Source organism: Malaclemys terrapin, chromosome 8 (assembly GCF_027887155.1).
Source record: "Malaclemys terrapin pileata isolate rMalTer1 chromosome 8, rMalTer1.hap1, whole genome shotgun sequence".
Lineage (NCBI taxonomy): Eukaryota > Metazoa > Chordata > Testudines > Emydidae > Malaclemys > Malaclemys terrapin.
In genome coordinates this window covers 45,257,429-45,364,489 of record NC_071512.1, presented here as the reverse complement: position 1 = coordinate 45,364,489, position 107,061 = coordinate 45,257,429, and the positions used below count along the sequence as shown (strand labels likewise).

Below are 107,061 nucleotides of genomic sequence, written 5' to 3'. Positions count from 1 at the left end.
TAGTGGATGTCACCCAGGTGTAACTACATTTGAAGTACAGATACATAGTCTGTATTAATAACTTCAGATACAAAAATGATACATGCATACAAATAGGATAATCATATTCAGCAAATCATAACTTTTCTAATGACACCTCTCATGACTTACCTTGCATTAAATACATCATAATTATGCTATGATCATATCACAATAGTATCATGATGAAGAATATGGGGTGCAGTGTTACACCTTCGACCTTAGATTACTGCCAGAGGATTAGTCACTGATCAATACGGAGGCAGTATGCCTAGTGTTGTCTTTAGGTTTTGGTTATACAACTTCCAAGTGTTACCGAACATTGTAATGTCACCCACAGGTGTTCTCACAAAGTTCTGTATTTCTTTTCCCAGGTTGCCTGAAAACATTCTTGTGTTTAGTATTGTTAACATAATGTAGCTCTCAATATCTTTGACATTTAGCCATCAATGCCATGAGGTGGTGTGCCTCAGTTTCCCCTTCCACACAGTAGACTAGGTTTGGTGTGCTTTTTCTGCTGTGCCAAGCTCTAAGCCTGTTTACAGGTATTAGCTGAGAAGCATTATCCTTATAGGACTTCCTTGATGGCATTCCTGCATGTTCAAAAGTTTTTCCCAATAATCATGCATGTTACACCTTTTCAAATGATTTACCATCAGTACCAAATTCTTTGTCATAACCAACAAATGGTGTATTATGAGACGGAACAGTGCCAGCAAATTCATGACAGAGAAGTGTTTCCAAGTATCTTTATCATACCACGCCTTCTGTTTAGATAGTCTGCTTTGTTTAATATTCATTGTGTTTTTCAACTCCTCCCTGAACCATAGCATTTGTTCGAATACTGGTCTTTCTTCCCTTTTAGTGTTTTGTCCAGTGTCCCCCTTCAGTAAGGGTTCTCAGTTTCTGTGTGTCTTTGGGGTTTTGGTGAGGTAAGGACGTGAGGGGACCTTGCATGTGGCTGGCTGGCCCTCTGTAGAGCTGCATTTGATCTCCAGGGCTATGCCCATGCAAAAGAATCCACACCTCCCCCTGGGGTTTCCTTGTAATTCCCACTCCCAGCATTGGGACTTTCCCCCCTCCCTTGTCCTAGAGGGTTGTGATTTTTCAGCAACTTTTCCTTAGCAGCCCAGGAAATTGCTTCCTCCTCCCCATTCTCAGTTTCCATAAGTACATCAGGAACAGCATTTTGCAAAAGTGGGACCTGGTTTGGAGTATCCTCTGTCACCCCTATATCCCCAAGAGGTTAGTTGTGTGACTGCTCCCCTCCAGGAGATCAGTCACACAGTACCCTCTTAAAACCTGAGCCACAAGTTGGGTGTCTCGCTGCACAGAAGCTGATCCAGCAAATCTGTCCTGGGCACTTCCACACACACCCCTTATGTAATCAGTGAGGAGACATTCCTGTACTCCCACCAATTCTCTCTCAGCTTCCTTCTCTGTCCCGCTTCCAAGACACACACCTCCATGCTCTCTAGAGTGGGATCTATCCCCTGTTCAGCTGTGAATAACTTACAGCTAACAGCCTGATCAGTTCTTTCACTAGTAGGATCTACACCCTCCTCCCTCTCTGAGTTGAGTTTGCCTCCAGTTATAGTCAATGGAACCCTCACCCACCTCAGTGGTCTCTAGGATTCCATCTCCCTTCACTTCTTAGAGGGAACTAAGACACAGCTCTCTATGAACCCTAGAGTGAGATCTGTCTCTTGCTTATCTGCAACCCGCTATCAGCCAGCAACCTGGACAGTTATAAATATATTAGCATAAAAGCTGGAAACCTTTGGCACCGTTAAGAATGGTCCCTGAACTTTGGGGAAACAAAGGGAGGAACTATCCACATCACAACACAGGTTTATCCGGCTCCTACAACCGGTTGGTAACCACAGGTACACCACAACTTGAGATCATCAAGAGAGCCTAGGTTGGCAGTTTTGGAGTAAGATAATTCTTATTAATATATTTAGAAAGTAAGTGTCATAATCCATTAACCTATAGGAGAAGGGTACCCATAAATTTCTTAGGGTACGGAAACAAGATTTGGGTATAGTAGGTTGGGCATGAATTACATAGATCAGGATCCTATAAAATACCTTTTAAGGGTTGGTTAGTTAGTTAGTCTTTTAGGATAGTTTTGGGAAGGCTCTCGCTCCTCTAAATTCTAAGTTCTGGTTCTAAGCGCTATACTCTTCTAACTCCTGAAGCTTCGGTTTTTTGGAGTACTTTATTCTAGAAACTATCTTCTATCATGCTATCAGCTCAGTTTATGCAGTATAGTATAACTTCACAACTCATGGGTGGCAGTCTCCCCCTCTCCTAGGCCTTTAGGAGGCTTGGGCCTACAGTCACTCCTCAGCCCTGCCTGAGGGTCTGAGCTTCTGACTCAGCATTGTTGCCCCGCCCTGACCTAGGGCCTGGGCTCCCTACTGTTTGTACTGTTACTGCTCAGCCCTGCCTGAGGGCCTGAGTTCCTGACTCAGCATTGTTGCCCCACCCTGACCTAGGGTCTGGGCTTGATACTTCTTATACTGTTGTTGCTCAGCCCCTGCCCGAGGGCCTGAGCACCGGACTCATTGTTGCCCCACCCTGACCCAGGGCTAGGACCTAAGGTGCTTGTTCCAGTCACCGCAAGGGCTGCTGAGGGAGACCCCCCCACGGCCAGACTAATTCCCCCCAAACCTCAACTGTGTGTAGTGAGCCGGTGTGGCTCCCTGGCAACCTGGAGAGGGTCGAGTCCTGGCAAACCCTTGTACAAGGTTGCTGGTTCGAACCTCGCCGGGCTCAGCTGGGACTGGAAATCTCCGCCTCCTCCAATGGTTTGGAGGCTGACGTGCGGGTGCAGCTCAGCGCCTGGCTGGCAGGGGGCCACGTTACAAAGACAAAATAGCCTCCTGGGCAGCAGGTTCAGCAGAGGCCACAGAGGGCAGGAGGAGGCTGGTTTCACCTTCCACGCGTGAGGCACCAGGAGGCGGCGGAGGGTGCGGAGGGGAGGCCTGGGCCGGGCACCTGGAATTCTGGTCTCCACGGCTGCTGAGCTGCCCAGCACTTTGAGACATGGCAGCTCCTCCAGCATTTCCCAGATCTGGGTTCCAGGACGCTCTTAGGGGCAGTGCACAGACCCTGCTCCCTGTGACCCACAGAGACACCTGTCAGGTGTGGGGACAGGAAGGCTGGCCAGCTGCAAAGCCGCCAGGTCCTTCAGGCCACGAGTGCTGGGGAGCTCATGGCATTTCTCAGACCCTGGTGGCATTTGCAGATGTTCTCAGCACTGGCCTCCCTCTGCTCCCGCTGAGATCAACAGAATGGTGCCTTCCCTCCCGCCCCCCATGGGAGCAGAGTTGGCCGACGCTGGGAGCTCTGGACAACCCCACCCAGCGTGTCCCCTCCTAGCCAGGCCTTTGGTGGGCAACGAGCCCCTGTAGCTGGCACCTACAGAAGAGCAGCTATGCATGGGGGTGGGGAGGGCTAGCACAAGCAGCAGGTCCCGGGCTCAAAGGCCCCTTGTGCTGTCCATGAGCGGGAGGGAGGGTCCCAGGGTACCTTGACATAGTGATCCTTGGACCGGGTGACGACCAGGTCATGGTTGCTCGCGGTCTGGTTCACCGTGAAACATATCACAGGCCCAATGTGGCCAGTCAGCTTCCCGATAGGCTGCGACATACAAGCAGGAGCCGGGGGTGTCAGGGTCTGGGGCACACTCAGCAGGAGGTGCTCGTTCCTGCAGGCCCTTCTCTGTCCCAGTCTCTAAGGCTCCCAGCAGGGACCCTTCCAGCCTGTCTCCTCTCCACCATCCCAAGCAGAAGTGGGAACCTCGGGCTCCGGGGCGCAGAGCGCGAAGCACTCTCGGGGATACCACATCCCTCAGCACCATGGGCCGTGATCATGGCCTTGGGCTAGGGGCGGGGAGCTGGGCTCAGGTGCAGTGTCAGGGGGTGACCAGCTTGTCCACTGAGCCCCTAAGGCAGGGGCGGGGAAAGCTACGGCCCGCAGGCTGGATCCAGCCCGTTGATTAATTTCATCTGGCCCATGGTGCCCTCTCCCACCACCCACTGCAGGGGAAGTCCCAATCCTCTGCGCCCCCCTGGCGGGTGAGTGGCCCGTGACTGATTTTTTCTGTGGGTCAATGGCCAATGACAGAAAAAAGGTTCCCCACACCTGCCCTAAGAGCTGCAGCTGGGAGAGGAGCACTGGGTCCTGCTTTCAGCCACCTTTGGGCATGATCAGCAGCTGCTGGGGCAGATGTAGTGCAAAGCCCTACGGCAAACAGGCTAAGCTGCTCCACGCTAGGGTTTGTGCCAGTGCAGCTTCCCCCGGTGCCAGTCCAAATCCACTCCTGCCTCAATAACACAGTTTCCAGCTGGGAGGGAGCGGGCCCCCGCCCAGCCCAGAACGGCTGCTTCTTCTACCTACGCAGCACCCGTCTCCCTCTCCACAAGAGCTGCCCTCGCCTGGGGGCATGAGCTAGCCCTGCCCGGACCTGTTGAGCTCCCAGATGCAGACGGAGTTCCTGGCGTCGGCGTAGAGCATGGTGCTGGTGGCGTTGAGTGTGAGCGGTTGATCTGGTGCTGACCCTGCACGCTGGCGATGGTGCGGGTCGTGGTCCCGGCACAGGCGTCCCCGGAGATCACCTGACCTGAAGAGCTAAGCCAAAGAGACGGAAACAGGTGAGCCTCAAAGCAGAGACCCTCGGGGGAGGGAGGGGGTAATTTACATTGTGTGGAATGGAAGATCTAGCCCATTGTGGACTGATTAGAAGGCTGGAGAGTGTCTGTCCCCAGCCATCTAGAGGGTGAAGCAACACCACTTTCTGGCCACATGCAGTGCTAGTGGTGCCAGGATGAGACCCCCTCTCAGTCCAATGTCCCCTCAAGCCAGGAGCAATGACACAGCAAGGGTGACCTAGGCAGCAGATTTCGGGGGCGAACCCAAGGGAGGTGCCTTGTCGAGCAGCCAGCCAGACCCATACCAGCGACACAACCCGCCTCCCCCCGTGGCAGCTCCCGCCCCCGGCCTGGGGAGCCATGCGGCAGCTCCCCACCCCAGCTTACCTCCGCTCCGCCCCCTCCCCGAGCACACTGTCGCTGCTCCACTTTTCCCGCCTCCCAGGCTTGCGGCTCCAATCAGCTATTTGGCACCGCAAGCCTGGGAGGGAGAGAAGCAGAGCGGGGGCGGCGTGCTCAGGGGAGGAGGCAGAGCAGAAGTGAGCTAGGGCGGGGAGTGGGTCCCCTGTGTGCCGCGCCCCCCCCTTACTTGCTGCAGGCGGCCCTCCCCGCACCCCCCTCCTCCAGCTCACCTCCACTCCACCGCCGCTTTTGTCCGCCCCCAACCACTTGGCGCCCTAGGCAGCCGCCTAGTTTGCCTAGTGGTTGCACCGTCCCTGCCCCTGGCCTGGAGTTAATGTTGACAGGCAGCCCAGGCACGTTCCCGCCAGTCAGATTTAGGCCTGGGGAGGGACTGCAGGCAAAGAGATGTCTCAGTCAGTGACTGAGCACCAGAGAGAGGGGCTGATTCACTGGGGTCTGGAAACGGTGCTGGCAGCTGCAGATGGGCCATTACCCATCCCTGATCAAAGCAATCGTAGGGTGCACGGTGGCCCCTGAAACAGACGAGAGGAGCACCTGCCCTGAAAGCAGAGCACCAAGCCACGGAGCCTCTGCGAACCAGGCCAGGCTAGAGCGACCAGCATTGCAGTATTCCTAGACTCAGCCCTGCAGACCGGCCCGGCCTCCTGGCCTTGCAATGCTGTCCTGGGTGCAGGATGCTGGCAGGGCAGCGTGTCGAGCTTGGCCAGGCCCCCAGAGCAGCCTTATTGCACCAGGTACCTACGTGAGGGTGCGGACGCACTTGGCCGAGTCCCGGATGTCCCACACCTTGATGTAGGAGGTGGAGACGGTGAACACCAGCCCCGAGTGGCTGCAGTACTTGATGGACACCACATTGTTGGGGTGGCCCTTCAGCGAGGCGATTTCCTGGCCCGTCACCAGGTTCCACATTTTGCAGCTCCGGTCTGCGGGAGGAGGCAGGAGCACATGACACTGCGGGATCTTCCTGTCCTCAGCAGAGGACCCCCAGGTTCCCCCCCCCCCACTGCCTTCCCCTGCTCCAAGGAGTCCCAGGGCCGAGAGGGGAGCTCAGTCCTCATGGCCCATCCAGCCCCATGGTCCCTGCCAGAAAATTAGTTCCCAAATCTGTAAGGATGTCGGTGAGCCAACCTACTCTGGCAAAAATGTCTGTTAATGCCTGGCACACACTTTTAGCCCTGGTGTTGCTTAAAGCTACTGCTTCCAGCCATCGGGTGGCAAAATCCATGAAAGTCAGTATGTACTGCTTTCCTCTGGGTGTCTTTTTTGGAAAAGGACCCAGAATATCCACAGCTACTTGCTGAAATGGGACTTCAATTATGGGTAGTGGCTGGAGAGGGGCTTTAACCTGGTCTTGGGGTTTTCCCACTCTTTGGCACACCTCACAAGACCGGACATAAGTAGAAACGTCCTTGCCCATTCCCTCCCAGTGGAATGACTTCCCCAAACAGTCTTTGGTCCTGTTCACCCCAGCATGGCCACAAGGATGATCATGGGCTAAGCTAAAGAGCTTTACCCGCTACTTAGTTGGAACTACCAACTGTCTTTGAGGATGCCAGTCTTCCTGGTGTCCACCAGAAAGAGTCTCTTATATAAAAGTCCTTTTTTTACAACAAACTGGGATCGGTTAGAAGAGCTGAGAGGTGGCGGGTTGCTCCATGATGCCGCCCAAGCTCCCTGGAGGCTGTCATCTGCTTCCTGCTCGGTCTGGAACTGTTCCGTTGATGCTGGAGACATCAGATCCTCATTGAATTGTGGAGTTGGGCTTGGTCCCTCTGGAAGCGATGTAGGTGATGGGGCTGTTTCCGTTGACTGTGAACCGCTCACCGCTGGCACACTATGTTGTATTTCAGGCTCCTGCTGAGCCTCTTGTGTAGGTTTATCTGCTGCTGCCAGTGCAGGCTCGCTGGTGCTCTCTGGCGTTGGAGTTGTAGACAGGGTTGCAAGCACTGGACTCAGTGCAGGCAATGGTTCTGGTGCTGGTTGCTCCGCCAGTTCTGGTTCTGGGACTGGCTCTGTCTGGGTCTCTGCGACTGGATCCACTACTGCTATCGCAGACATTGGCATGGGGTCCGGTTCCACCACCTCAGTCTGGGTCTCTGGTAACACCAACTGGGCCCTTGTAGAAGGCGCAGGAATGGAGCTAGGTGTGAAGGTTTGCTTAGCCTGGCTGCGGATGACCATTCCCACCCTCTTGGCTAGCTTCACATGGTTGGCCAAGTCTTCCCCCAGCAACATGGGAATGGGATAATCATCATAGACTGCAAAAATCCACATTCCTGACCAGCCCTTGTACTGGACAGGTAACTTGGCTGTAGGCAAGTCAAAAGAGGTTGACTTGAAGGGTCGAATCATCACTTGGATCTCTGGGTCGATGAATTTGGGGTCCACTAAGGATTGGTGGATAGCTGACACCTGTGCTCCAGTGTCCCTCCACGCTGTAACCTTCTTCCCGCCCACATTCACAGTTTCCCTTCGCTCTGAGTGTATCTGGGAAGCATCTGGGCCTGAGGACCTTTGGTGTGACCCTGGTGCAATGAACTGTAATCTGTTGGGGTTCTTGGGGCAGTTGTCCTTTACATGCCCCAGCTCGTTACATTTAAAACATCGCCCAGCTGACTGGTCACTGGGGGGAGGTGGGTTGCTGGAGAATGGTGTGGTGGGATGATAAGGTGTCTGGGGTTTTCCTTGGGGTGTAGTTGGGGGCCTTGGGCTGGCCCCGGTGGTATGGTGTGGTCTCGGGGTGTCCCTTCTGGTATCTGCCCAAACTGCAACCAGGGTTGTTTTCCTCTGCTACCTTCACCCATTTGGTTTCGATTTTCCCTGCCTCTCTGATGGTCTGGGACTGCTCATATTGATCAGCATAAGAAGCAAGACTTTCTGCTGAGTCCATTTTCTTATCCCATAACCACTGTTTTATATCATCATGGGTCATAGTCAGGAACTGCTCCTGTACATCCAAATCACACATTCCTTCAAAGCTAATTACATCCTTTCCTTTTGACCCATTTATCTAACAGATCCTTCATCTGGTTTACATAAGCCACATTACTTAGTCCAGCCCCTCTCTTAAGGGCTCTAAATTTTACTCTGTAAGTTTTAGGGGTAATGTGAAAAATTGTTTTAAAACCAAATCCTTAAATTTACCATAGCCAGAAGCATCATCAATAGGCATCTTATTGAATATGTCCAGAGCTCTTCCAGTCAATTTTGCTACCAATGTGGTCATCTTGTGATCGTCAGGAATTGCATGGAGGGTGCACAGTCTTTCAAAGGTGATGACATAGTCAGCAATATCACTGGATTCATTATACTGCGGACATAGTCGCTCCCATTTGTGGATTTTTGGGGCAGTGGAGCCAGCAGGTGGAGGGTTTTGTCTCTTCAACTCTATTACAGCCAGTTCATGCTTCTGGGCCTCCCTCTGGGCCTCCACAGCTCTCTTGTGGTCAGTTTCCTCTGCCTCCACAGCTCTCTTGTGAGCAGCTTCTCCCCTGGACTTTTCTGCCTCCATAGCTCTCTTGTGGGCAGCTTCTTCCTTGGCCATCTGTCTATCATGTTCTTTTATTCTTTCCTCAGCTTCAAATCTGGCTAATTCCAGTTTTTTTAGACGTCCCTTTCTGTCATCCTAGCCTTTCTGTGCTTAACCTAGCTTAACCCGAGAGCTAGGGGAAAAAAAAAAAAAAAACACATGTGAATTCCCTTGCAGGACGTTAACTACCATGCCCCAGGGCAGAGGGAAAAAAAACTCCAGCTGCTCACAGCTTAAAAAAAAAACCTCTCTGCTTTCTAAGCAGCCAAAAAGGGGTGGGAGGAACTGTCCTTTTAAAATCCTACTGGGCTTTTGGTTCAAAATAATCCCACCGTGCTGCCACCATGTCAGGGTTCCTTCCCCACTCTGAACTCTGGGGTACAGATGTGGGGACCCGCAAGAAAGACTCCCTACGTTTATTTTTACCAGCTTAGGTTAAAAACTTTCTCAAGGCACAAATTCCACCTTGCATTGAACAGTATGCTGCCACCACCAAGTGATTTAGACAAAGAATCAGGGAAAGGACCACTTGGAGTCCTATTCCCTCAAAATATTCCCCCAAGCCCTGCACCCCCTTTCCTGGGGAAGGCTTGAGAATAATATCCTCATCAATTGGTACAGGTGAACACAGATCCAAACCCTTGGATCTTAAGAACAATGAAAAATCAATTGGGTTCTTAAAAGAAGAAGAATTTTAATTAAAGAAAAGGTAAAAGAATCACCTCTGTAAAATCAGGATGGTAAGTACTTTACAGAATAACAAAAGATTAAAAAACACAGAGGATTTCCCCTCTAGGCAAAACTTTAAAGTTATAAAAACAGGGATAAACCTCCCTCTTAGCACAGGGAAAATTCACAAGCTAAAACAAAAGATCACCTAACGCATTTCTTTGCTATTACTTACTATTTCTGCAATATTAGATGCTTAGTTTAGATATGGCTTAGGGAGATGTATTTTCCCTGCCCTGGTTCCTTGTTGACTCCGGGAGACACAGACAAAAAAACCTTCCCCCACAGATTTGGAAGTATCTTCTCCCCTTATTGGTCTTTTTGGTCAGGTGCCACCCAGGTTATCTGAGCTTCTTAACCCTTTACAGGTAAAAGAGGAATTAACCTTTTACAGGGTAAAGAGGGATTTTATGCTACCCTTAGCTGTATGTTTATGACATGGTAATTTTCACTGTACACTATTTTCCTCTTACACGCTGATCTTAGAACCTAACCCCCGCGTAAGATGTGACTCCACTGTAGTGTAAAAAAAAATTGGGCGGGCACTACTTTTTGGCACCCCCAAATCTTGGCGCCCTAGACGGATGCCTAGTTTGCCTAATGGTTACACCGGCCCTGGAAACCAGCTCCCAAAGAAGTTAGAAAGAAAGGAAAAGGTGTCCTCTGACACAAACGCACATGAGGCAGGCAACATGGAGGTGGCAGGGATGGTCATGGACTTTGCAGACCCTCCACTAACACACCTTGTCGGGTGCTGCAGGAGGTGAAGGATGAAATGATTGGCCCAGAGATGAAGCAGACTGAAGTAGGGACAAACACAAGGGTGGAGCAGTCATAGAATCATAGAATCATGGAATATCAGGGTTGGAAGGGACCTCAGGAGGTCATCTAGTCCAACCCCCTGCTCAAAGCAGGACCAATTCCCAACTAAATCATCCCAGCCAGGGCTTTGTCAAGCCTGACCTTAAAAACCTCTAAGGAAGGAGATTCCACCACCTCCCTAGGTAACCCATTCCAGTGCTTCACCACCCTCCTAGTGAAAAAGTTTTTCCTAATATCCAACCTAAATCTCCCCAACTGCAACTTGAGACCATTACTCCTTGTTCTATCATCAGGTACCACTGAGAACAGTCTAGATCCATCCTCTTTGGAACCCCCTTTCAGGTAGTTGAAAGCAGCTATCAAATCCCCCCTCATTCTTCTCTTCTGCAGACTAAACAATCCCAGTTCCCTCAGCCTCTCCTCATAAGTCATGTGCTCCAGCCCCCTAATCAGTTTTGTTGCCCTCCGCTGGACTCTTTCCAATTTTTCCACATCTTTCTTGTAGTGTGGGGCCCAAAACTGGACACAGTACTCCAGATGAGGCCTCACCAATGTCAAATAGAGGGGAACGATCACGTCCCTTGATCTGCTGGCAGTGCCACTACTTATACAGCCCAAAATGCCGTTAGCCTTCTTGGCAACAAGAGCACACTGTTGACTCATATCCAGCTTCTCGTTCACTGTGACCCCTAGATCCTTTTCTGCAGAACTGCTTCCTAGCCATTCGGTCCCTCGTCTGTAGCAGTGCAGGGGATTCTTCTGTCCTAAGTGCAGGACTCTGTCCTTGTTGAACCTCATCAGGTTTCTTTTGGCCCAATCCTCTAATTTGTCTAGGTCCCTCTGTATCCTGTCCCTACCCTCCAGCGTATCTACCACTCCTCCCAGTTTAGTGTCATCTGCAAACTTGCTGAGAGTCCCCGCCATCCTCCAGATCATTAATGAAGATATTGAACAGAACCGGCTCCATGGTGGGCTCTCCGACCCTGTTGGAAAAGGTTTTGGTGTATGCAGCGGCAGTAGCAAAAAGGCTACAGAAGAAGCTAAAGGCTTCAGGCAGACTCTGCAAGCAGCTGTTAATGAGAATGAGTGGCTGCAGGAAGAGCATTGGGAGCGAGCTGGCAGTAGAGCTGGAGACATTGTGGGTACAGGCTGTACAAGCGCACAGCCGGTGACAGCGACAAGATGACGAGGGATGAAGCTTGGACAAGAATAGAACTTGCCCCTCATGTGGGCCAGTTTGTAAGGAACATATATGACAGGGGGGCTTGGCCTGTGGGCAATAAAGCCTGGAGCAAGGGCAAACGGATTACAGAGTGAGCTCCACCTGAGGGGAAAGCCAGGGAAAACTGCAGCAAAGGTATAGGAGCAGGCCTAGCAGATCGGTACAGGGCCTTGGGGCAGAACCTAGAATCCAGGGTAGGACTGGTTCTCCCATGGTCTCTAAGGAAGGGGACGTACAAGGCCATAGAAAGGGCTACCAAGGCCAGAAAGGGAAGGTCGAGCCAAAGTCAGGCTGAGGAAAAGCCCCCAAGGGACGGAGGACCTTGTTTCGGTTAAAGACATTTTTGGACTTTTCGTTTGGGATGAGCACGAGCCAAGAAGGAGTGAACTAAAAGACGTTCACCTGGCTGAAGGGCTAAGTTCCCAGGCAAAAAACTGCCAGAGTGCCCTAGTGACTCTCGGTGGGGGTGCTAGCCCAGCAAGAAAGTTGTGACACCAGGCCTTGCCAGGAAGGGGCACCTATCGGTGAGTGAACTCTGTTACAAGCCTGCTTCCCTTATGGAAACAGCCTGGTATTGGAGAGTGGTGGGGATGGCCTATGGGAAAGGATGGCTGGAGTTGTCATACAGAAGGGGCAGCAGGGTCCAGTGATGAGAGCAGGGAACAGGTTATACTGCAGTCCTGCCACTGAGTGGTAACATGATCCTGGCCAGGTCACTCTCCCACTTGGTGCCTCACTTTCTCTGTCATTGAAATGGGGATCATCCTGTCCCACATTAAGAAAGTGTTTGATCCTCTGGTCTTGCTTCCCAAATCCCTGCCCTCCTTGCCCCACACAGGCCTGTGCCCTGTTCCTCAAACTTCCGTGCCCATGTTAGTGCCTGGGTCGCCCCACAACTGCAAGGTCTCATGTACAGTCTCCTGCCAGCAAATTGAAACCGCCCCAGATCCAGAACAGGAATCACAGTTCCTGTGCGCTGCCCTGAATGGAGTATAGACTATGGGCATGGGGAAGGCCAACACTCCCATCCAGGTAGATCATCAACCTACTCCTCTGTCCCAGGAGCAGGAAGGCCTTTGGTTCTTGCTCTCTTGGTAGCTGGAGCTGCTAAGTTGCAAGAGCGGTGGGCCATTGGGCCACCCGTGGTCAGGGCAGTCAGCGCAGGGCAGTGTTTAACCAGTTACCAATCCATGAGAGGACCTTATGTTGTACCTGTATGGCACAATAATTCTTCATTGAATCAGTTGATTCAATTGCTTATTCTTTGGAGTTCAGACCCTGTGTTCTCGTCCCCTGAGGTGACAACCCTGACTGTCACATCTGTCTTTCAGGCTCCGTCCCAGCCTCTCACACAGATATATATCCTGCAGCCAGCCCAGCTCAGGGAGCAGTGGGGACAGGTCATCTCATCCTGTCAAACCAAGCAACATTGGTCCCATTGAGGCTCAGATGGAAGATGTCATGCACCTCTTGGAGGTAAGAACTGTTCACTCGTCCTGCCACTGGCAACGAACAGGGGGCTCCTGCTACATATCCTGGTTGGGAACTTTCCCTGTCCCCAGATCCCAGCCCTGGTACAGAGACCTATTTCTCATAATGATATCCTCATTTTATTCTCAGAGGATGTGTCCAGGATCCTGGAGACTGTTTCCTGCTGCAGGAGGTTTGAGTGGAGAGAGATCACTCTCTGTCACAACTCAGGGGTCTTCAACCCGGGTCTGGATGGTTCATGGGAGCAGCCACACTCCAACCCTGCACCTGGAAGCCTGCTGAAAATTGCTTACCTAGGACCCATGAAGTTCAGCCCCAGTTTGAGGTCCTATTGGAGGAGTCCCAGGAAAGCTAATTGGCCTGCTGGCCCTGCTTAAGACAGCAGCAGGAACAGGAAGCTGACTGAACACCAGGGCTGCTCCCTGTTCTGGATCATGTGCTGCCTGTTTCTGCTGCCACTCCCCTGGCTTGATTTCCTGGCATCTGATTTGTGGTTGGGATTGCAAGTTTGTCTTTTGCTGCTGATCTTCCAGTATCCTGACCCCGCTGACTCTCAACTCTTGTCATGTGAGTGTGGACTCTGGCTCTGACCAGTAGGTCTGGCTGCCTTGACCCAGCCGTGACATTGACTTTTTTGTACAATTTCTCCAATGCCCTTTTCTGCTCTCCAGCAAGATACACCAGTACCTTGGCTCCCAAAGTCCTAGTTGCCCGCTCTTCAAGGGCTGAGGGGTAGTGCTTGTATTGCCCCGACCCTCACCCCAGCTGCTTTTCCTATGGGAATCTCCCTAGAGCAGAGGAGAAATCTGCTGTTCTCTTAGGATCAGTCCCAGCAGTAATTCCACCCACCCTGGCCTCAGCTCAGCTACTTTGTTTACCTGGGGTCAGGGACCATTTTTGAAGCCCTTAGCGTGTGGGTGGAGGTGGGATCAGAGGCTGAAGCTCCAGCAGTTTCCACCAAAGAACACCACCCTGTCTTTCTATGGTCTGGCTAGGGCTCACCATCCATCTTGGAGCTGAACACCAGATGGGAGCTGATAGATTGTCCTTGGTGGGCCATGTTCTTGTGTGTGATGGAGCTGTGTGCCAGAGAGGGCCAGGAGCAGATGCACCACGGCTGGCCAGGACCGGGCTAAACAGCCTGTAATGCAGGGTGAGTCAAACCATGGCCACAATACAGACACTCTGGACATCCATGGGGACTGAATCTGGGACCTTCACTACCAAGAGCACAACTCATTCCAACTTGAGTCATGACAGTGGTGACCCCTGCCAGCCCCTCTGAAGTGGGTCAGTATTATCCCTGTTAGCTGGGGCATAGGGATAGAAAGCAACTGGCTGCAAGGTCACACACAACGTCACTGACAGAGGCAGGAAGGAAGCGTGGTACTGATACCAGTCCCAGCTCCAACCACTAGACTCCACCCACTTCCAAAGTCAGAGAACCCAGGAGCCCTGACTCTCTGATAGCTAGGCCTTAAATGACAAGACCAACCTCCCTCCCACTCAGGAAGCCATAGAAGGGACCATCTGCTGAGCTCCCCTTTGCAATGCCACTGCCAGAGACCATTGCTAGTGGGTGCCAAGTGACTGAGTAGGGAACTCCTTGAGAGCCTTCTAGAGACTCGCAGGTGTTTCACTGTGACCCTCTGGGAGCCGTGGAAAGAGTGCTGCATTGAAGAGACTCTCCTGCTCTAACAAAGGATTTCTGTTCTTTGAGACAGTCAGCCAGTGAAGCCAGTTTTCAGAATGTGGAAGAGCCCTCTGGCGATGGGTTGGAGGATTCAACATGTAGGTGGCAGCAACTGCAGTGCCTGGGGTCCCCATGGGCCAAGCCTCCACTCCTGACACTCCAGACTAATCTCCCACTGCTCTCAGTGGGGCTGTGGCTTTAGCTGCTGGGCCTGAGTGCCTAGACAGAGGACTCAGGTATTTCCATCAGGCTGCTCAATGGCAAATGCAGCCACGCAAAGAAGTGAAGAAGAATGGAAGTGAAAGAGCAAAGCTGGACCATCCGCTGAGGTACAACCGCATCTGCTCCAGCCCCTCAGACAGAGACAAACACCTACAAGATCTTCACCAAGCATTCTCAAAACAACGATACCCACACAAGGAAATAAAGAAACAAATCAACAGAGCCAGACGTGTACCCAGAAGCCTCCTGCTACAAGACAGGCCCAAAAAAGAAACCAACAGAACTCCACTGGCCATCACCTACAGTCCTCAGCTTAAACCTCTCCAACGCATCATCAGTGATCTACAACCCATCCTGGACAATGATCCCTCACTTTCACAGACCTTGGGAGGCAGGCCAGTCCTCGCCCACAGATAACCTGCCAACCTTAAGCATATTCTCACCAGCAACCACGCACCGCACCATAACAACTCTAACTCAGGAACCAACCCATGCAACAAACCTCGATGCCAACTCTGCCCACATATCTACACCAGCAACACCATCACAGGACCTAACCAGATCAGCTACAACATCACCGGCTCATTCACCAGCACGTCCACCAATGTTATATATGCCATCATGTGCCAGCAATGCCCCTCTGCTATGTACATTGGCCAAACTGGACAGTCACTACGCAAGAGGATAAATGGACACAAGTCAGATATCAGGAATGGCAATACACAAAAACCTGTAGGAGAACACTTCAACTTCCCTGGCCACACAATAGCAGATGTTAAGGTAGCCATCTTACAGCAAAAAAACTTCAGGACAAGACTCCAAAGAGAAACTGCTGAGCTCCAGTTCATTTGCAAATGTGACACCATCAGATCAGGATTAAACAAAGACTGTGAATGGCTATCCAACTACAGAAACAGTTTCTCCTCCCTTGGTGTTCACACCTCAGCTGCTAGCAGAGCACCTCACCTTCCCTGATTGAACTAACCTCGTTATCTCCATACTGATTTAGACCTGCCTCTGGTAATTTCCATTACTTGTGTCTGATGAAGTGGGCATTCACCCATGAAAGCTTATGCTCCAATACCTCTGTTAGTCTTAAAGGTGCCACAGGACCCTCTGTTGCTTTTTAAAATAGCTGTGTATGATGAAGGGGTAGGTCTATAAAGGTAAGAGGTCACTCTAGGGGCTTGAACTCCCAGATTCTGGCGCTATTGCCTGCTTCTACCAGCTGATCTCAACCCAGCAAATCCCTCAGATAGTAGCAGTAGTGAGATCTTGTCCTCCTTTTCTGGACTAGCCACCAGAAAAAGGACTCGATACATGTGGCCAAGGAAATAGAGAGGCAGTGTTGCCTGTTAATATGGCTCTTGTGGGGGAGGACGGCAGGTTACTTTGATCTATGTAGGAGCCACATGTCTCCAAACCTGCACATTCCAAGGCTCCAGAGACCTCTCTCCAGATCCCAGAGCTTCCTCAGAGTCCTAAAGAGCCAGATGGAATCTGGCCTCTCTCCCCCCACCTCAGCAGTCCAGAAAAAGCTATTTGTAGACATGTGTCCTCTCCTGCCACACTCACCTATTGGTGACTAATGTAGTCACAGAGTCCAGGCTCGGTGTCATGCATTCCTCTGGGCTGTGACAAGCAGGAGGCTATGAGCTGCAATGGATCCTCCTGTGCATGGGCTGAGTGGGCAACCTCTCTACTGCCATATCTGGTTTCCAGCCCACACGCACTAAGGAGGAGGTGATGGACTTACCCCAAAGGTGGGGGGGTGGAAAGAAGCAGAGTGAAGAGGTGATCAGAGAGCCATCCCATAGCATTCCTCCTAGAGTCACTCCAACAACCACCTGGCTCCTTCCTGCCGTAGGCTGCAGCCCCTAGGTTCCACAGGGAATTTCTGAATTAACCCTCTAGAAAGCTGCCTCTGACTTTCTACAAGCTCTCACACAGCCCTGTCACAAAAGGGAAGGAATAAGTTCCTGCCTCCCCTAACTGCTCGGGGGAATCCTCTCAGAAAATCAGGGCAGGGCTTTATGCATCTCTACAAACAGATCACTTTGCGTGGTGTTGTCAAAAGCTGCACACCCCTTGGCAGCTCTTTTTAGAGCAACATTAACTCCTACAGGGATTTCTGCTCTAAATGCTCCAGGCCTGAGGGAAGGATTGTGTGGAAAACAGGCCTTTCCCTTGCTCCAATCCAGGCTCTGCTAGTCTGATGCTGCAGAGGCTTGAGGGTTCCTGGAGAGCATGCTGCAACGCCAGCAATCCCATGCTGCCTCAGCCCTGGGGACACGTTCTCTTTCTCCCCCAGCACCTTGCAATGGAGGGAAGAAAGGGACACGTGACATGGAGTCTCTCCCTGGCTTACAGATAACCCATCCTGCAGTAACACAAGTGTGAACTCAGGGGAATGCTGTGCTGCGGTGTAAGTGCCGTGCAAGATATCACTCGTGAAGGGAAGCAACACTGCCCTTGGCAGCGGAATCTGGGCAATAAGGAAGAGGAGTTGGAAATTCTCCCTGGGGAGGGGAAATGGGGACACCCGGTGGGACGATGCGTATGACTGGAATGTCGCTGGTTACAACCCATTGAGGTAGGGGAGAGAAAGTAAAAAAAAGTGGTGGGCAGGGTGACACTTCACATTAGACCAGCGGTTCTCAAACTGTGGGTCAGGACCCCAAAGTGGGGGTTTTAATGGGGTCATGAGGGCTGTCTTAGACTTGCTGGGGCCTGGGGTCAAAGCTGAAGCCCAAACCCCACTGCCTGAGGCCAAGGCCAAAGCCTGAGAGCCTCAGCCCTGGGCAGTCAGGCTCAGGTTGCAGGCCCCTGGTCTGGGGCTGAAGCCCTTGGGCTTCCATTTTGGCCTCCCCACACTGGGTGGGGGGACTCGGGCTTTGGCTTTCCCCCGCACCCGGAGCAGTGGGGCTCGGGAGGGCTCAGGCTTCGGTCCCCACTCCCAGGGTCGTGTAGTAATTTTTGTTGTCAGAAGGGGGTCAGAGTGCACTGAAGTTTGAGAACCCCTGCATTAGACACATCATTACCCGTTTTACGTTCTTGGTTATTGAGAACCTCAGGACCTCGAATGGATAGGGATCAATCTGCTAAGTAACACAGCCCAGCAGATGAACTGGTGTGGGGCTGGCACAGTTCACTGAATCCAAACCAGAGAGCGGGAAATGTTTCTCCTTTTGCACCTGTGTGTGACTTGTGGGAAGAAATTAGGTTAGCACGGGGAACTTCCTATTGGGAGATAGATGGGGGAAGGTCTCACGTAGCCAGGAGTAAATCGTCCTTGGAGATTTTGAAAAATTATAGATACTTTTCTAATACAAAGTTTTGAACCCAACTAGGGGTGACTCTCTTGTGGGCCTCCTTGTGGTGGATAAAGATTAACTGATCACTGGACTGGATGTCCGTGGTTGCTCTGCTCTGGGGCCAGTGATCATGACTTGACAATTCAATAAGGACCAATAACGAGGTTTTGGAACAAATTGGTAAATTAAACAGAAATAAGTCACCAGAACCAGATGGTATTCACTCAAGAGTTCTGAAGAAACTCAAATGTGAAATTGCAGTACTACTAACTAACTCTGGTATGTAACCTATCCTTTAAATCAGCCTCCGTACTAGATGCCTGGAGGATAGCTAATATGACACCAATGTATAAAAAAGGCTCCAGAGACGCTTCCGGCAATTACAGGCCACTAAGGCAAACTTCAGAACCAGGTAAATTGGGTGAAATTATAGTAAAGAGCACAATTATTAGACACATAGATAAACACAATTTGTTGGGGAAGAGAGAACATGGTTTTTGTAAAGGGAAATCATGCCTCACGAATCTACTAGAATTCTTTGAGGGAGTGAACAAGCATATGGATAAAGGTGATCCCATAGATAAATTTATTAGTCTCTAAGGTGCCACAAGTACTCCTGTTCTTTTTGCAGATAGAGACTAACACGGCTGCTACTCTGAAACCCATAGATATAATGTACTTAGATTTTCAGAAAACCTTTGACAAAGTCCCTCCTCAAAGGCTCTGAAGCAAAATGGGATAAGATGGAAGGTCCTCTCTGGGCTAGGGAACTGGTTCAAAGGCAAGAAAGAAAGGGTCTGACTAAGTGGTCAGTTTTCAGAATGGAGAGAAGTAAATAGTGGTGTCCCCCTGGGGTCTGTACTAGGACCAGTACTGTTCAACATGCTCCTAAGTGACCTAGAAAAGGGGTAAACAGTGAGGTGGCAACATTTGCAGATGATACAAACCAACTCAAATTAGTTAAGTCCAAAGGAGAGTGCAAAGTGTGACAAAGGGATCTCACCAAACTGAGTGACTGGGCAACAAAAAGGCAGATGAAATTCAATGTTGATAAATGCAAAGTAATGCACATTGAAAAACATGATCCCAACTCAACATCTAAAATGATGGGGTCTAAATTAGCTGTTACAACTTAAGAAAGATCTTGGAGTCATTGTGGATAATTCTCTGAAAACGTCCACTCAATGTGCATCGGCAGTCAAAAAAGCAAACAAAATGTTGGGAAGTCATCAGGAAAGGGATGGATAGCAAGACAGAATTGTAATATTGCCTCACTATAAATCCATGGTATGCCCACATCTTGAATACTGGAGCTGGTCCCCCCAGCTCAAAAAGATATATTGGAATTGGAAAAGGTTCAGAAAAGGACAACCAAAGCGATTAGGGGTATGGAACAGCTTCCGTCTGAGGTGAGATTAATAAGACTGAGGGGAGTTTTCAGCTTGGAAAAGAGATGACTAAGTGGGGATAGGATAGAGGTCTATAAAATGATGACGGGTATGGAGAAAGTAAATAAGGAAGTGTTATTTACTCCTTCTCATAACACAAGAACTAAGGATCACCACATGAAATGAATAGGCAGCAGTTTTAAAACAAACAAAAGGAAGTATTTCTTCACACAACATACAGTCAACGTGGGGAAACTCTTTGCCAGAGGATGTTATGAGGGCCAAGACTATAACAGGGTCCAACAAAGAACTAGATAAGTTCATGGAGGACAGGTCCATCATTGTCTAGTAGCCAGGATGGGCAGGGATACAAAACCATGCTCTTGAATCTTGCATCTGAAGAAGTGAGGTTCTTACCCACGAAAGCTTATGCTCCCAGTACTTCTGTTAGTCTCAAAGGTGCCACAGGACCCTCTATTGCTTTTTACAGATTCAGACTAACACGGCTACCCCTCTGATACATGCTCTTGAAGTGTCTCTAGCCTCTGTTTGCCAGAAGCTGGGAATGGGCGACAGGGGATGGATCGCTGGATGATTATCTGTTCTGTCAGTTCCCTCTGGGGCACCTGGCATTGACCACTGTGGGAGGATAGGATCCTGGGCTGACTGAACCATTGGTCTGATCCAGTATGGCTGTTCTTATGACCAATAAAGGGCAGTCCCAACCAGCAATATTTATATTTGGTGCACTGAAAGGGCTAACTTTCCAAAGCTGACCAAAATGATTAGTGAAAGTGTTTTGGAGAAAAACACTAAATAGAACAATGTGAATAAAAATTGGGAGCCATTGTTCAAGGAGCTTGTTAGATGGGCCATAAGCCACATTACATAATTAGCTGAGCTTGCAATGGCCTTCCACTCAACTCGCTGACATTTCTCCTTCTGCAAATGTGGTAACCGTTTTAAAATCTAGATCCAATCAATTACAACACATCAGGGAAGATTCTAGGCATCAATGCTCTGATCATTGGGTTGATGGCAGTAAACAAGAGATTCCCATACAAACAGGGAAGAATTAGTAGGGGGAGCAAAAGTGGATGGGAACCTGGGAGGCAGTAACCATGAGATGGTCAAGTTCAGGATCCTGACACAAGGAAGAAAGGAGAGCAGCAGAATACAGACCCGGGACTTCAGAAAAGCAGACTTTGACTCCCTAAGGGAACTGATTGGCAGGATCCCCTGGGAGAATAACTGAGTGGGGGAAAGGAATCCAGGAGAGCTGGCTGTATTTTAAAGAATCCTTATTGAGGTTGCAGGAACAAACCATCCCGATGTGTAGAAAGAATAGTAAATATGGCAGGCGACCAGCTTGGCTTAACAGTGAAATCCTTGCTGATCTTAAACACAAAAAAGAAGCTTACAAGAAGTGGAAGATTGCACAAATGACCAGGGAGGAGTATAAAAATAAAAATATTGCTCAGGCATGCAGGAGTGAAATCAGGAAGGCCAAATCACACTTGGAGTTGCAGCTACCAAGAGATGTTAAGAGTAACAAGAAGGGTTTCTTCAGGTATGTTAGCAACAAGAGGAAAGTCAAGGAAAGTGTGGGCCCCTTATTGAATGAAGGAGGCAACCTAGTGACAGAGGATGTGGAAAAAGCTAATGTATTCAATGCTTTTTTTGCCTCTGTCTTCAAGAACAAGGTCAGCTCCCAGACTGCTGCACTGGGCAGCACAGCATGGGGAGAAGGTGACCAGCCCTCTGTGGAGAAGGAAATGGTTCGGGACTATCTAGAAAATCTGGAAGAGCACAAATCCATGGGGCCAGATGTGCTGCATCCGAGGGTGCTAAAGGAGTTGGCGGATGTGATTGCAGAGCCATTGGCCATTATCTTTGAAAACTCATGGCGATCATAGGAGGTCCCGGATGACTGGAAAAAGGCTAATGTAGTACCCATCTTTAAAAAAGGGAAGAAGGAGGATCCGGGGAACTACAGGCCAATCAGCCTCACCTCAGTCCCTGGAAAAATCATGGAGCAGGTCCTCAAGGAATCAATTCTGAAGCACTTACAGGAGAGGAAAGTGATCAGGAACAGTCAGCATGGATTCACCAAGGGCAAGTCATGCCTGACTAACCTAATTGCCTTCTATGAGGAGATAACTGGGTCTGTGGATGAGGGGAAAGCAGTGGATGTGTTATTCCTTGACTTTAGCAAAGCTTTTGATACAGTCTCGCACAGTTTTCTTGTCGGCAAGTTAGAGAAATATGGGCTGGATGAATGGACTATAAGGTGGATAGAAAGAATGTAGAGAAACTGGAAGGACCCAGAGGCAAGTGACAAAGATGATCCAAAGGATGGAATGCAAGCTATATGAGCAATGGCTGAAGGAACTGGCTATGTTTAGTTTGGAAAAGAGGAGATGAAGGGAGGACATGACAGTGGTCTTCAAATACTTGAAAGGCTGCCACAAAAAAGATGGAGAAAATTTGTTCTCTTTTGCCACAAAGGGCAGGATGAGAGGCAATGGGATCAAACTACAGCACAGCAGATTTAGATTAAATCTCAGGGAAAAACTTCCTAACTGTGGGAACTGTAGGACAATGGCGCAAACTGCCTAGGGAGGTTGTGGAAACTCCTTCACTGGAGTTTCAAAAGGAATCTGAAAGGAATAAAAAAAGTATGTAACCCACACACCACCTGAGAAGGAGAGATAAAACCAGTCTTCTCTACAGCCTCAGCTAACAGCCAGATGGCTTTTAGTTCATGTTGTAGAGACCCATGCACTAAGCTCCAGAGGTCCCCGGTTCGATCCCACCCACCGACGAGTGTTTAAAAAAGATGAACTCAAACTGGAACGGGTGCAGAGAAGGGCGACTAAGATGATCAGAGGAATGGAAAACCTGTCGGATGAAAAGAGATTAGAGGAGCTTGGGTTGTTTAGTCTGACAAAGCGAAGGCTGAGGGGGGATATGATTGCTATCTTTAAATATATCAGAGGGGTTAATACAAGGGAGGGAGAGGAATTATTCCAGTTTAGTACTAATGTGGACACGAGAACGAATGGATACAAACTGGCCGGGGGGAAGTTTAGGCTTGAAATTAGACGAAGGTTTCTGACCATCAGAGGGGTGAAATATTGGAACGGCCTTCCGAGGGAAACGGTGGGGGCGACGGACCTGTCTGGTTTTAAGATTAAGTTGGATAAGTTTATGGAGGGAATGGTTTAATGATAAAACATAGTAGCCAAGGAAAACCAAGCAATGGTACATGAACAGCATAATGGTCAACAAGGGTCAGGCTAGAGACTCTTGCCTATATGCTCGGGGTATTACTGATCGCCATATTTGGGGTCGGGAAGGAATTTTCCTCCAGGGTAGATTGGCTGAGCCTCTGGAGGTTTTTCGCCTTCCTCCGCAGCATGGGGCAGGGATCACTAGCAGGAGGGTCTCAGCCGATTGAAGTCACTAAAACACAGGATTGGGGACTTCAACGGTAGAGTCCAGGGAAGGGTCTTGCGGCCTGCAGCATGCAGGGGGTCAGACCAGATGATCATAATGGTCCCTTCTGACCTTAATGTCTATGAGTCTATGAGTCTATGAGTTGATGCCTGGGATCTATCAGAGTTACACAGGCATCTGCCACCCCAAGAAAGAGAGAGCTGCCATGCCACACCCGGCCGTGAAGAGGTGCCAAGCAGTGAGTCGACACCCTTCAGAGCTTCCTTGATAAACTGCGAACTTTGGACAATAGCAGGGGTGGTAGGAAATGTCACCCCCTTGTGTTGCCCTCAGAGTGGCCTGGGTCAGAACCCAGTGGGAGGCCCTGGGCTCCCCCACCATCTGCCGCACCCTCCCCCCCCGATGGCTGAAACCCTGACAACTAGGCAACATCCCCACGAGCGAAGGCCATCACGAGGCATCCGTTTTTGAAAGTTTGCAGAGGATGCGGGAGCAGAAAGGGGAGAGAGGATGAGGGTGGCTCTTGGGAAGAGGGAGGGAGGGAGCCTTATGGGAATCTCTTGTTTACTGCCATCAACTCCTCCACCTTTTTTGCCCTGCCTATCCTTCCTGAACAGTTTATATTCATCCATGACAGTACTCCAGTCATGTGAGTTATCCCACCAAGTCTGTCATTCCAATCACATCATAGTTCCTTGACTGTGCCAGGACTTCCAGTTCTCCCTGCTTGTTTCCCAGGCTTCTTGCATTTGTGTATAGGCACTTAAGATAACTCGCTGATTGTCCCGCTTTCTCGGTATGAGACAGGTACCCCGATGTCACAACTTTTATCACTCGCAAAAATGAATTCCTCAGGCACATTGTGCCTCTATCCCTGCCTGACTACTTTGCAGAGAAGAAACAATGCAAAATTCAACCATGCAATCTACGGCCTGCAGCCTGCACACAGGTGAGCTGTGGAGATCAGGAGACTTTCTCCGGGCTGTGGAGCCAGGAGGGGAAAACTCATGTTCATTGTGCCCACACAGCCTCCTCACCTACTTGCACAGGGATTCCACAGGAGAGTGGAGAGCTGGGACCTATCAAGCACTGGAGAGAGGGGCAGTGCCACAGGCCCCATGACAGGCCTCAGGCAAACCTGCAGCTAGAGTCTCTAGGATCTGGGTTTGATCCCATTGCTGTGCCCGATCCCCCAGCCAATCTCTATCCATCATCTGGGGCCCAGCTCTTATTCCCACTGCTATCCGCCAGCAAACACCCTTCTTCTGGTCCCACACTACAGCATCAAGCTGTGCCTTGGTGAGGAAAAATCCACTCTTGTCTCTCTAGGGGCCGCAGAGTCCTGGGTGTGGCTACTAGGACCCATCGCAGGCCAGTGGACTTTAATCAGATGCACTGACATTGTTAGCAGCCTTAGTGTGGCTTCGTCCCTGTCTTCAGGCAGCAGCTCCTGGGCTTGCTATCCCCTAAGCCCAGGGTCTTCCAGCTAAACTCTCTGAACCTGGACTAAAGTCCCTCAGTTCTGGAAACCGTGCTGGGTCCCAGCTGCCCACAGTGCAGCAGAGCTGAAAGGATTTGATTCCTGGGGTATCCTGGGCAATGGACAGGGCCTCACAGTCATGGAGCCAAAGCCTTCTCTGGGAAAGAGATGCTGATTATCTAGTTTGGTACAGGCTGCAGAAAGTTCCCGTGTTCTGCCTGGTGCTCTGAAACACGATGGTTTAGACCCCTTCTGAAATGTGTTTGATCCTGTCTAAGGTAAATCTAGAAGTTCTTGTTATCCACAGAATCTCTAATTCTTTTTTGAGTCCTACTCCTAATTCCTAGCTTTTTTATTGTGCTTTTCTTCAGTAGATCTCAAAGCGCTTTACAGAGGAGGTCATTATCTTTGTCCCCACTTTATAGATGGGGAAACTGAGGCACAGGGGCTGGTTTGCCCAAAGTTACCCAGCAGGCCAGTGTAGAGCTGGGAATGAAGCGCAGGTCTCCTGAGTCCCAGGCTAGTGCCCTATCCACTGAGCAACCCTAAGCTCTTAGCCTCAGTAAGTCTTGCAGCAATCAGTTCCACCGGCTAATTATGCTTTGTGTGTACATAGTTATACATGGTTTTTTTAATATGTTGTCTTTCACTTCCATTGATTATCCTCTTGGTCTCATATTATAAAAACTGGTAAACATCAGTATCTGATTTATTTTAGCTTTGCACCCTTATTCTTCTCCTCTGTAAACTAACATGGTGATGAATCTGCCTACACAAGTTATGAATTCTGTGTGGGATTATGAAGTCTCAGTTCGTCTCTTTATCCAGCTGCAAATTCCATTTGGAATCTGCAGCCTCTGTGCCTTCTCAATTGGCTGTTTGCCTGTACGGTGGGTTAAAATTCAAAAGGCTGGTGGCAGCAGAATAAGAAAAGAGGGTCTTGACGTTGGGAGCTCTCCCATTGAAATGGAATAGCTCTAAAGAGCAACCTGGCTCCCAGCCAGAGCTGATTTAACAGGGAAGAGGTTGCCTAGCAACGAAAGCTCCCGGTAAGGGTCAGTGGTCACCTGTTGAGACTGACCCGGAGTCACCTGCCAGAGGACAGTGGAAGGTTATAAAAAGAGAGGGGCTGATCTCAGTCTTCAGCCATTTTCAGTGATCCAGGCTGATGGCAACTGATGCAGAAGTCTGATGAGGCAGGGGAAACCCTGCCTGAGCACAGGGCTAGCAGGGGGCACTGCAGTTAGGATGGTAGCTGTATTTTAAGTGACCTGGGCTCTTTTTCGCTATGTCTGTTCAGGCAAAGAGCAAAAGTGTTCGAAGCCGTGCAAAGTGTCCATGTGTTAAGTGCTTCACAACTGCCACATGGCCTGAAGGCTCACATTTTGGAGTGGAGCTCAAGGGGAGGGGTGTTTACGCAAGCCGGAAGTCGGAAGGGTCAGCGCTGAGCCCAGGGGCAAGGCAACTGTTCCAGCTGTCAGGAGGGGTGCCAGACAGAGGGTCTGCGCTCCAAGAGTGTGCTTAGGGACCCCAAAGACTGGGCCAGTGGCTGGGGTCCATTCAGACTCTGGAAGCTAAAAGCAGCAGAGGACCCAGCAGTCCGGTTCCCTTGCAGCAGTCTGGCGAGCAGCCAGCAGGGCGAGCCTGCCCAGATCTGTAATGTCTAAACATCCCTCCATTAATTCTCTCTCTCTCTGGCCCCCTTTCATAGCTTTAATCTTTCTCATCACCTGTCTCTGGCACCCCTCGGTTTCTGTTCAGTCTTTTTGGCAATGGAAATCAGAACTGAATCCAAGACTCTAGCTGAGGGCACGGCCCTGCCATACAGAACTGCAGATCAAGTCAGTATTTTCCAGGCCATTCCTTAAGCTCCCTAATGCTACCTGCTGCTTCAAGCACTGCTGCACATTGAGAAGAGGTTTTCATTGAGTGGTGCGCAATGCAGCCCACGTCTTTTTCCAGAGCGGTTACAGTTAATTTAGACCCCAGCCTTGTTTATTAGTAGTTCAGATTACTCTTTGCAATACACATCACCTTACATTTGTTAGCTTCTTCTGCCAACATTCTGTCTAGCTATCTATCTCAGGGTAGGAGGAGATAGTTCTTCTTTGAGTGCTTGCTCATGTCGATTCCATTGTACGCATGTGTGCGCCCACATGCACGGCAATCAGAGACTTTTGCCCTAGCGGTACCTGTAAGGCCAGCTGTGGTGCCCTCTGAAGTACCGTGCTCATAGCGTGGTATATCAGGCGCTGCAGGCCCTGTGCCCTCTCAGTTCCTTCTTACCACCCATGGTGGCCAGTCGGAGGGCCTGGGAACCTCCAAACAGATCTTCAAATTTCTTGTATCTCTTTCTGTGCCATTCAAGTTTTCCAGCCAGCACCCAACCATCAGCGATGACCTGCCAAACCGTATCATCTCATGCAAGGTGCTGGTGAAACTGAACATCAGGGAGTTCACCAAAACTGGCACCATCTTTGAAGACAGAACCAGACAGGAGAACGTCGATGTGGTCATCTTTGCCACAGGATATAGCTTCTCTTTCCCCTTCCTCGGGGAATGTGTCAAAATGGTCGAAAACCAGGTCTCCCTGTATAAATTTGTCTTTCCTCCTGTGACGTTATTGACATAAACTGGGACCGTATAGATCATTGTTGCAACCAAGGTCCTGTAGTGGCACCCAAATCTTGTATAAAGGGGGTCAAATGGGGTGTCTAGGACAAGGTTATGGTTTACTGGTTATGATTATGCTGTCTATATGTGTGTATCAGTTTTGTAGTTGAAGTTATGAATATTGGCTCTATACTGTCTGTATGGCAAACTTATGCTATGCTTCTGGGTGACATCCCAGACAAGCTGAGATTAGCTCTGCCTAGCCTGCTTGATGGCCCATTAAGGACCATCAGCTATACAATGGACCCATTGAGAGAAGGCAGGTACGCCTTGTAACTCAGCAAAGTATGCAGGGACTGGCCCATGTGACTCCAGACTCCATTTTGCTGTAATTTTCCACAGTAAGAACAAAGAGGTGTCCTTACACCTGGAAAAGACTATATAAGGCTGATGCCTCATCTCCATCTTGTCTTCAATCCTGCTTCTTTCCTCTGGAGGGACTTTGCTGCAAACAGAAGCTCTGAACAAAGGACTGAGGACCCATCCCAGCGGGGGATGTATTCCAGATACTTGATTTGAACCTGCAGTTTATTCCATCGCTGCTGCAAGCCTGAACCAAGAACTTTGCCATTACTGTATGTAATTGATTCCATTTAACCAACTCTAACTCTCATCTCTATCTTTTTCCTTTTATGAATAAACCTTTAGATTTTAGATTCTAAAGGACTGGCAGCAGCGTGATTTGTGGGTAAGATCTGACTTGTATATTGACCTGGGTCTGGGGCTTGGTCCTTTGGGATCAGGAGAACCTTTTTCTTTTACTGGGGTATTGGTTTTCATAACCATTTGGCCCCATAACGAGTGGCACTGGTGGTAATACTGGGAAACTGGAGTGTCTAGGAGATTGCTTGTGAGACTTGCGGTTAGCCAGTGGGATGAGACCGAAGTCCTCCTAGTCTGGCTGGTTTGGTTTGCCTTAGAGGTGGAAAAACCCCAGCCTTGGGCTGTGACTGCCCTGTTTTAGCAATTTGTCCTGAGTTGGCACTCTCAGTTGGGTTCCGCCAGAACCGCATTGTCACACCTCCTTACCTGGAGAAGCCAACTCTGGCTTTCATTGGCCTCATCCAGCCATTTGGGCCCTTTGTGCCCATTGCCGAACTCCAGGGTCGCTGGGCCACATGTGTGTTCAAGGGTACGTGAACCAAAATGCAGGAAATAGTCTAGCCTGCTGGGCAGAGAAAGCACAGACATTTCCAAGGAAATCCTACAGCCAGTGCTGTTCAGGTGGACAGTCTGCCATCTTGCAACATTTCTGTTGCTCTCCCTCTTTCGACTGCCATCTTCCCAGTGAAAGGTGACCAGGTTGTGTTCTCTGTTTGTGTCTTTCTGACACAGAAAGACCTGACTGGTTTATTTAGAAATGTTCTGGAACAATTTTCATTTCTTCCAAAAAAAGCCATCTTTTCTGTTGGGAAAAAGTATTTATTATAAAATGTGGACCAGCTCTACTCTCTGGGTGCTCCTGCCTCCCCCGTCCTTTCCCCTCCCTCTCTGTTGGGGATGGAGTCTGGCTAGCTTTCTCTTACCCTCTGGCTGCACCTAGTTTTCACTTTTACTCGCACCCTCTCCTTTGCTCACCCACTCCCAGCTCCCTGCCTTTCAAAGTCCATCTACCACCCCCCAAATGTTCAGCCTTCCTGGAAGTAGGAGGTGTTGCTGAGGCTTCAAGAGCCATTACTCTCTAGGGTTTATCTGGGGGCAGGGGAAGAGGCAAAAACAACTCTCTTTTCTCTGGGGCTCTTTATCTATTCCTTGTTCCTCTTATTGCCCAGGAGCTGTTGCCTCTGTGTCTGAGAGCACCTCATGGAGCTCCCTTCTGACTCAGGCTTCTCTTTCCTAGGGCTGAATGGATTGCCTTCAGCAAGCGACATGGTGGCCGATATTGCCCAGAAAAGAGAGGAAATGGCAAAATGGTAGGAACTATTACATGAAACAGTAACTGCTGAGTATGCTGGGAAGGCTCCAGGGCAGCCAGTCCCCTCCTCACCATTTCCTATTGACTAGCTCAGGCACACTAAAAGTGCTGTCATTTGTGGATTCCATTCTCAGGCACCTGTTTCTCCCCATGCATTGTACAGGGAGCCGAGGCCTCCAGTTCAGGGCATGGAGTCCACTAGGTGGCAAGGCACCAAACATTAGGCAGCGCAGTGCTGAGTGTTGCAGCACCTAGGTCTCTATGTGGATCTAACCCTGAGGCATTACTATGATCATTTATTTCAGGTATGTGAAAAGTCAGCATCACACCATCCAGGTGGATTACATCCCATATATAATGATCCGGATCATTAAACCTCTTAAATCCAGGGCAGTAGGAGATTATACCCACCACACCTCAGTGCCCTATTTCAGTGTTTCCCAAACTTCGGATGCTGCTTGTGTAGGGAAAGCCCCGGTTTGTTTACCTGCCCCGTCCGCAGATCCAGCCGATCGCAGCTCCCACTGGCCGCAGTTCGCTGCTCCAGGCCAATGGGAGCTGCTAGAAGCAGCGGCCAGTACGTCCTCTGGCCCACGCTGCTTCCAGCAGCTCCCATTGGCCTGGAACGGTGAACCGCAGCCAGTGGGAGCCACAAGCAGCCGGACCTGTGGACGGGGGAGGTAAACAAACCGGCCCGGCCCGCCAGGGGCTTTCCCTACACAGGTGTCATCCCAAGTTTGGGAAACACTGCCCTATTTGATTAAGATAGTTGGTGCCGTTGCTCTCTTTGCTACAATTTTTGCTTACTTTTAAATGCTCCTTCTCCGCTTGGTTACATAGGAAAAAAGTATTATGGTGGACTTGATCATCTGGTTTCTGTGGGTTTCCAACTGATTCCCTGCAACTTTAGCACACATCCAGTGTAACCCTACACTTGCACTATCATCTGCATCTTCCTCCCGTGGGCCTGGTCTACACTAACCTCCCAATTCGAACTAAGGTACGCAACTTCAGCTACGTGAATAACGTAGCTGAAGTCGACGTACCTTAGTTCGAACTTACCGCGGTCCAGACGCGGCAGGCAGGCTCCCCCGTCGACTCCATGTACTCCTCGCGCTGAGCAGGATTACCGGAGTCGACGGGGAGCACTTCTGGGTTCGATTTATTGTGTCCAGACAAGACGCGATAAATCGAACCCAGAAGTTCGATTGCCTGCCGCCGAATCAGCGCGTAAGTATAGACAAGTCCTTGGTTTGTCAGACATGGCTGCTAATAGCCCAGTGGTGACTTGGGACAGCTTTATTGTATAAACCAAGGCACAGAGATCTTTGGTTCTGTTAAATATTTCTTGCACTGCCAGAAAACACGTATTTTGGTGTGACACTGCTGTTAAAGTGTAGCATAAATAAGTATATGATGCATCACATTTCGGACAATCACACTTTGACCTGACATGAATTAGAGAGGTGCTGATTGCAACTCCGTAGTCCAGGTTGAATTCTGCTTTGCACTTAACCTCAACCTCTTTGTTACCAGCATACTTACAAATACAGTGTATCCTCTCCAAACTACCAGCCTGGACTCTTAGGAGTAGAGATTGAATTTTTTGAGAATTTACAAGTAAATTTGTCATTAGTTTAAGTTAATATTAATTATCCTCTGTAAGATGTATAGATGTGCCTTGAACATATTCATAATTATCATTCCGTCTGGCCCTTAAATCACTAAAGCTATCAGTCTACACTCTTCTCCCTGACAACCATGGTCACAGCTCTCCACCTCTGTTTACCCCAAAATAGGGTGATCCAGATCTGAACTCCACCTAGAAATTAAGGACAAAGAGATATCTACCGCCCTACTCTTAATACTGAAGGCAGTTTGTCTAAGGAATAGAATGCCAGGTAAACTTGGAGATTTATATAAAACCTTCAAGCTGTGGTTAGTTACTTTAGTCTCTCATAATTTACATATGGAACGTCTCTCTCTCCTGCTCTTTGGCTAAAAAGAATCCACAAAATGTTGACAAAGGAGGGTAAGACCCTCTTTTCCTGTGGGGAGGGATAGCTCAGTGGTTTGAGTACTGGCCTGCTAAAGCCAGGGTTGTGAGTTCAATCCTTGAGGGGGCCATTTAGGGATCTGGGGCAAAAATTGGGGATTGGTCCTGCTTTGAGCAAGGGGGTTGGATTAGATGACCTCCTGACGTCTCTTCCAACCCTGATATTTTATGACTCTATGAGAGTAGCCCATTGTGAGGCTCTCAGTCAGCTGGTGCCCTCTGAGGCTTCAGCAAGCTGCCACCACTGCATTGTTTCTTCGCAAAGCCTTCAGGGAAGAAAGATCCATAGCATAAAGGACCCTTGAGCAGAACCCATCCCATCTGGGACACATGCTCAGACCAGAATTGTTTGAAAACGAAAATGCAAATGAGGCCTGGAGCATTCTGTCACTTCCCACTGTTCACCAATAGATGGTGGTAGAGAGCCCTGTCCCCTGTGGTGCTTCTGTCCATCTGGCATTCTGGAGCACTAGGGCCGGCTACCTCTGCCACTCGCCAGCAGGGAGCTCCCTTCTCTGCCCTAGTGCTTCAGTCCGGAGGGCTTAAATTTACTTCCAAGTGTTCAGTGTCACCATCTGTCATGGATCCCCAGGATCAGTGCTAGGCCCCAGCTTTGGAACAGTCTCTTGGTGGAACCCCTTTCGTGTGCCAGACCCCCAAGGGGTCTCACACTTCCCTCAGGGTAGGCCATGCAGCCTCACTGCCTTCTGAGACTGAACCTCTGGGCTTCAGTCCTCCTCTTTCACCCCCTGAGTTCTGTTCAGCAAATCCAGCTGAGACAGACTCATATACACCTCAGGAACCAGTGCACCCCACCAGCTTTTCAAAACAGTCGGGTTCATTAGTCCCCTGGAACAGACTAGGAAGTCCTTAGGTTAGCACAGAGAGCTGAGGGTTAAAACATAGACCGTTCTGCTCAGCCCAGAGCCCCAGCCAAGCTGTAGTGAAACTCCACTTTCAGGTTCTCTCTCTCTCACTCCATCTGACCTCCTTAGTCAGTTCCCGGGTGAGAGAGCTTCCAGCTTCTGCCACAGCCAGCTTATCGCCCACCTCGCACCTTTCAATCCTTTGTCCTTGGGCTGGGGTCTCTGCTCAGCATCCCTGCTGAGAGTGTCGATGAAGCAGTCACTGGAGCTCGCATTGTCTCTCCAGAACTCTTGTTGATCCAGGTCGGTTTCAACCAATTCCTTAATGACTCTATTCATTCCACCCAGACAGGGAGGTGACACACACACTTATGTCTCTTAGCCTGCCCTGAGAGCAAACTAAGGGCACATCTTCACTACCCGCTGAATCGGCGGGTAGCAATCGATCTATTGGGGATCGACTTGTCGTGTCTAGTGAAGACGCGATAAAATCAATCCCTGATGGCTCTTCCGTCGACTCCGGAAATCCACTGCGGCAAGAGGCGGAAGCGGAGTCGACGGCGGCGCGGCAGTGGTCGACTCGCCGCCGCCCTCACAGCCAGGTAAGTCGACCTAAAATACGCCACTTCAGCTACGCTATTCACGTAGCTGAAGTTGCGTATCTTAGTTCGACCCCCCCCTGTAGTGTAGACCTAGCCTTAGTCCCTTTTTCCTCACTGGATAGCCAGGCACAGATGGGGAAACCGAGGCATACATCAGACTGCATTCCCCTGTCATCACACCAACCCCAAGCATTCAAAGATCATGAGTCACACCCCACAAAATCCTGAGACTGGATAAATGTTGTGTTATTTTTCTTTGGCTTCTGTCTTTTGAGCCTTCAAGGTTCATATTTTCCGGTTACTTGGCAACCAGAGGACTAGAATCTTACTGTTTTTTAAAAGAAAGCTAAGATTCTGATATAATCATATGATTCCAGGAGCTGTTCTCCCCAGGGATATGCATTTCTCCTTCTCTTCTACCCCTATCCTATTGTAACGATGCTGGTTCCGGTGGGACCCAACTGAGAATGCCAATTCAGAACAAATTGCTTAAAGCAGGGCAGTTACAGCCCAAGACTGGGGTTTTTCCACCTCTAAGGCAAATCAAACCAGCCAGACAGAGAGGACTGTGGTTTTACCCCACTGGCTAACCACAAATCACACATGCAATTCCCTTAGACACTCCAGTTTCCCAGTATCACCACCAGTGCCACTTGTTATGGGGACAAATGGTTATGAAAACCAATGCCCCAATAAAAGAAAAAAGGTTTTCTCAAAGGACCCCAAAGGACCAAGCCCCAGACCCAGGTCAATATACAAATCAGATCTTACCCACAAATCAAGCTGTTGCCAATCCTTTAGAATCTAAAATCTAAAGGTTTATTCATAAAAGGAAAAATATATGGTTGAGAGCTAGAATTGGTTAAATGGAATCAATTACATACAGTAATGGCAAAGTTCTTAGTTCAGGCTTGTAGCAGTGATGGAATAAACTGCAGGTTCAAATCAAGTCTCTGGAGTACATCCCCAGCTGGGATGGGTCATCAGTCCTTTGTGTAGAGCATCTGTTTGTAGCAAAGTCCCTCCAGAGGTAAGAAGCATGATTGAAGACAACATGGAGATGAGGCATCAGCCTTTTATAGTCTTTTCCAGGTGTAAGAACACCTCTTTGTTCTTACTGTGGAAAATTACAGCAAAATGAAATTTGGAATCACATGGGCAAGTCCCTGCATACTTTGCTGAGTCACAAGGTGTATCTGCCTTCTCTCAATGGGTCCATTGTATAGCTGATGGTCCTTAATGGGCCATCAAGCAGGCTAGGCAGAGCTGACACCAACTTGTCTGGGGTGTCACCCAGAAGCATAGCATAAGTTTGAAATACAGACAGTATAGAGCCAATATTCATAACTTCAACTACAAAACTGATACACACATATAGACAGCATAATCATAACCAGCAAACCATAACCCCTTACACGACAACTTTTATACAATATTTCCTGCAAATATATAACAGTGATCTATACAGTTACAGATTATGTCAATAACGTCACACCTATCCCCACCATTAGCCCATTAGTGTCCTTTCCTCCAAATTCCTCAGTTCCCTCCGCCTCCTTCCCAAAAGTCCATGGTTCATTTGGAAGTTAATAGATCAATCTTGGCCTGCTGGAAGTTAGGACAAATCGATGGACAAAATAATGAGAAGATGGACGCTTCTGCCCATCACCTCTTTTTTGTGGCCCTGAAAGAGACTTTGGGGAGCACGGTCTAATAGGCTGAGGGATTTCTGGAGGAGGCTCTGGAGCCTCCACTCCATTCCAGGGATTGCATCCTTTGCCTGAGGATCCCAAAAGTTATCACTTCATTGTGAAGTCCAGACCTCAGAACACCAGCGAGAATACCTGGCCATCATCGCTGCACCAGTGGAGGTTCTAGCTGGAGACACCTGAGCTCCTGCTTTGTCTCCCCTTCCCTTGTGTGTTCCTTTCTGCCCCACTATTTTTTACTCCTGTCCTAGAACTCACTCTCTCTCTCCCTCACATGCTCTCTGATCCTGAGGTCAACTGTACCACACAGCATCAGCATAATGAGATTAAAGAGTCCATCCAGCTTTGCCCTGCCTGACAGAGGTCAGTAAAGAGGGGGACCAGACCAACCAGATGATGTCCCAGACTGGAAGCTTGGGCACCTGCTGTCGTGGCTGGCCTGCCATCCCGGAGCATTCCTCTGTGGCTGAGCGGCAGCTGGGAATGCTGAGAACATCAACACAAACCGTTACACAGGCATGGATGCACCCAGCTGTACTTTCATGAATGCTTCTCCTCAGCCACTCAGGAACTAACAATAGAGAGATTTCAACCAGCTCTACCACCTAGGATCCTAGGCCTGTACCGTCTTGCCTGATCAAAACTCTGACCAGTGTAAGTTTATTACCCAGTCCACTCCTCCCTCAGTGTAGAGAGGACAATGCACCAGCCCCTGTTCCTGAGCAGATTTCCCTTTGCACTTCAAACAATACACTGTTTTAGGTAAAAATATAAAACAGATTTATTAACTACAGAAAGTTCAATTTTAAGTGATTAGAAGTAGTGAGCATACAGATCAAAGCAGATTACCTAAGAAATAAAGCAAAAACGCAATCTAAGCTTTATAAACTAGACAGAATTTGAATCAAGCAGTGTCTCACCCTGTTAGCTAGCACAAGCAGGTTACAGGTTTTGCATACGCAGACAGGAATTCTTCTGTCCCGGCTGTGACCCCCCCCTTCCCCAGTTCAGTCTTTGTTCGTCAGGTGATTTCGGGTGTTGTGTTGTAGGGGGAGTGAGGCCAAGTGATGATGTCACTTCCCCCTTTTATATCTTTTTCGAGCTTGCTGGAAAGATCTTTTGCTGTGATATGAGTCAAACAGTCTCCATTGGGTACGTGCTATCTCTGAGAGGTTTCCATTGTACACCGATCCTGCAGTAATCCTTATGAGTGTTTGTATTCTCCTCAATAGGCCATCAACGTTGTTAGGCCTTTTTATTGTTGTATCTGAAAGGCTGCTTGTGGGTATTCCCAACCTCACAACATGTTTCAGTGGTACATACATACCCAAACTTCATAACTTCCTATACAATGGTAACCCATACAACGTAACAGGATATTAATGTTCAACAGATTAAGACTTTTAAAATGATACTTCACAAGACATACTTTGTACAAAGCATGTCATAATTACACTACCATGGTGAATATGGGGTTCAGAGTGTCATTTTGAGGCACAGAGTGTAATGTGGGCATGGGGGGCAGGAAGCCAATTGTGGGGATTCCTCCACATCATGGCCAGATGGCTCCAGCCCCAGACAATCCCAGCAGCATGAGGGGGCCCAGGGACAGCCCTGCTGAGCGCAGTCGCTGTGCCAGTGGCAGGGCACGAGCTGCTGACAAAGATGCTGGGGCAACTCTCCCCACCTGGTCCTGCCAGGAGGGCATCTGTGCTGCTCCCTGCCCATCTCCTGGGAGGAGAGGTTGCATCTAGTGCTTGTGGTGCATCAGCTCCCAACAGGTACCTACAGGTGACATATCTACAGAGCAGTCCATGGGCTGAGCTGCACATCTTATAATACTGCCTGGCAGGAGAGCCCCCTCTGATTGGCTGCTTTGCTCACTGCCCTGCTTCCTGGGGAACAGCAGCCAATCAGAGCTGCTTCAGGAGGCAGGCAGAGCACTCACGTCTCCCCTCAGGAGCCGACACTGCACTCACAGGTGGGGAGGAGGAGCAGAGGGACGCAGCAGCTCTGCCCCCTACTCCCCATCCTGTGAGCAATAGGGATAGGACAGTGCCTCTGTCCCCTCCCCTCCCCCCTTCAGCACCTGGCCTGGACAGGTGGGGTAAAGAGCTCTTGGAGCAGCATGAGGAGCAGATATGAGGCTGGGGAGTAGAATTGAGTGGGACAGACTTGCTTGCAGGCTAGGGGCACAACTGATGATGGGCCTGGGGGCAGAACAGATGTGGGGGCAGAATTGATGGGGGACTTCGAGGAGAGAGGATTTCTTTGGGGGATGGGTGAAGAATTAATTGCAGGGCAGGGGGATGGTCCGATGTGGGGATGATGAAAGAGCCCCCATTTCCTGGGGAGGCCGCGAAGGGGCTGAAGTGTGGCAGGGCAGCTGCAGGAACCCTGTAAATCCTGTCTGCTAGTGTAGTAATTACTTTATTATGCAGCTGAGCATTTTCAGCAGGAGAGAAGCCCAGGAGTGGCCTCCCTGCCCAGGAACTCCGTGCCTCAGACAGCCCAATCAAAGAGCCGCCCTGACTCAGGTTGTTACTTCATTCGGGGAAGCCTGTAAATCCTGTCTGGGGTAGCATGATATTCTTTATGCTGCTGTATCCTCAGCAGGAGAGCAGCCCCAGAACGGTCCCTCCGCTGCATTGGGATAGCTATCCCGGCAAACCCGCCTAATATAGACACAACTGCTATGCTTGTGCTGGGGTAGCTCAGATCAGCTCCCCACAAGCACTGTTTTGCTGGTATAACTGCGCATAAGGTAGGGCTTTTACCATAGAATCACAACCCTGGGAGACATCACTATACCAGCAAAACTTTCCAGTGTAGCCCTGGCCTCAGACAGCCCGATCATAGAGCTGCTCTGAGTTAGGCTGTTCCTTCATTCAGAGCTGGCAAGCGATTGCGACTCCTCCAGCTCTGAACTGCGTCAACAGGGATATGGCCAAGGTTTCCCCTCTCCCAGGTGGCTGGCAAAGCGCTCTGAGGCCGGACGGCATGGCACAGAAGAGGGTTGCAGTTATTGGAGCTGGCGTTTGTGGACTGAGCTCCATTAAATGCTGCTTGGGCGAGGGGCTGGAGTCCACCTCCTTCGAGAGAAGTGGCGACATTGGAGGGCTCTGGCGATTTGAGGTGGGTCCAAGTTTCTCTCAATCCTGACTCGCTTGGTGGGGTAGAAATGAAAGTGTTTCCAGCCTTTCCCCCGGGAGAACATTCTCGACAAGCATTTCTCTGCATGCTCCAACCTCTGCTTAGCAGCAAAACAATGCAGGGCCAGTAGCCATGTGTCAGACTCCACCACAGCCTTACCGTGCTAGGGAGCTGTACAAAGATCTCCAGCGCTGCTAACACCAGTTCAGCTGTGCTGCACATAGCCCCCCAGGGAGCCCCAATGCAGCTGGTATAATCGGTGTGGCACTGAAAAGGGCTGGAGGAGCCAGGTGCTGCTGAGCCGGTTCTAGCCATGGGGGAAGAGTTTGTATAAACACTCTCATAGAGACCAGGCTTCAAGCTCCCTTAGGCCTCAGTGCACCTGCTACGGGCCTGACCCAAAGGCCAATGAAGTCAATGGGACTCTTTCCACTGACCCTAGGGGCTTTGGATCAGGCCCTTACTAATGTGTGAGGGAGCCCACAGTGGCGTAACCAACGTGCCGAAGGTGTGAGTTAAAGAAGGCCCCCCTCTGTCCTTCACATCCATGTTACATCTTGTTTCTGCTGCCCCGCCTTCCCGCTCAGTGCTGGCTACAGCTGCTTAGTTTTGAAGATGACCAGACTCCCCTGAGTTTTGGCTATCGTAATGTTTATGCTGATAGATACATGCCAGTGAGTAGCTGGCATGTACGTAAGGGAGTCATCTCCATAGGGTGTGTGTAGGATTGCAGCAGGATTTCCAATGCACTTAAAGAAACGTCATTGTGTTCCCACTGCACCCCGTGCTAATCTCATGTGACAAGAACAAACTTCTGTGTGACTGTCATTCACCATCTGTAAGGGGGCCTTGTTATTGGATTTCTAGAGCTTTACTTTGTGGGAGGTCACATGGCAGGTGTTACACTCTATAATGTTCTGCTCCCTGCAGGAGAATCCCGAAGAGGGCAGGGCCAGCATCTACAAATCTCTCATCATCAGCACCTCCAAGGAGATAATGTGCTTCAGTGACTTCCCCATCCCAGATGATTTCCCCAACTACATGCACAACTCCAAAATCATGGAGTTTTTCCGCATGTACGCTGACTACTTCGACCTTCTGAAATACATTCACTTCAAGGGGAGGAGAGCTGGCCCAGCGAGCACGGGTAGGACTCTGTGTGTTTGTGTTGTGTGTGTGTGTGCACATGCACACACAGGTGTGCCAAATCTAGATGAAAGAATCCCCACTCCTGCTGAGGAAACACCTCACACTCATGGAGCAGAGAGAGCCAGACAAGCTGTTCTGGGACCTCCTTTTGTCTGGGGGCTGCCTGGTGGAAGTTACAGCCCAGCTCCCAGGAACCACCATAGCCCCATTCCCTGTGGGAGCCAGTGAGCCACAGAGGCCATGAGGCAAAACCCAGCAGAGCCCAGCTGGCCTCCTGCTACTGATCCCAGCTGTGCGCTGGCCTTGTGCTGTCTGTCTGGGTTGCTGACTCTGGCATGCGGAGGAGGTTAGTGTCAGGGGCTCCGTTCCAAGGGAACGGATGAAATTCCCTGGTGCCAGCTCTGAGTGCCCTTTTCCTTCCAGACCATTGTGGTCAGTGTGACAAAACGCCCGGATTTCTCCACCACGGGCCAGTGGGACATTGTCACGGAGACTGCGGGGAAGCAGGAGTCAGCCGTCTTCGATGGAGTCATGGTTTGCACCGGCCATCACACCAACGCCCATCTGCCACTGGACTCCTTCCCAGGTAGGATGCGAAGTACAAAACTAATACTAAACCCTTTATGTCTCTCTGCATCACCATACATTATGTTCTAGTTCCAATCCCCTCATGTGGCCTGGGACCAGAGGGGTTTCCTGATGGAGACGGCGGCAGGTCTGCAGAGGCTCCTGGTGGATGCACAGGTCTGTCCTGGAGGCAGCATTTACAAGAGCACTCAGCATTGACCCAACTCTCTTTCCATGGACATCACTGGGAGCTGAGTTAACCCAATGCTGAGCACTGTGGAACCTGGGGCAGGGGTGCTATGTGTGTGGATATCTCACAGGTCTGAGGCCTGTGTTGTACCTGAGGAGGGGTATGGTGGGGCAAATTTTACATGCCTCTGCCTCTGCTGCACCTGCAAGGGGTCACTAAAGGACTTGAGTCTCCAGGGCTGCTGATCCAGCAGTGACTCACAGTGGTGGTGAGGGATCAAACGTGCAAGGAAAGCAAATCCAGGACCAGATCACTACAGTGGCATACCATCCCCGATGAGAAACTGAGTTCCACCATCCAGGGCTGATTTGCTAAGACAGTTGAGGGCTTAATTGCTAAGATATGGAGCCTTCAGTACCCTAGATGCTGATTTTCAGCCATTCATTCTGGGACCTACTTTGAAAATGCTTGCCCTGCTAGTGCAGCTAGGTCAAGATTGCTTGCAGCACAGGTGCAGAACGCAGCACTGAGTCACACTCTCTGTCATGCTGTTAGTCTGTCATCACCACCAGACCGGGAGTCCTGTTAAAAAGCAGGAAAGGCAGTGTGCCCTTGTGCGCCTGGGACCCAGGAAACCTGGCTTCTATTCCCAGCTCTAGCTCTAGTAAGTGCCCAAGGGTGACCTTGGGCAAATCACTTCACTGCCCCGTGCCTCAGTTTCCCCATCTGTAAAATGAGGATGCTGCTACTGACCTCCTTTGTAAAGCATTCTAAATTCCTCTGATGGAAAGCTAGGGATTATTTTAGTTATTAATCATAACAATCATTGTAATTAACTGGCCAGTTTCCTTGTGTACATGGGCTTAAAGCTGACTCACAAGGTGTGTAGGGTGGGGGCAGAGTTACCCTCCTTTGCTTCATTTTGTACAAAGGCCTGAAAGCCATTTTGAAAATGTTTTTTTTCTGCTTGTCACTTGCATTGGAAATCGAGGGGTCCTCTCTATTCCTGGGCACTCTGATTGGCTGGAGAACAAGCAGATGATGATATCACACATGCCAAGGATGTGGCCCTTGATTCCACTGATAGGGAAGGGATTTTTTACTCAGTGTTTCAAACTGCTATTCCCTTGAATCTCAGACCCCCAGGACAATGCAGGAGGCATAGGGCACGCCCACAGCTGCTCTGCTCCTTCTTTGGAGGGATCGAAAAGTTTAAAGGCCGCTACTTCCACAGTCGGGATTACAAGAAGCCCCAGGAGTTCTCGGGGAAGAGAGTCATTGTGATCGGCACTGGCAATTCAGGAACAGACCTGGCAGTGGAGCTCAGCCACACCGCAGATCAGGTTTGGTTTAGGGAATTATTTTACACCACAGAACAGTCAGAATGTTGTGGCCCATCACTGTGTGACTTCTGCTGACTCAGCAGCCGAGTGCTCTGCCCCTTCCCCCGCCCCCCCCCCCCCGGCCTCCCGTGCTGTGCCCCCACATGGCTACACCTCCCCGTCAGAGTGCAGCTAAAAGCAGGGGGGGGGCATTCCCCTCTCCAATCCACACTGGGGAAATCTTCCACTTCCTGTGTTTTCCCCCCCATGTGGAATTCCCATTGATTTCAATGGTTTGCCAGCAGACTGGGCAACAGAGGGGGGCAGTGAGGAATGGGGAGCAGATCTGGAAGGCCCACCCATGCAGACTTGCTCAATCTGCTATGCATCAAAGTTCATACCCGCTCTGCTTTGCCTAGGGAGCCTGTCAGAGACATCAGGCCTACAGCCCACGCTGGGGGAATGCTGAATTGAGAATCCACACCTGCTGTGTTACAGGGGTTACCATCTGCTAAAATACCCCACAACCTGAGTGAGCAAGGCCAATAAATCTCTGAGTCTATGTTGCTCCCAACAAACAGCCATTGAATTCCAGTTCTGTTGTGGACGGGGCACGTGCCCCGGACACAGTTCACGTTACTCCATCTCCCTGAGTTGCAGCCACTTGGTGCTACCTGAGCAGCACAAGAGGTCCAGACTCTATCTGTAGCTCGCTGGAGGAGAGTTCTTCTAGTGGAGCTGGGGAGCTCTCTGCAGCCAGCTGCTACACCAGCTGCCCTCACCCCAGCCTTGCAGAGGAGCATGTCACAGCCCAGCTCCATTCTGCCAATTCCCAGCTGACATGGTCCCTTAGGGAAAGTCAGGGCCCTTTTAGACCTATAGAGGTGTCCAAACTGGCCTCCATTCTTCCGATAATGCCAGCTTTCATCACCCACTTACACAATATCCAAACAAGCTCCTTCATACTTTCTCCCATCCTGCCCTCACTCTGGGAGGAACTTCCCATAACCATCTGTGAATCCCTTCTTAAAACTCTGCTTTGCTGTGCTCCTTATTAGGCAACTGGTTTTCCGAAACCACTGGCCATCGTGCTGACCAGCACTATCTCATCGTTTTCTTTGGCTGCCTGTCTCCACCTGTTCTTTCTCTGGGGCAGGGAACCTCTTTTTGTTTAATATGATCAAGATACTTAAATGCCACCCCTATCTAATAATTACAAGTAAGGCTAAGTTTTAGCCATGGATATTTTTACTAAAAAGCATGGACAGATCACAGGGCAATAAACCAAAATTCACAGGCCCATTACCTGTCCACGACATTTACTATAAATACCCATGACTAAATCTTAGCTGCTCCTGGAGCTGCGGGCTGCCTCTGCTGCTCTGAGGGGGCGATCCCCAGGGCACTGCTGCTGCTCCAGGACCACTGATCTGGGGCTGCCCCCGGGATCACTCCTGCTCCGGTGGCCCCCAGGGCCAGCCGCACCTGTCACTGCCCAGGGCTATGCCAGCAGCAGCCCCAGCAGCAGCCAGTGTGACTGGCCCAGGGGCCAGTTGCTCAGGCAGCCCCGGGTCAGCCACACCAGCCACTGCAGCTGTGGTATTCACGGAGATCCCAGAAAGTCATGGAAACCGTGACCTCCATGACAGACTCGCAGCCTTAATTATAAAGAAGCACATATAGAAGTGAACCGTTCGCTGCCATGAGAATGGCTCTTGGCCAAAGAGGCTCTTGGCAAGTCACTTGAAGGCCTGTGGTTTCCAACAGCTCTTCTTTCTCCCTCTTTCAGATCTTCTTTAGCACCAGGCGGGGTGCATGGATACTTGGTCGGATTGGAGAAGAAGGGTACCCCATGGACACAATTTATGTCACTCGCTATATAGAATTCCTCTTGCGCATTGTGCCTCTATCCCTGCTTAACTACTTTACAGAAAAGAAACTGAATGCAAAATTCAACCATGCAATCTATGGCCTACAGCCTGCGCACAGGTGAGCTGTGGAGCCAGGAGGGGAAGGGTCATCTTCATTGTGCCCACACAGCCTCCTCACATCCTTGCACATGGATTCCACAGGAGAGTGGAGAGCTGGGATGTGTCAAGCACTGGAGAGAGGTCCAGCTCCCATGGCAGAATGTATGGGCTCAAGCAAACCTGCAGCTAGAGCAGGGATGGGCAAACATTTTGGGCCGAGGGACACATCTGGGTGGGGAAAGGGTATGCCGGGCCGGGGCTTGGGGTTGGGGTGTGGGAGGGAGTGTGGGGTTTGGGAGGGGGTGCGATGTGCAGGAAGGAGCACCTCAAGGTACCTCCCCCGAAGCTCCCATTGGCCGTGGTTCCCTGTTCCCGGCCAATGGGAACTGCGGGGGGCGCTGCCTAGACACAGGGGCAACGCACGGAGCCCTTCCCCCACCCCCACCCCGTCTGGGGCGCCGCAAGGATGTGGTGCCGGTGGCGGTGCAGGCCGAATCCAAAGCCCTGAGGGGCTGGATCCGGCCCGCAGGCTGTAGTTTGCCCACCCTGAGCTAGAGTCTCTAGGGTTTGGGTTTGATCCCATTGCTGTGCCAGATCCCCCAGCCAATATCTGTTCATCACCAGGGGCCCAGCTCGCATTGCTGCTGCTGCTGTGCCAAATCTGTCAGCATTTGCCTCACCTGGGACCTAGATCTTATTCCCACTGCTACCCTACAGCAAACACCCTTCTTCTGCAGCTTTTGCCGATAAAACAGCGGAGGTGTGCACGCCAACAAAACTTTCCTGCTTTGACGACAAAATAAAACCACCTCGACAAGAGGCAGAGAACTTTTTGTGGCAATGTCAGTTTCATCAGATTACCAAGTGCTACTTTAAAAAGTGCAAGGGCGTCAGAGCCATCCCTAAAGTGAGGGGCCCTTCCCCTCCTCTTCCCCCTGAGGCCCCGGCCAAGTGGGAAGCTGGAGCAGGGCCAGGGAGCCGAAAGCAGCCCCCTGCCCATGTCTCCGCCCCCCAAGCTCCCCACTCAAGGCAGGTGGAGAGAACCAGGCCCCTCATAGATGTCCATGCGGCTTTAACCTGGGCTGTGTGGGGGGCCCAAGGAGAGCAGCCCCCATCCCATGTCTCCACCCACTGGAACCCACCGCCAGGGCAGATGGAGGAGCTGCGACTCCACACAGCTACCTCCACAGCTCTTACCATATCAGGGCTGCAGCTCCGAGCCCCTATCTCCCCGCAGCTGGAGCCGGTTTGGGGACAGCTGTGGGAAGCTCTGTGGAGTTGTGATGTCTGAGGCTAACATTTTGTCATGCATATTTTTAGTAAAACTCACGGACTAGTCACAGTCAATAAAGAAAACTTCATGGAAGACCATGACCTGTCCATGACTGTTACTAAAAATATGCATGACAAAATGGGGAGCTGCAGCGTCCCCACACCGCCTGCATGGGTCCCCAGCTCAGAGCTCCAGGGTCCCCCTGCCGCCTGCGGTGGCCGGGAGCTATGGGACACCTGGGCAGTGGGGCCACCCAAGCTCCAAACTGTGGTGGGCGGCAGGGGAACCCCGCAGCTCCCAACCACAGAGGGCTGAAGTCACAGATGTCTCTGGAAGTCATAGATTCCGTGACTTCCGCAACCTCCATGATAAAATTGTAGCCTTAGTGATGTCTAAACAGTCTCACTCAGTTAATTCTCTCTCTTTCTGGACCAATTTCATGCCTTTAACCATTCTCATCTCCTGTCTCTGGCACCCCTCGGTTTCTGTTCAGTCTTTTTGGCGATGGAAACCAGAACTGAACCCAGGACTCTAGCTAAGGGCACGGCCCTGCCATATAGAACTGCAGATCAAGTCAGTATTTTCCAGGCCATTCCTTATGCTCTCTAATGCTACCTGCTGCTTCAAGCACTGCTGCACATTGAGAAGAGGTTTTCATCGAGTGGTGCGCAATGTGGCGCACATCTTTTTCCAGAGCAGTTACAGTTAATGTAGACCCCAGCCTTGTTTATGAGTAGTTCAGATTATTCTTTGCAATGCACATCACCTTACATTTGTCAGCTTCTTCTGCCAACATGCTGCCTAGCTACCTACCTTCTTACCACCCGTGGTGGTCAGTCGGAGAGCCTTTGTCCCTTGCATCGCAAGTGGTCAGTGGTTTTTCTTCTTCTGTTTAGCCCTGTGCTTCTCTGTAGATAGTTTTAAGCATTGTTAGTTAGTAGTTAAGTACCTGTTAAGTATTTAGTTAGATAGCGTTGCAGCGGGGACTTCACTCCAGTGGTGGTGGGGCATGCCCCAATCTCCAGGTTTCAAGCCCTGCTTGTCATGTAACAGGCCAATGCCTGTTAGTGACCCACACAAGAGTTGTTTGCAGTGCCTCAGGGAAACCCATATAAAGGAGCATTGTCGTATCTGCCAGAACTTTCGTCCACAGACTCAGAAGGAGTGCGACATCCACCTCAGGGCCCTCCTGATGCAGGCTGCCCTGTGTCCAGCTTTGGAGCCAGTGCAGCCTGAACCGGCACCCAGCACTTCAACTTCGGTGCATAGCGCACCTCCAGCACCAAGGTCCTCCCGGCACTGATCCCCGTCACCAAACAGGAAGCCTAAGAAGATGGCATCAGCCAAGACCAACAAAGGGGCTCCTGGCAAAGGACCCTGTTCAGGCCTTATGCCCACTCCGGACCTGTTGAAGGGTTCGGCCACAGGGTTTCCTCCCCCAGAATGAACCCTCCACCAACTCCGGGGAGCGGTAAAGGGCCTAAGCAAGTAGTGCAACCAGCCCCCTCCAAGGGCCTGGCACCGGGAGAGTCCACAGCACCTCTGCCGCATGTGGCAAAGGACCCGGCTAAGGCTCCCTGTGAGATCTCGAGGACGCTTCCTGACACGACGCCACTCCGCCTACCCCCAGCACTGGTCAGATTGGTCCCGGTCTCCAGCGGTGACCGTGAGCCTTCAGACTCAAGCCTCCACAGCCCCACCCTCGTCGCCAAAAGGAGACGATTTCTCAGGCTCGGAGGCGCAATTCAGTCCCTCACCCAGACAGCGTGAGTGGGCTCCAGAGGGCACATCAGTGGCATTGGTGCCAACCTGACACCAAAGCCAGTGGCCAACCCAATGACCATATTGGAACTCATGGGGCATTCCTGTCATGCTGGTGCTCCACTCCCACCAGCCCTCAGTCACCACATCAGACAGACCACAGGCGGCGCCCACAGCAGCTGCGGCATTGGGCCCAGTGACTGCCTCAGATGAGGAACCAGTACCTACCCCAAGGCCGCCCTCCCCAGCCATACAGTCATCTTCCTCCTCCCCAGACAAAGCGCTAGTGGGACCGTCCAGAGATAGGCCACCGGACAATTTCTGTGAGCATCAGGCTCTGCTCTGCAGGTGGCGGCTAACTTGGACCTCAGAGTGGAGGAGATGGAGGAGCAGATGGACACGCTTTTTAAGGTGCTCTCTGCATCCGCCCCAACCCAGGTCACACTCCTGGTTCACGAAGGGGTCCTGAATATCACCAAGGCCACCTGGAAGACCCCGTCCTCCATCCTGCCCACCTTGAAAAGGGTGGAAAAGAAGTACTTCAGCCCCACAAAGAGGTTCGAGTACTTATATACTCATCTGCCACTGGGTTCATTGGTCGTGTCGGCGGCCAATGAACGGGACAAACGGGCCCGCCAGTTCTACCCCTAAGAATAAAAGAGGCAAAAGGACTGGACTTATTCATCCGGAAGATTTATTCTACAGCTAGCCTCCAGTTTAGGGTGGCAAATCACCAGGCCCTCTTGGGCCGCTACAATTTTAACTTGTGGGGCTCTCTTCTCAAGTTCAAGGACTCTATGCCCCAGGAAGCAGCCCAGGAATTCGCCACCCTAGTGGAGAAAGGAACTGTGGCTGCTCTGTCTTCTCTCCAGATGGCCTGGGAACCGCTGATTCAGCTGCCCGAGTGGTCGCCTCATCAGTGGTCATGCAGTGCAGCTCCTGGTTTCAGAACACGGGCCTGTCCCAGGAAATGCAGACCCCAATCCAGGATCTTCCGTTTGATGGTGTCGGCCTGTTTTATGACCAAATAGATGTGCATCTGGACGGCCTAAAGGACACAAAGGCGACCCTCCGCTCCCTGGGGATGCACATGCCTCAGTTCCGGCCTCCCCCCACCTCCCAGTGTCTGCCTCGGCAGGGTCCTACAAGGAAAAGGGACACTGGATTCAACCGCCGCCGCCCCTGGTTGTCCCGATCTCCTGCACAGCCTGGCCTGGTGAAACACCAGGGGGGCCAGAAGCGCTCATTTTGAGGGTGCACTGGGGAGCAACACACCAGCCAACTGCCTGGATCTTTCCCGCCCCTTCCTTGACCGCCTTTTCTCTTATTGCTCGGCCTGGTCGCGGGTTACCTCGGCCCATTGCACATAGTGGCTTGGGGCTGCACCCTGCAATTTTTGGCCGCCCCTCCTTCCCCCCCCTTCCTCATCCCTTCTCAGGGACCCTTCTCATGAGCAACTCCTTGTTCAGGAGGTCGTGAACCTCCTACACCTCGGGGCCATGGAGGAGGTTCTTCGGGATATGCAAGGGAGGATTCTACTCCTGCTACTTCCTAATCCCGAAGGCAAAAGGGAGGCTCAGACCCATTCTGGACCTGCAGGGCTTCAACAAGTCTCTGCTGACGTTGAAGTTCTGCATGGTATCCCTGGCCTCCATCATCCCTTCTCTGGATCAGGGGGACTGGTACGCCGTTCTAGACTTAAAAGACGCTTACTTTCATGTTACTCTGAAACTTGTCATTACTTTCATGTCTCTATCTTCCCAGGGCACAGACGTTTCCTGCACTTTATAGTGGCAGGGCACCACTTCCAGTTTACAGCGCTGCCCTTTGGCCTGTCCTCGGCCCCTAGGGTGTTCACGAAATGCGTGGCACCGGTGGCAGCTTACTGGAGGCATCAAGGGGTCCAGATCTTCCTGTATCTCAATGATTGGCTCATCAAGGGCAGGACTCCAGAGGAGGTCCAGAGGAGCCTCGATCTGGTGCACTCCACCTGCTGCGACCTGGGTCTCCTAATAAACACAGAAAAATCCATGTTAGCACCAGGTCAATGCATAGAGTTCGTCAGTGCAGTTCTTGACTCCAGGCGGGCCAAGGCATTCCTGCCAGAAGCGCTTTTTCAAGCTGTGTCAGACCTGATTGCCCACATACAGAACCAACTGCTCACCACGGCCCACATGCGCCTGATGGGCCACATGGCCATGTGCACCTATGTGGTAAGCCACGTCTGGCTTCATCTGAGGCCCCTACAAACGTGGCTGGCCTCAGTCTACATTCCAAGCAAGCACCCCCTGGACCAGGTGGTCATGGTGCCAAGCCACGTCCTCTCATTGCTCAACTGGTGGTGGGATTCCAGGTCAGTGCTGTGGGGAGTCCCTTTTGCGACCCTGTCGCCCTCACTCACCTTGGTCTCAGACGCGTCGGACCTGGGCTGGGGGGCTCATCTGGGCAACCTCAGCACCAAGGGCCATTGCTCTTTATATCACTGTCAGGGAACTCAGAGCAGTACGCCTGGCATGCCAGGCTTTCCTGCCCTGCCTGGAAGGCAAGGTGGTGCAGGTTCTGATGGACAATACTGCCACAATGTACTACATCAACAGGCAGGGCGGCACCAGGTCTTCAGCCCTCTGTTGGGAAGAGCTCAGCCTTTGGGACTTTTGTGTGCAGCACGACATTCATTTGATGGCTGCCCACTTGCCCGGTACCAAGAACGTCCTGGTGGATCGCCTCAGCAGGACCTTCTCGTCTCACCACGAATGGTCACTCTACCTGAAGGTGGTCAGCCTAGTCTTTGAAGGTGGGGGACTCCCCAGGTGGACCTGTTCACATCCAGATATAACAAGAAGTGCCACATGTTCTGTTCTCTGCAGGGCAGGGACAAAGGCTCCCTATCAGACACCTTCCTGATCCCGTGGTCAGGAGCACTCATGTACGCCTTCTGCTGGTGCCGCTGAGCCACAGGGTCCTGCTCAAGGTGAAGCGAGACAAAGCTTCAGTCACCCTCATAGCCCTGGCATGGCCTCATCAGCACTGGTTCGCCATGCTCCTGAGCCTTTCAGCAGCCACCCTCTTATAGTTGCCTCTTCGGCCGGACCTACTGTCCCAGAACCACAGCAATCTGTTGCACCCAAACCTGGTGGCACTGCATCTGGCGGCCTGGTTTCTGCATGGCTGAGCGGCAGTGTTCCACTGGTATCCAGTAGGCCCAGCAAGAAGCCCTCCACCAGGGCTACCTATGTATCGAAATGGAAGCAGTTCACATGTTGGGCCACAGATCCCTGTATCCGGGTGGAGGAGGCCCCCCTGCAGGATGTCCTGGACTATTTGCTACACCTGAAGCTACAGGGCCTGTCGCTGTCCTTGATCAAGGTGCACCTGGCGTCCATTTCGGCTTTCCAACATCCATTTCAAGGCAGGTTGGTCTTCACCCATCCCATGACGGCACGGTTTCTGAAAGGTCTGGAGTGCCTTTGCCCGCATGTCCGGGACCCAGTCCCTCCTTGGGACCTGAATCTTGTGCTCTCCTAGCTCATGGGACCCCCCTTTGAGCCCCTGACTTCCTGCTCCCTTCTGTTATCCTGGAAGGTCTCCTTTTTGGTCGCTATAACTTCGGCCCGTAGGGTGTCCGAGATCAAAGCGTTCACATACAATCTTCTATAAGGACAAGGTCCAGCTGCATCCGCACCCAGCTTTTCTGCCCAAGGTTGTCTCCCAGTTTCACACGAGTCAGGACATATATCTTCCGGTCCTTTGCCCGAAGCCTCATGCGACGGATGAGGAGCACAGGATGCACACCTTGGATGTTAGGCAGGCTCTGGCCTTCTACATAGAGAGAACGAAGCCGTTCCGTAAGCCTAAGCAGCTATTTATTGCTGTCACAGACTGAATGAAGGGTTGTCTAGTATCCACCCATAGGATCTCATCGTGGATCACGGCTTGTATCTGCTACTGCTATGAGCTGGCGAAGGTGCCCCCGCCACCAATTGTGATGGTCCAATCCACTAGGGTTCAGGCCTCGGCAGTGGCCTTGCTTGCTCAGGTGCCGATCCAGGAAATTTTCCATACCTGGTTGTCCATCCACAGGTTTGCCTCGCACTATACGCTGGTCGAGCAGGCTTAGGGTGATGCTGGTTTCAGCACAGCAGTACTCCAATCTGCATGACTGTGAACTCCGAGCTCATCTCCTGGGATTCTGATTATGAGTCACCTATAATTGACATGAGCAAGCACGCGTAGAAGAAAAAACTGTTACTCCCCTTTTTGTAATTGTTGTTCTTCAAGATGTGTTGCTCATGTCCATTCCATTACCCGCCCTCCTGTTCCTCTGTTGGAGTTGTCGGCAAGAAGGAACCGAGAGGGCACAGGGCTGACAGCACCTGATATACCACGCCATGAGCATGGCACTCCAGAGGGTGCCACAGCTGGCCCTATGGGTACCACTAAGGCAAAAGACTCTGATGGCCGCGCACGTGGGCATACGCATAACCTACAATGGAATGGACATGAGCAACACATCTCAAAGAATAACAGTTATAAAACGGTGAGTAACTGTTTTTTCTCCTCTCTCCTGGCAGCCTCCTTGACATTTATTGTATCTCTTTCTGTGCCATTCAGGTTTTCCAGCGTGCACCCAACCGCCAGTGACAATCTGCCAAACCGCATAATCTCTGGCAAGGTGCTTGTGAAACCGAACATCAAGGAGTTCGCCACAACCAGCGCCATCTTCAAAGATGGAACCAGAGAGGACAACCTTGATGTGTTTCAGAGTAACAGCCGTGTTACCAGAGAGGACAACCTTGATGTGGTTATCTTTGCTACAGGATACAGCTTCTCTTTCTCCTTCCTCGGGGATTGTGTCAAAGTGGTCGAAAACCAGGTCTCCCTGTATAAATTTGTCTTCCCTCATCTGGAGAAGCCAACTCTGGTTTTCATTGGCCTCATCCAACCATTTGGGCCCCTCATGCCCATTGCTGAACTCCAGGGTCGCTGGGCCACACGTGTGTTCAAGGGTACGTGAACCAAAATGCAGGAAATAGTCTAGCCTGCTGGGCAGAGAAAGCACAGACATTTCCAAGGAAATCCTACAGCCAGTGCTGTTCAGGTGGACAGTCTGCCATCATGCAACATTTCTGTTGCTCTCCCTCTTTCGACTGCCATCTTCCCAGTGAAAGGTGACCAGGTTGTGTTCTCTGTTTGTGTCTTTCTGACACAGAAAGACCTGACTGGTTTATTTAGAAATGTTCTGGGCTGATTTTCATTTCTTCCAAAAAAAGCCATCTTTTCTGTTGGGAAAAAAGTATCTATTATAAAACGTGGACTAGCTTTACTCTCTGGGTGCTCCCCCCACCCCCGTCCTCTCCCCTCCCTCTCTGTTGGTGCTGGAGTCTGGCTAGATTTCTCTTACACTCTGGCTGCACTTAGTTTGCAATTTTGCTCGCCCCCTCTCCTTTGCTCACCCACTCCCAGCTCCCTGCCTTTCAAAGTCCATCCCCCGCCCCCCAAATGTTCAGTCTTCCTGGGGGCAGGAGGTGTTGCTGAGGCTTCAAGAGCCGTTACTCTCTAGGGTTTATCTGGGAGCAGGGGAAGAGGCAAAAACAACTCTCTTTTCTCTGGGGCTCTTTATCTATTCCTTGTTCCTCTTATTGCCGAGGAGCTGTTGCCTCTGTGTCTGAGAGCACCTCATGGAGCTCCCTTCTGACTCGGGCTTCTCTTTCCTAGGGCTGAATGGATTGCCTTCAGCAAGCGACATGGTGGCCGATATTGCCCAGAAAAGAGAGGAAATGGCAAAACAGTAGGAACAATTACATGACTCAGTAACCGCTGAGCATGCTGGGAAGGCTCCAGGGCAGCCAGTCCCCTCCTCACCATTTCCTATTGACTAGCTCAGGCACACTAAAAGTGCTGTCATTTGTGGATTCCATTCTCAGGCACCTGTTTCTCCCCATGCATTGTACAGGGAACTGAGGCCTCCAGTTCAGGGCCATGGAGTCCACTAGGTGGCAAGGCACCAAACATTAGGCAGCGCAGTGCTGAGTGTTGCAGCACCTAGGTCTCTGTGTGGATCTAGCCCTGAGGCATTACTATGATCATTTATTTCAGGTATGTGAAAAGTCAGCATCACACCATCCAGGTGGATTACATCCCATATATGGATGAACCCGCCTGCCTGACAGGGATCAAGCCCAGCCTGCTGTCTCTCTTCCTCATGGATCCAAAGCTCGCCGTGGAGGTTTTCTTTGGCCCCTGCACGCTGTACCAGTACCGCCTGAGAGGGCCAGGGAAGTGGGATGGAGCCAGGAAAGCCATCCTGACCCAGAGAGAACAGATCATTAAATCTCTGAAAACCAGGGCAGTAGGAGATTGTACCCACCACACCTCAATGCCCTATTTGATTAAGATAGTTGGTGCCGTTGCTCTCTTTGCTATAATTTTAAATGCTCCTTCTCTGCTTGGTTACATAGGAAAAAAATATTATGGTGAACTTGATTATCTGGTTTCTGTGGGTTTCCAACTGATTCCCTGCAACTTTAGCACACATCCAGTGTAACCCTACACTTGCACTATCATCTGCTAGGAACTTCCTCCCTGGGTTTGTCAGACATGGCTGCTAATAGCCCAGTGGTGACTTAGGACAGCTTTATTGTATAAACCAAGGCGTAGAGATCTTTGGTTCTGTTAAATATTTCTTGCACTGCTAGAAAATACATATTTTGGGGTGACACTGCTGTTAAAGTGTAGCATAAATAAGTATATGATGCATCACATTTCGGACAATCACACTTTGACCTGACATGAATTAGAGAGGTGCTGATTGCAACTCCGTAGTTCAGGTTGAATTCTGCTTTGCACTTAACCTCAACCTCTTTGTTACCAGCATATTTACAAATACAGTGTATCCTCTCCAAACTACCAGCCTGGACTCTTAGGAGTAGAGATTGAATTTTCTGAGAATTTACAAGTAAATTTGTCATTAGTTTAAGTTAATATTAATTATCCTCTGTAAGATGTATAGATGTGCCTTGAACATATTCATAATTATCATTCCGTCTGGCCCTTAAATCACTAAAGCTATCAGTCTACACTCTTCTCCCTGACAACCATGGTCACAGCTCTCCACCTCTGTTTACCCCAAAATAGGGTGATGCAGGTCTGAACTCCACCTAGAAACTAAGGCTAATGAGAGATCCATCTTCCAACTCTTAATACTGAAGACCATTTGTCTAAGGCAGTGATTCTCAATCAGGGGTCTGGGGCCCCCTTGGGGGCCACGAACAGGTTCCAGGTTCCACCAAGCATGGCCTGTGTTAGACTCACTGGGGCCCATGGCAGAAAGCCGAAGCACTACTGCATGGGACTGAAGCCTGGGGCCATAAGCCCTGCCACCCGGGGCTGAAGCCAAAGCCTGAGCAAGTTAGCTTCGCAGGGGCCCTTGCAGGGGCGGCAGGTTGGTAGAAATTTTGGTGCTGCCCAGAACGCTCAGAGCCCGCCCCTCCCCCTGAACTCCTTCCTAAGGAGGGAGTTTGGGGGGGGGGAGGTTTGGGGTGCAGGTCCTGGGTTGGGGCAGGGAATTGGGGTGTAGGATGGTTGAGAGGTTGGGCTCTGGGATGTAGTTTGGGTGCAGGCTCCGGGCTGGAGCACAGGGTGAGGGTGCAGGCTCTGGGAGGGAGTTTGGGGATGGGAGAGGCTGTGAAGGGATGGGGTGCAGGCTCTGGAACGGAGTTTGGTTGTCGACTCTGGGCTGGGGTAAGTGGTAGGGGTGTAGGAGGGAGTTTGGATACAGGCTCTGGGAGGGAGTTGGGGTGTAGAAGTGGGTGTGTGGGAAGGGGGCGGGGGTGCAGACTCTGGGACGGAGTTTGGGTGTTGGGTGCAGGCTCTGGGCTGGGCTGGGACAGGGCCTGGGGGTGCAGGAGGGAGGTGAGGGGTGCAGAAGGCTATGTGTGTGAAGAGGGTGAGGGGTGCAGGCTCTGGGACAGAATTTGGCTGCAGGCTCTGGGACAGAGTTTGGGTGCAGGAGGGGATGTGTTGGGGCACGGGGTGCGATGCAGGCGGGGTGGAGGGGTGCAGGCTCTGGGAGGGATTGTGGAGGGCTGGGTGCAGGCTCTGGGATCGAGTTTGAGTGCTGGGTGCAGGCTCTGGGCAGGGGTTGGGAGTGTACGAGGGGATGAGGGGTGCAGGCTCTGGGACAGAGTTTGGGTGCAGGCTCTAGGCTGGGAGTGCAGGTTCTGGGAGGGAGTTTGGGGGCCGGAGAGGGGGTGTGGGCTCTGGGAGGGGGTGCTGGGGAGGAGGGGACTGCCATCACATGTGGCTTCCTTCCTCCCCTCTTGCCCCTCACCATAGCCTTACTGGGGGTGGGGGATGGGGCTGCCCCTTGCCCAGTGTTTGCAGGAATGGTGGCTGGCGGGGGTGGATCACAGGGTCAAACACTCACCGAAGCCCCAGCAGCTGCTCAGGTGAGTCACGGAGTTCCACTCCAGATGACTCCCGCCGGAAGCCCCCTTGGAGTCTAGTGCCAGGGAAGGGGAGGGCTGCCAAGCACGTGTGTGCCTCCTCCCCATCCTGAGGTGCAGTAGCAGCAGCAGCTGCCTCAGCCTGATGCCAGTGTTACTCTTGTGCTGTTCTGTAGCTGCTGACAGCGGAGGTGAGGGAGAGCCGTGCTGCTTTCACTCAGGCAGGGGCGCTCCGGGGGCCGGGGGAGAGACCCAGCTCCAAACATTGGTTGAGCAGGGCCTGAATATTGCTGGAGCCCGGGCACCACAAGAGAATATAACTCACCACCCCTGGGCCCTTGTGGCATGGGGCCACAGGCAATTGCCCTGCTTGTTACCCCCTAACACCTGTGCTGGCTTTTATATGCAGAAAACCAGTTGTAATGGCACAGGTGGGCCGTGGAGTTTTTATAGAGTGTTGGGGGGGGGGAGGGGGCTCAAAAATAAAGATGTTGAGAACCCCTGGTCTAAGGAATAGAATCCCAGATAAACTGGGAGGTTTAAATGAAATCTTCATGCTGTGGTTAGTTATTTTAGGCAAGAATCTCTCATAATTTACATATGGAAGGAACATCTCTTCTTCCCTCTGTCTGGCTAAAAAGAACTAACAAAATGTTTTCATATGCAGAGTAGGACATTGTGAGGGTCTCAGTTTCTTCGCAAAGCCTTCGGGGAAGAAGGATCCATAACTTAAAAGACCCTTGAACAGAATCCTTCCCAGCTAGGACACATGTTCAGAAATGACCAGAACCGTCTGAAAATGAGGCCTGAAGCATTATGTTCAGTGTTCAGTGTCACCAACTGTCACAGATCCCCAGGATCAGTGCTAGGCCCCCAGCTTTGGAACAGTCTTTTGGTGGAACCCCTTTGGTGTGCCAGACCCCCAAGGAGTCTCACACTTCCCTCAGGATAGGCCTCAGAATAGGCCCCCTTCTGGGACTGAACGTCTGGGCTTCAGCCTTCCTCCTTCACCCCCTGAGCTCTGTTCAGAGAGTCCAGCTGACACAGACTCGTACGCATCTCAGGGACCAGTGCACCTCACCCAGAATTTACAGTGACACAAACAGCTTTTCAAAACAGTCGGGTTCATTAGCAGGGCTGGCCCACAACATTTTGGCACCAGAGATGGGGAGCTCAAATGATGCCCCCATATCCCCTTGCTTGGGCCAAAACTTTGAAAGATCTCAATTCTGCCTTCTTCCTGTTCTACTCCTCTCATGGTACTGCTCTGCTACCTACCCCAATAAAGGAGAACTGACAACTTAAAATGCTTTGTTCAAAAATTTTAAGTAACACTTAACTTTCAAACGCCTGAACAGCAAATGTAACTTTTCTTGTCTGCATAGTAAACACTGGCATTTTTACCTGTTTGAATAATCAAAGTGATGCTTTCCATGCCTTCTTGGTTGCTAAGATTTGAACTGCTTCCCGCCGAAGGTCCACAGTCTGGGGCAACTCATGCTCTATTGAGATGGTGCAAGGCCGACCAGCCTCTCCTGTGTCATTGTGGAGCGTAGATGTGTTTTTATTAATTTCAACTTGGAGAAGCTGCGTTCTCCACTGGCAACTGTTATAGGAAGTATTAGAAGTATGCGGAGAGCAACAAAAGCATTTGGAAAGAGGGTGATCATCTTATTTGTGCACATATATTCCCGAACAGCCTTTGGAATTGATCCTTCTGAAATATATCTTGAAAGCGCTTTCAATTCGTCACCTAAAACACTCGCATCAATATCGCGCGTGTCATCATGTGTCAACACTGTCTCCAGTGCCCTCATTACTGGTGTAGGTTTTCTTCAGGTATAGTGAGGACTTTTGGAATATCATACAACATCCCAAATATAGTGCTGTGTTCTTGAGCTGCATGAAATGTTCTTCAACTGACTGTATTGCACAATCTAGCACCTGGTTAAAGAATTCAACTTTGAATTGTTGTTTGGGGTCTCTTATGGGATTATCCGGTGCTTCGTAATCAAAATGTCTTCTTCTTCGGTGACTCTTGTATTCTAGAATGGGTGGGGAAATAGCTTCAGTTTGAAGTTCCTCTGCCAACTTCTGTGCACTCTTCAGAACATTTTGAAATCCCTCATATGACCGGTAAGACTGTAGGTATGACTTTGCTTTGTCCAGTTGTTCCATTGTTCCAGATATATCAAGGTCAACACCTTGGAATCTCTTGCTTACAACATTTATTTCAAACAGTATGTCATGCCACAACACTAAGCCACACAGAAATTTGAAGTTATGTATGTTTCTGGTGATTCCATTTCCCTCTGCCACTGTTCTCCCACGAACAGTTCCTGTCATAGCATTATCCTCCATAATGGCAACTATGGCATCATCTATCTTCCCAATTTGGTGTTTGATAGACTTTATTACCTCCACTCGACTTTCCCATCATGTGGCACTCAGTTATTTCAGTGTCAGAGAGGATGTTCCCAGATGTTGCTTCAAATTTTGCCATCGATGAGTTGACGCAGAGAAAAATACATAGATGCTTTGAATTACATTAAAAAATTCAGCAACCTCACTAGAAGCTGATGCTGCATCACTGACCACCAAGTTCAGTGAATGAGAACTGCATGGGACAAAAAAAGCTCGAGGGTTTAACTCTTGGCTCTGTGTCTGCATTCCTCTGTTCTTTCCTCTCATGATGGCACCATTATTGTAGCCCTGACCTCTCGTGTCAGCTATTGCAATTCCTGTATCTTCCAGCTTTTTAAGAAGCACATTTGTCATATCAGCTCCTGTAGTATCATCAAAGTCAATAAATTCTAGAAAATTCTCTCTGACACTCACCATTGCAGGGACATTTTCACTAGGTTCTGTTATTGTTACAAAATGCACCATTAAAGTCATTTGTTCCGTATGGCTGATGTCAGGTGTGCAGTCCAGAATAACAGAGTAATATCTTGCTGACTTCATATCTACCACAATCTTCTGTTTGACTTTTGTTGCCAGTAACTGTATGATCTCATTTTGAATTGTTTTTCAAAGTTAGTGGTGTGTGTACATTTCTTGGGTGGTGACTCTTCTTAGATGCTCCTGGAGTATAGCATCAAACTCAGCCATCAGCGCCACAATTTTAAGGAAGTTTCCATTGTTTGGCACATACAGCTGATCTGAAGTGCCACACAGTGCTAGGTTTTGGGTAGCAAGCATTCTCATAATGGCAATGAGCCTTTTCAGACCATTTTGCCAGTAAAGAGACTCTGATGCAATCTTCTCTTGATGCTGATCATCTATGGTGGCCTTTAACCTTAGTCTCATCTCAAGCTCTTTCCACCTATGGAATGCTCTCTGGTGATTTGCTGCCTTCTCACGGCATGCCAGATTTCTAGCCAGATTTTTCCAGTCCTTTGTTTCTGTAGAATCCAATATGGCTGGAACATTAAACTGGAAGAGTTTGCAACAAAAACAGTATGCAGCATTCTGGGTTTTTGAGTACATAAGCCATGGCCTCTCCACTTTGTCACCATTGGGAATTTCACGCCGGTAATGTGTTGGATGGAAACTTCTATTTTCATTGTCTTTGGGGAACATGAAGTTTTTCACTTGCTGTCGCCCATGCAGTACAGGAAATCCCTCAGGCTACTGCTCAAGTGGGTCCACAGTCCTGGATCATCTAGACTTAAGGAACTAAGCTCAGCAGCAGGTGTTTCTTGCGCCTACACCATACTCTTCTCTGATCTACACTTTTCTTCAGGAATGTGCATGGTTTCATCCATTTGAGATGGAGATATGGATGCTGCAGTAGCTGCCAAGTCACCTGCACTCTGACTAATTGGAAGATCAGGCATCTCCTCACCACTCACATCCTCGCTGGGCCCGGAAGGCTCACATTTGTGTCTATGTATCTCAGGAGAGCTCCTTCCTGCTTAGATAGAAAGGCATCTTTTGCTTGCTTTCTTTTTCTGAATGCTGCCTCAGAGGGGCATTTTCTTCTTTCACTCATGACTGCTGTTCTGTGCCAGCTATAGTGGTCTCAACACTCAATTGAAGGGGAAAAATAAGCAGGCTGGTAGCAGGGCCTGAGTGAGGGAAGATATCAGCGTCTTAAGGGCCTAACTGGCTCCTACTACTTCAGTTGACTGCCTGTTCTCCTCAAGTGGGTTCAGGGAAGCAGCAGGAGACAGGAAGCTCCCTGGGAAGATGGTGTTAATCAGTCCAGGCTCCTGGGGATGCTAGAGAGGTACATAAGAGGATCTTCCTCCTCTCTCTCCCTGCAGCTCCTGCTGCTTTCTGTTATTCCTTCTTACCTTTTCTCCTGCCTGCCTATTATGTCTCTTGTGCCCTCCTTCCTCCAGCAGAGCACTCCACCATCTCTGTGCATCTACAGCAGAGAGAATACATATGCACCAGCAGCAGACACAATTTTCTACACTCTGGGTCTTAGTGGTGCCCCCCCACACAGTCTGGCACCTGAGGCGGCCGCCTCAGTTCGCCTCATGGTAAGGCCAGCCCTGTTCATTAGTCCCCTGGAACAGCTTAGGAAGTCCTTAGGTTAGCACAGAGAACTGAGGGTTAAAGCATAGATCGTTCTGTTCAGCCCAGAGCCCCAGCCAAGCTGTAGTGAAACTCCACTTTCAGGTTCTCTCTCTCTCACTCCATCTGACCTCCTTAGTCAGTTCCCGGGTGAGAGAGCTTCCAGCTTCTGCCACAGCCAGCTTATCGCCCACCTCGCACCTTTCAATCCTTTGTCCTTGGGCTGGGGTCTCTGCTCAGCATCCCTGCTGAGAGTGTCGATGAAGCAGTCACTGGAGCTTGCATTGTCTCTCCAGAGCCCTTGTTGATCCGGATTGGTTTCAGCCAATTCCTTAATGACTCTATTCATTCCACCCAGACAGGGAGGTGACACACACACCTATGTCTCTTAGCCTGCCCTTAGAGGAAACTTAGTCCCTTTTTCCTCACTGGATAGCCAGGCACAGATAGGGGAAACTGAGGCATACATCAGACTGCATTCCCCTGTCATCACACAAAACCCAAGCATTCAAAGATCATGAGTCACACCCCACAAAATCCTGAGACTGGCTTAGGAATAGTGAGATTTTTCAAAAAATAATAAATGCTGAGTGATTTTTCTTTGCCTTCTGGCTTTTGCGCCTTCAAGGTTCACATTTTCCAGTTACTTGGCAACCAGAGGACTAGAATCCAGGGCCGGCTCCAGAGTTTTTGCCGCCCCAAGCAGCCAAAAAAAAAAAAAGCCACGATCGTGATCTGCGGCAACTCTACCGCTGCCGCTTCATTCTTCGGCGGCAATTCAGCGGCAGGTCCTTAGCTCCGAGATGGAGTGAGGGACCCGCCGCTGAATTGCCGCCAAAGAGCCGGACGTGCCGCCCCTCTCCATTGGCTGCCCCAAGCACCTGCTTGCTGAGCTGGTGTCTGGAACCGGCCTTGTAGAATCTCTTTTTTTTTTTTAAATGAAAGCTGAGAGTTTGATGTAATCACATGATTCCAGGAGCTTTAACTATAAGAAAAACACACAGCCATGCTGCTCTCCCCAGGGACATCCACTTCCCCATCTCTTCTGCCTCTATCCTATCCCCAGCCTTAGCCCATTAGTCTCCTTTCCTCCAAATTCCTCAGATCCCTCCGCCTCCTTCCCAAAAGTCCATGGTTCATTTGGAAGTTAATGGACAAACTAGGCCTGTTGGAAGTTAGGACAAATCAATGGACAAAATAATGAGAAGATGGACGCTTCTGCCCATCACCTCTTTTTTATGGCCCTGAAAGATACTTTGGGGAGCACGGCCTGATAGGCTGAGGGATTCCTGGAGGAGGGGGAAGGCATGGAGCCTCCATTCCAGGGATTGCATCCTTTGCCTGCGGATCCCAAAGTTATCACCTCATCATGAAGTCCAGTCCTCAGAACACCAGCGAGAATACCTGGCCGTCATAGCTGCACCAGTGGACATTCTAGCTGGAGACACCTGAGATCCTGCTTTGACTCCCCTTCCCTTGTGTGTTCCTTTCTGCCCACTATTTTTTCCTCCTGTCCTAGAACTTGCACACACTCTCTCTCTCTATGATCCTGAGGTCAACTGTACCACACAGCATCAGCATAATGAGATGAACGAGTCCACCCAGCTTTGCCCAGCCTGAGAGACCAATAAAGAGAGGGACAAGACCAAGCAGATGATGTCCCAGACTGGAAGATGAGCTGAAACCTGGGGCACCTGCTGTCATGGCTGGCTTGCCATCCCGGAGCATCCGTCTGTGGCTGAGTGGATGCCAGGAATCCTGAGAATATCAACAAAAGCTGCATTTCTCCCACCTTTACTACCCTCACCATTTTGTGCCCATCTGTTATCGAAGTAGGAAAGTTGACCATTGTTAACATCTCACAACCAAGCAACAAAACAAACCCTCCCCCTACCCCAGAAGGAGTGTCTGATGAAATAAGAGACTCAGACTGATATTCTCTCTTTTATAAGGAACTTTGATAGGTTTGGGTTAACTGTGTAATCCTTCTGCCCGTCTGAGTTGGCAGCAACAAGGGCTGGGTACAGTATCTAGGGGTTCCATTTCAATAACGCAATGCAAAACCGGCTCGAGCTCCCACCCAGTGACCTGGGACAATTACATACCACCCCCGGGCACCTCTAAGAGGCAATACTTCCCTTCTTGCAAGCACAGAGTCTGAGTGAAGCAAAATCCTTTTAATAAAGGAGGGAAACAATGCAGCATTATGTTGGGGAAACACCACAAACAGGATTCATAACACAAACCATGAGCAAAAGACCCACCCCCAAGTAAGTTTGGCAGTATCCTTTTCCCCTCAGGGTCTTAAGTCCAACGCCCCAAAAGTTTCTTGAGTTCAGCATCCCAAAAATCACCCAAAAGTCCAGCAACCCAAAAGTTTCTGTCCCTGGTCAGTGCAGCCCCAGAGTTCAAAAGTTTATTTGCAGAGTTTTACCACACACACCCCCCTCCACCTGGGTGGAAATGGGGGTGGGAAGGTGCACGCAGAGTGTTAAGGGGCACCTTACGTGGGCCAAGGCCAGCTGCCCCGCCTCTCCATGGGGTTCTGCTGCAGCCTCCACCACGAGCTGCTCCAGTCCACCAGCCATCCCATGAGGCGCTCCAGCCGTCCCATGAACTGCTCCGCTCTGCCCTGCTTCACTCCACTCACCATCCCATGGGCCATTCCAACCGGCCCCCAAACTGCTGTGCTTTGCCAGCCGTTTAGCAATATATTTTCAGGCTCCCCCCCCCTAGTTAATACAGCACTCAGTGATTTCAGCTTGTAGTAGGGGAGCCCCAGTGCTGGTGCACCATTGGCCAAAAGTAAATTCAGCACAGCAGCCTGTAACTAGACTCTTAATAGAATCAAAATTAACTCTGCTAGTCAACAGTGGAGAGAGAAGGAGGTACAATTGGTGTTTCAGACCCTTAAGGAAGGGGGCATACCACCAGATACAAATACCTGTCCCCAGCTTCTCTCTCCATTCACTGGGTTTTGGAACCCATGTCCCTTGTCTAGTGAGTGCTACTTAATTGATGGTGAGTCCCTCTGTCATAAAATAGTTCCACTGGCCTTGATTCACATAATCAGGGTAACAACACTTTATTCTTCCTGCCCCAATAACAGAGAAACTGGGGATCCCACAGCAGCCAAAATGACCATTTGGGTGGCTGTGGGCTCATGCTAAGCAGGGTGGGTGTGCCTATGCAAACAAGATCAGCCCCTGAAGTTCTTTTCCACAACTCGCCACAATTTACCATCAGATGCCAGGGTAGAGCTCATCCTGACTCTGCTTACAACTGTATTTACAGAACCATTCCATTTCAGTTTTAAAGGGCTTTATCACTTGTTTTAGCTGCTTTTCTCTCATGTACCCTAACAACCTCCGAACTTTAGCACAAGTTCTTTTGTGGATTGCCATGCAACTAAGGCAGCTGAGGTCTATGTGCACTAAACTCTGAATGATGGTGAGCACTGACTAATGCTATACAATGACAGGGTCATCATAACACCTTAGACTCTCTTGGCCATATATTCCACCAAAATTAATGCAACAGCTCCCAGCCAGCAAATAAATCCTGTCCCCCCCATCCCTGCATCAGTTCTGTTCCCTCCCCCATCCTCCCACCCCTCTCAGTCCAGCCCCTATCCCCATGTCTGCTCCTCCAGGGCCTCCTCACCCCAATCTGTCCATGCCCAGGCCTGGTGCAGGGAGGAGGGGTTGAGGCACTGTCCTGCCCCTGTTGCTCACAGTAGTGGAGGGGGAGGACAGGTGAGGTGGCCTGGAGCTGTGGGGGTCTTAGTTCCCCTCCAGTGAGAACATCTTTATGTTGCTGATGGGAGGGGGATGGGCCAAGAGCTCTGCTTGCAGCAGCGTTGGTTGGTCATTCTGCCATAGGATGTGGGCAAGGGGGGCAGGCAGCCAATCAGAGGGGGATTCCCCTGTGTCATGGCCAGACAGCTCCAGCCCCAGCCAATCCTAGCAGCATGCGAGGATCCAGGGAGAGCCTGCTGAGCGCAATCACTGTAGGAGGCCAGTGGCAGGCACCACCTGCTGCCAATTATCCTGGGGCAACTCTCCACACCTGGCCCTGCCAAGAGGGCATCTGTGCTGCTCCCTGCCTGTCTCACGCAAGGGGAGGCTCCTAACAAGTGCACACCCAGGGGTGACATCTCTGCATAAGAACATAAAAACCACCATACTGACAGTGGCCCATGCCAGGTGCTTCAGAGGGAACGAACGGAACAGGTAATCATCAAGTGATCCATCCCCTGTCGCCCATTCCCAGCTTCTGGCAAACAGAGGCTAGGGACACCGTCCCTGCCCACCCTGGCTAATAGCCATTGATGGACCTATCCTCCATCCTCTACAGAGCAGTCCCTGGGCTGAGCTGCACATCTTGTAGTACTTCCCAGCAGGAGACCCCCTCTGATTGGCTGTTTTGCCCACTGCCTTGCCTCCTGGGGAACAGGAGCCAATCAGAGCTGCTGAAGGAGGCAGGCAGAGCTCTCACACCTCCCCTTAAGAGCCCACACTGCACTCGCAGGTGGGGAGGAGGAGCAGAGAGTTCCAGCAGCTCTGTTCCCCCACTCCCCATCCTGTGAGCAATAGGGATAGGACAGTGCCTCTATACCCCACCCCTCCCCCCTTCAGCACCTGGCCTGGGCAGGTGTGGTAAAGAGCCCCCGGAGCAGCATGCAGAGCAGAGGTGTGGCTGGGGAGCAGAATTGAGTGGGACAGATTTGCTTGCAAGCTGGGGGCACAATTGATGGGGGGGTCAGAGAGGTGGAACAGATGTGGAGACAGAATTGATGGGGGACTTGGAGGAGACAGGATTTCTTTGGGGCATGGGTGAAGAATTAATTACAGGGTGAGGGGATGGGTAAATGGGGTGGCGGTGAGAGAGCCCCCATTTTTTTCAGAATACTTTAAGCATTATAAATCACTTAGAAAAGTTAGATGCCTGCAAGTCACCCGGGCCTGATGAAATGCATCCTAGAATACTCAAGGAGCTAATAGAGGAGGTATCTGAGCCTCTAGCTATTATCTTTGGAAAGTCATGGGAGACAGGAGAGATTCCAGAAGACTGGAAAAGGGCAAATATAGTGCCCATCTATAAAAAGGGAAATAAAAACAACCCAGGTAACTACAGACCAGTTAGTTTAACTTCTGTGCCAGGGAAGATAATGGAGCAAGTAATTAAGGAAATCATCTGCAAACACTTGGAAGGTGGTAAGGTGATAGGGAACAGCCAGCATGGATTTGTGAAGAACAAATCATGTCAAACCAATCTGATAGCTTTCTTTGATAGGATAACGAGCCTTGTGGATAAGGGTGAAGCGGTGGATGTGGTATACCTAGACTTTAGTAAGGCATTTGATACGGTCTCGCATGATATTCTTATCGATAAACTAGGCAAATACAAATTAGATGGGGCTACTATAAGGTGGGTGCATAACTGGCTGGATAACCGTACTCAGAGAGTTGTTATTAATGGTTCCCAATCCTGCTGGAAAGGCGTAACGAGTGGGGTTCCGCAGGGGTCTGTTTTGGGACCGGCTCTGTTCAATATCTTCATCAACGACTTAGATATTGGCATAGAAAGTACGCTTATTAAGTTTGCGGATGATACCAAACTGGGAGGGATTGCAACTACTTTGGAGGACAGGGTCATAATTCAAAATGATCTGGACAAATTGGAGAAATGGGCTGAGGTAAACAGGATGAAGTTTAACAAAGACAAATGCAAAGTGCTCCACTTAGGAAGGAAAAATCAATTTCACACATACAGAATGGGAAAAGACTGTCTAGGAAGGAGTACGGCAGAAAGGGATCTAGGGGTTATAGTGGACCACAAGCTAAATATGAGTCAACAGTGTGATGCTGTTGCAAAAAAAGCAAACATGATTCTGGGATGCATTAACAGGTGTGTTGTGAGCAAGACACGAGAAGTCCTTCTTCCGCTCTACTCTGCTCTGGTTAGGCCTCAGCTGGAGTATTGTGTCCAGTTCTGGGCGCCGCATTTTAAAAAAGATGTGGAGAAATTGGAAAGGGTCCAAAGAAGAGCAACAAGAATGATTAAAGGTCTTGAGAACATGACCTATGAAGGAAGGCTGAAAGAACTGGGTTTGTTTAGTTTGGAAAAGAGAAGACTGAGAGGGGACATGATAGCAGTTTTCAGGTATCTAATAGGGTGTCATAAGGAGGAGGGAGAGAACTTGTTCACCTTAGCCTCTAAGGATAGAACCAGAAACAATGGGTTTAAACTGCAGCAAGGAAGGTCTAGGTTGGACATTAGGAAAAAGTTCCTAACTGTCAGGGTGGTTAAACACTGGAACAAATTGCCTAGGGAGGTTGTGGAATCTCTGTCTCTGGAGATATTTAAGAGTAGGTTAGATAAATGTCTATCAGGGATGGTCTAGACAGTATTTGGTCCTGCCATGCGGGCAGGGGACTGGACTCGATGACCTCTCGAGGTCCCTTCCAGTCCTATAATCTATGAATCTATGAATCTATGAATCTATGGTTAGATCAGGGAAACAAGCCCTTCATGGGGAGGGTGCGCAGGGGCTGATGTGTGGCAGGGTGGTTGCAAGAATCCTGTAAATCCTGTCTGCTAGTGTAGCAATTACTTTATTATGCAACTGAGCCACGCTGCATTTCCAGCAAGAGAGAAGCCCAGGAGTGGTCACACCCCTGCTCTGAGCCTCCCTGCCCAGGAATTCAGTGCCTCAGATAGCCCAATCAGAGAGCAGCTCTGACTCAAGCTGCTCCATCATTCAGAGTTGGCAAGCGATTGCGACTCCTCTCCAGCTCTGAACTGCGCCAACAGGGATACGGCCTGAGGATCCCCCTCTCCCAGGTGGCTGGCAAAGTGCTCTGAGGCCGGACGGCATGGCACAGAAGAGGGTTGCAGTTATTGGAGCTGGCGTTTGTGGACTGAGCTCCATTAAATGCTGCTTGGATGAGGGGCTGGAGCCCACCTGCTTCGAGAGAAGTGGCGACATTGGAGGGCTCTGGAGATTTGAGGTGGGTCCGAGTTTCTCTCAATCCTGACTTGCTTGGTGGGGTAGAAATGAAAGTGTTTCCAGTCTTTCCCCCGGGAAAACATTCTCGAAAAGCGTTTCTCTGCATGCTCCAACCTCTGCTTAGCAGCAAAACAATGCAGGGCCAGTAGCCATGTGTCAGACTCCACCACAGCCTTACTGTGCTAGGGAGCTGTACAAATATCCCCAGCGCTGCTAACATAGGGTTACCATTTTTCCACAAGCAAAATAGAGGACACGGGGAGGCGGGAGAAGAGGAGCCCCGCTCTAGCCCCGCCCCTGCCCCGCCCCATCCACTCCCTCCCACTTCCCATCCCCTGATTGCCCCCCTTAGAACTCCCAACCCCCCCCCTTGTCCCCTGACTGCCCCCTCCTGGGACCCTTGCCACTAACTGCCCCCTAGGACCCCACTCCCTATCTAAGCCGCCTGCTTCTTGTCCCCTGACTGCCCCCTCCTGAGAACCCCCCACCCTCACTGCCCCCACGACCCTACCTGTCCCCTGACTGCCCTGACCCTTATCCACACCCCCACCCCATATTCACACCCCCACCCCCAGACAGACCCCCGGGGCTCCCATGCCCTATCCAACTGCTCCCCGCCCCCTGACAGGACCCCCAGAACTCCCGACCCATCCAACCCCCCCTGCTCCCTGTCCCTGCCTGCCTCAACCCCTCTCCACACCCCTGCCCCCGACAGCACCCCCAGAACTCCCGACCCATCCAACCCCCCCTGCTCCCTGTCCCTGCCTGCCTCAACCCCTCTCCACACCCCTGCCCCCGACAGCACCCCCAGAACCCCAGACCCATCTAACCCCCGCTGCTCCCTGTCCCTGCCTGCCTCGACCCCTCTCCACGCCCCTGCCCTCCTGACAGCCCCCCCCGTAACTCCCGACCCATCCAACCCCCCCTCCCTGTCCCCTGACCAGGGCCGGCTTTAAAGAGCTCAGGAATCGAGCTGTGCTCTGACCGGAGCTCCGGCCGGGGCTGTGGGGCTTGGGGCTGGGCTGGCGGTGCTCGGCCCGAGCCGGGGTCGGCGCTGCTGGGGCCCGAGCCGGGGCCGGCGCTGCTGGGGCCCGAGCCGGGCCGGGCTGGAGGTGCTCGGCCGGCGCCGGGCTGGCGTGCTCGGCCGGAACTGGGGCCACCGCCCTGGGGCCCGAGCCGGGCTGGGGCCGCCGGGCGCCGCTCGGCCCGGGCTGGAGGGAGCCGCACGGTCAGGGCCGTGCCTCCCCGGAGCTCTCCTCATGCCCCAGCTTACCTGCTACTGCCTCCCACCTGCCCCTGCTTCTTTTCAGACTTCCTGCGAAGATCTGATTCGCGGGAAGCAGGGGAGGGGGGAGGAGCAGGTGGGCGGAGCGTTCAGGGTAGGAGAAGAGGGGGAAGACAGCTGCGGGGCCGGACGGCGTGGTAAGGCTGCAGGGGATGGGGGGAGCCGGGAAGGGGCTTTGGCTGCCCAGCAGCGCCTGGCTGCCGCTTTTCTGTCTATAAATAGCCGACCGGGGGGAAATCCCGGACATTTTTAGATTTTTAAAAATCCCCCCCCAGACAGCTATTTATAGACTGAAAAGCCGGACATGTCCAGGGAAATCTGGACATATGGTAGCCCTAGCTAACACCAGTTCAGCTGCGCTGCACTTAGCCCCCCCGGAACCCCCAGTGCACTGAAAAGGGCTGTTGCAGCCAGAGCTCCATCTGCACCAGGTGCTGCTGAGCCGATTCTAGCCATGGGGGAAGAGTTTGTATAAACACTTTCATAGAGACCAGGCTTCAGGCTCCCCTAGGCCTGTGTGCACCTGCTACGGGCCTGACCCAAAGGCCAATGAAGTCAACGGGAATCTTTCCACTGACCCTGGGGGCTTTGAATCAGGCCCTTACCAATGTGTGAGGGAGCCTGTAGAGGTGTAACTAATATGTGCCAGGTCTGGAAGAAGGTGCGAGTTGAAGGAGACCCCCTCTGGCTTTAACATACACAGTCTACTGTGCTTCTGCTGCCCCCCTCCCTGCTCAGAGAAGTTTACTTCAGTTTAGACTCTCTGATACCCAGTTTCCTCTGAGCTTTGCCCACAGTGATGTTTATGGTGAGTTTTCCCTAGTAGTAAATAACCTAATGGAGTCTTAGTTCAGGCAGCATCCACAGGGTTCTAACCCCCCAGGATTGTCCTGGAGTCTCCAGGAATGAAAGATTAATCTTTAATTAAAGATTAAGTCTTGTGATGAAACCTGCAGGAATACATCCAACCAAAATTGGCAACCCTACATGTTCCTGTTGGGACAGTGTCCCTGTTAAGCTGGTTGGGGCGAGGTATACACTTCACCAAGTTAAGCCTTGTCTTCACTGCTGGAAAAAGTGTGCTGTTTACCTCAGAGTAACAAACTTGAGGTAATAAAACAGTGAAGACCAGAAACTTTAGTTTTCCTAGGAGTTAAACAGCTCTCTGCCCACTCCAGGGATTGAGTTAAACTCATGGCCAAAATAACATGCCTGGTCTTCACTAAGCATTTACCTAGAGAAAAAACTCAGGTACATTAGTCTCCATGAGGTAAAAAATTCACCTTTCATTCTTTCTACAGTCTCTTGGTCTTGCAGGTGATCTAGGCACCTGGCATAAAAGTCAAATAGTTAAGAAAATATAAGTCACGTTGAGAAGATGTGGTTTATCTCAGGAAGGACTATAATAAACCAGTGCCAGTAATTCTGTATGCTAGAAAGGACTCTAGCCAGCCATCTATTTTTTATTATCCCTTCCTAAATTCACTGTGCTTTAGGTTTTCCTAGGATTCTTGCAAGTTCAAGGTGATCATATGATCTCCTTGTTCCTGCTGGTTTTATTTATCATCCCCATAGGGGATTTAAAGAACATTTAAAGAAATGTCATTCTGTGCCCACTGCACCCCAGGCTAATGTCATATGACAAAGACACACTCGAAAGATGACTGTCACCTCAGCTTCTGCAGACGGAGTCAGTAATTCTGGCTATTTAACTTGTAGAACTTTAGTTCTTTGGGAGTTCACATGCTTAATGTTACAATCCATAATGTTCTCCTGATCCCTGCAGGAGAATCCCGAAGAAGGCAGGGCCAGCATCTACAGATCTGTCATCATCAACACCTCCAAGGAGATGATGTGCTTCAGTGACTTCCCCATTCCGGATGATTTCCCCAACTACATGCACCACTCCAAAATCATGAAGTATTTCCGCATGTATGCCGACCACTTCGACCTTCTGAAATACATTCGCTTCAAGGTGAGGAGAGCTGGCCCAGCGAGCAGGGGTAGGGGAGAGAGAGAGAGAGAGCACATGCACACTCATGGAACAGGGAGAACCAGAGGAGCTGTTCTGGGACCTCCTTTCATCTGGGGGCTGCGTGGCAGAAGTTACAGCCCAGCTCCCAGGAGCTGCTGCAGCCCCATTCCCTGTGGGAGCCAGTGAGCCACAGAGGCCATGAGGCAAAACCCAGCAGAGCCCAGCTGGCCTCCTGCTGCTGATCCCAGCTGTGCGCTGGCCTTGTGCTGTCTGTCTGGGTTGCTGACTCTGGCATGGGGAGGAGGTTAGTGTCAGGGGCTCCGTTCCAAGGGAACGGATGAAATTCCCTGGTGCCAGCTCTGAGTGCCCTTTTCCTTCCAGACCATTGTGGTCAGTGTGACAAAACGCCCGGATTTCTCCACCACGGGCCAGTGGGACATTGTCACGGAGACTGCGGGGAAGCAGGAGTCAGCCGTCTTCGATGGAGTCATGGTTTGCACCGGCCATCACACCAACGCCCATCTGCCACTGGACTCCTTCCCAGGTAGGATGTGAAGTGCAAAACTAATTGGAATTAATTTGCAAACTGGACACCATCAGATTAGGCCTGCATAAAGATTGGGAGTGGTTGGGTCATTACAAAACCTAAACCTAATTTCCCCAATACTAATTTCCCCCTACTGTCACTCACACCTTCTTGTCAACTGTTTGAAATGGGCCACTCTCATTACCACTTCAAAAGTTATTTTTCCTCCCTTGGTATCCTGCTGTTAGTTGATTTGTCTCGTTAGACTGACCTTACACTTGGTAAGGCAACTCCCGTCCTTTCATGTATTTATACTTGCTCCTGTATTTTCCACTCCATTCATCTGATGAAGTGGATTTTAGCCCACGAAACTTTATGCCCAAATAAATATGTTAGTCTCTAAGATGCCACAAGGACTCCTCGTTGTTTTTGCTGATACAGACTAACACAGCTACCACTCTGAACAGGGCCGGCTTTACCAAGAGCGGGGCCCGATTCCTGGGGGCGGGGCTTGCTGCAAGCCCCGCCCCCAGGACCCGAGGCGCGCCGCCGGGGGGACCCGAGCCGTGCCGCCGGGGGCCGGGGCCGGGGGGACCCGAGCCGTGCCGCGGGGGGGCCAGGGCCTGGGGGACCCGAGCCGCGCGGGCCGCGCTGGGGGTGGGGGGTGGGGATCCCAGCCGCGCCGCAGAAGCCGCGCCGGGGGGGGGGGCCCGAGCCGCGCCGCCGGGGGGCCGGGGACGGGGGGACCCGAGCCGCGCCGCAGGAGCCGCGCTGGGGGGAATCCCAGCCACGCCGCGGAAGCCGCGCCGGGGGTCGGGGGGGGGGGATCCCAGCCGCGCCGCAGAAGCCGTGCTGGGGGGGGGGGGACCCGAGCCGCGCCGGGGGACGGGGGGCCCCGAGCCGCAGGGGACTGGGCCGGGCTGGAGCCGCTGGGGCCTGCGGGATGGGCGCGCCTCCCCGGAGCCCTTCTCCCGCCCCCACCCCAGCTTACCTTGTGCTGCTGGCCCATCCCTGCTTCGTCTCAGACTTCCCGCGAATCTCTGATTCGCGGGAAGCAGGGGAGGGGGCGGGGCGTTCAGGGGAGGGGAGGAGGGGCCGGGGAAGTGAGCTGGGGGCGGGGCGGGGTTGATAGCTGCAGCGCGGGGCCCTCTTGGCGCGGGGCCCAATTCAGCCGAATCGGCTGAATCTGCCTAAAGCCGGCCCTGACTCTGAAACTAAACCCTTTATGTCTCTCTGCATCTCCATATGTTATGTTCTAGTTCCAGTCCCTCCATCCCCTCATGTGGCCTGGGACCAGAGTGGTTTCCTGATGGAGACGGTGGCAGGTCTGCAGAGGCTCCTAGTGGATGCCCTGTTCTGTCCTGGAGGCCTGGACCCTGGAGGCAGCATTACAGCTGGTCAAAACTCAGAATTTCCATTTCACAGGAGATTTTGAAAATTAATAGTTTCACATTTCAATTATGACACAAACTGAAGGCTCTATGATCAAGGAAATAAAGTATTTCAATCATTACTAAATAGTACCTGCCCTTACCAATTTTAAAAATAACAGATTAAAATAATAAAATGAAAAATAAGAAGTTAAAAATTTGAAATGAAATTTCCAAATTCTGAAACAAAAGTTCCTTGGTACATGTGGTCACCAGGGTTAAAACGAAGATGGCACTTGCCGAGGTTATGAGCAAAGAAAAGCAAATCCAGAGCCAAATCCAGCTGCATATTAAACCCCCAGAGGAGTGTCCTCCACAGCTCAGTTTCCTTGTGCAGTCCAGCTTTAAAGGTGACCTACAAAGTGGGAGGGGAAAACTCTTGGCTTCTGCCCTCGTTTGCTTCATTTCATTTCAAGTCCTGAAAGGCTTTTTAAAGATTATTTTTTTCTGCTTGTCACTTGCATTGGAAATCGAGGGGTCCCTGTCTACTCCTGGAGAACTCTGTGATTGGCTGGAGAATAAGCAGGATGATGACATCACATGTACCAAGGAGGGATTTTTACTGAGTTTTACACACTCATGGATTGTCTAACTGCTGTGTGTGTGTCACTCCTGCCCAGGGCACAAGGAATGCTGCAGACCCTTGCAGTCCTGCTATTCCCTTGAATCTCAGACCCCCAGGACAATACAGGAGGCATGGGACACACCCACAGCTGCTCCACTTCTTCTTTGCAGGGATCGAAAAGTTCAAAGGCCGCTACTTCCACAGTCGGGATTACAAGAAGCCCCAGGAGTTCTCGGGGAAGAGAGTCATTGTGATCGGCACTGGCAATTCAGGAACAGACCTGGCAGTGGAGCTCAGCCACACCGCAGATCAGGTTTGGTTTAGGGAATTTTACACCACTGAATGGTCAGAATGTTGTGGCTCGTCACTCTGTGACTTCCACTGACTCAGCAGCCAAGTGCTCTTCCCCCTCGTGGCTACACTTCCCCTCCAGAGTGCAGCCATACTCGGGGCCCCAGCCCCTCTCCAATCCACACTGGGGAAATCTTCCACTTCCTGTGTTTGACCCCCATGTGGAATTCCCATTGATTTCAATGGTGTACCAGCAGACTGGGCAATAGAGGGGAGCAGTGAGGAATGGGGAGCAGATCTGGAAGGCCCACCCATGCAGACTTGCTCAATCTGCTATGCATCAAATTCGTACCTGCTCTGCTTTGCCTAGGGAGCCTGTCAGAGACATCAGGCCTACAGCCCACCCTGGGGGGATGCTAAATTGAGAACCCACACCTGCTGTATTACAGGGGTTACCATCTGCTCAAACACCCCACAACCTGAGTGAGCAAGGCCAGCAAGCCTCTGAGTCGAAGTCGCTCCCAACAAAAGGCCATTGAATTCCAGTTCTACTGGGGATGGAACGCGTGCCCCGGACACAGTTCATACCACCCACCCTCTTTGTGATCTGCAGGCACTTAATGGCAACTAGGGAGAAGGCATAGGCATTTCCTTATAGATATAGGCATTTGCTCACAAGTACATGCTTATGCTTATGACATGGTTTGTCAGGGCAAATGCCTGCCTCTAAGGTTATACCTGCCCTGCAATCAGAGGTGTGACTGCAGTACAGTAGACATACCTCAGCTACCTTCTATCTAGCTAGAATAACTATAGGAGTGGAGCCACAGCAGCACAATTGTCTAGCTGCTTGAGTACATACCCAGGGTCCTAGATGGACTTGTACAGCCTGTGCTGCTGTGACTTCCCCGCTATTGTGATTTCAGCTATCTACATGTGTTGCAGTCACACCTGTGATTGCTGCATAGACATTACCCTTGAAGAAGACTCTGCGTGACCTCCTGCTCAGAACGTTGGTGTCTAGAGATGGTTCTCTGGCTTAGCTAGCTGAGCGGGTTGTGGCAAAATGGTTCTACAGTCTCCTGAATCATAGAATCATAGACTATCAGGGTTGGAAGGGGCCTCAGGAGGTCATCTAGTCCAACCCCTTGCTCAAAGCAGGACCAATCCCTAACTAAATCATCCCAGCCAGGGCTTTGTCAAGCCTGACCTTAAAAACCTCTAAGGAAGGAGATTCCACCATCTCCCTAGGTAATGCATTCCAGTGCTTCACCACTCTCCTAGTGAAAAAGTTTTTCCTAATATCCAACCTAAACCTCCCCCACTGCAACTTGAGACCATTACTCCTTGTTCTGTCATCTGCTACCACTGAGAACAGTCTAGATCCATCCTCTTTGGAACCCCCCCTCAAGTAGCTGAAAGCAGCTATCAAATCCCCCCTCATTCTTCTCTTCTGCAGACTAAACAATCCCAGTTCCCTCAGCCTCTCCTCATAAGTCATATGCTCCAGCCCCTTAATCACTTTTGTTGTCCTCCACTGTATCTTTCCAATTTTTCCACATCCTTCTTGTAGTGTGGGGCCCAAAACTGGACACAGTATTCCAGATGAGGCCTCACCAATGTTGAATAGAGGGAAATGATCACATCCCTTGATCTGCTGGCAATGCCCCCACTTATACAGTCCAAAATGCCGTTAGCCTTCTTAGCAACAAGGGCACACTGTTGACTCATATCCAGCTTCTCATCCACTGTAACCCCTAGGTCCTTTTCTACAGAATTGGTGCCTACCCATTCGGTCCCTAGTCTGTAGCAGTGCCTGGGATTCTTCCGTCCTAAGTGCAGGACTCTGCATTTGTCCTTGTTGAACTTCACATTTCTGATCACTTTCCCCTCCTCTAAGTGCTTCAGAATTGATTCCACGAGGACCTGCTCCATGATTTTTCCAGGGACTGAGGTGATGCTGACTGGCCTGTAGTTCCCCGGATCCTCCTCCTTCCCTTTTTTAAAGATGGGCACTACATTAGCCTTTTTCCAGTTATCCAGGACCTCCCCCGATCACCATGAGTTACCAAAGTTTCCCTTAACTGCATGTGTCTGGGCTCAGGCCCAGGGATGTTATGAACCCTGCATTTATTTCTTGGCCCAATTAATCACTCCTGGCAATGGACAAGAGTCAGCTGTCAGCACTGATATTTCTAGATCTGCTCGCTGTCTGATGCTACTGGGGAGGAGTTGACGTCTCTGCAGATTTTGGGATAGGTGGAGATAGTCTCTTCAGTGACTGAGTTGTTTCCTCCCTGCCCTGGGGTCTCTAATATGGCCCACCCTTAATCATGCAGAACTAATTGCAGTGCATTTGGGAGTTCTGGTGGCCAGACACATGCCTTTGACATGCATCTGAATTGGAGCAAAGGTGTGTTTTTTCAGACAGCAGAAAGTGCTATGCGATGACATGACTGACAAATGCCATGATCCTTGTAGATTTATCGTCTCTCATATGCCATCGAAATGTCGATTCTGTGTTGCCCCTCATTCTTGGGAGGAGTTCCCCATAGTCATCTGCAAAGCCACCTCATTGTCCTCCTTAAAACTTGCCTTTGTTGTTAACTTTACAAACAACTTGACAATGGTTACAGAGGAACTCTTGCAGGAAGTGTACAGATGCCACACCTCCTGTACACTCTTTATGCATCTTTGGTTTCTTGTGACACTCTTCCTGATGGAGGCAGAAACAAATGTGATGGGGCAAGGCCAGATGGCTACAGTAAAGTAGTGAGGAACAGGTATGTTAGCCCCAAGCTAAACAAATCCCTGGTACCGTAGTAACCAAATGGCAGTTGCTCCAGGTTAATCAAGACACCTGGGGCCAATTAAGATCCTTCTAGAGGCAGGAGAGACAGCTAGATTGATTGGGACACCTGAAGCCAATTAAGGACTGGCTGGAACTAGTTAAAAGCCTCTCAGTTAGTCAGTGTGGTGTGGGTGTCAGGAGCTATAGGAGGGTGCTGTGCTGTGCTGTGCTGTGCTGTGCTGTGCTGTGCTGTGCTGTGCTGTGCTGTGCTGTGCTGTGCTGTGCTGTGCTGTGCTGTGCTGTGCTGTGCTGTGCTGTGCTGTGCTGTGCTGTGCTGTGCTGTGCTGTGCTGTGCTGTGCTGTGCTGTGCTGTTGGAGGAATGAAGCAGTATGAATCTATATCAGGTGCAAGGAAGGAGGCCCTGAGGTAATTGTGAAGAAGATATTGAGTGGGGGCTGCTGTGGGGAAGTAGCCCAGGGAATTGAACATGCCCTATTTCCAAAAAATCAGCTTTCATAGCTGCTAAGTTTAGGGTCTCTGGGCTGGAGCCTGGAGTAGAGGGCAGGCCCAGGCTTCCCCCTCCCCTCCCTGATTAATCACTGATACTGGGAGACAACAGAGACTGTGTGAGGGAGGGTTGTTTCTCCTCACCTCCCTTGCTGGCTTATGATGAAAATGGCTTAGTAGACTGTGACCCTTGCCTCTAGAGAGAGAAGGGCTATGTGGAGGGTCACAGTGAGCCTCTGAGGCTAGCAAAAATCCGTCAGGAAATGCAGGACCCACGGAGTCAAGGACAGAACTTTGTCACGCAAAGGAGCCCAGGACAAGGCAGTCAGAGGCTGCAGCCAGACTGTAGCAGGGAGTTTTGTTTCCTCATTTCAGTACATAGTTTCCATTCTTAATAAAGGGTTCATTCTGAAAATGATCTGCCTATCAGTAAGGTACAACATGGGATCAGGACTGGATGGCATAGGGTGCTGGGGTTGGTGCCAGTGCAGAGCTTGTGCACTGCTACAGAGCTTGTGCAACTGCAATGAACTTCCCCACCAGCCCTGACAATCAGGGGAAATGCTGAATGTGCCTGGAAAAGGTTCAAACAGGAGGTTGAGCTGTCTAGGAAAGCGCACAGGAGCAAATAAACTGGACGATGAGCAAAAGATTCCTCTGCCCTTAACAGTGGCAGGCACAGAAGCCATAGATGTCTATGATGCATTCCATACAGATGATGGCTGGGAAAGAGAGGAAAGCTTTGCAGAAATAATGAAAATGTTTGAAGATCATTGTGTCCTTAGAAAAAAAATGTTACTTACGGAAGATCTATGTTCAGGATGAGGACAATGAATGAAGGGGAAACAGAAGAGTTTGTCACAAACTTGAAACTAAGAAGTCAGTGCTGCAAATACGGAATATTAAAAGACTCTCTCATTAAAGATCAGATTGTCCTGGAGTGTAACAATAAAAAAGTCTGTGAAGAGTTAAAGGCAGGGGGATCTGAGTTGGACACTAGAAAGGGCAACAGGAGTTCCTCATAAATATCCACAGAGAGCACTGCCTATCACACTGACCAGTATTGCTTCATTGCCTACTTGTACTCACTCCCGTGTCTGTCAATATCCATCCGTGGTCTCTTGTCTTATATTTAGATTGTAAGACCCTTAGGGCACGGACTGTCCTTTTGTTCTGTGTTTGTACAGCACCAACCACAACGGAGCCCTGATCTATGACTAGGGTGCTGAAGCACTAAAGTAACACTAATAATAATATATGTACATGCCAAGCAGCAGAACACACCGAAACACAAATGAAAAGCCAGAGGCACACATCATATGCTTGTGAGTACCATAGCTAAACTAGCAATGGAAAAATTCATGGAAATTAAGTCAGCTAAGGACAAAAACATTGAAAGCAAGAAACAATGCCAGCAATGTGGCAGCTAGCATGAGCATAGCAAATTAACAGTATTCAGGCAGATATGCAGAAACTGTAATGAACCAAACCATTATGCTACAATGTGCAGAGAAAGCAGGAAAGTACAGAAAAGTATTCCTGAAGTAGAGTCAGAGATGCCAAGGCCAGAAGGGACCATTGTAATAATCAAGTCTGACCTCCTGTACAACACAGGCCAGAGAATTTCACCAACCGCCTAGAACAGATCTTTCAGAGAAACATTCACTCTTGATTTAAAAGTTGTCAGGGATGGAGAATCCACCACAATCCTTGGTAAATTGTTCCAGTGGTTAATTACTCTCTCCGTTAAAAAAATTTAATCTTATTTCCAGTCTGAATTTGTCTAGATAGAGTCCCCCACCCTGTAAGTGGCCTACATTTTTTGTTCCTATATTTATACATTTACATTCAGCTGTATTAAACTCATACTAAACTGTTTGCTTGCACCCATGACAGGTTTCAGAGTAGCAGCCGTGTTAGTCTGTATCCGCAAAAAGAACAGGAGTACTTGTGGCACCTTAGAGACTAACAAATTTATTAGAGCATAAGCTTTCGTGGACTACAGCCCACTTCTTCAGATGCATCCGAAGAAGTGGGCTGTAGTCCATGAAAGCTTATGCTCTAATAAATTTGTTAGTCTCTAAGGTGCCACAAGTACTCCTGTTCTTTTTGCTTGCACCCAGTTTACCAAGTGATCCAGATCACTTTGTATCAGTGTCCTGTCCTCTTCATTATTTGCCACTTCCCCAATTTTTGTGTCATCTTCAAACTTTATGAGTGATGATTTTAGGTTTCCTTCCACGTCATTAATAAAAATGTTAAAAATTGCATAAGGCCAAGAACTGATCTCTGTGGGATCGTACTGGAAACACACCCACTCAATGACGATTCACCATTTACAGTTACTGAGACCTATCAGCTAGCCAGTTTTTAATCCTTTTAATGTGTACGTGTTAATTTTATATCGTCTAATTTTTTAATCAAAATGCCATGCAGTACAAACACCCCAGAGAAGTCTAAGTATGTTATGTCAACCCTATTACCTTTAGCAACCAAATTTGTAATCCCATCAAAATAAGATATCAAGTTAGTTTGACAGGATCTGTTTTCCATACACCCATGTTGATTTGCATTAATTACATTACCCTCCTTCAATTCTTTAATAATCGAGTCCCATGTCAGGCTATAATTATCCAGGTCATCCCATTTACCCTTTCTAAAAATTGGCATAACATTAGCTTTCTTCCAGTCTTTGGGAACTTGCCCAATGCTGCAAGACTTATTGAAAATCAACATTACTGGACCAGTGAGCTCCTCAGCCAGCTCTTTTAAAACTCTTAGATGCAAGTTATCTGACCTGCTGATTTAAAAATGTCTAACTTTCATGGCTTTTGTTTAACATCATCCAGATATACTAGTGGAATAGAAAGAATGTTATAATCACCATATAATGAGACTATATAATCTGAAGAAGAAGATCTATTCTTAAGCACAGTAATGGAAGAGGCTGAAAACTCAAAAGATTGGCTAATTAAAATGTGCACAAATGGCACTTATAGGTAAGACAGCACGTTTGTCACGGAGGTCACGGATTCCATGACTTTCTGGGACCTCCATGACTTCTGCAGCGGTCGGTGCGGCTGGCTCAGGGGCCACCTGAGCAGCTCAGGCAACTCCTGGGCCAGTTGCACTGGCTGCTGCTGGGGCAGTCTCAGGCCACCGCACCCCTCTCCCCCAGCAGCAGCAGGAGTTTGCGTGTAGGAGGGGGCTCAGGGCTGGGGGTTGGAGCATGGGACAGGGTAAGGGTTCTGGACGTCACTTACCTTCGGGGGGTGAGGGGTCCCCGGAAGCGGCAACATCCCCCTCCCTCAGCTCTTAGGCGGAGGCGTAGCCAGGCACCTCTGCACACTGCTTCCAGCCTCTAGGCACAGTCCCTGTGGAGCCGGCACTCGGGGCGGAGGCAGTGCACAGAGCTGCCTCGCCCCACCTCTGCCTAGGAAATGAGGGAGGGGGATGTTGCTGCTTCCGGGGAGGCACAGAGCCAGGTAGGGAGCCTGCCAGCCCTGCCAACTCCCAGCACCCATGGTGCCCCCAGGCCACTCCCCTCCCCAGCACCCACGGCACCCCTGGGCCACCCCCCACGCCACCAAGATTTAGTTAGGGGTATATAGTACAAGTCACAGACAGGTCACGGGTCATGAATTTTTGTTTACTGCATGTGACCTATCCATGACTTTTACTAAAAATACCCGTGACTAAAATGTAGCCTTACTTATAGGACATACAGGATAGACACTGGGGCAAAAGTAAATGTAGTAACAGAAACTGAAATAGAAAGACGTAAGCAGACCATAAACATGGAAGAGTCAAAAGTGTCTGTGAAAAACTATAATGGAGGAACAATTCCAGTGTTGGGAATGAGTGCTGACACTTAAATACAAAGGGAAGATGATAAAACAAGAGTTTGTGGTGGTACATAGAGGCAAGCAACCAGTCTTTGGCCTACACATGTGTAAGGGGCTCGGTCTCATTATGAGGATGTATGCCACAGAGAGACAGAAGAACAATAAGAACCGGATATGAAAGTATTAATAGCATCATATAACGATGTATCCACAGGAAATGGGTGCCTTCCACTAACATACAAGATAAGGTTAAGAGAAGATACAGAGACAGTGGTATATGCTACACGAAAAGTTCCACAATTTTTAAGAAAGACACTAGAAGAAGAGATCACAGACTTTAAGGCCAGAAGGGACTATCATGATCATCTAGTTGGACCTCTTGCACATTCCAGGCCAGAGAACCTCACCCACCCACTCCTGTAATAGACCTCTAACCTCTGGCTGAGTTACTGAAATCCTCAAATAATGATTTAAAGACTTCAAGTCATAGAGAATCCACCATTTACTCTAGTTCAAACCAGCAAGTGACCTGTGCCTCATGCTCCAGAGGAATGTGAAAGACCCTCAGGATCTCTGCCAATCTGACCTGGGGGAAAATTCCTTCCCTACCCCAAACATGATGATCAGTTAGATCCTGAGCATGTTGGTGAGACCCACCAGCCAGACACCTGGGAAAGAATTCTCTGTAGTAACTCAGAGCCCTCCCCATCTAGTGTCCCATCTCCAGCCATTGGGATTTTTGCTACTAGCAGTTGCAGATTGGTTACATGCCATTATAGGCAGTCCCATCATACGATCCCCTTCATAAACTTATCAGGCTCAGTATTTTTTTTACCCTCCTTCTCCCCCACACCGCTCCCCTTGGGAGGCTGTTACAGAACTTCACTCCTCTGATGGCTAGAAAACGTCATCTAATTTTAAGCCTAAACTTGTTGATGGACAGTTTATATCCATTTGTTCTTGTGTCAACACTGGCACTGAACTTAAATAACTCCTCTCCCTCCCTGGTATTTATCCCTCAAATGTATTTATAGACCGCAAAACTATCTCCCATCAGCCTTCGTTTGGTTAGGCTAAACAAGCTAAGCTCCTTGAGTCTCCTATCATAAGGCAGGTTTTCCATTCCTTGGATAATCCTAGCAGCCCTTTTCTGCATCTCTGCATCTCCTGGAAGATGGTATTATTTGGAGAATAGAAGACCATCAGATTGGGATCAGTCCTTAGAAATCGTAGAGAAAAAAGAAGAGGGACCACAGCTGTGCATGGACCTTAAGGAGCTGAACAAAAACATAAAAAGAGAACATTTCTACTTGCCCACAAGAAGTAAAATATTGTCTGAGATGGCAGGAGCCAAATTCTTCAGCAAATTAGATGCATCATCAGGATTTTGGCAGATCCCCTTGGACACAGAGCTCCATGATCATAGAATCATAGAATATTAGGGTTGGAAGAGACCTCAGGAGGTCATCTAGTCCAACCCCCTATTCAAAGCAGGACCAATCCCCAACTAAATCATCCCAGCCAAGGCTTTGTCAAGCCAGGCCTTAAAAACTTCTAAGGATGGAGATTCCACCATCTCTCCAGGTATCCTATTCCAGTGCTTCACCACTCTCCTAGTGAAACAATGTTTCCTAATATCCAACCTAGACCTCCCCCACTGGAACTTGAGACCATTGCTTTTTGTTCTGTCATCTGCCACCACAGACAACAGCCGAGCTCCATCCTCTTTGGAACCCCCCTTCAGGTAGTTGAAGCTGCTATCAAATCCCTCCTCACTCTTCATTTCTGCAGACTAAATAACCCCAGTTCCCTCAGCCTCTCCTCATAAGTCATGTGTCCCAGCCCCCTAATCATTTTCATTGCCCTCCGCTGGACTCTCTCCAATTTGTCCACATCCCTTCTGTGGTGGGGGGACCAAAACTTGTACACAATATTCTAGGTGTGGCCTCACCAGTGCCGAATAGAGGGGAATAATCACTTCCCTCAACCTGCTGGCAATGATCCTACTAATACATCCTAATATGCTGTTAGCCTTCTTGGCAACAAGGGCGCACTACTGACTCATATCCAGCTTCTCATCCACTGTAATCCCCAGATCCTTTTCTGCAGAACTGCTGCTTAGCCAGTCGATTCCCAGCCTGTAGCGGTGCATGGGATTCTTTCTTCCTAAGTGCAAGACTCTGCACTTGTCCTTGTTAAACCTCATCAGATTTCTTTTGGCCCAATCCTCCAATTTGTCTAGGTCACTCTGGACCCTATCCCTACCCTCCAATGTATCTACCTCTTCCCCCAGCTTAGTGTCATCTGAAAACTTACTGACTTGTACTTTCAACACACCATTTGGTAGATACTGCTTCCTAAGATTTCCTTTCAGAATATGTTTGCCTGCAGAACATGAGCCAGATGTGAGAGACCCTAGGAGGTGTGAAAGTTTAGCCTGAGGGCACAATAATTTGGGCAGCACTGCTGTTGAATATCAGGAACAAGTGAAGAGAGAATTGGAAATTGTGAGAGCAAATAACCTTAAACTGAATTAAGGCAAATGTCAATTTCAAATCATGGAGATAACATACCTGGGAGGACAGCGTGACCTCAAAGGGAGTGTTGCCCAATGAAACAAAGATTTGGACAATACTGAACATGTCAAGACCTGAAGATATAAATAATAATATGTGGAGATATACCTATCTCATAGAACTGGAAGGGATTCCAAAGGGTCATCAAGTCCAGCCCCCTGCCTTCACTAGCAGAGGCAAGTACTGATTTTGCTCAAGATCCCTAAGTGGCCTCTTCAAGGATTGAACTCACAACCCTGGCTTTAGCAAGCCAATGCTCAAACCACTGAGCTGTTCCTCCCCCATTAAAAAAAGGGAATAAAAAGATAAAAAAGGGAATTCAAAGGCTGCTAGGAACTATGCCAGCAAGTTCATGCCTAACTTTGTAGCTTCCACAACTCACCTAAGACACCTCCGCCACAAGGTCACTGAATGAGCATGGATGCCCAAACATGAAAGCCCATTCTGATATCAGCACCAGTGCTGCAGTTTTTTGATCCATTGAAAACATCAAACTCTCCACAGATGCCTTGAAAAGAGGGTGGGAGCAGTACTATTACAGTGTCACAGAACTGGTTGTGTCTTCTGTGCCTCAAGGGATATGACAGCTGCAGTGATTTTCTCGATGCTTCAAAGCAGAAACTGATCACAAACATGGCTACCCCTCTGAAACTACTGATTGCGATTCACAAAAGGAACTTTGCGAAGAACCACTGAGCCTGGGGCTGCTTTCGAAAATACAGAATTATGTATGGCAGAGCACCAGCTTTGCTTCGCGAGGTCCTGCACTTCTGGGCAGTTAGGGTTTGCCTCAGAGGTTTGCTGTGACCCTCAATGTAGCCTCTCTCCCCTCCTAGAGAGAAGGGTTACAGCTTACTGAGTCACCTTCATCATCGGCCAGTCAATGGGTTTGGTGTAAGAACCCTCTTTAGTCCCTGTCTTCCTTCTGCAGGAGGGGGCTCCCCACCCACCCTACACCCCAGGCCCTCCGGACCTTTTCATCGGGCCCCTGCCCCATGGCCCCACCCAGCCATCCCACCCCTTCACCGTGAGCCGGCTGAATGAACTGCAGCCGGCTCGTTTCCAGACCGTGTCAAGGAAACATCTGTATACGCTCATGCTCCACACCCTACATGTCCTTACCCTTACGTCCCGTTCTGTCACAACATGGCGGGACCTCCTACCACCTCTGGAGAGTGAGGAACCCCGGTGGGCCAGCCTATATTCCACCCTGGTCCCGAAGCCTGCTGGGGATATTAGTTGGGGGCTCCTTCACGGAGCCGTGAGCACGGGCGTCTTCTTGGCGTGGTTCACCCCCGTGCCGGACACCTGCCCCTTTTGCAGCATGAAGGAGACCCTGACACAGGTGTATCTAGAGTGCACCAGGTTGCAGTCCCTATTCCGGCTCCTCTTAAACATCCTGTTACGTTTTTGGCTGCACTTTTCCCCTCACCTCCTTATCTATGCACTCCCTATCCATGACCCCAACAAGTCGTGGGACCTCCTTGTAAACCTCCTCCTAGCACTGACCAAAATGGCCATCTACAAGACCAGAGAGAGGAGGTTGGCTGATGGGGTTTCCTGCGACTGCGGGGCCTATTTCTGATCCTCCATCCATTCATGGATCCAGGCAGAGTTCTTCTGGGTGGTGTTTGCTGGCTCCCTTGACACTTTCGAGAAGCAGTGGGCACTGTGCGGGGTTCTCTGCTAGGTGTCCCCATCAGGTTTCCTTCGTTTAGCCCTGTGACCTCACTTCTGTCCCTGTTATATCTTTAGTTGTCCCCCGTAATTAATTGAGATCCTGGACTTTCTGGATCCTCCCCTTAGGCTGGGGGAGGTCCTTTAGCAGTGGGCTTCCACCCACCCACTTTCCAGATCCCAACAGGACCAGACTCCTGCACTCAACCGCTCTGGGTCTGTCACACATGTAACCTTTGAGTTCCAACCCAGACACCACATAGTAATGGCTAGGGCCCTACCAAATTCATGACCCATTTTGGTCAATTTCATGGTCATGTTATTTAAAAAATTGTAAATTTCATGATCTCAGCTATTTAAATCTGAAATTTCATGGTGTTGTAATTGTAGGGATCCTGACCCAAAAAGGAATTGTGAAGGGGGGTTGTGGTACCCTACCCTTACTTCTGCACTGCTGCTAGCAGCAGCGCTGCCTTCAGAGCTGGACAGCTAGTGAGCGGTGGCTGCTGGCTCGGAGCCAAGCTCTGAAGACAGAGCTGCTGCCAGCAGTAGCGCAGAAGTAAGGATGGCATGGTATGGTATTACCACCCTTACTTCTGTGCTGCTGCCTGAAGAGCTGGGCCCTCAATCAGCAGCTGCCCAGCTCTGAAGGCAGCAGTGCAGAAGCAAGGTTGGCAATACTGTGACTCCCCTAAAATAACCTTGCGGACCCCCCCCCCGCAACTCCCTTTTGGGTCAGGACCCCCAAGTTAAGAAACACTTGTCTCCCCCGTGAAATCTGTAAAGTATAGGGTGAAAACACACAAAAGACCAGATTTCACAGGGAGAGACCAGATTTCACAGTCCATGATGCATTTTTCATGGCCATGAATTTGGTAGGGCCCTAGTAATGGCAGATGCACTCTCAAGAGCAAATGCTCTGTCGATTCACAGGCTGATGATCTGGAACAAGGAACATTATGTGAATTCAGCTAAAGACTAAATGCTGCAAACAGTGATACAAGAAGTAAAGGAGGAAAAAATCAGCACTGCACACTTGTATATTTCCACTGCAGAAATGAGTTGTCAGTGCTCTCAGGAGCACGCTGAAAGGGGACACAGGTCATGGTTCCCACAGTGATGGGAAGGAGAATATTGAATCTAATACACGAAAAGCACCTGGGAATGACCAAACCAAAAAGGAGAGCGAGAGAAGTTGTATTCTGGTCACAAATGAGCAGTGACATTGGGTATGTCTACACTACGGGATTAATCCAAATTTATATAATTCGGATTTGAAAAACAGGTTGTATAAAGTCGAAATGTATGCGGCCACACTAAGCACATTAATTCGGTGGTGTGCGTCCAAGTACCGGGGCTAGCGTCGATTTCTGCACCGTTGCACTGTGGGTAGCTATTCCATAGCTATCCCATAGTTCCCGCAGTCTCCCGCGCCCATTGGGATTGTGGGTTAAGATCCCAGTGCCTGATGGGACAAAAAACATTGTCGCAGGTGGTTCTGGGTACAGCCTCACCTCCTCCCTCCCTCCTCCCTCCCTGCATGAAAGCAACGGACGGCAGACAACCATTTTCGCGCCTTTTTTCCTGGGTGAGTGAACACTGCAGACTCCATACCACAGCAAGCATGGAGCCCGCTGAGCTCAAGACAGCAGTCATGAACATTGTAAACACCTCGCGCGTTCTCGTGGAGTTTATGCTCAGCCAGGACCAGAAAAACGAGGCGAGGAGGCAGCGGCGGCGGCAACGCAGCGACAAGCATGATGAGGACATGGACATGGACATGGACATGGACACGGACACGGATACAGAATTCTGTAAAACCACGGGCCCCGGTGCTTTGGAGATCATGTTGTTAATGCGGCAGATTCTATCCATGGAACGCCGATTCTGGGCAAGGGAAACAAGCACAGACTGGTGGGACCGCATAGTGTTGCAGGTCTGGGACGATTCCCAGTGGCTGCGGAACTTTCGCATGCGTAAGGGCACTTTCATGGAACTTTGTGACTTGCTGTCCCCTGCCCTGAAACGCCAGAATACCAAGATGAGAGCAGCCCTCACAGTTGAGAAGCGCGTGGCGATAGCCCTGTGGAAGCTTGCAACGCCAGACAGCTACCGGTCAGTCGGGAATCAATTTGGAGTGGGCAAATCTACGGTGGGGGCTGCTGTGATGCAAGTAGCCAAAGCAATCACTCAGGTGCTGCTACGAAAGTTAGTGACTCTGGGAAATGTGCAGGCTATAGTGGATGGTTTTGCTGCAATGGGATTCCCTAACTGTGGTGGGGCGATAGACGGAACCCACATCCCTATCTTGGCACCGGAGCACCAAGCCACCGAGTACATAAACCGCAAGGGGTACTTTTCAATGGTGCTGCAAGCACTTGTGGATCACAAGGGACGTTTCACTAACATCAACGCGGGCTGGGCGGGAAGGGTTCATGACGCTCGCATTTTCAGGAACACTACTCTGTTTAAAGGGCTGCAGCAAGGGACTTACTTTCCGGACCAGAAAATAACCGTTGGGGATGTTGAAATGCCAATAGTTATTCTTGGGGACCCCGCATACCCCTTAATGCCATGGCTCATGAAGCCGTACACAGGCAGCCTGGACAGGAATCAGGAGCTGTTTAACTACAGGCTAAGCAAGTGCAGAATGGTGGTAGAATGTGCATTTGGCCGTTTAAAAGGTCGCTGGCGATCATTATTGACTCGCTCTGACCTCAACCAAAGAAATCTCCCCATTGTTATTTCTGCTTGCTGTGTGCTCCACAATCTCTGTGAAAGTAAGGGGGAGACCTTTATGGCGGGGTGGGAGGCTGAGGCAAATCGCCTGGCTGCTGATTACGCGCAGCCAGATACCAGGGCGATTAGAAGAGCACACCAGGAAGCGCTGTGCATCAGAGAAGCTTTAAAAACCAGTTTCATGACTGGCCAGGCTACAGTGTGAAATATCTGTTTGTTTCTCCTTCATGAAAACCCGCCCCCTTTATTGACTCATTTTCTGTAAGGAACCCACCCTCCCCCTTCCCCCAGCTTTCTTTCAAACCAAATAAAGTCACTATCATTTAAAAATCATTTATTCTTTATTAATAGATTAGAAAAAGAGGGAGGGAACCCGGGTGGTATTTGGGAGGAGGATTGCTGGGAAGGAAAAAGCCACAAAGAAAAGGTTAAAAAAATTACAGCCTTTTGCTTGGGCTGTCTACTGGGGTGGAATGGGAAGGTGTACGGAGCCTCCCCCCCATGTTCTTACACGTCTGGGTGAGGAGGATACGGAACATGGGGAGGGGGGAGGGTGGAACAGGGGCTGAAGCGGCAGTCTGTTTTCCAGCAGCCGTTCCTGAAGCTCCACCAGACGCCGGAGCATGTCTGTTTGCTCACGCAGCAGCCCCAGCGTTGCATCCTGCCTCCTCTGGTCTTCCTGCCGCCACCTCTCATCTCGAGCGTCTCTCCTCTCCTCACGTTGGTCCCTCCTGTCCTCACGTTGGTCCCTCCTGTCCTCACGTTCACTGGATTCTTTCCTATACTTTGAAACTGTTTCCTTCCACTCATTCAGATGAGCTCTGTCACTGCGGCTGGATTCCATAATTTCAGAAAACATCTCATCTCGCGTTCTCTTCTTACGACGCCTTATCTGTGATAACCTTCGGGATGGAGGAGGGAGGCTTGAGGAATTTGCAGCTGCTGTAGGGAGGGGAAAAAAGAGAGAATTGTTTAAAAAGATACATTTTGCAGAACAATGCTTATACTCTTTCACGGTGACCAACACTATTCACATTACATAGCACATGTGATTTCTGTGCAAGGTCGCATTTTGCCTCTTAATGCTGAGTGCCTGTGGCTTTGCTGCTAGAGATCACAGGTCTGGGCAACAGAATTCGGCTTGCATGCGGCCATGGTAAGCCATTGTCTTACAGCTTCTGCGCCCTCCTTTCCCACATACCAAGCATAGCCTGTAGAGTGCTGCGGTTTTTCTGTTAACATTCAGCAGCAGCAGCAGAAAACAAACTAACCACCCCCCCTCTCGCCATGAATTCTCTGGGTTGATCGCTGTACCCCTCCCCCCCACCGCGTGGCTGGTATCAGGGAAGATCCCTGCAGGCACCAAACTAACCTCCCCCCCCCCCGCCGCCGCCCCCCTCCCGCCATGAATTCTCTGGGATGATCGCTGTACCCCTCCCCCCCACCGCGTGGCTGGTATCAGGGAAGATCCCTGCAGGCACCAAACTAACCACCCCCCCCCGCCGCCGCCCCCCTCCCGCCATGAATTCTCTGGGATGATCACGGTACCCCCCCCCCCACCGCGTGGCTGGTAACAGGGAAGATCCCTGCTAGCCAAACGCGAAAAACTCAGGGCCAATTTCCCATCTGCGCTTGGCTAACTGCAGGGAAGGATTTATTTTCCGCCACAGGCAAACAGCCCAGTAGGAACGGCCACCTCTGTCCCCTTAATTAAGTTCCCGTATTTCAACCAGGTTACCAGGAGTGATATCACTCTCCTGAGGATTACACAACAAGATAAAGAACGGATGTTGCTTGAATGCCAGCAAACACCGGGACCATACGCTGCCAGGCTTTGTCAGGCAATGATACCAGATTACTTGCTGCAAGCATGGCGTGGTCAAGTGTCCTACCATGGAGGAGGGAATAAGGATGCACTGCCCAGAAACCTTCTGGCAAGGCTTTCGGAGTACCTCCAGGAGAGCTTCATGGAGATGTCCCTGGAGGATTTCCGCTCCATCCCCAGACACGTTAACAGACTTTTCCAGTAGCTGAACTGACCGCAAATGCATTCCAAGTCCTCAGGGCAAAGTAATCATTAAAAACCGTTTGCTTTTACAACAAGTTTTATATTTTAAAAGGTAAACTCACCTGAGGTCCCTTCTATGGGGTCAGAGTCTTGGGTACTGGCTTGGGAGGCTTGGGAGGGTACTTCAGTCAGGGTGAGAAAAAGATCCTGGCTGTTGGGGAGAACGGAGTGCTGTGTGCTCTCTGCAAGCTCATCCTCATCCTCCTCATCCTCCTCTCCCCCATCGGCAGAATCCTCAGGCGTCGCTGATGAGACTATCCCCGACCCAGAATCCACGATCACAGGTGGGGTAGTGGTGGCAGCCCCCCCTAGAATTGCATGCAGCTCGGCGTAGAAGCGGCATGTCCGCGGCTCTGACCCGGAGCGACCGTTTGCCTCCTTTGTTTTTTGATACGCTTGTCTGAGCTCCTTGACTTTCACACGGCACTGCTCAGAGTCCCTATTGTGGCCTCTCTCCATCATGCCCTTGGAGATTTTTTCAAAAGTTTTTGCATTTCGTCTTTTAGAACGAAGTTCTGCAAGCACTGAATCCTCTCCCCATACAGCGATCAGATCCAGTACCTCCCTCACGGTCCATGCTGGTGCTCTTTTTCGATTATCAGCCTGCATGGTTACCTGTGCTGATGAGCTATCTGTAGTCACCTGTGCTCTCCACGCTGGGCAAACAGGAAATGAAATTCAAATGTTCGCGGGGCTTTTCCTGTCTACCTGGCCAGTGCATCCGAGTTTAGATTGCTGTCCAGAGCGGTCACAATGATGCACTGTGGGATAGCTCCCGGAGGCCAATACCATCGAATTGCGGCTACACTATCCCTAATTCGAAATGTTAAAATCGATTTTGGCGCTACTCCGCTCGTCGGGGTGGAGTACAGAAATCGATTTAAAGGGCCCTTTACATCGAAATAAATAGCGTCGTTGTGTGGACGGTTACAGGGTAAATTCGAATTAAAGCTGATAAATCCGAATTAAAGTCGTAGTGTAGACCAGGCCATTGAAGAGATGATGAGCAGGCATGGAACGTATCAGAAGTACAGAGATTCCCAGCAGAAAGAACCAATGATACTGCAAAAACAACTCGCAGTTCCACAGGACAAAGTCAGAATTGACACGTTCAGCCTGACATGATCATCTGGTTATAATGGACTACTTTACCAAGTTCCCAGAAGTAGTCAGATTCGAAGATACCATCCTGACAACAGTTTCCAGACTCATCATAGAATTCCATAACTAATAATAACTGACTGTTGTTAGTGCTGTGGAGTGTTGTTAAGGCTGCTAAGTTTTTAATGCTGCTAATGCGGCTGTTCTTGGAGCCCCAGTGTTAGCTGTATTAGCAGGGAGTGCAGCCTGCTGATTCAGCAGACCTCGATGTCAGAGGTGGATTATGGTTTGGTGGGGCCCTGGGCCAGAGCAAGTGGGGGCCCCTTCCCACCCCTTCCACCTGCAGTCCCCCCCCCCAACCCCTCAGTGCTCCTGCCAGGGAAATGGGGTCAGGACACGAGGGCTTGCCCTGCTCGGATCAGCAGGAGTGCTGGGCAGAGTGGGGCAAGCCCCCATGCTCCAACCACGCTCCCCGGCAGAAGCACTGGGCAGGCGGAGTGGGTCAGTGCTCAGGGGCACCCATTTTTCCAGGGCCCCCCAATTGGCGGGGGGCCCTGTGCACAGGCCCCATTTGCCCAGTAGCTAATCCGCCACTGCTCAATGTTATTCATAAGAAAGACCACAGGCTCAGTTTGGTGGCGAAGCTGCATGGCCACATTTATTGTCCACAATCCCACAGTACTAGTGCTCCATAGGAGCTACAGATACACTAACATGTGTGCCTGTGGCAATGGTAACAGTTCAATCAGCACACCAGGATGCTGTCCCCTAGGATAGCACAAAGATGTCCCTCCTATGAGTTCTCCTTTTATACAGTGATACAAACAAGTTATGTATTACACTCCAGGTGTTGTTAGTTTCCATCCTTATCCTTGTACCTGCTAGTTCAAACAAAACATCCTCATCCATTATCCTATCATCCCCTCCTTATCTTTACAAAGGTGTGTTCTTGTACCATATATTAAAAATGTGTTTATATTAGTGTTCTCAACCTATTTATCATTGTGGGCCGCATATGCAGCCCACAAAGTGTTACCTGGGCCGCAGGTTGAGAACCACAGTGCCCCCCACCTAACTCCCCCCACAAACCCCTATGCCCAGTGCTCTCCACCCAGAGATCTCTCCACAGCGTGGGGCCAGGAGCAGAGTGCCGGGTGCGGGGCGGGTGGCAGGGCCCCCAACCCCGAACCCCATTGCGTGGGGACCCCGACCCTGCTGCATCTGTCATCTATTTGCATAAATCCAAAGTAAAAAGCAGGTGTCCTTCAAGGACTGTATTTAGTGAGTACTTTGCAGGCGAAGAGTACTAATTTAACAAATAAGTGCAAAAAACATAATGGGTTTTATGTTTATAATGGGTACCTAGCTATCAGTTCTCTAAGGCTAGGTCTACACTACGGGGGGGTTGACCTAAGATACGCAACTTCAGCTACGTGAATAGCGTAGCTGAAGTTGCATATTTTAGGTCGACTTACCTGGCTGTGAGGACGGTGGCGAGTCGACCGCTGCCGCTCCCCCACCGACTCCGCTTCCACCTCTCACTGCGGTGGAGTTCCGGAGTCGACGGCAGAGCGATCGGGGATCGATTTTATCATGTCTATGCGATAAAAATCGATCCCCAATAGATCGATTGCTACCCGCCAATCCGGCGGGTAGTGAAGACGTGCCCTTAGTTTGTTAAAAGTCTGCTTTTCTGAAGTCCATTGTCCTTATTCCGCTGCTCTCATTCCTTCCTTTCCTTAAAACCATGAAATATATCACTTCATGATCACTTTCACCCAAATTGCCTTTCACTTTCACATTCTCAACCAATTCCTCCCTGTTGGTCAGAATCAAGTCTAAAATGGCTGCCTCCCACCTCCCTCTTCCCCCCCCCCCCCGAATTACTTCCTCCACTTTCTGAAACAAAAAGGTGTCCCCAACAATGTTCCCTCTAATTTTTTTCATCCATGTGCGGAATGAATTTTGTTATGTGCACCAATATTGAGATGATGTGGGCTACCAGTAGAAACAAAAAATCTAGATATAATATATATTTTTAAAAAGTTACCATAGGGATAATTATTGCAGCCAGGACAGGTTAGGCACTTTAGAACTCACTACTCAAAGAATTGAATTTAAACATGAGAGAGAAATACAATTCTGAAATGCACAGACCAGTCAAAAACTAAAATAACAGCACTTTGAAAGAAGAAAATTATAGAGAATATATGTGCATTGCAGGAAGTACCCAGAAGTAACAATAACAACACAAGTATGTGTTGGGAGGTGAGTGTGAAAGAGACAGAGAGTATGTGTGTGTCAGACAGAGACTGTGTGTGTGTGTGTCAGAAAGAAACAGAGACAGTGCGTGTGTGCGTGAGACACAGACCGTGTGTATGTGTGCTGGCTGCTGGGAAAGTATATGAGAGACCGCGCGCTGTCTCTTTAAGGACACAGGCACTCACCAGCAGGCTTGTTCAGACCACAGCAGCTACCACCAGCTCCCTTCCCTGAGTGCTGTCCCCCAACCCTGCTCTTCAGAGATGGGGTACTGGGGGGGGACACCCTGACATCAGTGCCCCCCGGTCCCTCCGCTCTGCACAGCAAGCAGGAGGGTCCCAGGAGCTGCTGGCCAGGGGCTCCAAGGCAGAGGGCAGGAGCAATGCAGCTGCAGAGCAGCAGGGGCAGGGGCACCTGAACACACATTGCTGGATGTGCAGGGCTCTGCTAATCAAGTACGTGGCACTTGATTGACTCTTGGGGGGCCACACAGCTTAGAGGGAACATAGATCCCCAGTATGTTATTGGACGCTTTGTGTTTTGCCATATTACTTTTCCAACAGATTTCTGGGAAGTTAAAGTCCCCCATTACTACCAGGTCTTGCGTTTCGGATATTTCTGCTATTTGTTCTAGAAATGCCTCATTTACCTCCCCTTCTTAATTTGGTGGTCTGGAGTAGACCCCTACCATGATGTCATCCCTATTTTCCCCCCTTTTATCTTTGCCCAGATACTTTCAAATGATCTGCCTCCCACCTCTTTCTGGATCTCAAACGAACTTCCTCCCTTTGTTCCCCTGCCTATCCTTCCTGAACAACTATCCCCCTCTATAACAACATTCCAGTCATGAAATTTATCCCACCAAGTCTATGTGAATCCAATTGTCATAACTTAGCTTATGAGCTAATACTTCCAGTTTTTCCTGTTTATTCCCCATACCTCTTGTATATAGACATCTAAGATGTTGAATAGATTCACCCACTGATTTTCCTCTTGTTGTTTGTATGACCCTATGGTAACTTTCCATGTCCCTCCCCCAACATCTAGCTCTCTGTTAAGGTCACCTTCTTTTATGTGTACCTGTGCTTTTGTCACCTGGCCTCTTTGAACCTACTTTAAAGCCCTCCTCACTAGGTTATGTGAGTTGGTGTGTGAAGATGCTGTTCCCCTTCTTAATCAGGTGGACCCCATCTCTTCCCAGCAGACCTTCTTCCCAGAACAGCCTTCCATCGCTGAGGAAGCCAAAGCCCTCCCAACAACACCATCTGGGCAGCCAAGCATTCATCTCGAATGATCAACCACTGTGCTCGTCAGTAAGATAGTTCACATGGTTAGGCAGCCAGTGTGCTGAGACCACCTCCCAGCAGGTTTACTAGCATTGTCTCATAGATTCATAGATTCTAGGACTGGAAGGGACGTAGAGAGGTCATCGAGTCCAGTCCCCTGCCCTCATGGCAGGACCAAATACTGTCTAGACCATCCCTGATAGACATTTATCTAACCTACTCTTAAATATCTCCAGAGATGGAGATTCCACAACCTCCCTAGGCAATTTATTCCAGTGTTTAACCACCCTGAGAGTTAGGAACTTTTTCCTAATGTCCAACCTAAACCTCCCTTGCTGCAGTTTAAGCCCATTGCTTCTTGTTCTATCCTTAGAGGCTAAGGTGAACAAGTTTTCTCCCTCCTCCTTATGACACCCTTTTAGATACCTGAAAACTGCTATCATGTCCCCTCTCAGTCGTCTCTTTTCCAAACTAAACAAACCCAATTCTTTCAGCCTTCCTTCATAGGTCATGTTCTCAAGACCTTTAATCATTCTTGTTGCTCTTCTCTGGACCCTCTCCAATTTCTCCACATCTTTCTTGAAATGCAGTGCCCAGAACTAGACACAATACTCCAGTTGAGGCCTAACCAGCGCAGAGTAGAGCAGAAGAATGACTTCTCGTGTCTTGCTCACAACACACCTGTTAATACATCCCAGAATCATGTTTGCTTTTTTTGCAACAGCATCACACTGTTGATTCATATTTCGCTTGTGGTCCACTATAACCCCTAGATCCTTCTGCTCCCCTGTCTGTCATCCTGTCTCCACCTGTTGTTCCTTTGGGGCAGGGAACATCTTTTTGTTTAAAATAATTAATATGCTTAAATGCCTCATTCCTAATAATAGTAAATTACTACTGAAGCTTGTGACATGGTATAGAAACCCTGCACTAGCATGGAAGGGGTTAAGGAGCTGTTTTGGGCTAGGGTGGCCCTGCCCCACCGCACCTGCAAATTGGGTCAGGAAGAGGAGTTAGAAGGAAGGAACTCCACTCAGATGGGGGCAACCCTGGGAAGGGAACAGGCTGAGCTTCTCTGGCCCTGGAGAGAGGGCTGACAACCTGCAGAACCCCTGCCCTCGCAGAATGAGGGTGCACATCCCTGAGCTAAAAGGGGGAAAGACTGAGACTTGCACTGGAACCCAGTGACCTCTGACATGGACAGTGACATATGCATCCGAAGAAGTGGGCTGTAGTCCATGAAAGATTATGCTCTAATAAATTTGTTAGTCTCTAAGGTGCCACAAGTACTCCTGTTCTTTTTGCAGATACATACTAACACGGCTGCTACTCTGAAAAGTGACATTTCAGGGGCTTCTGAAGTCAGAGGCTCATACCCTGGAGGAAGCTGCTTACAGACTTTCCTTTCCCTTTCTTGTGTTGAACCTAGTTTGATGACTGCTGACTGAGTTGTTGTTTCTTCTGCGAGCCTGAGAGGGGAAGAAACAGCCAAGAGACCTCAGCCAGATGGTTAAGCACTGGCCCACTAGAAAGACACACCCTGCAGCACCCACTAGGGTAGGAGTATTGGATTTGTGTCTGTGCACTCCCCATATAGCCCCAAAAGGGAGTGCTGCACCAGGGGCGGCTCTAGGCACCAGCTAAACAAGCAGGTGCCTAGGGCGACAAAATGTATGGGGCGGCAAAATGCTGGGGTCTCACCTCAAGCAGCATCTTGGGCTGGATCATGTTCTGCTGCCGGGTGCGGCGGGGCACGGAGCCGGCTAAGTGGGGAGCGTGTCCCCGCCACTCTCCCATGGGCAGCGGCCACCCCACCCCCTCAGGCGGGAGCCAGTAGTGCAGCCCTGCCCCGGCTGCAGAGGACGGACAGCTCCTCCTTGGCTTGTCCCCCCCGCTGCAAGCCAAGGATCGGCCTGTCCTCTGCAGCCAGGGCAGGGCCAAGCTACCGGCTCCTGCCTGGGGGGGGGTGGCCGCTGCCTGCGGGAGAGCTACGCGAACAAGCCAAGAAGCGGCCTGTCCTCTGCAGCCGGGGCAGGGCCGCACTACCGGCTCCACCTGGGGGGTGGGCACTGACAGCGGGAGAGTGGTGGGAGCCAGTAGCGACCTGGCAGAGAGGGGCAGCATCTGTCCAGCAAGCCCAGCACCTCTTCCTTGGCTCCTCCAGCCACAGAGCTCTCTCCATTGCATGCCCCTCGGGCTCCCAGCTGGGTGGCCTCAGCGCTGGAAAAACGCCAGCAAGGCTGAGTCCAGTGTGTATCCGAGCTTGTGGGGCGCTCTCTTGCCCCAATGACTAGCACCTTACCTACGGCAAGTACAGTAGTGCAATAGGAGTGTGACGTGAAAAATATCATGTCACGTTGTGACACGGTCACTCAAATCACAATTACGTGTGTGTACTGTGCTGCCCTATCAGCGCCATTCGCGCTAATTTCCGTTTCGCGTCGGTGCCAGTGGTTATAGGGCTAAAATGCCGGGACAAAAACAAAAATGACTTTCTGGTGCTGCTTACCGGCAACAAAGAGAGAAACGGCAAAAAGAATTAGGAAAACTATCTCGTTCTTCAAAAAAGTATTTTAAAAAAGTCAACAATCAAGGAGAAAGCGCTAAGCAATGCATTGAAGGTGATTATTCATCAACTGATGAAGACTGATCGAACCAAAGGTTACCTTTAGCAACTGATAAAGATGAACAACAATCTGACCAAAGATTATAATCTTCACTAACTGATAAAGACAAACAATCCCAATCCATCCAAAGATTTACTACTTCAGCTGAAGAGTCCAGAAATGAAGAACTGTTATCCAAATCTAAAACTGAAGAACAATTATTGGAAGATGGAGAGACTGACATAGGATCGGATCCAAATACATGGCCGACAATAATTACTGATACAATGTGAATTATTATTATGAAAAAAGGTCCTTCAAAACTAGATCCTACATTTGAATATCCATTTAATGAGTTGAATAGTCGATTTATGCCATCCAGTATGAAGAAAAAAATGAAAAATGGGGAACAAATTAATAGATCGTGGTTAGTGTATTCACAGACCAAAGATGTAGTTTTTTGTTTTTGCTGCAAACTGTTCTGTAACTCAGACATTCTTCTGGCAACTGCAGGTTTTAATGACTGGAGAAATCTGCATCAGCATTTGAAAGAACATGAAACATCAGAAAATCATTTACGCTCATTGACAAATTGTATTACATACCGGTACAAAAATCGATGCGGTACAGCAACGTCAACTAAATTCAGAAATTCTACGTTGGCAAGCAGTGTTGGAACGTTTACTGGCAATCATTAATTTCCTAGCCGAACAGTGCCTCGCATTCTGTGGATCCTCAGATATTTTATATGAGAATAACAATGGAAATTTCTTAAAATTGGTTGAGTTATTGACAAAATTTGATAATGTTATGGCTGAGCATGTACGAAGAGTGAAAGATGGAGAGATTCACACCCATTATTTGGGTAAAAATACACAAAATGAGATAATAGAATTAATTTCTAATGGAGTGCGTAATGAAATTGTATCGAATTTGAAACATGCCAAATATTACTCAATTATAGTTGATTGTACTCAAGATCTGAGCAAAACCGAGCAAATGTCAATAGTTTTACAATTTCTGAAAATTGATGAAAATGCAGAAGTGAAAATTTGTGAATACTTTCTAGAATTTATACCAGTGAACGAAACTACTGGGAAAGCCCTCACAGATGTAATTCTACAGAGATTGGAACACTATGGAATACCTTTAGAAAATATGCACGGCCAAGGGTACGATAACGGCTCAAACATGCGAGAATGACATGCAGGTGTACAGCAAAGAATATTGAATTTAAACAATCAAGCTTTTTTCATTCCTTGCCATGCGCATTCGCTCAATCTGGTTGTCAGTGATGCCGCCAAATAATCTAAAGATGCCGTTTCATATTTTACCACAGTGCAAGCAATTTACAACTTTTTTAGTGCTTCCACACACCGTTGGGCAGTCTTGAAGAAGCATCTTGAACAAAAACTCACACTTAAACCTCTGAGTCAAACTAGATGGGAAAGCAGGATAGAAGCTATTAGACCATTCCTATATTCATCAGGAGAGATTTACGATGCACTATTCGAAATAAGCCAGGACTTGTCGTATGATCCTTCATTTCGACATGAAGCTGAAACATTGGCTCAGAAAATGACGCAGTTTCAATTTTCATGTTGCACGGTTATTTGGCACAATATTCTAAATCAAATTAATTTGAACAGCAAAGTTATGCAGAACATAACCATAGACATATCCGAGGCAAAGATGATTTTGAATAAAACGCTGGAATATTTAAAAAAATACCGTTCAGATGAAGGACTTGAAGAAACTGTCAAAGAAGCAACAACAATAGCAGAGGATCTTGATTTTGAACCAACGTTTGCACCTCAACGATTCATTCGTCCTCGGAAAAAAACAAGACAGTTTTGTTATGAGGCTCATGACGATCCTATTCTCGATCCAAACGAAAGGTTTAAAGTTGAATGTTTCTATTGTATTTTGGATGTAGCTATAACTTCTATTGAAGAAAGATTTTGTCAGTTGCATGGTCATTGTGAAACTTTTTAATTTTTATACGATATTGGAAATATTAAAAATCAGTTTTCCAAAGAAGACCTCATGAAGCAGTGCCAAGACCTACATTTAGCGCTCAGTACTGATAACACTGCTGACATTGATGCAGTAGAATTGTATGATGAATTAATAGCTTTATCTGAGCTAATAAGTCCTAAAACTTCTCTAAAAGTATTAGAATTTATAGCAAGAAATGATTTTTTCACTCCAAACACTGCTATAGCATTACGCATTCTTTTAACATTACCAGTATCAGTGGCTTCTGGTGAGCGCAATTTCTCAAAACTGAAATTACTAAAAAATTATTTGAGGTCCACCATGTCTCAAAATCGTATGTCAGGACTGGCATTAATTTCAATTGAAAGTACTATTGCAAAAAATTTAGATTTCACTGACTTATTAAAAGACTACGCAAGTATAAAAACCAGAAAAATTCAGTTCATATAAATGCTTTTAATTTATGAGAAACTGGAAGACACTAATGTTTTTCATTACAGTGTATAGTTGAACTCAAATTGTTTGTAATTGTGTTTTTGTTAAAATTAAATGTTAAAATTACACTAGTGGGAAATTGTTTTATTTCACTAACTACAAATTCTCTGTTTTCATTTTTTTTTTAATTTTAAACAGTCAAAACAAAACTGCAAAGTGCAAACATGTGTAAAAGCCAAAAAAAAGCACGCCGGGGGGGCAGCCAAATTTTTTTTTCTTGGGGCAGCAAAAAACCTAGAGCCGGTCCTGGCTGCACCATGGACAGATGTGTGACAAAGCTCTTATTAGGAAATCATAAAGAAACACAACTAGATGTAAACCATTCGCTCTCATGAGAATGGCTCTCATAGGGTTACCATATTTCAGCAAGCAAAAAAGAGGACGGGAGGAGCCCCGCCCTAGCCCCACCCCTGTCCTGCCCTAGCCCCGCCCCATCCTGCCCTAGCCCCGCCCCTGCCCCTCCCACTCCCCCCCTCAGAACTCCCAACCCCCCCCGCTCCTTGTCCCGACTGCCCCCTCTTAGGACCCCTGCCCCTAACTGCCCCCCAGGACTCCACCCCCTACCTAAGCCTCCCTGCCTCTTGTCCCCTGACTGCCCCCTCCTGAGACCCTCCCCCTATCCTAACTGGCCCCCTAGGACTCTACCCCCTACCTGTACCCTGACTGCCCCAACCCTTATCTACACCCCCACCCCCAGACAGACCCTGGGACTCCCACGCCCCATCCAACCACTCCCCACCCCCTGACAGCCCCCCGCAGAACTCCTGACCCATCTAAACCCCTCTGCTCCCTGCCCCCTGACAACCCCCCCGCAGAACTCCCAAACACTCCCCCTCTGCTCCTTGTCCCCTGACTGCCCCCTCCTGGGACCCCTGCTCCTAACTGCCCTCCAGAACCCCACCCCCTACCTAAGCCTCCCTGTTCCTTGTCCCCTAACTATCCCCCCAAATGCTCCCCCGGACCCTACCCCCTACCTGTACCCTGACTGCCCAAAACCTTATCCACACCCCACCCCCAGAAAGCCCCCCCAAACTCCCGACCCCCCCCATCTCTTGACTGCCCCCTCCAGAACCTCCCTGCCCCTTCTCCGACCCCCTGGCTCCCTTGTCGTTGGCCTTCGGCTAATGTCTCTGTGAACTTGCTCAGGAACTGCCTGAGACGTTCTCCCGGCATGCTGTGGAGCGGGGGAGGAGCTCCGGACTGCTGGAGGCGATCTGCGAATGCAGAGAGGGAGGGAGTGATCTCTGCTGCAGTGGGGAGGAGGGGGAAGTGGAGGACTGGCTCTCTCTGGCTGTCGGAGCCCCATGTAAGTGACACCATCTGGCCGGCTGCCCTGTCAGCCGCACACGCTCTGCGGGGGGGGGGGGGGGGAGGGGGGAGTCCGGACATTTACAAATTCCCCCCGGATGCTATTTTTAGCTCAAAAAGCCGGACATGTCTGGGGGAATCTGGACGAATGGTAACACTAGGCTCTCAGCCAAAGAGACTTTTGGCAAGTCACTCAAAGGCCTGTGGTTTCCAACAGCTCCTGTTTCTCCCTCTTTCAGGTTTTCCTTAGCACCAGGCGGGGTGCATGGATACTTGGTCGGATTGGAGAAGAAGGGTACCCCATGGACACAATTTATATCACTCGCTACTTGGAATTCCTCAAGCGCATTGTGCCTCTATGCCTGCTTAACTACTTTGCAGAGAAGAAACTGAATGCAAAATTCAACCATGCAATCTATGGCCTACAGCCTGCGCACAGGTGAGCTGGGGAGATCAGGAGACTTTCTCCAGGCTGTGGAGCCAGGAGTGGAAGGGTCATGTTCATTCTGCCCACACAGACTCCACAGGAGAATGGAGAGCTGGGGCCTGTCAAGCACTGGAGAGAGGGGCAGAGCCTCAGGCCCCATGACAGAATGTAAGATCTCAGGCAAACCTGCAGCTAGAGTCTCTAAGGCCTGGGTTCAATCCCTTGCTGTGCCAGATTCCCCCCAGCCAATCTCTGTCCATCACCTGGGGCCCAGCTCGCATTGCTGCTGCTGCTATGCCAAATCTGTCAGCATTTGCTTCACCTGAGGCCTAGCTCTTATTCCCACTGCTGCCCTCTAAAACATGACTATCCCTTGGGTTAAAAATATCCTTGAGAGATGTAAATGCCAAGGAAGGGGAGGAGTTATTTTGTGTGATATATGGGAGTAAACAGAATGGTACTGGATGACATCATTAAGGCCATGTCTTCACTTACAAGCTTACATTGGCACAGATGTACCGATACAGCTGTGCCGTTGTAAGATCACTCATGTAGCCACATTATGCTGATGGGAGAGAGCTCTCCCATTAATATAGTAAAACGAGCTCAACGAGCAGCCGTAACTATGTTGGCAGGAGATGCTCTCCTGCCGACATAGCACTGTGAAACATGAGCGCTTATGCTGACAAGACTTTCATTGTTCGGGTGTTTTTTCACACCCCTGAGTGACAAAAGTTTTGCTGGCATAGGTGCTAGTGTAGACATGGCCTAAGAAAGGGATAATTTAAGCTGAATACCTGAAAGAACTTGCAAATGGCAAGCTGTTAGACCAGGGAATTGTTTGTTATTATTTATTCATTGATTTGTGGTAGCACCGAGGAGGCCTACTCAAGGACCAGGATCTCATGGTGCAAGATGCTGGACAAACACAGAACAAAAACAGTTTATCAGAGGAAGTGGTGGATGCATAGACTGGACAAAGCAATAGAATTCCTTACATGGAGTGATCCTGCATGTGAAGCAGAATGGACTGAATAACCTGATGTGTCCTTCCCATGACTTCCAGTTGCAGTGCTAGCACATTCTGTGTGGGAGGAAATAGTTCTCTTTTCTCCTGGCAGCTTCCTGCCCTGAGGAAGGTCACCTCCTGCCCAAAGAGATCTTCACATTTCTTGTATTTCCTTTGTGCCATTCAGGTTTTTCAGCCAGCACCCAACCTTCAACGACGACCTGCCAAACCGTATCATCTCAGGCAAGGTGCTGGTAAAACCAAACATCAGAGAGTTCACCGAAACCAGCGCCATCTTTGAAGACAGCACCAGAGAGGAGGACATTGATGTGGTTGTCTTCGCTACGGGATACAGCTTCTCTTTCCCCTTCCTTGGGGATTGTGCCAAAGTGATCAAAAACCAGGTCTCCCTGTATAAATTTGTCTTCCCTCCTCAGCTGGAGAAGCCAACTCTGGCTTTCATTGGCCTCATCCAGCCACTGGGGGCCATCATGCCCATTGCCGAACTCCAGGGTCGCTGGGCGACACGTGTGTTCAAGGGTACGTGAACCAAAATGCAGGAAATAGTCTCGTGCCTGCTGGGCAGAGAAAACGCAGACATTTCCAAGGAAATCCTACAGCCAGTGCTGTTCAGGTGGACAACCTGCCATCTTGCAACATTTCCGCTGCTCTCCGTCTTTCGTCTGCTGTCTTCCTACTGAAAGGTGATCTGGTTATGTTCTTTGCTTCTTTGTGATGCATAGAGGCCTGGTTGTTTTTATTTTGGAAGCTTTCTGTGAAAACTGTCCCTTCCCCCAAAAAGATCATTTCCAGCTCTGTTCTCTGTGTACTCCTACACCCTCCCTCTCTGTTGGTGCTGGAGTCTGGCTAGCTTTCTCTTACCCTCTGGCTGCAGTTAGTTTGCACTTTTGCTCATGCCCTCTCCTTTGCTCACCCACTCCCAGCTCCCTGCCTTTCGAATTCCAACGCCCCCCTGAATGTTCAGCCTTCCTGGGGGCAGGAGGTGTTGCTGAGGGTTCAAGAGTTGTTACTCTCTAGGATTTATTCGGGGGCAGGGGAAGAGAGAGGAGGCACAAACAACGCTCTTTTCTCTGAGGATCTTTATCTTTTATTTGTTCCTCTTATTGCCCAGGAGTTGTTGCCTCTGTGTCTGAGAGCACCTCATGGATCTCCCTTCTGACTTGGGCTTCTCTTTCCTAGGGCTGAACGGATTGCCTTCAGCAAGCAACATGATGGCCGATATTGCGCAGAAGAGAGAGGAAATGGCAAAAAGGTAGGAACTATTATGTGAATCAGTAACCACTGGGCATGCTGGGAAGGCAGCGGGACAATCAGCTCCCCACCCCTTCTGCCTATTTCCCTGCTTCACTTTTTGCCTCCCTTTATCCCCATGGGGACCTTTAGCCAACAAACATTGCATTTCATGCACCCATCCTCTAGGTCTCCCAGGGAAGTATGTCTTATCACAAAGAGTGTGTAAGAATCAGGGTCCTACTGAACCCCAATCAAGGGGAAATGATCTGTGTGAGTAGGTTTATCCATCTGCCCCATATATTCTTCCCTTTTTCTTGTTACAGAATTCTATCCCTCACATTCTGCCTTACTGCCACCACCTATTCCTCTCTCTCTCCTTCCTGCATCCCACATTCCCCTGACTCCCTATATTTTTCCTGTCTATTTGATGCCCTTTCAGCACAGAGGCAGCTGTTTTCACTGAGGACACTATGGCTTCCATTGTTCCCAGTGAGATTGGACATGCTGAAACTCTTTACTGGGAGCACCCTGTACCACTTGAGAAATCTGTAAGGGGAATGGTGGCCATCTTGACTGAGGGCATTCTTTGGCTTCAGTCACACTGAAAATAATGGGAGAAGGCAGATATATTGAATAATGGCAAAAATTGCTCAGATCAAACTCTCAATCATGAGGTCATAAAAACCTTTAAACCCCAAATCCTAAGAATATCATGCAACTCATGCTAAATTTTCAAGTGTTGACAACTCTGTGGATGGCTGGGTGTTAATTTCCAGCCCTTTTACTTTGCTGTTAAGCACTCCTCAGTATTGTGTAGCAACTTAACTTTCAGGAGGGTTGGCCCTTCAATTCTACTTAAATACAGAGGGTTGAATAATTTGGGGAAGCTCCAGATAAAGATTTTAAATAGAAGATAGAGTAAGGTCTGAGGCCAAAGTTGCTTTGGAGAATGTATCCAGCTCTTCTAAGGAGAATGAAGTGAAACTCATCCCCATCCCACACACAAGATCAATGTGCCACTTGTGTCCCAATTACGGCCCAAGGAATCTCTGTGCAGGGGTGAATTTCTCTCACAGTCAGTGAACAGAAAACAGCTCTAATCTTTGTAATGAGTGGAAGTAATCCAACCTCCAAAGGTGCAAAAGTACATCAGCATCTCCTTCTCCTCACCTTTCAGAGAGGGATAGAAGCTCATTGGAATGTCATTTCCTGGTCAGTGCAGTTTCCATTTGACCATACTCCAGAGACACCTGCACTTCTCTTTCTCATTTCAGGTATGTGAAAAGCCAGCGCTACACCATCCAGATGGATTACATCCCGTACATGGATGAAGTGGCCTGCCTGGCAGGGGTCAAGCCCAAACTCCTGTCTCTCTTCCTCATGGATCCAAAGCTCGCCGTGGAGGTTTTCTTTGGCCCCTGCACCTCATACCAGTATCGCCTGAGAAGGCCAGGGAAGTGGGATGGAGCCAGGAAAGCCATCTTGACCCAGAGAGAACGGATCATTAAACCTCTGAAAACTAGAGTCCTAGATGATTATACAGGTGCCTTGGTGCCTTACTACCTTCAGATTTTTCTCATTGTTGCTTTACTTACTGTAACTTTTGCTTATTTTCCTTGGTCCTTTTTTCCCCTCTGACAAGTGTCATTTTTTAAGCTGCGAGTCCAGTTCATGGTTTCCCTTCTTTCCTTTGCATTCATATGGGCAGACTGGACTATGGTGGGCACCTCTGTTGTCAGCTATTTCAACAAGGTGAGAGCCTGTCTTCTATGTAGGGTAAACTTGCTCTAATGTAGATGCGAAGTCTGCAGTAAGGGTACACAAGGCCTGTTAAGTCCCATTCAAGCCCTGTTTTTGAACTCCACAACAAGTGATATAATAAGAGAAATCCCCAACCATTTCCAAAGTCTCCACTGGCCTGGTTCAGGCAGTGTGACTGAAGATCGAGGGGCAGCTGGCATCACTGCTGGCAGCTTCATAGTTGGCTGGTTGGTGTACTTGGTGAATCGAGCCATTGCTGATCCCCAGCCTCAAGTGCAGGAGGGGCTTGTGGGCTCTGTTGTCTTCTAACTCTTATGCTTGCCGCAGCTTCTGGGTGCTTAAGCTTCCTGGATCAGAGCAGGGCTCCAAGTCAATTTCAAACCTCTGAGAGAGCCAGAAAATGGCTTCCTCTCCATGTAGCTGAGAAAAACAACTCCCCCTCAGCTGCTCTCTTGGGTCCCATGGTCCCTCCACAGACCAACCCAGGGCCCAGTCTGTCCATCACTGTTGTGTGTGCGCTCTCCAGCAGGCAGGCAAGCTCAGTCGCTATGCTGTGCTTCTCCCTAGGGGAGGTGCATCTACAGTCCCATGCTGGCAGGGGCTACAAGTCACTTTAGGGTGGAATTAGGGACAAGGGTGTCATGGAAGGCAGCAGCCCTCGGGCCCTGGGGGAGCAGGGGAAGCTCTTGGAGTGTGGCCTGAGTTAGGGCTGGGTAAGGACTCAGCACCTCTCACACAGAAGAGATAGAGCCCTGAGTAGAGGGAAGGGTCTGAGCTCTGTAGACCACAGAATCCCTGTCTAGGAAGGACTTTGTCTCAGAGTAGGTTTGTCCCAGCAGCACACAGCGATTCAAGCAAAGCTAAAGCAAAAGTCTCGCTGCTATTGTTATCTGGATCTGTTAATTGTGTTTAATTTGGTCGGTCTGCTTTTCTGAACGCACTCCCATTACTTCAGCCTGACCAAGTAAACCTCTGTTTATGTGTGATCCTTGCATGTGTCCTTCCTAGGGAAGCCCATAAAGTGTTGGGCTGTAATAGTTGGTGTGCCTACAATGCTTGTCATGTGGTGCTCTCAGCTACCAACCATATACTGTGTGTGATGGCTCATGCAAACCCTCGTTCACGCCTATCTGGGACAAAGGAGGGATGATAAGAGTCTGAGATTTTTTGAGGAAACAAAGTGGTTCATCGACATCATCAAACATGCTTAGTCTACTAAGGACCATTGCCAGCCAGAGTGATCTCAGTAGATGGTGTCATACCAGGTGTTGTGAGGTTCCCAGCTCAGGCACAATCCTGTCAATCGCTGGGGCTGCCCCAGGGGCGGCACCAGTTAGGGACAGGGCATGCATCTCTTGGCACAGCAATGGAGAGCAAGGGAAGCTTTTGTCCATCCTGGCAACATGATACATGCAATGCTGCTTTTGAATATAATGAGCAACTAAAGAAAAGACAGATCTTTGTGAGATTGTACCATTTCCCACAAAGTCAAACCACTTTATGCTCAGGCTGAGGCTCAAATAAGAACATCTGTATTTTTTGACCTTTTTGATAAATGATCTTCACAAAGACACCTTGAAACCCACTCACAAGCCCAAGCCTTTGAAGTTCCTAGTTTCATTCCTCTTCAACTATCTTGTCCCAGATTGATACAAAGTACAAGTGTGGGAATTGTGGGAATATTCTTATGAACAATAGGTGTGACTCAACTTAATCATTTTGCATTGCTTCCCCCTGAGTATGAAGGGGTTAATTTCTCCCTGGGGACAAGGGAGTGAGTTGGTTGTAGATCACATAAGCCTGCCTAGAACTGATTGGAATCAACACAGGTGAATGGAGGTTCCAGGAGAGTCAACAGAAGCCCCATCAACTGAACATTAACTTTCAATGGCTGGCCACCAAGGAAGCTGAACATATGACCACAGCACAGCTGCTTCTGGAGCCACAGGGGCCAGGTGTTAACAGAGTGTGTCTTAAGTTTGCTGCTGCCCAGGACAGACACACATGACACAGAGAGGCTGAAAGAGACTCCAGGAGGCCCTGGAACAGTAGGGCAATTGCTTTGGCCAATACATACTCGGACTTAAACTTTGCTTTACCATGTGGACTCTTAATTGATGTTCTCTAGTTGACTAGGGTTACCATATTTCAGCAAGCAAAAAAGAGGACGGGAGGAGCCCCGCCCTAGCCCCGCCCCTGCCCCTCCCACTTCCCGCCCCCCCAGAACCCCCAACCCTCCCCCCGTTCCTTGTCCCCTGACTGCCCCCGCCTGGGACCCCTGCCCCTAACTGCCCCCCAGGACTCCACTCCCTATCTAAGCCTCCCTGCCTCTTGTCCCCTGACTGCCCCAACCCTTATCCACACCCCCACCCCCAGACAGACCCCTGGGACTCCCACGCCCCATCCAACCACTCCCCACCCCCTGACAGCCCCCCCCCGAACTCCCAACCCATCTAAACCCCTCTGCTCCCTGTCCCCTGACTGCTCCGATCCCTCTCCGCACTCCTGCCCCCTGACAGCCCCCCCCAGAACTCCCAACCCATCTAAACCTCTCTGCTCCCTGTCCCCTGACTGCTCCGATCCCTCTCCCCACTCCTGCCCCCTTGACAGCCCCCCCCAGAACTCCCAACCCATCTAAACCTCTCTGCTCCCTGTCCCCTGACTGCTCCGATCCCTCTCCCCACCCCTGCCCCCTGACAGCCCCCCCCAGAACTCCCAACCCATCTAAACCCCTCTGCTCCCTGTCCCCTGACTGCTCTGATCCCTCTCCCCACTCCTGCCCCCTGACAGCCCCCCCCAGAACTCCCAACCCATCTAAACCTCTCTGCTCCCTGTCCCCTGACTGCTCCGATCCCTCTCCCCACTCCTGCCCCCTGACAGCCCCCCCCCAGAACTCCCAGCTCCCCACCCCCCTGCTCCTTGTCCCCTGACTGCCCCTTCCTGGGACCCCTGCTCCTAACTGCCCTCCAGAACCCCACCCCTAAGCCTCCCTGTTCCTTGTCCCCTAACTGCCCCCTCCTAAGACCCCCCCCAACTGCCCCCCAGGACCCTACCCCCTACCTGTACCCTGACTGCCCAAAACTTTCTCCACCCCCCCCCAAAAGCCCCCCCCCCCGTTTCTTGACTGCCCCCTCCAGAACCTTCCTGCCCCCGGTCCCCCTTACCCTGCTGCTCAGAACAGGGTGTTGGGCTCTGTGCGAGCCGAGCTGGACACGTGGCTGCGCTTCCCAGCACAACAAAACCCGGTCCCTGGCCCTGCACAACAAAACCCGGTCCCTGGCCCTGCACAGTGCTGCCGGACCGGGTTGCAGGAGAGGCCAACTCAGAATGCAGGGCGGATCCGGCTCCTCTACAGCTGCTCAGGAGTCCAGCCCGGGATTTTTCTGCAGCCCTCCCAGCCGCTCGCTCTGCCGGGGGAGGGGGAAATCCCGGACATTGTGAGTGCTTTACAAATTCCCCCCGGACGCTATTTTTAGCGCAAAAAGGAGGACATGTCCGGGTAAATCCGGACGAATGGTAACCCTATAGTTGACTAATAAATGCTTTCTTGGTTTTGGTAAAAGGCAGCCCTGCAGATAATTACTAGCTATATTGCTGCCTGAAGGTGTAACATTTCTAACAAGTGTCTGAACTCTTTTGGACTC

General features: G+C 50.0%; 2 protein-coding genes across 2 annotated transcripts; both read left to right on the top strand.

Moving 5' to 3' along the window:
* The first annotated feature begins 37,269 nt into the window (after positions 1 to 37,269).
* Positions 37,270 to 42,643, top strand: LOC128842146 (flavin-containing monooxygenase 5-like). Its single transcript, XM_054037910.1, has 5 exons — positions 37,270 to 37,404; positions 38,353 to 38,550; positions 38,995 to 39,157; positions 40,529 to 40,671; positions 42,440 to 42,643. The coding sequence occupies exons 1-5, from the start codon at positions 37,270 to 37,272 to the stop codon at positions 42,641 to 42,643; spliced, it is 843 nt and encodes a 280-aa protein (XP_053893885.1).
* A 22,768-nt stretch (positions 42,644 to 65,411) lies between these two features.
* Positions 65,412 to 104,401, top strand: LOC128842534 (flavin-containing monooxygenase 5-like). The gene is made up of 8 exons (XM_054038623.1): positions 65,412 to 65,635; positions 68,706 to 68,894; positions 69,276 to 69,438; positions 71,586 to 71,728; positions 99,206 to 99,405; positions 100,590 to 100,942; positions 101,603 to 101,675; positions 102,931 to 104,401. Exons 1-8 carry the CDS (start codon positions 65,501 to 65,503, stop codon positions 103,292 to 103,294), a joined length of 1,620 nt encoding a protein of 539 aa, XP_053894598.1. The 5' UTR covers positions 65,412 to 65,500; the 3' UTR covers positions 103,295 to 104,401.
* Positions 104,402 to 107,061: the final 2,660 nt, after the last annotated feature.

Coding starts and splice junctions, on each gene's coding strand:
- LOC128842146 (XM_054037910.1), top strand. CDS start 37,270: ATGGCACAGAAGAGGGTTGCAGTTATTGGAGCTGGCGTTTGTGGACTG. Junction 37,405..38,352: donor GAGGGCTCTGGCGATTTGAG/GTGGGTCCAAGT, acceptor TGCTCCCTGCAG/GAGAATCCCGAAGAGGGCAG. Junction 39,158..40,528: donor GCCACTGGACTCCTTCCCAG/GTAGGATGCGAA, acceptor CCTTCTTTGGAG/GGATCGAAAAGTTTAAAGGC.
- LOC128842534 (XM_054038623.1), top strand. CDS start 65,501: ATGGCACAGAAGAGGGTTGCAGTTATTGGAGCTGGCGTTTGTGGACTG. Junction 65,636..68,705: donor GAGGGCTCTGGAGATTTGAG/GTGGGTCCGAGT, acceptor TGATCCCTGCAG/GAGAATCCCGAAGAAGGCAG. Junction 68,895..69,275: donor TGAAATACATTCGCTTCAAG/GTGAGGAGAGCT, acceptor TTTTCCTTCCAG/ACCATTGTGGTCAGTGTGAC.